The 144179-nt window shown below is 40.6% G+C and overlaps 6 protein-coding genes and 1 pseudogene across 13 annotated transcripts in view; 3 read left to right on the plus strand and 4 right to left on the minus strand.

Moving 5' to 3' along the window:
• The first annotated feature begins 18436 nt into the window (after positions 1-18436).
• tbx20 (T-box transcription factor 20) lies at positions 18437-33902 on the plus strand. 2 transcript variants are annotated; one of them, XM_047360307.1, is made up of 8 exons: positions 18437-18869; positions 19641-19878; positions 20895-21059; positions 21711-21819; positions 23721-23879; positions 24848-24924; positions 29606-29721; positions 30907-33902. In XM_047360307.1, exons 1-8 carry the CDS (start codon positions 18740-18742, stop codon positions 31233-31235), a joined length of 1323 nt encoding a protein of 440 aa, XP_047216263.1. In that variant the 5' UTR covers positions 18437-18739; the 3' UTR covers positions 31236-33902. The 2 variants fall into 2 exon arrangements, with proteins under 2 accessions (XP_047216263.1, XP_047216264.1); XM_047360308.1 differs by having other exon boundaries at positions 29609-29721.
• Positions 33903-44407: 10505 nt separating this feature from the next.
• Positions 44408-52406, minus strand: herpud2 (HERPUD family member 2). 3 transcript variants are annotated; one of them, XM_047362030.1, is made up of 8 exons: positions 52280-52406; positions 49922-49987; positions 48718-48775; positions 48317-48486; positions 47186-47311; positions 46683-47006; positions 45834-45945; positions 44408-45154 (listed from the first exon to the last, which is right to left on the minus strand). In XM_047362030.1, exons 2-8 carry the CDS (start codon positions 49933-49935, stop codon positions 44984-44986), a joined length of 975 nt encoding a protein of 324 aa, XP_047217986.1. In that variant the 5' UTR covers positions 49936-49987; positions 52280-52406; the 3' UTR covers positions 44408-44983. The 3 variants fall into 3 exon arrangements, with proteins under 3 accessions (XP_047217986.1, XP_047217984.1, XP_047217985.1); XM_047362028.1 differs by having other exon boundaries at positions 48718-48819; positions 52280-52353; XM_047362029.1 differs by having other exon boundaries at positions 48718-48816; positions 52280-52346.
• A 4663-nt stretch (positions 52407-57069) lies between these two features.
• On the minus strand, positions 57070-59128 carry pkdc (protein kinase-like domain containing). Of its 2 annotated transcripts, none has more exons than XM_047361410.1 (3): positions 59058-59128; positions 58485-58959; positions 57070-57814 (listed from the first exon to the last, which is right to left on the minus strand). In XM_047361410.1, the coding sequence occupies exons 2-3, from the start codon at positions 58853-58855 to the stop codon at positions 57223-57225; spliced, it is 963 nt and encodes a 320-aa protein (XP_047217366.1). In that variant the 5' UTR covers positions 58856-58959; positions 59058-59128; the 3' UTR covers positions 57070-57222. The 2 variants fall into 2 exon arrangements, with proteins under 2 accessions (XP_047217366.1, XP_047217367.1); XM_047361411.1 differs by having other exon boundaries at positions 58485-58869; positions 59058-59126.
• Positions 59129-63523: 4395 nt separating this feature from the next.
• LOC124866264 (lymphocyte antigen 75-like) lies at positions 63524-75362 on the plus strand. Of its 2 annotated transcripts, none has more exons than XR_007037763.1 (6): positions 63524-63639; positions 69336-69382; positions 69532-69903; positions 74163-74379; positions 74616-74710; positions 74800-75362. XR_007037763.1 is itself a non-coding variant. In XM_047361971.1 (6 exons), exons 1-6 carry the CDS (start codon positions 63611-63613, stop codon positions 74905-74907), a joined length of 996 nt encoding a protein of 331 aa, XP_047217927.1. In that variant the 5' UTR covers positions 63526-63610; the 3' UTR covers positions 74908-75362. The 2 variants fall into 2 exon arrangements, 1 of the variants encoding a protein (XP_047217927.1); XM_047361971.1 differs by having other exon boundaries at positions 63526-63639; positions 74163-74507.
• A 2886-nt stretch (positions 75363-78248) lies between these two features.
• LOC124865945 (fucolectin-7-like) lies at positions 78249-83161 on the minus strand. Its single transcript, XM_047361475.1, has 6 exons — positions 83011-83161; positions 82727-82794; positions 79836-80130; positions 79492-79646; positions 79064-79343; positions 78249-78971 (listed from the first exon to the last, which is right to left on the minus strand). The coding sequence occupies exons 2-6, from the start codon at positions 82788-82790 to the stop codon at positions 78821-78823; spliced, it is 945 nt and encodes a 314-aa protein (XP_047217431.1). The 5' UTR covers positions 82791-82794; positions 83011-83161; the 3' UTR covers positions 78249-78820.
• Positions 83162-105076: 21915 nt separating this feature from the next.
• Positions 105077-116795, minus strand: LOC124866150 (annotated as a pseudogene).
• Positions 116796-129079: 12284 nt separating this feature from the next.
• Positions 129080-144179, plus strand: part of smarcc1a (SWI/SNF related, matrix associated, actin dependent regulator of chromatin, subfamily c, member 1a) — a 25105-nt gene continuing 10005 nt past the window's right edge. The window contains exons 1-21 of one of the 3 annotated variants that reach the window (XM_047360972.1): positions 129080-129410; positions 131324-131443; positions 131548-131633; positions 131972-132053; positions 132437-132529; positions 132634-132703; positions 132989-133058; positions 133215-133290; positions 133709-133834; positions 134441-134559; positions 134835-134962; positions 139281-139340; positions 139470-139507; positions 141224-141342; positions 141662-141733; positions 141838-141951; positions 142092-142245; positions 142363-142470; positions 142559-142621; positions 142829-143087; positions 143565-143726. In XM_047360972.1, the coding sequence (XP_047216928.1) occupies positions 129225-129410; positions 131324-131443; positions 131548-131633; positions 131972-132053; positions 132437-132529; positions 132634-132703; positions 132989-133058; positions 133215-133290; positions 133709-133834; positions 134441-134559; positions 134835-134962; positions 139281-139340; positions 139470-139507; positions 141224-141342; positions 141662-141733; positions 141838-141951; positions 142092-142245; positions 142363-142470; positions 142559-142621; positions 142829-143087; positions 143565-143726 (2305 nt within the window). In that variant the 5' untranslated portion in view covers positions 129080-129224. The remainder of the gene's footprint in view (positions 129411-131323; positions 131444-131547; positions 131634-131971; positions 132054-132436; positions 132530-132633; positions 132704-132988; positions 133059-133214; positions 133291-133708; positions 133835-134440; positions 134560-134834; positions 134963-139280; positions 139341-139469; positions 139508-141223; positions 141343-141661; positions 141734-141837; positions 141952-142091; positions 142246-142362; positions 142471-142558; positions 142622-142828; positions 143088-143564; positions 143727-144179) is intronic. The other 2 variants (XM_047360973.1, XM_047360974.1) reach the window with 2 other exon arrangements.

Below are 144179 nucleotides of genomic sequence, written 5' to 3' on the forward strand. Positions count from 1 at the left end.
GTTCAACTGAGGTTTTAACTTTCTAATCAAGATAACATGACAAGCTGGGTTTAATATTTAGAGCCAGGATTCAACTCTGTTTAGCTGATTTCTAATGAAAAGTCCTTAAACACTAAAACACATGGGAATTAAATACCCTGAACAATCCCTCCAGCTACTCAAATGAATTAAAGAGTTGGAGACCAAATAAAATGCTATTTAAACAAAATGAAATAAGTCCTATACACAAAATCTGCTGAGAATGAGCAACACTCTGTGGGACTCTAGAATATGAAATGTGTTACTGGTCTTACTGGTTTGTTATTGGTTACAGCATCTGGAGGGCTTAGGGAATGGGGATTAATGATGTGGGCATCAGATGCAAGTTAGAGTTTCAGGCAAGTGGGTTCAGTGTCTCAGTGAGGTGTCATGAAGCGGCAACTCGAGATGAACTCCAGGTTCTCGTGACCATAATTGACAATCAGGCAGCCAATAGAGACAAGTACGGATTCTAAATACCAAAGACCAGATAGGTGATAATCTGTAGGTGAAAGTAACTGGCCATGAGGAGAGCTGCTTCACAGGAAGGAGGGAGAGGAAGGAGAGAGAACTCACATAAAACTACAATAAGCACTCATGGATTTTGTACTACCTCTAATTTTATCATAATTGTGTAATAAAGACGTATTGAAATTACAAAAGTCCGATACCTGGAGTGAGAAATCAGGGGGCATGGTGGAAACGGCAGTCTTGCATTTAAAATTAACCTGTCTGTGGCCTGGGACTGAGGCAGCAATTAGCACCAGGGATCAGCATCAAAAGGAAAGGCACAGTGTGAAGCTGGTCTAGTTGGTCATATGAACAGAGAACAGGCTGAACACTGCTTCGGGTACTAGGGGGGGCGAGGATGGGGAGGGCGCGAGGCTGACTCACTTTAGTCAACAGCAGGTGAATATGAGTCCAGGCTGGTGAGGACATGCTTCAGATCAAAGCTTTGTAATGTCAGTGAACGTGTGACCTGAACTAATCTGCTGAACAGTGTAAATCTCTGCAAACTCTTATTTCTCCAGAGTTAACTCATAATCTGTTTAATAATGTATGAGTGTTCCCTCTGATTACGAGCCCCATTTTAGATATGATTAATCTATCCTTAGTAAATGGATATGTACCACAAGCTTTTAAGGTAGCTGTAATTAAACCTTTACCTAAGAAACCTTCGCTTGATCGAGTTGACTTGAAAAATTACAGACCTATATCCAATCTTCCATTCTTATCTAAAATTCTTGAGCAAATAGTTGCTAATCAAATGTGTGAGCATTTACACAGCAATGACCTGTTTGAAGAGTTTCAGTCAGGTTTCAGAGCTCATCATAGCACTGAAACAGCTCTGCTGAAAGTCAGTAATGATATTCTTATGGCCTCAAATAATGGACTTGTGTCTGTTCTGGTTCTGTTAGATCTCAGTGCTGCATTTGATACAGTCGATCACAATATTCTCTTAGAAAGGCTGAAATATGCTGTAGGGATCAGGGAAACAGCGCTAGGCTGGTTTAAATCTTATCTGTCTGACAGATTCCAGTTTGTTCATGTAAATGATAAATCATCTTTAAACTCCAGGGTTAATTGTGGAGTACCACAGGGTTCAGTACTTGGGCCAATTCTCTTTACTATATATATGCTTCCAATAAGTAAAATTATCAGGCAGCATAGAATATATTTTCACTGTTACGCTGATGATACTCAGCTTTACTTATCCATGAATCCTGATGAGCCCAACCAGTTAGATAGACTACAAGCATGTCTTGAAGACATAAAAACTTGGATGACTTTTAAATTTTCTGCTTCTAAATTCAGACAAGACAGAAGTTGTCGTCTTTGGACCCGAGTCTTTAAAAAAGAAACTGCTTAGTCAATCACTTAACCTGGATGGCATTAAATTGACCTCTGATAATAAAGTAAAACATCTTGGTGTTATTTTTGACCAGGAAATGTCATTTAAATCCCATATTAAACAGGTTTCCAGGATTTCCTTCTTTCACCTCCGGAACATTGCCAAAATTAGAAATATCCTGTCCAGGCGTTACGCTGAAAAACTAGTCCATGCATTTGTTACTTCAAGGCTGGACTATTGTAATTATTTACTATCAGGATGTCATCCTGATACATGGCACCACCTTCAGGATACAATGTTTGAACCACTGGATGCACATGGTCCTCAAGAATGGTTCGGTAGTCCTTGGCAGTGACATGCCCATCTAGCACAAGTATTGGGCCAAGGGAATGCCATGATATGGCAGCCCAAACCATCACTGATCCACCCCATGCTTCACTCTGGGCATGCAACAGTCTGGGTGGTACGCTTCTTTGGGGCTTCTCCACACCGTAACTCTCTCGGATGTGGGGAAAACAGTAAAGGTGGACTCATCAGAGAACAATACATGTTTCACATTGTCCACAGCCCAAGATTTGCGCTCCTTGCACCATTGAAACCGACGTTTGGCATTGGCATGTTTGACCAAAGGTTTGGCTATAGCAGCCCGGCCGTGTATATTGACCCTGTGGAGCTTCCGACGGGCAGTTCTGGTGGAAACAGGAGAGTTGAGGTGCACATTTAATTCTGCCGTGATTTGGGCAGCCGTGGTTTTATGTTTTTTGGATACAATCCGGGTTAGCCGAACATCCCTTTCATACAGCTTCCTCTTGCGTCCACAGTTAATCCTGTTGGATGTGGTTCGTCCTTCTTGGTGGTATGCTGACATTACCCTGGATACCGTGGCTCTTGATACATCACAAAGACTTGCTGTCTTGGTCACAGATGCGGCAGCAAGACGTGCACCAACCATTTGTCCTCTTTTGAACTCTGGTATGTCACCCATAATGTTGTGTGCATTTCAATATTTTGAGCAAAACTGTGCTCTTACCCTGCTAATTGAACCTTCACACTCTGCTCTTACTGGTGCAATGTGCAATCAATGAAGACTGGCTACCAGGCTGGTCCAATTTAGCCATGAAACCTCCCACACTAAAATGACAGGTGTTTCAGTTTCATTGTCCAACCCCTGTATGTACCTGACTTTTGTGAAGTGCCTTGAGACGACACGTGTTGTGAATTGGCACTATATAAAAAAACTGAATTGAATTGAATTGAAATTAAACTGAATGAGGCATTTAAACTCATGTTAAGATTGTGTTTATGTTTACTCAATAGGGAGTTAGAACAAGTTTTGCTAATTTACAGAACATGCCCCTGTTTTTTTATAGTTTACCTTGTAAAGAGATGAATTGTGTTTCTGTTTTTCACCTCTAGGTTATAAATGTTAAAGTTGGAAACAGCAGGATAGTGGGCACATCTTTTACTGAGACTTAAATATGAGCTCTGTTTGAAGAGCTGTGCCACTACAGTCTACAACAGCTGAAAACTTTCCTTTTTCTCTCTCGTGCTTACGTTTGGGTTTACTACACACAAAACAGAATGGTTTACGCACCAATATCCTGAAGCCCTCATAATTTCCACCAGTCTGGAACCCTGATGACAGAAAAGGGGTACAACATGCTGATGGCCAGCTGTTCTGATTAAGTGATGTTGTGAGACATAATGGAAGTGAAAGCATCTCACGCTGACATCAAAATTTGCAATACATCCTCAGATACTCGTGATCCAGACCAGCATTTTCTTTTCTCAAAAGTTTCCTGAAGGTGACAGATTTTGAGTTTTAAATATTTACAGGACCTTGCAGCACCTTGAATTTCTATATAATTTTCTACAATGCAGATCTTCTTTTATATATATGTTTTTACTGATCACTTTATTTTCATTTGACGTTTCCTTCTTTTTCTCTCATTTGGTTTTAGCAAAGTGGATTATTGGTGAACAAAATAAATATTGGTACTCAAAAAGGGCAAGTAAACAAAATCTGAAAATCATGTCTTTAAAAACATTTTAAAATAACTAACAAAAAACTAACATATGAGCCTTTTATGCTAAAATAATTAATGATCGGTGGTTCCACAAACAAATAAGGCTCTGAAAAAGGACCGCTAAAAGTGAATAAAAAACAAAGCCAACATTTAAACAAAAACTTTTAAAGGCTTTCAGAAATCCAAGAGAAATATTATTCAATACTACCTGAAATGATAACAAGAAAGTTTGACTATCTAGGAGCACAAGAAAAAAGAAATTAGAGATAACTCGAGACTTTTGCATGGCACTGATCATTAAAATAGTACTTTGGAGCATTATTTGGCTTTTTAAGTAGAGCTTTTCAAAAAATATATATCTGTTTCAGGAAGCTGAGGATTGGCTGTGAACACGTGATAGGAACATGATGACACACAGTGACTGATAAGACCCAATCAGGAAGAGAAGTCATTGTTTCCAAAAGTCTCTATTTTAGTCTGTCACCAAGTCAGCATCAGAAGGGCAGCTTTCGTTTCAAGATTTTGTTCGTTATTTTTCGATGGCTTATTTTTTTTTTATTTAGTTCGGTCCCGTCATTTTATTATGCTGTCTAAGAGCGACCTATGAACATATTGTTAGTTCTTGTAATAAGACATTTCCTTTGCTTTGTTTTGAATGTCGACTTGTTTGAAAAGTGCTACAGATATAATATTTGTATTCGCTGACTGACGTTAAAGTGCTTTTTGATTTGACTTTAGCGTAAAGGAATTTAGTGGAATTAGCCAGCCCCATCTTGATTTGACAAGATTTACCCACTCTGTCTTCCAAAAGAGAACATCTCATGTCAAGAGCCCTCTTCAGGACCTCACAGATTTTCTGTCGGATCTTGTTCTGGACTCTGACAGGACAATAAATATCTGGAGATTTTGGGGTTTTATAATTTCACCCACTTTGACAACAAACCCAGTTCCATCTGAAGAAAGGTAACCCTAGAGCATGATGCTGCCACCACCATGTTTCACTGTGGGTATGGTGTTCTTTTTGTGATGTACTGTGTTGTTTTTGTGCCACATACAGCTTTTTAAAATTGTGGCACAAATGTTTTATTTTTATCCTTATCAGACTATTTTACATTTTCCCACAAGGCTTTAGGAGATTTTAGTCACCCCTGGATATTTCCTTTAAAAAAAAAGGAACCCTGCTCCTTAGTGCAGCCAAGTAGAGAATGCAGTTGATTGTTGTGTCATGTAGAATAGAACCAGTACTTGTCAGAAATTCCTGCAGCTTCTTCAGGAATGCTGTCAGTCTGTTGGTAGTCTCCCTGACCAGTTTCCATGTTGTCTTTTGATTAATTTTGGAGAAATGTTCCGTTATGATTGTAGACATATTTTTTATTATTGAGGACTATCTTCACTGTGCCATACAATGCTTTGTTTCTCTGGCAGCCTTCTCCTGATTGCTATGTTTGAACGATGAGGTTGTTTGGATCTGTTGTGACCTCTCTTTGAACTTTGGCTTTAGCCAAATGTAGCAAATGAGCAAATGTTAGGTAAATCCTACTAAGGCATGTGAATTTTCCTTTAGATTAATCAAATTAACTACAATTGACGTCAGATGGGACTGAATGTGAAATTTGGATGGAAATGAGATTCAAGAAAGTTTTAGTTTGAAGGCCTGTTAACTTATAAAGTCAGGTTAATTCTTCTTTTTCATTAGTTTCATTATATTGTTTATTTATTTTTACAATTTAATTCTACATGATTTATTATGTCGCATCAAAAGTAGAAAAATGTTTCAAATTGTTTATCTTGGTCTCTTTTTTACATCACAAGACCTGGCATTTTAACAGAGGTGTGGACACCTTTATATGCACTGTAACTGCTATAAATAGCAGTCATTAACTGAACCAACATGAATTAGGTCTGAGTACTCTCCAACCAAACTGCCCTCCGGCATCCTCTCGGCCCTGCAGGTGAACACTGACATGTAATATGCAGCAGCAGCCGTGATAATGGGGATTTACATTGGCAAAACAAATGCTTGCAAATGTATTAAACATATTTCTGCTGTCTGCCCTGTAATCTGGTAAGAAAAAAAAGAAGAAGGAAACTGTCAGGAAGGTGAAAGGGCTGGGTCACAACAAACAGCCATTTCATTACTGTGGCTCAAATGTCACATGATTTAATTCAATCACAGGGCGATTATTTTTCCTCAGATTCCACTCTGCAGGGAATTGGCTGCCGTTTGCTGCTGACCTCTTTACACGATGGCTATTTATCCCCCTCAGTAAAATTGTCTGGAAGGTTTCGTCGTCATATCCCTGAGTGCTGCTGGCTCTGAGTTTTGTGAGCCGTCACCTATCTTGTTATCTCCTCCTGCTGCTGAGATCAACTAATTTTAAGGATGGAAACCATGGAGAGCAAGTAGAAGCCTATCTATCTATCCATCTATCTATCTATCTATCTATCTATCTATCTATCTATCTATCTATCTATCTATCTATCTATCTATCTATCTATCTATCTATCTATCTATCTATCTATCTATCTATCTATCTATCTATCTATCTATCTATCTATCTATCTATCTATCTATCTATCTATCTATCTATCTATCTATCTATCTATCTATCTAGCGAGCGCAGGTTTTTTTTAAAAACTTCCTGGGACCTTTTTCACTGAAGTGTCAGTAATGTACTTTACAGTAAGGATATGTTGTCCTCCATCTTCTTGCAGTCATAACTGAAATTCAGGACAGGAGATAAACAAAAATGTAAAATAAAAAAGGACTAACAATTATAATAATAATAATAATAATAATAATATAACCATGTAATCTAAAAAAATGTTAAACAAAATATTCACGGTATGTGGCCTGTAATATAACATGAAGGTTACAAGAAATTAAAACCAGGAAGATTCTTTTTCTGCCAAATTTTGTATTGAATTTTTTATTTATATAGTTGGTCAAATTTTAAATTAATTAAAATCTTAAGCCAGAGTACATTCATTGATCCTTAATTTTTTGTTTCCTTTTGAGTCATCATGAAGAAGCATCACTAACCCCCATCTGCGCTTCAACTTCCATGCTGTCTGTTTCTTTAAGGCACCACCAGCCCCTCAAAGTGTGAATAATATTCAGTAAGGAGTGACGCTTAAGTGGGAAAGCTTTTAACACATTATCCACTGGCAATTGCAAGTTAATCTCATTTGCCAGCGCAGGTTTCTTATTAAATATCTGCAGCAGAGGATTTGCATTCAGGAGTCTCCTAATAGGTTTAGCTGCCTGGCTGGTCTTTGGCTCGGTGTTTGTGTGTGCCGCCGTTTCCCTGAGAGGAGTGAAAGTGACTTTGAGAACACACACAAAAACAGGCAACACAGAGATTACTGCTTTGTGAACATGATGCGCGGTGCTCCTTCAAAAATTCCCAACTTGCATTGGACTCAAAGTATTCTGATTGGTTGTTTCAAGCTAAATCATGTATATGTTGTGCATCCCAGAAGGGGACATCTTGTCTTGGATTTACTTTTTATGAGTGACTAAGGACAGTAATAATAGGAAGACAGTTGGGATCCTGAGAGCTGCAGAATAAACATGACCTGCTGTCACAAGTGAAAACATTTGCTAAAAAAGCTCATCTGTTGCTGATTTACCATATAAAAATATTATTTTTCTGTATTTGTGAGAAGGTTGCTGCTGTGATGCACAGCTGTGAAAATGTACCATACACGATGTTTGCTTGACTTATCCCTCACTAATACTTCAGAACTCTCCAAATAGTAACCCTAAGTACTTTGCTTTCATCTCAATAAAAAATATATTTTTTTAAATTCATAAATCGAGAGAGAGAGAGAGAGAGAGAGCCTTGCGAAAGTACTCGGCCCCCTTGAACTTTTGCCACATTTCAGGCTTCAAACATAAAGATATAAAATTCTAATTTTTTGTGAAGAATCAACAACAAGTGGGACACAATCGTGAAGTGGAATGAAATTTATTGGATGTGTCAAACTTGTTTAACAAATAAAAAACTGAAAAGTGGGACATACAATATTATTCAGCCCCCTTGTGTTAATACTTTGTAGCGCCACCCTTTGCTGCAATTACAGCTGCAAGTCACTTGGGGTTTGTCTCTATCAGTTTTGCACATCGAGAGACTGAAATTCTTGTCCATTCTTCCTTGCAAAACAGCTCAAGCTCATTGAGGTTGGATGGAGAGCGTTCGTGAACAGCAGTCTTCAGTTCTTTCCACAGATTCTCGATTGGATTCAGGTCTGGACTTTGACTTGGCCAATCCAACACCTGGATACGTTTATTTGTGAACCATTCTATTGTAGATTTGACATTATGTTTTGGATCATTGTCTTGTTGGAAGATAAATCTCCGTCCCAGTCTCAGGTCTCTTGCAGACTCCAACAGGTTTTCTTCCAGAATGGTTCTGTATTTGGCCCCATCCATCTTCCCATCAATTTTGAACATCTTCCCTGTCCCTGCTGACAAAAAGCAGGCCCAAATCATGATGCTGCCACCACCATGTTTGACAGTGGGGATGGTGTGTTCAGGGTGATGAGCTGTGTTGCTTTTACGCCAAACATATCGTTTTGCATTGTGGCCAAATAGTTCGATTTTGGTTTAATCTACCAGAGCACCTTCTTCCACATGTTTGGTGTCTCCCAGGTGGCTTGTTGCAAACTTTAAACAAGACATTTTATGGATATCTTTGAGAAATGGCTTTCTTCTTGCCACTCTTCCATAAAGGTCAGAGTTGTGCAGTGTACAACGGATTGTTGTCCTATGGACAGACTCTCCCACCTCAGCTGTAGATCTCTGCTGTTCATCCAGAGTGATCATGGGTCTCTTGGCTGCATCTCTGATCAGTCTTCTCCTTGTTCAAGATGAAAGTTTAGAGGGGCGGCCGGGTCTTGGTAGATTTGCAGTGGTCTGATACTCCTTCCATTTCAATATGATTGCTTGCACAGTGCTCCTTGGGATGTTTAAAGCTTGGGAAAACGTTTTGTATCCAAATCCGGCTTTAAACTTCTCTGCAACAGTATCTCGGATCTGCCTGGTGTGTTCCTTGGTCTTCATGATGCTCTCTGCGCTTTGAACAGAACCCTGAGACTATCACAGAGCAGGTGCATTTATACGGAGACTTGATTACACACAGGTGGATTCTATTTATCATCATCAGTCATTTGGGACAACATTGGATCATTCAGAGATCCTCACTGAACGTCTAGAGTGAGTTTGCTGCACTGAAAGTAAAGGGGCCGCATAATATTGCACATCCCACTTTTCAGTTTTTTATTTGTTAAAAATGTTTGACACATCCAATAAATTTCATTCCACTTCACGATTGTGTCCCACTTGTTGTTGATTCTTAACAAAAAATTTGAATTTTATGTCTTTATGTTTGAAGCCTGAAATGTGAGGATTTTATTTCACTGTGCTGGAGTTGGCGTGGACAATCACAAAATGCAAATAGGCTGTAATGGTGGGTGGGATTGCACTGTTTGGTTCAAATCTTACTCTGTCTTTTGACGGTTCGACAATCTAAGCAAACAAAGATTACAAGTAGCATTCCTCAAGACTCCATTCCCTCCCTATTTATCAGTGGCGTGCACAGAACTTTTGGGGGGCAGGCAGTCAAATTTCTTTCTTCTTACAACGTGTTTGTCTTGACTATATCATTCTGTACATTTATCACAAAATATCTCCTGCACCAAATAACCTTATGTTGTAGCAAAGCAGGTTACACTGCCAGATTTACCAGGTAAGTCAAACTAAATGAGTTATCTTCAGAAATGTGAGTAACCAGTGACCATCCTACAGTGTAAATCAACTATACCCAGAAAAATGAGTTATAAAATCTTTATAGTCAAAATGAAGAATGATGATTATGAATGATCATAAGAGGAATCATCTATGCTTCTGCATATTCTTAGATAATTAAAATTAATGACATTACAAGTGTCGGGATCTGGGTTGTGTTTGTGTTTTTGTGCTTGCTACATGTGTTCAGTGTTTCAGATTTTGCTGGAGTTCTCAGGTGTGCTGGGTGACAGGTGCGTCTTATTTTACTGATTACTTGGAGGAGTACTTAAGCAGGAAGCTGCCAGCACTTCAACGCCAGAGTGTTTTGCCTTCAATGGTAACAAGCTCAGCCAGCACTAAGTCTATGCTTTGTTCTTCGTTCCTAAGTAACTGTTCTTGCTCCTTCGCAGATTGTAACCCTGAACTTTGGAATTACTTCGCTAAACGCTGACTGATGTGTCTGGAAGTTTCTGGACAACCAAGATTACCTATGCACTGAGGACTTTGTCTCCTAACTACTGCTTCCATCTGGATTTAGACCAAGCTGGCAGTTTCCTGCTTCCTCCGTTTCCTGGACCAAGGCATAAGCGTACCCTGTCCACCCTCCAACACAAGTATCTGCACATTGAGCTCACTCCTGAAATCACCAAGCTCATTCAAACAGCACCAAAGAAATCACCTGAACAACTTCGGCTTCGACAACCTGGACTCCGTATTCCTCTACCCCTGGCGACCTGACCGCACCCACTTAGTAAGCCACTTACTTGATCATCAGAATTACTTGTCATTTGCTCAGTCTCATTTAGTCCCCTGTTTTCACTAGTTCTCTTCCCCTCTTTCCATACAGTTGAAGATTCTTCAGTTCAAGTCCCTTGATTGTTTCTGGCACAATAAAACATTATTTCACTTAACCTATTTTCTCCGGGGTGTTCTTCTGTATGTGGGTCAGATCTATTATGAAAACAATGACAACAAGTCCTGAGAACTGATGTCCGCTATTTAGAAATTAAAATACTTTGATCACATAATTTGTACACACACAGAAGTAAAAAATACGACTTGGCCTACCTGCCCCACATTTACTGAACTTTATTACAGGTATTTTTAGTAGCCTAGTGAATTGGAATGTTAACCAGCCCATTTGGCCATATTTGCAATAAAACAAACATGAGTCAAACAAGTCAGCAGGGACCATTATAGCAAATGTAATACATCTATGAGATTTGAATTTTTGTATTTTAATTTAATCAAAGAATTAAATCGTAAACATTGTCTTGGCACCTGGAGGCGTCCATAGAAGACCTAACGGGTAAAGGTATGCCATTGATTGGCCTGTTCTGTTTGGATAAAATGGTGGCAAGTGAAGTTTTAACTTTTTCATTTGTGGTTTAGGAAGCAAGTATATTTGTTTTGTTTGTTACCTGGATGGTTAGCCGGCCTGTCGGCAGGGCTCTATCTGTCAGCAGAGAAGAGGTAAGCTGCACCGGCGCGTGTCCACCTGTCCAGTCTGCACGCAGCCCATCTCCGTTGAGAGACACACGAGGCGGGGCATGTATGTGTGTGGGTGAGGCGGGGTGGTAACTGTCGCTCAAAATTTCAAAAGCGTGGGGCACTGGTATTATAGGCCTTTAAATTCAGAAATGTTACCTTGGGCCCCACACTATACACTGTAAAAAAAAAAAAAAAAAAAAAAAAAGATTTCAGGAGGGCACTTCTTTGTCCATACGATAAAATGGCAGGTGCTCTACCAACACCTAGTGTCTATCTGTGCACGTCCCTGCTATTTATCTACAGGTCATTATGCCGCATTACAAACTGCATCAGCGCAGAAGACACAAAATTTATGATAGATGACCACACTTTCCAACAGTCAAAATGTGTGTGTCTCTTAAATTAGCAAGTGGATGGGCCAAAATGTCTTCTTCTTGACTTTTCCCTTTCAGGGGTCACCACAGCGAGTCACTGTTCCCATCTAACCCTAACGTCTGCATCTTCTTCTCTCACAACTACTACCTTCCTGCCATCTTTCACTCCATCCATAAATCTCCTCTTTGGTCTTCCTCTAGGCCTCCTGCCTTGCAGTTTCAGCCTCGGCATCCTTCTGCCGACATACTCACTACCCCTTCTCTTTACATGTCCAAACCATCTCAGTGTGGCCTCCTTGGCTTCATCTCCAACACATCTAACATGAGCTGTCCTGCTGAAGCACTCGTTCCTGATCCTACCCATCTTCATCACTCCCAAAGAGAAACTCAAGATGAAACTTCATCTCTGGTACCGCCAGTTCTGCCTCTTGTCTCCTCCTCAGTGCCACTGTCTCTAAACCATACATCACTGATCTCACCACCGTCTTTTATCACACAGCACACCTGACAGTTTTCTCCACCCGTTCCAACCTGCTTAGATGTGTTTCTTTACCTTTTTTCCACACTCACCGTTGCTCTGGACTGTTGACCCTAAGTTCTTAAAAATCCTTCACCTTCTTCCACTTGGGTCCCGCTGTTTCACATACATGTATTCTGTCTTGCTCCGGCTAACCTTCATTCCTCTTCTTTCCGGACAAACATCCATCTCTCTAGATTTTCCCCTCTCTGTCCCCTGCTCTTACCACAGATCACGATGTCATCTGCAAAAATTATAGTCTATGGAGATTCCTGTCTGACCTGGTAACTGGCCTTAGCTACCTCTACCTTCACTTTATGCCCCTGTTGGGACCACAGCCATGGGTACAACATGATAAGAACTTTTCGGAAACTTTCAAAATAAATTGCATTAACCTACTTCCAGCACAGCCAGGAACAGGGAATAACAACGGATATCCCGTGACGTCACTGTTTGAATAGAAACCCCTCTTTTGCAACAAACTGACCTCTTCCACGCAGGTCCCCAGCGGAACTGGATGGAGGGACACAGCGTGCTAATGTCTCTTTGCGGGCAAATAGACTTAACTCTTCAAACTGGATCCAAGAGTGTCATACGATCACACGATCATATGCACTAAGTTAAGTAGGAATTAATTGCTGTTTGTGTATCCGGTATTCATTCATGAACGGGGTAACTAAGGCACAAGAATTGCTTGACTTTCTCTCCGAGGTCTACAGAAGCAAACTGTGTTCTAGAGAGTTCCCAGCAGAGACCCTGTCTCTACGACGCCGAGTGGATCAGTTTTCCCGGTCTGAAGAAAGGACAACGGGAACGCATCACCGTGGTTACAGCAGTAACGTGCAGTTTGGCCAGCGGACAGAACGAGCTGCTCCACCCCACAGCTACGGAGGTTAGCTACAAACTAACCCTTCGTTCACTGTGGATGCTTTCTTCAACTTCGTCACCCCGCACAACCTTTCCTCAGCACGGTTCACGTAAGAGGTTGTGTTTTGAGCAGAGAGAAGTGGTTTAGAATGAAATAATCTAAACATTTTTTGTTTTATGACGTTTGGTTTTGTTTGTGTTGCAACTCAGCCATCTTAGTTCTAGCGGATTATCTGCTCAGCACATGTGCTCAGTTTGTGTTCTGTTTTTTTTTTTTTTTTTTTTTTAGTTAAGAAAAAACTTTATTTAAAAGTTGATTTTAAACACAGAAGATCGGCCATAACAAGCCATCCACGCTTTTGCATTTTAACCCTTTTATTAATGGTATTTTAAGGTATGTGTTTGATTCGGATGATAAGCTATAAGCTTCTTTTGTTAGCTTTCACTGCTAACAGCTAAGAACATGTGCTTGCCTGCTAAAGATCATTTACCCAAAAAGGTTGTTAGTTTTGAATCTAGAAAAATAATATTTCCCTAAATATTATTTTACTAAACTTGATAACTAAGTAACACAATTAAGCCCATTTCTCAAAGATTTGGTTCTTATTCAAAATAATATTTCTTTAAATATTATTTTAATAAATAAAGGCAGCTAATTAAATACCGTTGAGAATTGGTCATCCAGAAGGTTGGTTTTATTCAGCAAATCATTCTTTAAAATATTATTTTATTAAAATAAGATTTTATCTGATCTTGCATTGTGAATGGTTGTCTAAAGCTATGCCAATTATTGCCTAAGTTTGTTCCAAGACTAACTTCACTTCACTTCCAGATTCTTCAAGATAATCCTTGGTTCTCAAACATAAACATAACATTGCATGGTAATGTTGCATTACTCTTGCGGTAATGGTTTTGAACCATCTTTGATTAACTTGTTTATATTGTACATAGCCCATTAATCTTCCTTATTCTTTAATTCTGCTTGGTAGTTTAGTTGGATTGTTTTAGCATAGTAAAGAGTTTGTTGATTGAAATATGTTTGACTTGAGTTGATTTATTTTTGTTAATAAATTCTTGTATTTTAAGAAATTGTGTGAATTCATTCCGTGTGTGCAGAGTTTATGCTGTTCAACAATGTCAGAGCTTGGCTCATCCCTTTCAATTTTGTCCTAATGCCACTGCATTATTGGGCTGGTATTCACAGGACAACCCTTAACAGACTGAAATATTATTTAATAAAATGTTAAAGTATCAATATTAAATCATATATTCCTAATCATAATCACAACACCCCTGAGTTCCCCTGTACTCCTGGCAACTCTCTTCCGTGCTCACAGTTTCCTACTTCTTTTTAGCTGATCTCTTTCTCTGTACTCACTCCTGTACTTCCTCATTTCACCACTAAGTTTCCTTAACTTTCCAGAAGACAACCCAAGTACTCTCCTACCTGACAGTATTAGCTGTAGTTGTCCAGTCATCTGGAAGCCCCTCCTGGCCACCCAGAGCCTGTCTCAACACCTCCCTGATGGCCACACAACCTCCTTCCTTTCTCAGTTTCCACAACATTTTCCTCTGCTCTGCCTTTATTCTCTTCATCTTCCTCACCATCAGAGTAATTCTACACAACACCATCCTGTGCTTTCTGGCAACACTTTCACCTACCAGTACCTTGCAGTAACTGAGTTACTTCAGATTACATAGTCTACACAAGAAGTAATCCAGCTGTGTGCTTCTACCTCCGGTCCTGTAAGTCACCCTGTGTTGCTGCCTCACCTGGAAGAAAGTATTTGCTACAGCCATTTCCATCCTCTTAGCAAAGTCTACGACAACATTCCTGTTCTAGACACCAAACCTCCCCATCACTTCCTCACCACCTATGTTCCCTATTTCAACATGTCCATTGTGATCTGCAGTTATCACCACTCTCTCACCTTTGGGGAAATTCTGCATCACTTAATCTTACTCCCTCCAGACTTTCTTGTTCTCGTCTAACTCACAACCCACCTGTGGGGCATTACTACTAGTAACGTTGAACATTACACCTTCAATTTCTACCTTCAGACTCACCACCCTATCTGACACTCTGTTCACCTCCAGAACATACTTGACAAACTCCTTCTTGAATATAACTCCTACAACATTTCTCTTCCCATTCACACCATGGTAGAACAGCTTGAACCCTGCTCCTAAGATTCTAGCCTTGCAACCTTTCCACCTGGTCTCCTAAACACCCAATATGTCCACCATCCTCCTCTGCATCATGTCAGCCAACACTCTAACTTTTCCTGTCATAGTCCCAACATTCGTTGCTCCTACTGTCAGTCCTAGACTCTCTGCCTATGGACAATTCTTGGATTGGCCGAAAATTTCATCCAGCCTATTGCAGAAAAGTCAGCAGTAAAAACTGACAACTTCTTTCAGTCTCTGAGCAAACTGGCAACATACACTATTTTGAGGTGTGTGCACTTTTCCCCAGTTGGGAGCCCTATTCCCCTGGGAGAGCTTTGCATGTTGATCTCTATCATTGCACTGAATATATTGACATGGAGACTGCGGATCGTTGGTTTCGAGATGGTAGGTGAGATCCTTCTGGTTGCAGTCAGAGCGGGGGCAGGTTGCAATGGATATGTTGCACCAATACGACAACTACAATCAATGATTTGGAGTGCTGCACAGTACATGTAGGGAAGATGAACGTCTGGCCTTGGTATGAGACCAGGTGGTTAGTCAGACTACATTTTCTAGTGACCATTCTAGACTGGCCTACCCCATACTTCACCCAGGACCCAATTTTCTGCCATCAGGAGGAGCTGGTCATTTAGCCCTTTTATCATTTCATACATGTGTGGTTTTAGTTTTTCTGTCTGCAACATTTTTTATTATGAAATTGTGCCCTCATGCTGACCATGCATCAAAGGATTTTAGTTTGTTGTGGGGTCAGAATCTTACAATCTTTCAATCTCTCAAATGGACTGAATGGGGATCAATCAATGTACAGCGAAAGGGCACAATATAAAATCTCCCAAAAATTATCAACAATTATATAAAATTATTTGGGAGATTTTTTTGGGAGGTTTTTGTTCCAAACTTCAACAAAATAAAATTACCAGGAGAATTAAACTGAACTTTGCACATGCCTCAAAGCAGATCTTGTAATTGCCATTTATCACAGTTGGAAGTGTGAGTGTTATGGCTGTGTTTACCTGTCACTTGAATTGCATATCTTCCACCTGGGGGCGTGGTCTGGGCTTGGGGTTGCAGTAACACCCGTTTGCAACCTCTTTACTATGGGGTAACAACGCTGTCAAAAACAATGTGTATGTAAAGACGGAAATGTGTGCATATTAGTCAATAGTTGTGCATAAGTAAAATCCAATAGAGGTATTGTATATTTTCTCTATAAGAATACAAAATAAAATGTTACAGCTTCAAGAAATTACAAACACAAAGTTCAAGTTTACACTTGTGGTTTATTCTTTATGAATACAATATGCAATAACAGTTTGTGAATACGATTTCTTTTCTTTGAGAATATGAATTTACATCAGCGACTTGGCGTCACGTGATCTCAGGCTGGTTAGTGGAGCACAGAGTTAGTCGATTCGCGTTGCGCATGCGCTGTCACACTCCTCACCGCCAGTAAACGTAGCGCCAGAATGGGAGATAATTCAGTCTAAAAGGAAAATTAGGAACAGAGGGGAGATAGGGGGGAAATCAAGAGTATTATAAATAAAGCATTGTTCTTATTTTTATGAAATACAAAACTAAAACATAGAATATAGTGGGTGGAGTTATACAATGGTGTACAGTAGGTGGTGGTATGCACCTCAGAATTTGTTGCGAACCGCCAGCAGAAGAAGAAGAAGCAGCAGCAGTAGCACAAAGATGACGGACCTAGAGCATATATTAACAACATTAAAACATATATAAACTTTTTAACATTACCTGGCTTTGTACCGTAGTTTCTTGGTCTGTTCTTTTGGCGCTAGTACTGCTGCTTCTTCTTCTTCTGCTGGCGGTTCGCCACAAATTCAGAGATGCATATTTTGCGCAACGCGAATCGACTAACTGTGTGCTCTACTAACCAGCATGAGATCACGTGACGCCAAGTCGCTGATGTAAATTCATATTCTCAAAGAAAATAAATCGTGTTCACAAACTGTTATTGCATATTGTATTCATAAGGAATAAACCACAAGTGTAAACTTGAATATTGTGTTTGTAATTTCTTGAAGCTGTAACATTTTATTTTGTATTCTTATAGAGAAAATATACAATACTTCTTGGATTTTACTTATGCACAACTATTGACTAATATGCACACATTTCCGTCTTTACATACACATTGTTTTTGACAGCGTTCTTACCCCATATTTATCCACCTCGGAGCATATATGGAGCTCTCTGACGACCACCTGACCTACATCATGACTAAAAGAGCATTGCTCATTGCAACTATATTTTAACTATTCTCAGCAGTCTATTTGATTCAAATTATTATTAAATGATCATATGTATCCTTAAATTTATGTTTAAGTGTTTTTGTGTTGTTTTTCTTTACTGTATTTCTTGACAATCAACCTATTTTTTATGTCTTGTTTGTGAATAATGCAACACAAATAAGCTTGCTCTCGAATATTTTAGACTGCTGCATCCGACTATAACTTACAACAGTGGCTAATTTATAACACCAAAAGACGAAACACATGAAAACAATTTGCAGATTAAAGTAGATTGTCTATGTAGTTTTTCTGCCAAAAAAAAAAATATAATATATCGTTTATATTTACCTATAAGCAAATCCTAAAATTTTGTGCAGAAATATATGTACCATTTTTACATGTGTCCCAATGTGTATCATGTGTATTTTCACTGAAGCGTTTGGATAAAATCATCAGTCATCATCATATATATTTAAATATGAAAACGGGGAGTAAAATAGCGAAAACGATCCTAAACGTCCAGTTAAATGTACGTTTTCTGATCATTTACCAGAAACCTAAGTTTCTATATGATATGTTCCCCTGTGATTGTATTCTACAATTATATTTATCCTTCAAGTTTGGATATAGGGCTTTCTTCAGCCCCTGGATTAGTGGTTTATTTAAAAGTCTTACATGATCTTTGAAAGGGCTCAAAGTAAAGAAAGCACATTTAAGGAAAGGTTAACATAGATTTCCATTTATTTTGCAAGACATCACAGGAATTCTGCAGCATATATTAGTCATTTCAATCTGTCAGCAGCCTCTGCAGTCATAAAATTCTCACATTATTGCCTCCAATCTCTCTCTCTTTCTCTGTCTGTCTCCCTGTCTGTCTTTGGTTGTAAAAACAAAAAGCCTGGCAGTAGCAGGTGATTTAATTGGCTGCTCGCTTTCAGGGCCTCTGTGAGACAGTGGGAGCGTGACGTGGAGACAGAGGCAGCGATTGGAGGGCAGACTGGGATAATAAGGGGAGGCTGAACCGGAGCGGACTGAAGCGTCCCAAAGAGCCGCCGGCCTCAGATCTGACAACCCCCAGGAATCAGCCGTGCGTCCGTTCTTCACCATGAATCCAACAAGACCCCCAGTTTAGCAGCAATACAAGTTTTTGTTTTTTTCTTTTTCACTGCTGAGTGGTAACCTGTTCGCGTCATCAAAGTGTTTGTGCGCAAAAAAAGTCCTGAAATCTGGGAGAAACTGCGCGTAATTTCCTCAACATTTACTTCCTTCAGCCGCTTGGAGCCGAAGGCGGACGGTGTTTCTGGAGATTTTCTGCTTTTATTTGATCAGAGGGGAATATTTTACCTTTTTGCACACCGACATGGAGTACACGTCTTCCCCGAAGCCGCAGCTCTCAACCCGGGCCAATGCTTTCTCCATAGCCGCCCTGATGTCCAGCGGGAAGTCCAGCAAGGACAAGGAGGCGGAGGAGAACACCATCAAACCCCTGGGTAAGAGAAAGAAACCCAGGTTGTATCTTTGAATTAATGCTGGAGTCTGTTAACGAAAAAAGTGCAGTTTAAGATTGTGTAAGTTGAAGCTGAAATGTGAGAAAATTCCGTGATTTGTAAAGAAATCCTGTAATCACAATGAACTTTGATGTGGAACAGTACATTTAAGCTTTTAAACACCCCTGTTAATCCATTCAGCCTGGTAATATTTACTGAAGAATAAAATAGTGGTTTTAATTTCTGAAAGCACACGGACATTTATATTTAAATACATTATCAAATAATCTTGTGCGACAAATGCGGTTCGGAATTTTGTAGAAGAAAATGAGTAAATTTCCTGAAAGGGGTGTGTAGTTTTCACAGAAATCTTGTTTTTATTTATATTTTTGCTCTGAAGAGGTTTGCTTATTATCAGTGATAAAAAAAAGTATAATATACAGTAAAATAAACGTATATGATGGGTGCTCCCAATTCTATTCAGAATGTTAATATATAATAAAAAAGTAACTTATTGTTACTTGTTACTTATAAACAACTTGTTGTTGTTGTTTATTTATTATGTTGTTTTTCATGTTCAACTGTAGCCTATATACAGGGATTCATTTTTTATGTATGATTCAAATGTCGTATTGGTGAGACCTTTACCACTGTAAGATTCTACAATGTATATTTCTTTCTTGCGAAAGAGTTTTAAAATGAAATAAGAACGATCCTCACACTTGCTCTGCATTTCTTCTCCCCTTTACGCTTCCACTTTAATAATAAAACCAGAGCAATTCGTGGAGAAATCCTCCTGCAACCAGCAGCCTCTGGCTGACCTGTCCTCTCTGGACGGACACGGGGACTTCAGCGGGAGCGCGCCCGTAGTGTGCACGGAGCCGCTCATCCCCACCACTCCCGGGATCCCCAGTGAAGAGATGGCGAAGATTTCGTGCAGTCTGGAGACCAAAGAGTTGTGGGACAAATTCCACGAGCTCGGCACTGAGATGATCATCACAAAGTCTGGAAGGTAAAGACGTGCATGCAGATGCTGCTCTGTAATCACTGATCATATAAAATACAAATAAAATGAGGAAGATAGAAAACCGGTGACATAAAGATTAATTCCCTTCTTAATGTCATGCCGTGGCTCGCTGTTTGTGCAAAAAAAAAAAAAAAAATTATGTTTATATTAAATGTTTTTTATTGAGAAAATAAATGCAGTGTCTCGGATTTTTTTTTTTCCAGACTGCAGAAATAAAATGCACACTGATGTCGCTTAGTATCGGTTATCACAGGCTGACAGTTTGTTGGGTACACACACAACGGGTTTCCAAAATGTTTAAAAAATAAACAATAATTTTATGCTATATTTGTGAAACAACGCCCCGAATTTTCTGCACAATTTAGGATACTACTGAAAAAATCTTTATTGCAGTGATTTTTTTCCAAATTGAAAGAGCTCTGCGCATGTGCAATTTCTTTAAATGTAATACACTTTAAAAAGCTCAAAAAGACGACTGAATATCATAATTATATTGTTACTCCTCCGCTTTTAGCAAGTCTGGCCTTACATGTAAATCCAACCTTATATTTGGCTGCTCTCATAATTTGATCTTAACATGTTGTTTACCATAAAATCTAACTGTCTTAATCTTTAATAAAAATTGATTTCAAATGCAATTCTCTTATTGCTGTTTGACCGTATTTAGTTGTAATTTAGAGTTGCAGCGTGTGTTCTGTTTTTATGTGACTGCCTACTGTGACTGTTTTAATGTCCTTTCTGGGATCAATGAAGTATGAAGTTTAATCGTTTTCCTTTATGTTCTCAGCTGGTTTTATTCGGTTAAATCAGAATTTCCAAATTGTTCATTGAAATTTGATAAATATTAGTCATTATAGCACAGCGAACCTTCTTGTTAATTTTCTGTGTGCTTTTTCTATTGCAATAATAATAATATATTATATTCTCCTTAGTTTCAGGCAAAATTAGTCCATATCATCATAATATTAATAGTAAAAATAATAATAATTTGTCACCTACAGGCGGATGTTTCCTACCATCCGGGTCTCCTTCTCCGGAGTGGACCAGGACTCCAAGTACATCGTCCTGATGGACATCGTTCCGGTGGACAACAAGCGGTACCGCTACGCCTACCACCGCTCCTCCTGGTTGGTGGCCGGCAAGGCCGACCCCCCTCTGCCCGCCAGGTAAAGACCCTAAACCCAGCATTATACCAGGTGTCCTCAGGAGTTTTTCTTTTTCTTTTCTTCGAATTATTTAAAAAAGCAGGGACGTTTTTAACTCTTTAAGTTTGGTTAAGATATTTAATTTAGCCAGTTTGAATGTAAGAATCTGTCACAAAAAGTCTCAGTTAACTATATTAAATTAAATTGTTGTTTTAACGTGAGGTTTAAGAAAACATACTGAAAGCTCGGATGTTCAAATCTGGTAAAGAAAAAAAAAAAAAACAAAAACGAGTGTCCTCCGCTAGGCCGGTGTAAATTATAAATGTTTTATTTTTATTGTTGTGTTTCTTTTCCTTCTGCATCAAGGAAATATCTGTAGTATCGATACTCACCATTGAAATGTTAGGTTCTCATCCTTTATTTGTTCGAAGGCCACTCGCAGAACGAGCATTATTATAATATGTATTCCAGGTTCCGAACAATTATTCAGAACCGGGTTTTTACACCACTGATCGGCTCTTGTTGATAAACAACAGCAAATGAGATTTCAGAAGATACCCTTGCAAATTGCCAATTAGAATCATCAAGTTCCCTGCGTTCATTGGTCATCTGCTTGCAATTCGAATGCCTCTGGGCCAATCAGGTGTGAGATGTCGCGCTCTCCTCCGGCAGGTTGTACGTCCACCCGGACTCTCCGTTCACCGGGGAGCAGCTGATGAAGCAGATGGTCTCCTTCGAGAAGGTCAAGCTGACCAACAACGAGCTGGACCAGCACGGACACGTGAGAGCAGTCTTCCTTTTCCAATGTCCCGTTCCTCCAAAAATAACAGCTCACCAACAGGAGTTTATGGGCCTGTAAAAATCACAAAAATAAGAAAAAACAGCCTGACTCAGGTCCAAGAGTTCAGATTTGAACATTTTTGGCTCCAATTCGCATGTTGTTTTTTTTTGTTTTTTTTTCTTAGCAGCTTCAAAGAAAATTTCGGCAGAGAACATTAATACAAGATACGTTATTGTACATTAAATGTAATTAAACTGGAAATTTTCCTTCAGCGTCCACCAAGAAAAGACCAATACAAGTACATAAACGCAGTCATTAATGTCCAGCAAAAAAGAAAAATAATATAATTCATAACAAATTTTGTTACTGTGTTTTATTTAATCATGATGTCTTAATTTATTATAGTATTACTGAGAAAAACAAGCTATAAAATAAAAATTAAAATAAAAAAAAATCTGCCAGTTTTAAAACAGAAATGAATAAATTTATCATAATATTAATCTGAAATACCTTAAAGAAAGAAGGATTCACCCATCTGTAGCTGATATGATCATTTATTTGTTCTTCTGGTGAGATTTCAGTGTTTCATCGCATGCTTTGCTTTTTTGCTGACTGTTTGTAATTCTGGCCTGAATAAGTAGATACATGAAAACTAATTTTCAGGCTGAGAACAAATATCTATTTTATTCTGTGCCCAGTTTTTCCTTTCCATGTTCTATTTCTTTCCATTATGTTTCTTCTCTACTAGCAAGATCCGGGGTCTGCACCCTGCAGCTCCAGAGCCTTAAAGAACTCCACAATAACTGTCTAAAACTGATAAAGAACCAACTAATGTTCTTAAATAAAGATATAATAACAAATGCCGATTTTAACAGTTTTATTTTCAAGAAATTATTGCATTGAATGTCTAAAACAGAATGCCACCAGTAATATTTTAAGATTTATTTTTCTCGTCATTAATTTGGAAACCGTTCTTTTTTTTTTTTTTTTTACATCATTTTCTACAAATATCAACATCCCAATGGAAGAAAATGTATCCATTCTCTTTTTTTGCAAAAGTTTTATGTTTTTCTTTACTTTAAAACTTAGAAATAAAAAAATGGTAAAAATGACAACAAGTTTCCTACAGTAGATATGTATCAAAAGTTTTCTTTTGTCAGATGTAATGTAACATTTGATGACTTTTATCTAGCTGAACTGAGGACAAAAATGTCTGTTTGGATTGTAAAGGATGCGGACCCCTGAGTTAGGCTAAAAAAAGAATGCAGTCTCAATAATACAGGTCCTCAACATCCCATATTTCACAATATTGTCCAACATGTTTAATCCAACAATTATTATTCTGCTCACTGACCACAGGTAATGTTATAATGTACCATATTCATAAAATAAAACACAACTTTTTTATGATAGAACCAACATCCCAAATGTGCTTGTTTTCATTTCTGAAAGCATCTTGATACATAAGGTCAGACATGAGAACAATCATGTTCAGATTATGTTGTGATTATTTTCTCGTTGTGTGCTGAGCTGTACTTTTATTTATTGTAAAGATCAGGCTGTGATGTTTTCTTTTTTTGTGTGTGTATCTAAATAAATGAATAAATATGCAGAGACCAAAGCCTTTAGGTTTGTCCCGAGCCCTCTGTTTCCTGATGCACTGTTTGTGAAGGACCTGGAGGTCATCCAGACAGGGTTTGTGGGAGCGATATAAAGTGTAAACAGTAATGAAGGGAAATGTCCGGTGGTACAATGTGGCGGACTGATGGGTCAAGTCATGGAGAACACTCAACTTCAAACCTCTCTGAATCAGTGGAGGAAAATATTTTCTAAATTTTTGAGGGGATGTTGTTTGAAGTATTCAAACCTTGCTTTTCTTTACTGTATGCTATTTTTTGCAGATCATCCTGAACTCCATGCACAAGTACCAGCCGCGGGTCCACATCATCAAGAAGAAGGACCACACTGCGTCGTTGCTCAACCTCAAATCAGAGGAGTTTCGCACCTTCGTGTTCGTTGAGACAGTCTTTACTGCTGTCACAGCCTATCAGAACCAGCTGGTGAGTAGACCAGTCAAATCATGACTACATGTCTTTGCTTAAACTCCACAATTGGTAGTCCTTTATCTGTACTAGATGTTCAGGAGTGTTTAAATGCAACACAGAAACCTTATCAGGACTTTACTATAAACTGACATTAAAAGCGTACTCTGAACCACAGCGGGGTTATTTTAAAGTAAAAGCTCTGGATAAGGTGATAATCATAAATCTACATTTATTACTTTGCTTTACTCTGAACATGTTGTACATATGGTCACAATAAATGTAGATGACAGTAATAAGACCACCAATGAGCACATCAAACAAGTTGCATGTTCTTCTGTGCATGTATAGGTTTTCTCCAGGTGTTCTGGCTTCCTGCCATAGTCCAAAAACATGACTGTTAGGTTAATTGGTCTCTCCTAAAATGTTCCTAAAGTGTGAATATGTGTGCATGGTTGTTTGTCCTGTGTGTCTCTGTGTTGCCCTGTGATGGACAGGCAACCTGTCCAGAGTGTACTGCCGGAGATAGGTCCCCCCTGACCCTGCATGGGAAGCGAGTATAGACTATGGATGCATGGATTTGTGGCAGCAAACACTCCTATTTGTGGCGCCCCCTGGTGTGTGGATTGTGGCACCTATTTTAAAAACTTATAACCTTAATATTTCTGTCTCACAATTTAGAAGTGCAAATCCCTAAGCAATTCATATTTGGAACCTGAAAAAGCACTTTGATGTGTGCATAATCTACAGTTTTTATTTAATTATTTCAGTTCTCTATAGAAAGCAGAACAAGTGACCTTTTCCAAAGAAATGTGTTCATTAAACATCATTTAATTTCTATGTCTCTTTTTAAGACATAATAAACAAGGACTTTTAAAAATTGTTTCTGTCTATATTTGTTAAAACAAAGAAAGGGTGGTAGAGCAGAGAAGAAAAGCAGACCTGTCTAACTTGTTTTGCGCTGCTGGCACTGTGTTTTTTCGCAGATAACCAAGTTGAAGATCGACAGCAACCCATTTGCCAAAGGTTTCAGGGATTCCTCGCGGTTGACGGACATGGAGAGGTACAGGGGATTCTGGACTCAGCACTGTTGGCTTCTGTTTTTACTGATAAGTCACACAAGAAGGGATGAGATTTTCTTCCTGTTTGTCGGATCTTTGCTGTTTCCTTTTATTCTTTCTTTCATGGTTTAATGGATCATGCCTGTGTGTTTTCTCCACATTTCATTGTTAGTTCCCCTACTTCACTCTCCTTGATATTTCAAATTTCCTTTTTCTCTTGTGTCTGTTCGTGCTGATCATCCTAGTTAATAACATATTTTCCACTTCATTTCTGAGCATTTTTTATTTTATTTCATTTTATTTCACTTTCTTTTTCTTTTTTTTTTAGGATTTTAACCAGTCTGCTATTTTTTTTAGCCATCTGTGATCTCTTTCTCCTGTCCTTTCCTCACTGCTAAGACCTTGGTTCCTCTCTCCAATCATTCTGTCCTTACAGCTCGTTATGATCTGCTTTGACAGATGTTTTTTTTGGCCTTTTAAACCAGAGAGAAACACGCATTAAATATTTTTTTCTTTCCCCGAGACATAATAAAATAAAATGATTTTTATTTGATTTATTACTTTATTTATCAGAAACAATATAGTTGAACATAGTGTACATCTGATGGTCTCCTTAAAGAGTTGATAGCAACTTCAGTCCCTGGTTGGGCTTGTAAAGGTAAATCATAAACATTTGCAGCATGACCACAGAAAGACCATATCAACAATAAAAGATCTATATCACACGTGGAAATGTACACCATTGCATTTACACAAAACCAGAATAACTGAGAATGTTGACTGACTAAATGTGGTTCTGTGTTGGGATATTTTACAGTTGTCTTTAACAGATCTCTTTGTGACATTGCTGCCATCCTGCCTTTAGATTAAACCAGAGAGCAGTTCTACTGTACAATAAATAAAATTAAATAAAAAAAATCAACCAGTTATATATTTACAATATTTTTACAATACCGGCAATAATGCCAGTGAATTATTGATAAGTTAAATTATGGATAAGAAGCAACGACAATGATTCTTCTTATTGACCATTTTAGGTGGTTGATTGTATTTTGAACCTATGTTTTTTTTTTTTTTATTGAAGGGCCTCTTATGCCCATCCTTCTGAAATGAGGAGAGATCACTGCATACATATATAGTAAAGCTGCTAGTGTTGGTATGTAGATGAGATATTTTAAAAATTGTTTTTGAAATATTTTTACATCAATCATAGATAAATGTGAGTTTTAGTTCTACAGAAATTCCGCCGGTTTTTGTCTTCGATCACTGCATAACTTTCATGATTACGAACGTTAACTTAGGGTTAAGGGTTAGGGTTAAAATAAATTTAAAAAAATTCTTATTTTAGGTATGCTCACATTTTCTTCCCAACAATACAATGCACAGAATCCCCAGATTGTGAGCCTCAGACACTCGCAGACTAAGAACCGCGCCTCTGCAGATTTCTGCAGACGCTGCCAAAACACATGCTTCCCGTAATTCCCGATTCCGGCACTGTGGCCAAAATCAGCTGACAAAATCAAACCATCTGCCCGTTTCCCTCAATCAAAGATCCCAAATAGAGACCGCCGAAACGCATCCAGACAACTCCTCCTCCCCCTTGTATACTTCCCCGTCTTTCTCTTTGTGAGGGCTGTGAATTAGACCTGATCAATTGGTCTTCGGGAGCTGCAGAAATCACATTAGTCTGGAGTCGGCCACTGCACTAAAACACACTGTAATTCAATTGGCTGCAGTGACTGATTGAAACCAGGATGCCCCGCCTTCACCCCAACTCCCATGTACTGTGGGAGTTTGCTTTGGCTCCTGCGCCGCAGGGGCCCGACACTGATAAAAACACGCACATTTGTACTCCTCTGCTGACAGATATTGCACTTTCCTAACCTAATTGGAGGGGTCCGGGCTGCAGAGCGGTGGGGCGGGAGGGATGCTGCTAATGTGGACGCATGGCTCTCATGATGTAGAACACTTGCCTGTCCATCCTCACACACACACACAGCTTCCCCCACCAATATCTGTCACTGTGGTTTAGAAGTGCTGCCTGACAAGTCTCAAATGAGCTAATGCAGTTTGTGGGACTGTGAACACATACACGACACACTCGTGCTTAAATCCACATGCACAGGATGAAAAACAAAGTAAATGCACAACCTAAACACACTCATAGCGACATGACGGCAACAGGAGAGCAGAGATATGCACCATATCATCCTTGTTTTACTGAGTGACCCCATATATATGGTGCATTGCAAAAATATTCATATCTCTTGAATTATTATTTCACATTTTGTTATACAGTGCATTTTATTGGGATTTTATGTAGCTGACCAACACATAGTACGGCATTACTGTGGACTGGTTTGTGTTTAGAGTGATTAAATCTGATTCCCCTAAATAAATTCCAGTGCCCTCAGAAGTCCCTATAGTTAAAGTCCACTTCAATCTGAGCCTAGATCAGTTCTGTGAAGGCCTTAGAGGTGTGTTAGGGGAACATCAGGGAACAAACAGCATCAAAAGACCAACAGACCGGTCAGGAATAAAGCTGTGGAGAAACTTAAAGCAGAATTAGGTTGCCTCTGGAGGTGCTGTGGAAATTCACAGCTCAGGTGTGAGAATTGTTTCACCCTGAAAACTACTAGTTTGGTTCTCTGCAGATATGGCTTTAAGGAACATGAAGAAAGACATAAGCAGTCCCATTGGCAGGGTTCCACAGGCAATGTAAGGGACTCAGCAAACATGAGGAAGATGGTGCTCTGCTCAGATGAGACCAAAATTGATTATTTTTAGCCTATAGGTGTGGTTGAAAACTAATACTCTTGAACACATTATCCCCACCATAATACCTGGTGGTGGTAGTATCTTGGTGGTAGTATCTTGGTGGTAGTATCTTGGTGGTAGTATCTTGGTGGTAGTATCTTGGTGGTAGTATCTTGGTGTGGGATACTTCATTAGAAGGACAGGAAAGCTGGTCAACGTTTATGTGAAGATGGATGGAGTTAAATACAGAACAATGTAAGAATACATCTTAGGGGCTGAAAAGACTTGAGACTGGGAAGGAGGTTTGGAGATTCGCCTTCTGGTGGAACAGTATCGAACATTTGTTTGTTTCCTTGCTTGAATTCACCTAACCTACATGAATGGGGCATTAGGAGGCTCCTGTAGAACGTGCAGACAAGCTCGGAAGATAATTCAACTGTTTGAGTCCGGTCTGTTCAAGCAGAAACACGTCTAATATTTGCCCACCACTGGCACGTTGTTGTACTAGCACTAATAATATTTTCTGTGAAATTTATTTAAATGTACTTAGTTTTATTTTATCACGTGCTTGTTGAAAATGTTATTTACAATATTTTGTAAATAACATTGTCAATTTTTACAATGTTCACAAAATACCATTTTCAACAAGCACATGTCTTTATGACCTTACTAATTGTATGTCTGTGTTGTACTTGTATTTTACTTGTATTTTATTGCTTTTTTAACATCATGGCCTGGGGACCGCAGATGAAAAATAGACTTTTGGCTAATTCTAGTTTTTTTTACATGTATTTTATTAAATTGCAATGTTCTCTTTCAAATAAATAAATAAAACCAAATCACATAAAAAAAAAAATTAAGGATAATTATTTCCCACAACTGTAGCTGTTGACGACAAAAATTGGTGGTTCATTTGGATTAGACCTTGGGAGTTTGTCCACAATCTTCTGCCTATACTATGCATTAGTTGACATAATTTATGTATACAGTCTCCTCATGTAAGATCCATAGGTCCCTCACATGAGCCAGCCTCTTTTTCCAACACTGCTTTTCCTCTTTGTGCATCATAATGCTGAAGTCTTCCTGTGAATAGGAACTAGTTGTAGAGGCATTAGCATTCAGGTCGTCATAGCCATCACAGCTACATCTTGTCCAGACATTTTAACTCCACCCCACTGGTTTTTGTGTAAATGTACCCTTCCAGGTTTCGCTTCTTCTTCTGTGGTCCAGAAATTTATTTACGTTGGCAGAGATTTACTCCTTTACCAGCTTCGTTGCAACACATTGTTTTCTGTTCAATTCAGTTTCAGTTTAGTTTATTTATATATGATCGATTTACAACAAATGTCAACAGATCCAGCTTATGTTCATAGTCAATTTAATCCAATCATCCAGGCAGATTCCATTATTATATAATATAGTCAAGTTCAGTTTATTATTCAAATTGGTAAAGTTTGCTACCTAAAGAAACACAGCCGATTGCAACGTATCCTGAACGAGCAACAGTGGACAGACGACTGCATCGAGTCGTTAACTTTGCAGCAATCCCTCATACTGAGCATGTGTGTAGTGACAGTGAAAAGGAGAAATCTTTTCCCACATGGTTTGAATTAATAAATCCAGAATTCAACTCTTCAAAAACTGCTAGAAGTGCAGGGAAAAAAAAAAATTGTGCAGTGATTTGACTCTAATATTATTTATTTGAGGTCATGGTGAAAAGAAAAATCATACAATTTTGATGAGAAATAAAGGCTTTTCCACTGCACACGCTTTCATTTTATCAAGAGAAAGTCAGGGCCAGAGTGTCTTACTGTGTCACTGACTTACTACTGGGTGTAGGTTATACGTGTCACTGCTGTTGCAGTAATAATATAAAAAAACGAAACAAAGAGATTTACTTTGGGGCTCTTCCTTTGGCTTTTGCTGCAGGGAAAGTGTTGAGAATCTGATCCACAAGCACTCGTACGCCCGATCACCGATCAGAACCTACGCTGGTGATGAGGAGAACCTCAGCGAGGATGGACACACCACACACACCAGAGGTGAGCGGTCTCTACACACAGATTCATTAATTATTGAAAAGTTAATTTATTTTAGTATCTCACTTCTCTAAGTGAAACACATTATGTAAATTATGTACACAAAGATTGATGTTTTCAAGCTATAATTTCTGTTAATTATGATGATTTTCCACTTACAGCTACACAGCATTTAGGATAAAATATTACATCAGAGCCTCATCGGAATGTATATTCCAAATTATTGAATATGACTGTAGATCTGACGTATCATGTTTGCAAAGAAGTTAGATATGAAAACTATAAAGTGACTTTTATTTTCTGTGGAGTAAATCTAATTTCCTCAAGCAGTCTACCTCTATAGTTTTAGACAAATTAAGACTAATTTTTTTAAACCATCTTTCGGTTTTTAAAATAATTCATGCTTCAATGCACTCTAAACAAGGTTGTGTTTGCCTTCGGAAGAAAGATGGGCCCACTGCATGACAGATTCTCCACCATGTTTAACAATGGTCATGAATCTTTCCACATATTCATAATGTGTTTTAAATCAGACCCACCTGGAGTGCTTGATGTCAAAAAGCTCAGTATTTGTGCCATCAATCCAAGACACACAGTTAGAGCTAAAGTTTCTGTGCTAGCGAATTCCACATGTTTACAATTGTGATGGGAGGACAGGAATGTTTTTTTTCCCATCATGGCTAATAAATAGCCAGTAGGCCATGTCATCTGATGGTGTTGGTCCACTGCATTTTCTGAAATCCACAGTCAATGCAGACATCTACCAGGAAGTTTAGAGCACTTCATGCTTCTGTCTAATGACAAGCTTTCTGGAGATGCTGAATTAATTTTCCTGTAGGACTTGGCACCTGCCCACTCTGCCAAAGATATCAGAAGCAGCTTAAATGACCATGGTGCTACTGTGCTTGATTGGCCAACAAACTGGCCTAACCTGAACTCCACAGAGAGTCTATGGATAATTGTCAAGATTAAGACAAGACACTAGACCAAAGAGCAAAGGATTTAACCTCAAGTATGAAGGTGTGTGCAATTGTGAGTGTGATTGGGTTCCTGTGGCTGTACTGTAAAGCATTTTGAGTGGTCGGTATGACTGGAAATGCGTTATATAAGTTCAGTCCACTGAACATTTACCATTCAACTAACCTGCAGATGAACCCAGTATTTATTTCTGCCTCTTTTCTCCTGCAGGGTCAGCGTTTACCGCCTCAGATAACCTCTCTCTGAGCTCCTGGGTTACCACTACCTCAGGCTTCTCAGGCTTCCAGCACCCTCAGACCTTGTCAGCCATGGGCACCGGCACTGCCTCTCTACCCCACCCCATCCAGGGATCCCTTCCCCCTTACAGCCGGCTAGGTATGCCTCTGACGCCCACTGCTCTGGCTGGAACCATGCAGGGCAGTGGGCCATCCTTCCCTTCCTTCCACATGCCCCGCTACCACCACTACTTCCAGCAGGGGCCCTACGCCGCCATACAAGGACTCCGCCACTCCTCCACGGTCATGACTCCCTTCGTATGACTTCACAGAGTAGAGGGCCAGAACTTACTCTGACCTTTGATAGGGTGCAGACATTTAATCCTCATCACTCCTCACCTGGTTTGCACCTGTCCCTCTGGTTGTTGTAAATAATTTACCTGTAGTGAGTGGGGTGATGGTGGTGACATGAAGAGGAACCTGCACACTGGACTGAGACAGACTGTGTTTCTCTCTCAGGATCTGACTCCTAAGAACAGCTCTGATATAGGAAAAGACTGATGACCTCATTGCAAACCAAATGCAGGACAAAAACACACGCATGCATGTTTTATTTCAGCCCTCGAAAACAAAGTACACTTTCTAACTGTTTTTAAAATGGCTCCAGAACCTAGCAGGGTGAGATTCCTAAAAATGACACAATGAGGTGGATGGAACATTTCAATATGAAGGACATGCAGAGCAGCCATCTTAGCTCCTATGTGTTAGGCAAGCCAGCCATATGTACAGTTCAGAATTACAACTCCACGCTCTCGGGATGATGTAGAAATGTGTCTAAACAAACTGAGGAAAATGCATTACCGGATCCATTTACTTAGACGTTTCTCACTGTAAATTAATGAAAAAAGAATCTTAGAACGCATGCTGACTGCAGTAGACCAACACATTGCTTAACTTTGTACGTTTTAACATGGAACGAAGGACTTCAGGCATAAAAGAGGAAAATATTTTTGCTTCAAAGGCCTGGTCAAACCAGGAATTGCAAACCTGATTTTAACCGAGGCTGTGGGAGCAGAATGTGTCATCAAGGCTCGCTTTTCCCAAGGGTTGTATTTTAGACAGAACACATTCTTTATACTAGGCATAGGACAGTTTCCTGTATCAAGGTAAACCGAGGTTTTAAAAAGTTATGGTTTCAAAACTGCAAACATTTTCAATCACACAGTTTCAAAATACTTTTATTGGGATGCCAGAGAAAGGTCAGGAGTTTTAGGTTTCTCCCACTGTTTTGAGGATAGCTCCGTTGCTCCACACTGCTGGTCAGCTGGCTGAAGGAATGCTACTACATTTCCCCCATTATAACGAGAAAGACAGTTTTGGCTGTTTGGAAATAAAAACGGCGCCACCCATCACAATTAAGGTAATGCTGTTTTGAACCTAAAGTTGGCCAGCTACAAGCAGCATATCTAATTAGCAGCCAACCACAGGCTCTATGTAAGCAAACAGCTGCACTAATTGCATTTTTCATTTTACATAAATACTGTGAAACCATGGTATTTTCACTCAAAGATATCATACCACAAGAATCTCATCCTGGCTCATGTCTGCATCAGACTGTATCAAAGGTAATTAATGATGGAAACAAAGCTGCTTATTACATCTTATAACTTTATCCTACAAAGAAGCTGATAAAGAATATAAGAAGTGTATTTCAGCTTCCTTTAGTCCAAGCGCAGAGTTTAGTCAAGGTCAAATAAATTAAATCAAAATAGTAAATCATATCTGATCTTAATACTGCCACAGTCTTCTAAAGGAAACATTTAAAAGTGGTTTCCAAGGAAGTAGTCAGAAGTAACTATAAAAACATACAAGAACAACAACTGAAACATCAGCTGGTTAAAATGGACTCCACTTACTCCATTTAACAACTAAAGATGATGGACAACCAGCTCAGAGACCTAAAGGTGCAGCTTCGATTGTTTAAAGTCTAACAGCCTAACAGAGATTTGCTGAATTCCTCTGCAACCTTCAGCTTGAGTGTAGCGAACATAAACCACCTGCAGACAATCTGCAGCAGGTTGAGCTGATTCACAGCCCTGTTGGCGTGCGTCGACAGAAAGTTCACACAACAAAGTAATGTCTCTGTTTAACCTCTTTTAAAAGCACAGAGAGAGAAGAAAGGTGGAAGCATGAAGAGCTGACCTGCATTGTGACAGCAATTCATGGTTCTGGTCATTTATCCAAAAAAAAAGACTTGATTTGAACATCTGTCCTGGATATACACCAAAATGTTCCCTGATATTTGGATTTATTCAGTCTGTTATTGTCCATATAGGTTTTGGTTCCTACTGGAAAGAGGCTGAAATTAGGTGAGAACAATTCAACGGCTAAAAAAAAGGAACAATCTCAACTTTTGCAGATACTTTTTAGCTTTTCGTGGAAAAAAAATAAAGGCGATACTTCTAATAATAGTTTGTGACTGCATGAAGATCAGGTTGTCAAGAAATGTTTAAAAAGGGCCAAGTTACCAACACTGTAAAATGACTTGCAACCTTTTTTACTTCTACAAGCCGATTATGGACATTTGATTTAATCTCTTCTTGGTTTGCAGAAGACTTTCTCTTTCTAAGCCTTTTCTGATGTCCAGCCTGAACTGAGTTTTTATTTTTTTCAGTGTAAACATAAACACTTTTGAGTTTTGACTTTTTATTGAAGATAACCTTTTTTTTTATTGTTTTGTCTTGCATAATCTGACCCCAACAAGTTTCTGTTTCACTGATTTTTAAGTGCAATATATTTATTTTGCTCTGTGGAAATAACCTGTAATGTGTTGTATCTCATTTAAAGCTATGTGTAAACCATGACAAATATATATATATATATATATATATATATATATATATATATATATATATGTTTATATACCACCACCAAAACATTTCCTGGATTTGTTTTTCATTAGCAGAAACATAAAGGACACTAACAAATTGATATTATGTTTTGTGAGTATATCCTACAATACCAACTTATGGATTCATGAATATTTTCAAAAATGCTATACTTAAAGTAATAGAGTACCCTGCAAAACACCAGATTAATGGTTTCTTGGCATCTGATTACCAGCTTCCAGTACAAGTCTATTTGACCCTTCATATTTTCTGTATGTTTCACATGGAAACTTTCTGAAAACACATTTGCTCTGCAAATCAGAAAATCCATCAAAAACATCTTGGACTGTAAAAAAAGAGAAAGAAAATAAAAAAATGAAAATGAAATGAAAAATACTTAAATGTGAAATTATGATGTTAAACAACTAATTAAAAATATCAAGTACAAGATGGAAAACCCTGTTAAAATAAAGAGTAAATGCAGACAATTTTAATAAAAATCTATTGAAATGAATAATAAATTAAATGTCATCTATTCTTCATAATGAGCCACTCATGTTGTATAAAAAGAGTCAGCCTTGTGTAACCGTATTATTCAACAAAGGGATCATATAGAGTACGTCCAGATAAAAATTAAATGGCATCTTCAAGTATAAATGACATTTTAACCTTTTTCAACAAATAAAAATGAACAAATACAGTTTAGTTTTCTTGCAGGATATCTTAATTGGATTGCATTCAAATTTATATTGTAATAAGGAACCTCTAAACCTCAGGCACACTTGAGTAGGCAGCAAAACAATGATCCAAAGCACACCAGTATAAGTCCTCCTCTTAATGGCTTAACAAAGGTCCGGTCAAAGTCTAGACCTAAATCTAATTGCGATGCTGTGGCCTGACCTCTCACAGGATGTTTGTGCTGGTTGAATTACAACAATTCTGCAAAGAGTGGGCCAGAATTCCTCTACTGGGATTCAGACACAGCAAAAACCTAATAATTTACAATTATAGAAACAAGATACCTACAAATGTTCAAAAGGTCCGTACTTGTAAGATATCCAAATTTTCTGATTCTGCTGTTGATTTTTGGTCCATTTTAATGTTTAGACTAAGAATTAGAGTTTTAAGCCAAAAATAATCAACAAATATTGCTTAAAATTTTATAATTAGTTTGTTTTGGTTTTATGAACAACATTATATCGAGTTGTTCCTCTGGAGGAGTGGGTAGGTGTTCTAGCATGGTGGTTCTAAACCCCACTGTCCTGCATGTTTTGGGTGATTCCCTGCTGCTACACATCTGACTTAAATGAACTGGTGATTAACAGGCTTCTGAAGTGTTTGATGTCATGGTAAAGAGGTAATGCAATCACCTGAATCAGGTGTGCTGGAGCAGAGAAATCCAAAACATAAGGGACAGTTGCTACTCAAGACCTGGGTTGAAAAACCACAGTTCTAGCAGTAAGAGTTTAGCCCAACTGTGGCCATTATTTGGCCACAATTTAACCATATGTTTGAAAACCTCTATCTATTAAATTTTGAGAGGTGTACAATAATGTGACCATATTTTGGTACTAATGCCTGAAGCATTAGGCTCGACATTATAAAATTATAATGGAGGTATGGGATATGGATTAAAGTCTGGAAACCCACATTTTTTCCTATACCCAGTTTTCTTTTTGCATGTTTATCCATACATAAAAAATACCAAAATCAAAAAGTTTTCCACATTTCAAGACAGAGAAGGAGCATATTGATTAATGTCCGACTCAAAAAAGCAACACAATATAGTATCATTTTATGCAAATAAAAAAAAAAGTATTAAAAAAACCTGTTTATAAAGGTCAAGGTCAATGTTTATAATCCATCTATTCTATGGACCTGCTTAGGGCTGTGGGGATGCTGGACAGTAGAGGTGGGGTACACCCCTGACAGGATGCTGTGGAGTATTCTGATGCTGGTTTACTCAGAAAAAAAGCACCAAAAGCACATGGAGAATGTGCAAAAACATTTAAGAGATCAACAATCTTCTGGCTGTGAAGCCACACAGCTAACCGCTTGGTCCACAGTGTAGGCCTTTGCTGATCACAAGAGAAAAAAAACCATGATTTGAAAAACCAAGTAAAAGATTAAGTGCCACAGATTGATAAATATGTCCATATGTGCATTATTGACTTCAGGGCACACACTCGTACATATAAACACACACGAAAGCAGTCTATCACCAGAGCCCTCAGCTGCCACCGCAGACAAACTGACGGATCGATGGCTGGACGTTAGTCACCGTTTCACCAGGAAGAAGCCACTACTTCTGCCCTGATAAGAATCGGTTACATCCTTCGAAAATAAATAAATAAACAAATAAATAACATCCAGTGTGGCTCTGATTGAATTAAAGGGAGAAGGGAAGGGCAAGACAAGCCACCATGAGGTATGGCCAAACAAATTGGAGCCAACAGTTGGGCCAGAGAGTCCATTTTGGGGTATAATTTACACAGTGAGGAGCATGAGCTGAATCTAATGTCATTTCCATTAATTTGGAATTTTGGCCCTTTTTTCCCCTTCCCTAAGGCTTTTAGCGGTCATTTGAATCATCTGAAGGAGGACAGCCAGCAAGCATTACAATGTTGGAGACAACATTTAGCACAGCGACAGAATAAGAGGTGGTTCTTTATAGCGTGGTGACTGGCTTCAAGATTGCATATCCGCCCCTGCACCATCTTGGAAATGGCTAACAATATGCTAATAGGTTAAGAGCACCGAATAGCCCTAGACAAGCCACTTAATGGATGTTTTATCTGCAGGTCAGGAGTCTCATCAGCTGCCATCTCTCCTGACAAGATGTGCCAAGTCAAATTTAGCGATAAAGTGCTTTTAACAAACAGGCCACAAACTGCTTCGGGCAAGACAAAGGACGCAGACACAGAGATGATTGTGGTGAAACAGGAAACTTGTTGGAAAATTGTGTAAAATTGTTTGATGGGAGATCCACATTGAAAGCAAAATGATCAGAGGACAAACAGAAATGACAGGATTTCCTGTCAGAACCCAAACTAATTTAACTTCATTTACTCAACTGCTCGCATTTTAAAGGCCAAATTTAGTTTGACCTTGGGACCACAGCAGAATTTGACAGATTACTTCTGATGTCTGTTTTTATAACTTGAATTAAGCACAGTAAAAGTAAGGAATAACCTTGACATTGGAATTTTGACCTAATGCCAGTATGGACATTTGTTGCACAGAACTACTTTATAGTTTATAGTTCTTAAAAGAAGTGTGAGTTTATTAAAATGGGTACAATTCTGATAACATGATATAAATAAGATGGACTCCATGGATAGCACGCAACAACAGGTGAATGGGACAAGTTCTCAAGCCCAGTTTGCAAATTCTGACCTTTTGTGCTTCTCACAGTTTCTTCAAAACAAAACAAAAAACACTAAAAAGCCGCTTATAAAATATTTGTTATATGTAAATTAAACTTGATTTATTTATATTCACAGATTGCTTCACAATAAACCAATGCAATTAAGCCAACAATGCACAAAAAACAAGATATGGAAAAACGCTAATTTAAAAATATATATTTTTAACTGGCTTTTAAAAGAGACCAAAGTCCAACTATTTCAGGTCCAAAGGCAGAGATATCCAGAGTCTGCGGGCTACTGAAAAAAGACCGTGTCTCCTTTGGTTTTCAACTTAGCATGAGGCACCGTCCCAGGACCTCAAGGACCTGTCAGCGACATATGGGTGCAGAGGTCCTCGGAGTAAACCTGGTGCTTGTCTGTAAAGAACTGTCTGAGTCTGTAAAAGCCAGTGTTTTTACACCAATAACACATATACATAGATTCACATATAAGTACATGTTTCTTTCTAAATGTCTTATCTTCTGAAAAGTTTTTATATTTACATTGAAATGTCTGTACACTGAGAGCATCTGAAATCCGATTCCCTTCTTGTGAGTACAAACTTTCCAAAAAAAGCTGATTCTGATCTCAATAAGCTTCTTGTTGATGGTGTTGAATCTTATCCAGCCTTGTGCATGTCTGCCATCTTGTCTCTGACATCCTTTGACAGCACTTTGCTGTTGCTCATGGTGGTGAAAATGTTGGAATTGAAGAAATTAATTTATATAAAGCTTTTTTCTGCAAAATTACTAAATAAGCAGAGGATCAAACTATTTCACCATGTGTATTTTGAAGAAAAATCTAAATTAATTGTTAAACAGAAGTGAAACTGGTATTCTTATATTCAATTTTTTTTTAATTAAAGCAGAAATTATTAAAGGAATGACTAACACACCACATTTATCTGTTCTATACACCAGCAATAGTATTTATGAGTTTAAATACTAGTTTCAAAAATATTATCCACTGAGAAAATCACTAGAGAGATTTACATAGAACTACAGCTAGAACATAATGTGCAGATAAGACTTTAGGGGGCACTTTTACTCCTGCAATGCATCACCATCCCATCTGCACAGGTGTCACCCGCCATCTACCCTCTCTGTCCCCCTAATAAACTCAGTCCATCTCCTTTTTCTCTCTGCGCCGTGGCAGGTGTCCAGCCTAACTGCTGCCCCTCCAAAGACAACAAGGCCTGATAGCAGGAAAACAGGAGTGAGTCGGCTGCATAACAAGGACTTATTATGATGATGAAATGTCCTACAAGGTCCATAACACCCTCTTAAAGAAATCTCTACCTCTGATAAGGAGAGTCTAACAGTCATCCCCCTGAGGGAAGGGTTCTAACCTGATTGGATCGGCGGCTCAGAGGGGGCGCACGTAACAAAATCAAATGGCCGTCAAGCCCGTGTCATGCATAATTAATTGGGCCTTCTACGACCAAGTACAGAAAAATCCATGGTCATTTGATTAGAGGGAGTTTGGAGGACTCTGAAGTGCATCGCTGTCTGAGCAGCTTCCACACCATCCCCAGTGAGGATGGTGTCAGAGAAACAAACTTAAAGTTCAAGTTTTGTTTCAGCTGGATGTTGAAGACACATGTAACATCAAAGCTGATTGCTACAAGCAATGTAGGAACAAAGCAAACAAGTTGAAGGTCTACTGGATCCATGAGACCAAAACTGAACTCTTTGGCCTAAATGCAAGCCTCAAAAAAAATAAATGCTGGTTTTAAAGAATGACCCTGTTTACCTAACATTTGTTTTTAGCAGTGGTACATCCCAAAATCAAAACGTTTAATGACTTCCATAATTTAAGTAAATTGTGAAATATATATTACTATACAGAGTGATATATTTAAAGCCTTTATTTCTGTTTATTTTGATGGTTATTGCTCACATTGAATGAAAACCCAAAATTTTGTATTTATTTGGTATTACATATGATCAACAAAAACAAATATTTTTAAAACACAAATGTCAGCCTACAGAAAAGTGCGCCCATGTACTGTGCAGTATATGTCCTCATTACCTGGTCAAGGCCCTTCTTGCATGAATCCATTTAGTAATGCAATTCACAGTTTTTCCTTCTATTAAACTTCCATTTAATAAATGTCTGAAATATAGCCCCAAGCCTCCAATGTGACCCTAAGCAGCTGCAAAGTCCACTTACACCTTGGGCTCACCCAGTGCCGTAGGGACGCGTTTCTTCAGCAGGGATAGGGAAGCTGGTCAGAGTTGATGGAGGATGGATGGAGCTAAATACAGGAGAATCCTGGTTAGAGGCTGCAGAGAACTTGAAACTGGGGATTCAGGGTTAGATATTTTTTCCGGGTTATGACTCGCAGACAAATGCAACTTGCAAGCGCATCAAACACAGGCACATACGACATAGCTTAGCTCTGTGACACCAGTAGCATTTGCTAAAAAAAATAGTCTAATAAGGTGTATTGGTACACAAAAATCATGGTTCAGTAAGTATTCAGGGTTTAAAGCCACAGTGTGGTACGTTTTCGTATGCTTCAATCAAGAAAAATAATACAAATATGATTTTCTTTTTTTACCTCAGTCAGCAGTAAAAGAATCTTTCTCAATTTCTGAAATTAATTTTATTTTAATGCGTTGTAAGTATAGAACCAGTTGGAGATTTGGTTGGATTTGTTTCAATGAATAAATATAAGCAGGCATCGCCAATGCCTGGATAGAAAGATTATACAACATAACCACTTGAAACTAAGCAATGTTGATGAATTTGTTTTATAAAGCTGTGCCCATATTTGAGAATAAAACATGTTTAAATGACTTTGGAGTTGTTTTGATATTTACACAGCAGTGTCCCAAATGCACCTGAATGCAGCAGTTGGGAAAATCCACATTCATCAACAGAGGTTCCTCCAACTTGCCTTGGGGTTTGGACTGATTGGATGCTACAGTTAGCCATTTGGACTTTAGCTGATTTTTCTCCAGAACCAGCAATGTTAAAATTCAGCTTGACATTCTTTGCGAGTCATTTAGTTAAGTACACAGCAAGTTACAGAAGTTGGACAATGAAACTGAAACACCTGTCATTTTAGTGTGGGAGGTTTCATGGCTAAATTGGACCAGCCTGGTAGCCAGTCTTCATTGATTGCACATTGCACCAGTCAGAGCAGAGTGTGAAGGTTCAATTAGCAGGGTAAGAGCACAGTTTTGCTCAAAATATTGAAATGCACACAACATTATGGGTGACATACCAGAATTCAAAAGAGGACAAATTGTTGGTGCACGTCTTGCTGGCGCATCTGTGACCAAGACAGCAAGTCTTTGTGATGTATCAAGAGCCACGGTATCCAGGGTAATGTCAGCATACCACCAAGAAGGACGAACCACATCCAACAGGATTAACTGTGGACACAAGAGGAAGCTGTCTGAAAGGGATGTTCGGGTGCTAACCCGGATTGTATCCAAAGAACATAAAACCACGGCTGCCCAAATCACGGCAGAATTAAATGTGCACCTCAACTCTCTTGTTTCCACCAGAACTGTCTGTCGGGAGCTCCACAGGGTCAATATACAGGTCCTTCTCAAAAAATTAGCATATTGTGATAAAGTTCATTAATTTCCATAATGTCATGATGAAAATTTAACATTCATATATTTTAGATTTATTGCACACTAACTGAAATATTTCAGGTCTTTTATTGTCTTAATACGGATGATTGTGGCATACAGCTCATGAAAACCCAAAATTCCTATCTCACAAAATTTGCTTATTATTAAAAGGGTCTCTAAACGAGCTATGAACCTAATCATCTGAATCAACGAGTTAACTCTAAACACCTGCAAAAGATTCCTGAGGCCTTTAAAACTCCCAGCCTGGTTCATCACTCAACACCCCAATCATGGGTAAGACTGCCGACCTGACTGCTGTCCAGGAGGCCACTATTGACACCCTGAAGCAAGAGGGTAAGACACAGAAAGACATTTCTGAACGAATAGGCTGTTCCCAGAGTGCTGTATCAAGGCACCTCAGTGGGAAGTCTGTGGGAAGGAAAAAGTGTGGCAGAAAACGCTGCACAACGAGAACAGGTGACCGGACCCTGAGGAAGATTGTGGAGAAGGGCCGATTCCAGACCTTGGGGGACCTGCGGAAGCAGTGGACTGAGTCTGGAGTAGAAACATCCAGAGCCACCGTGCACAGGCGTGTGCAGGAAATGGGCTACAGGTGCCGCATTCCCCTGGTCAAGCCACTTTTGAACCAGAAACAGCGGCAGAAGCGCCTGACCTGGGCTACAGAGAAGCAGCACTGGACTGTTGCTCAGTGGTCCAAAGTACTTTTTTCGGATGAAAGCAAATTCTGCATGTCATTCGGAAATCAAGGTGCCAGAGTCTGGAGGAAGACTGGGGAGAAGGAAATGCCAAAATGCCAGAAGTCCAGTGTCAAGTACCCACAGTCAGTGATGGTCTGGGGTGCCGTGTCAGCTGCTGGTGTTGGTCCACTGTGTTTTATCAAGGGCAGGGTCAATGCAGCTAGCTATCAGGAGATTTTGGAGCACTTCATGCTTCCATCTGCTGAAAAGCTTTATGGAGATGAAGATTTCATTTTTCAGCACGACCTGGCACCTGCTCACAGTGCCAAAACCACTGGTAAATGGTTTACTGACCATGGTATCACTGTGCTCAATTGGCCTGCCAACTCTCCTGACCTGAACCCCATAGAGAATCTGTGGGATATTGTGAAGAGAACGTTGAGAGACTCAAGACCCAACACTCTGGATGAGCTAAAGGCCGCTATCGAAGCATCCTGGGCCTCCATAAGACCTCAGCAGTGCCACAGGCTGATTGCCTCCATGCCACGCCGCATTGAAGCAGTCATTTCTGCAAAAGGATTCCCGACCAAGTATTGAGTGCATAACTGTACATGATCATTTGAAGGTTGACGTTTTTTGTATTAAAAACACTTTTCTTTTATTGGTCGGATGAAATATGCTAATTTTGTGAGATAGGAATTTTGGGTTTTCATGAGCTGTATGCCACAATCATCCGTATTAAGACAATAAAAGACCTGAAATATTTCAGTTAGTGTGCAATGAATCTAAAATATATGAATGTTAAATTTTCATCATTACATTATGGAAAATAATGAACTTTATCACAATATGCTAATATTTTGAGAAGGACCTGTACACGGCCGGGCTGCTATAGCCAAACCTTTGGTCACTCATGCCAATGCCAAACGTCGGTTTCAATGGTGCAAGGAGCACAAATCTTGGGCTGTGGACAATGTGAAACATGTATTGTTCTCTGATGAGTCCACCTTTACTGTTTTCCCCACATCCGGGAGAGTTACGGTGTGGAGAAGCCCCAAAGAAGCGTACCACCCAGACTGTTGCATGCCCAGAGTGAAGCATGGAGGTGGATCAGTGATGGTTTGGGCTGCCATATCATGGCATTCCCTTGGCCCAATACTTGTGTTAGATGGGCGCGTCACTGCCAAGGACTACCGAACCATTCTTGAGGACCATGTGCATCCAATGGTTCAAACATTGTATCCTGAAGGTGGTGCCGTGTATCAGGATGACATTGCACCAATAAACACAGCAAGACTGGTGAAAGATTGGTTTGATGAACATGAAAGTAAAGTTGAACATCTATCATGGCCTGCACAGTCACCAGATCTAAATATTATTGAGCCACTTTGGGGTGTTTTGGAGGAGCGAGTCAGGAAACGTTTTCCTCCACCAGTATCACGTAGTGACCTGACCACTATCCTGCAAGAACAAGGGCTTAAAATCCCTCTGACCACTGTGCAGGACTTGTATATGTCATTCCCAAGACGAATTGACGCTGTATTGGCCGCAAAAGGAGGCCCTACACCATACTAATAAATTATTGTGGTCTAAAACCAGGTGTTTCAGTTTCATTGTCCAATCCCTGTACATACCTTATTGCTGTTGATAAAGTTCTGGTTCGGCCCACCTTTCTTTCTCCACTGTAGCTGCACGAGAAACCTTACTGGTCCTAAATAGCAGAGTTTAGTGATAGCTGGAGTCCTCACTGTTTTGGGGTCACTGTTTAGAGTGGCGCTACTTTCCGTATGAATATCTGTACCTATACGCCGCTAGTTTGCATTGTTATTATTTTAGGAAAGAAAGTCAAACAAATTGACATTAGGACCTAGGTTTCTAACACCGTTTGCAATTTGACAAGATTTGAAAACAAAAATACAGAAAAATTTGGAAATGGATGGAAAATTGCGAAGGAAAACCCCAACTTCTAGTAAGAAAAACTGTTGCAAAATACAAGCACATCCTGTATGCCTTTTCTTCCCAATATTTCTTTAAATAAAAGCCTCTACAGTTTGTAACCTGTTTCTATATCGGATTCTTTATTAGAATAAGGAGTCTTAAATCACTCCAAAGCTTCTAAGCGTATTTAAAATTTTTCTTTTTTGGTTGGAAACATGATCCGCATGAATAATCAAGACTACAGTTATCTTCTTGGTATTTCTACCTACCCCTTTTTGATAAATCAAAACAGACCAAGATCTTGACACACAAAAATCTGGGAGCAATAAGAGAACCTGCTGCCTAAGTAAAGTGAAACTCACAACCTCTTTGCTGCACTAACACCAAATTGACTAACAAGTAGCTCTTTTGTATGTTAAAATTATTGTGCCACTATGGCTTTATTCAGATATTCTCATTATATTGTCCTGTATGGTTCATGAGATAAAGAAAGTCCAAGAAATCACCGTCACATGTGCAGAATGACAGCTGAATTATTAGGATTTTTATCTCCAAGGTTTTTTGTTTTGCATCAAACAAACTACAATGACAGCCTTCATTGTAGTTTGTTTCACTTCTTGCAAATTAGGAGTTATTCAAACCTCCTAAAAATTACTTTTAGCATTAAGAAGGACATGATGGTGTTTAAAGATGCTGCTTAGTCACAATATTCACATTTATCTTCTGTATCTGGATTAATATTCTTTAAAAAATATCTGATGTTCATTTAATATTTTTGTGGCTCTGGTCTGCTCCGCATTTTGTGTTTTTTGCATCCAACACAATTATAAAAATATTTTGCATAACTGCTTTAAATCTAGTCAAGACATAAGAAGCTTTTAAAAAAACAGTTTCTCCTAAACACACCCAACAACAAGACATGTGTGAAGCTGCTGCCATCTGTAGGACACCTAAAGAACTACACAACATAAGCAGTTAATTTCTGTATGCAGGCACAACTTTATTCATAAAAGCATATATCCTGGAATTATAGATGCATATATTTACTTGTGTAAATAGATGATAAAGTGTAAAATACTGAGCTTCAGTAGCTGTAATGTCTATATACACCCTGTGTACAAATGGAAAGGTCGTACAGAAGGGTTTTTTCCATAAGGACGAACTCCCTCTCAATCTAGGGAGGTTTTCTGAAGTATCTTTTATTTCAGTCACATGTCTCAGAAAAATAAAGAAAAAAAATCCATAATTGTGACTCCATCGCTGCACGGAATCGGAGACAGCTCCGTTCTGCGTCTTGACATCGCCATCTTTTCCTTCACAGTTGGGACATTTACTCCAAAGACATTTTATTTTTTCATTTCTCAGTTCCTTCACTGTCGTACTTTCAGCAGTGACACTTTGAATCTTTTAGTAGAAGTTGTCGACTGGATCAACCGGCTGTCACTGTGCTATCGGACTCAAGTGATTCTTCAAGGTGTTTTTGGGGGCTGTGAGGATGAAGGTTGAAAACTGTAGAGCGGTACCTGCTGGCAGGAGGAAGAAAGTGTAGTCCTAGTTAGCCGGGTGGGGCTGAACTTCAGGGAAGAGTGAGGTGAAGAAGGCGCTGATGAAGGACCATGCAACGACAAGGATGTTTGGCTCTGGCACGGCAGGACCCTGAGGCCGATCTCCATTTTCTCCACCACTTTCATCATCCTCCATCCCCTCATCCATTAGTCGTTCCTGGGACACAGTCAGACAATCACATATTTACTGTCTTCCTTGCTGAACATTGAACAGGCAAAGTTACTATAATTACATTTTTTGCATGATCCTGTTGAATGATGATGTTGTTCTAATAAACTAAGACTGTGTACACAAACTAGTTTGTACTCAGCCTGCAGCTGCTTTACCACTGAGCTCTAAAAACAGGTAAAGAGGGGGAGGCGGATGCTGCTGATGTCACTTGCTGGTTCTCTTATGCCAACTTTAAGAGGGGCTAGTTCTTACAGCCATATGCTTATATTATTATTATATTATTGAAGTGTTTTGGCATAGATCACCGATCATGAGGTATGAATAAATACATTTGCATGTCAGCAGGGTCTCAATCACAATGAAAGTGTGTAGTCAGTATTATGTATGTGATTTACTGACATATGCTTGCATTCATTGCATTCTTCTACTTCTAACAAAGTGTTAAAATAGGAGTCAGAGATATCAAAGAAATCAATGTAATTTTTTTTCTTACATATGTCGATACGTTTATAGGAATAAAGCTTGAAAAGTCAATTCTTAAATATTTAAAAGAAGCCATAAATATAGGGAATTATGCAGGTTATAGATAGGAATCTATCTGGCAGTGGATCTCATCTGTTGGCCCAGACAGAACAATGATACTTAAAAATACATTTAAACTCACAATTTCCTGCATGTCCTGTAGCCTCTGTGCTTCTCCTGGAGGAGGGCCGGCCCGTTCTTCTCCTCTGACCTCCTGCTGCTCTGGTCTGAAGGGAAACCACCGAGCCTGGTGCCTGAAACCATGAACAGCCTCTTAAGCTTTACCTAAAGTTATTATTTGTTGTCAGTACCTCAAAAACTAGAATGTCATGCATAAATATTTATTTGTACAGTCTCCAAGAGAGCCCACTGCTATGCATATTTTATTTAAACCACTGCCTCAGCACACCTGGCTTTAGATATCCAATTTGTTTATGCTGAAAAACTGGAAAGTTAAGAAGGTTCTGGAAACCATGTTTTTCATACATGTCCTTATTTCCCCCACACTTATCCTGACTTGGAAAAGGCTAAAAGCAAATTCCATATTTTTTAAGACAATGTAGGAACCATTATACATGTGAAAATGTACCAAACATAACACACATTGGCACCAATAGAACTGTATTTTCGCACAAGGTGATAGCCAAACAGATATTAGGAATGCAGACCTCAACATTCCTAGAGCAGTGTGGGGTCGTTCTCATTGAGAACACAACAAAAAAAGCCAAAGATATAAAGAAGACCTTTGGAATGGCTTTACAGAAAAGTACAACAAAACCTTCTCCAACTGCATCAAAGAAGAAAGGTGGTCATATCTATACTTTTTTTTTAGCTCATTAAACTCTGCTCTAGCTTTATTCGCAGGGCTTTAATGCCTGTTAGCATCAGTGTCAATAAATGACTAAAAGGTCCCATTTTCCTGACGCTGTGTAAAGAAATTAGGTGTGGGTCAAGACTTTTTGACAGTACTGCGTATGAAGGAGTGACTTACAAGAAGACGAGCAACATGGCACCAACCACCATGACGAAGCGGCTAAAGGAGGAGTAGAAGTAAACAATGCTTAGCAGAACACCAGCACGTGACACCGTGTACAACCAGTCCAGCCAGTCCCGGTTCAGCTCGTCATCATTTAACACCGCACCACCCTGTGCATTCATTTGGATAGGGTTGGCGGGTAGGTTCTCTTGAAGAGGGTTCTGGGCTGGGTTAGGGCCCAGTGGAGGCTGCAGGGCTTCATTGGGCTGGGCGGGCTGAGGGGGTGATGAGGAGGGAGGAGAAGTGCTGGGAGGCTGCGACGCAGCTACTGCTGCCTGACTACAGGGAGGAAGTGAGGAAAAAAAATTAAACTACATGAAATAATGCCGACATTCAGACAGATACAAGATTTCACCGACAAAACAGTAAATTAGTAGTTACGATAGTGGGTAAATTGTAAATTCCATTGGGAAGCGTGCTTGCACAATAAGGTGGTAGAGATGAGCTCCAACACTTACTATTGCATATAGTAGTGGCGTGCGTACATCTGCTGCCACCACAGCATCTGCATGGGCATATAGGCTGGATGGGTTGGCATGCTGGCCGGGAGGCCGCCTTGTAGGGGGACCTGCGCTGCATCTGGGCTGTGGAATAGTTTTATATTATTATTTAATACTTCAACAATGAGCCAAAAAATTATAAAACACACAGCATTACAAAATACAATTTAACTTCAGAGTGTTGCCAGAAATTCCTCTCAATGTGAAATTTATGGAAGTGACACCCATTTTAAAGTTATTTCCAGTCTCCAACCACACTTCCCTTCTGTAAATTAATCAGTGTGTTCCTGAGAATCTTCTACTGTTTAAGTCTTCTTTTAATCGCATATATGGTCCAAGTGACTGGGTTAGTGTCTGGTACTTCCTAAAGCTTATGCAGTTTCTCCAAAAAAAAACTCTAGGGAAACTTTTCATGGTGTAAAAAGAGGAATTAAGTCACTCCAATGATCAGATGAACAATCAGCGGTTTCCAACTCTAAGAAGAAAAACAATTACTTAACAATAACTTAAAGTAATATTACAGCAACATTATTTATACCAATAAAGCAGAAACAGAATGTTATCAGAATAAAACCGATATTAAAAACAACATAAAAACCTGAAAACAGAGGGGCCCAGTCTGTCACCTGACCTGATTCAAACTGAAAAACTACAGAAAGAACCCGAAACCAGAATGCATAGAACCGGCCCTCAAAACCTCCAGGATTTGAGACCAGTGTGTAGAAATGTGGGTCAAATATTAAACCGGAGCAATGCATGAGACTGGCTTCTTCATACAGGTGACATTTTGGAGCTCTCATTACCAACAAAGGCTCTTCTACTAAACAGTAAATACATTTCAGAAATCACAATCAGTTCTTATTGCTTTTGTGATTTCACTTCAGCAAACATAACTTCTTTTATGGAGCTTTTTCTTTTCATTTCAGTGGGTTATTTGGGTTGTTACTAACATTTGGTGTGAATTTAAAATGAATAGGCCCGTTACAAACATAAATACTGAGAAGAGTTTTATTGGTGTGTATTGTGGTTTTATGTAATATTTATGTTTATTGTTTGCTTTTGGGTTAACGTAATGTTTAACCTGCATACCAGTGAGGGACACCAGGGGTGGTCTGAGGGTCGTAGGAGGGAATGCCACTGCGATTCCTCAACCCATCATACATCCCTGGGGGAGAGGAAGAGGCAGAGGAAGAAGAGGCTGACTGGCTGTCCAGATTTGGTGCCGAGGCAGGTGAGGAGGAGCTGGTGCTGTCTGAACTCTGAAAAAAACATAACACCAATATTACCAAAACGCATTACATGACAGCTATGGAGAAGACAGGCTTGACTGATCAAACGGTACAAAACTGACTCAAAAGCAGCAAAATCTAAAATAACCTCCAAAAAGTCAAAACCTTGCAGCTTTCTGATAATTTGAACAAGATGTCACAGAAAAACATTTCACTAGATCTGACTGTTCTTCAACACATGAAAGTTTCATGTTTACTCACGTTGGATTCAGAAGCCGAGGAGTTGGAGGATCTGTGAGGCATTTGAGAGCTTGAGGGACTAAGAGAAGGACATACTGGATGCATCACGTGGTATTCATCCTGCTGGAGGTTTGACCAAGCAACAGACAACCAAATGATTTAAGAGATGAGAAAGGATAGGCAGCAAAAAACCCGGAGACAAAGCCAGAAACAGAGGAAGAGGGGAGATTAGAGTGGAACAGGATGGCAGTCCCACACAATAAACCCCTTTTGTTTGTAACACAAGATCAGCCATTGTTTGGCAGGCAGCCGGTTTCAGTTCTCCAACAAAGAAGCATGCATAGCAACTAAACCAACACCCCTGCAGTTCACCAGGTCCTAAAACAAGCTGCATCTGTGAAATAAATGCTTGGGTCATTAAAACTCTTAAATGTATTAATAATGGACTGAAGCCCTAAAACGGCAGTATGAGAGTATGTTGCTGAACCACTGCAAATGTTTTCACACCAAAGACTTCCAATGTTACAATGATGTCGTGTGGCTGACGTTAGCAAAATCTGTTCAAATACATAAAAGGTTTAGATTTATTCCTGCTTGTGTGATCTGTAAATCAGAAAAAGGTCATGCTGCCATGTTAGACCAGTTCCATGCAGAAATTACAGGAACATTATCCCTGTAAGAGGTAACTAAATTTCACCTGGTAGATATAACTGCACAAGGTCAGTTTCATTTAGAAAAAAAGAGAAATGAAGCCAAAAGTCTTAATGAGGCTGCAAAACAGATTGGGGTCCAGCTCAGAGACACTTGTCAAATAACTGACAGATAAACTTAGCAGATGTGCGCCATGATAACACAACAATTTGGACTTTTCAACCATCCCAAATCATCAGTAATTTATCCCAAAAACCCAGATTTAACAAACAGAACCTTACAAAACACACAAATATGGACATAAAAATAAAACTCACCTGTCATCAAACAGGATACTTTAATACACAAATTACATTAAAGAGTGCAACTGTGCACCAAACAGTAACAATATTGCTGCCTTTATGTTTTTAAACATAAAGGCAGCATTTCTCAGTCTTTCAGTGATGGTGGGGGAAACTGACTGGACATCAAAAGTAATTATTCCAAACAATATTAATCAGTTTATATTATTTTTATGGTGTGAAGTGTGAAAGCAGAACGCATCACCTGCAGATTATGTGAAAGTATCATTTACCTCTGTGATCCCATTGTGGTCTTGAAGAAGCCTTTCTCAGTAAATCAGCTCCAGTTTTTCAGAAAGCTGAACAACAAACAGCACAGTGCTGGTATGAGGAAGTGGACAGCCCACAGCAGAACCCATCAATAACACCAAGGGCAACTAAAATCCCCATTTAGGCAAGCCTAACAAGTGTCCTAAGCTGACGATTAAAAATGTAGTGTTTTTGCTATTTTACTGTGATTGTTCAGAGCATTATAACTTAAATTCGAGAGCAACAGGAATGGTGAAAAACAACTCAGGTTCTCAACTTGCTTAAAACTTTGTCTACTTCAGTTTTTTTTTGGCTCTGACAAGCAAGTCGACTTCAATGTCTTTTACACAGCATGCAGTAGGTTCGTTCCAGTGATGGACCACATGTTCTAGTCGCTGTTTGAATCTCCTGACATTTTGTTGAGGCTTAAATTAGGTTAGAAATGTACCTCCAGGTTGCTTACATACATAACAGTAATGGTGCTGATCAACAGATGAGCTGAGTTTTCTTGGAACAGGACATAAGAGATAAAACTAAAGAACATAACGAACACAATGAAAATTTGCTGAAAAATTACATTTATTTATTTTTTCAATAAGGAAGCTTGTGATTTAAGCCCTTTTATGATTTAACTTTGTAAGCAAATACATTGGATTCCACGTTTGTCAAAAAGTAAAACAGAAAAACTAAGACAAGCCGATTTAATCTATAAGTCTTAGAACATACTGAAAGATCTACGTTTATGATGTCAGTTGAGCACACTGTTCCTGTTTAAATTATCCCAGCTATGCTATAATTTGAATATCAATAACAAAATCTGTAAATGTTTGTATGATGCTATTTTCTATTATTAACATGCATGTTTGGCTACTGCTACTAAAAAAGGAACATGTGTTTTTGATGTGTATGCTAAAACGTAAAAGAAAATTGATTTAAAAAATGCTGCCTCTGATGAGGTGAATTGTAGCTAATGTAGCCAAATATGTTTTAGCCGCTTCATGTTAACAGTAGTTCAGAGACTTCCTGGCACTAGACAGATTCAATGTGAGGCATCAGATTGACATGTTGTGTACAGTGGCTTACACTAGCATATGGGTTTATATTGCAAAGCATATTCTGGGTATCTGACACATCTGTACGGGCACATTGTTGGCTATTTTCCAAAATAATAATATGGAAACGGAAGTGATCGGCTGTATGTGGCTGACCACAAGGCTTAGTTCATAAGAAACCAGTTCTATGTATAACTCATAACAGCCTAATGCTTTTAGGCAAATATATCAAACCCTTTCAGGTAATGTGGTCCTGAGATTTCATTTAGAAGTATCGACTTTTTCCTGAAAGTGTCATTTACTGCCATCTTTATTTGCTCTGACAAGGATAAAACTTGTTTTTCAGAATATATTTCTGAGAAACAAATGTGTTTACATCTTAAAATATGAAATTTAGAACAACAGACAAAACAAATTAGGGGGAAAATTGCACCTCAGCAGATTAAAAAAATAAAATGAGAATATAGCTTTCATAGGGCGCTACTTAGCATTATAAACTGAAAGTAAATAAATGAAGAACGCATTGTTTGTTTCTTCTTGAGTTTTCTCTATTTTCTCTAACCCTTTTCAGCTGTTTATCTGTCTAGTTTCAGAAAATAATGTGCAAATAAAATAGTTTAGCTTGAAAGTTTACAGTATTTAAGACTTTGAAAAACCCCTAAATCTTATTATATCAACCAAAATCTAATCACCTGTCTCTAACCATAAAATACAGATTTTGGAGACACTAGGAGATACATTTTACCGCTTTATGGAATTGTGAAAAATAACCAATTATTACATAATAATATACAATAGTGGGGAAAATACAAAACTGATATGTGGAAAGATGTTTGTTGCTGCCCTGTATTTGATAACCACTTTTTTGTAGAAATAGGCAAACAAATGACAAAACAGAAACTAAACGTTACTGGGGCATAGTTTCCCAGTCTGTTGACACTAACTGCTACCTGCCATGTTTGTTACATTAGCTTTACCTGTTATAACAGCTCGATAATTGTAAATCGTCTCACAAAAAGCCAGACGCTGTGAGGGAAACCGCTAACAATAGCTAACTTAGCAACTTGCTCATTTCCAAATCAAAGCCTCTGTGTATTTTTCTAAAGGAAAATTTAAAGTTTAAAAGCAGTTTAGTTTCTATTTCGACCTTTTTCACGAATCCTCAGTTAGCTTGCTAGCTAGTTAGCTATGCGTTAGCGATGCGTTCATGCTGACAGATCGTTACCTCATTGACAACACATGTATCCGTCTAATTTTTACATAAATATCAAGAAAGTTGTGTTTCTGTACCTGTTTCCTCCACTCGTCTCCTCGTTCCTGCACGGCTCGGTCTCGCCAGCCTTGTTGTAGTAATGTCGACTGTGAGCGGAAATCACGTGACCACTACCTTCATAACAGCTGATTTATGACGTCAAAGAGCTTCCTGGTTGGCCATGTTGGAGGACACACACAGACGGAAGCGACAGCCGGACACTGCTGGTTGTTGTTCTTCATGGGCTCACGATGCCAAGTTTCTGTGCTATAGTCGGCTGTGGAAACCGGGGACAAAGGGACGTGAAGAGCTTCTTTCGGTTACCCGCGGTCATCACAAACCAGGGCGAGAAAACGGAGGAGTTATCCACACGGAGGCGATGTTTGTGGTTGTCAAGAATAGCGCGGGATAATCTGCGAGATTCAACGCTGCCCTACGTCCGCGTCTGCTCGGATCACTTCCTATCAGGTTAGTATTACTGTTTGTAACCCTGCTTGTTTCCGACAGTGTTGAATTAAAAATGTTATACTATTGTTGTCAGGTGTGGAAATGTGTTTTTTTTTTTACTAGTCCCTCTTTACAGGTGGGTTTTAACTCCAAACTTGTTTTCAACAATTGTCAAATAAAACCTTTTTCAAATAGTTCTTCTTAGAGATGCAGCAATAAATAAGCCAGGAATGAAAAGGTCCTGTTTAATAAATGCTTTAAATCTAATCTATAAACACATCGTCTAACATTTTTAAATAGCAGAATGAGTAATGCTTTTGATGGATGATATGTGGATAATCTTATTCCTACTATAGTTTTATTTTTACTACATCTGTGTCCTGACTGTTTCCATTAAACCTTGTTTTAACTTTTTGATTCTAATCCCAGAGACCGGTTAGATGTAGATGTTTTTCAAAATCATTGCAAAACACTAATCAGGAATAACATTATGATCTATGATCAGGTGAAGTGAAAAACACAGATAATCTCATAATCATGGCACCTGTTGAACGCATTGTCCTCAAAGGGGGTGTGTTAGAAGCAGAAAAAATGTACATCCTTTCATCCATTCATTTTCTATACCCGCTTCTTCCATACTGGGTCACGGGGGAGCTGGTGCCTATCTCCAGTGGTCTACAGGCGAGAGGCGGGATACACCCTGGTCAGGTCGCCAGTCCATCACAGGGCACACATGGCAACATAGAGACACAGGATAAACAACTATGCACGCACTCATCCCTAAAGACAATTGAGAGAGACCAATTAACCTAACAGTCATGTTTTTGGACTGTGGGAGAAAGCTGGAGTACCTGGAGAGAACCAACGCATGCACGGGGAGAACATGCAAACTCCATGCAGAAAGACCACTGCCCGGGAGTCAAACCCATTCAGCTGGACCCTGCCTTAAACCTAAAATGGTTCAGGATTAGTTTGAGGACCACAAGAATGAGCTTGGGGTATTGGATTGGCCTCCTTATTACCCAGATCTTTATCCAACCTAGCATCTGGGGGAATGTGCTGTACAAACATACAGCTCCCATGATTTAAAGGATCTCTTGCTAGCATATTGATGCCTGATACCACAGCACAGCTTCAGGGGTCTAGTGGAGTCCACACCTCGATGTGTCGGAGCTGTTTTGGTGGCAAAAGGGGGACACAATTGTGTGTGGTGTACATCAGTTATATAAATGTCCAGTATGGCCAGGGTTAAATAATTAATAAAACTAAATTAAATAAAACTCCAAAAGGGCCTTACATAGATATGAGTCATGCCAGTGTTTCTAGCTGATTAGATGGCATATTTGTCTATATACGGGAGTTCTTGAGATAGTTTAAAAGAGTATTGCAAAAAAACGGTCACACAGGACCAATTATGTTTTCTTGTTACCCCTATTTTGGTACAATAAAATGAGAGCAAGGTGCTGCAGGGTTAGTGGTTTTATTTAATTTAGCTGTTTTTCATTCATGCACAAAGTGAAACATGTATTGATGAATTGTTTTTCCTTCTAGGCCGACCTTCTGCTCTGTACAACGATTCCAGCCCAGATTGGGCACCTTCTAGAAAGCTTGGCGATGACCTGATGCAGGAGGCAACCACTCCCAACAGTAGAAAGCGTTGCAGAAGAGACAATGTTTTAGAGCAGGTTGCTGCTTCAGCGCTGCTTGATCTAGGTGTTGCCTCTCATGAAGAAAATAATGAACATAGGAAATCGGTTAAGGTTCAGACTGATCTTGCCTCTGAATCTATCACTGCAATGCAGATGGAGATAAAGAGACTTATGGAGGAAAACAGAACTTTAAGGGAGTATATTGCAGCTCTAAAATTAAAGGAGTTTTAATTTGAGTGACTTGTGAAAGTAAAAAGAATAAAATGTATAACCTTGCACATAACCGCTGTGTTTTACTTTGTTTAGGCCTCTGATCCATGTCCTCTCAAATTAGATAATGATTGTTTATGCTCTCATCTGTAAAAGCTCAGTTTTCCATCAACACTGCCTATTTCCTCTCCTCATCTGTGCTTCCATCACTCTGTGACGTTCAGCATTGTAGGCAATGTCATTTGTGTCCTGTTTTAGCATCTGTTGCCACGAGACTCTGTCCGACTGTCAATATATTAAATGAGGAAAAATGCAAGTTCATAACACTTGATTATATGAGCCAACTATTATTGTACTCCAAACAGTCCTTTGCAATATGAATATTGCACACACTGATATTGTGATGACGATATACAGGTCCTTCTCAAAATATTAGCATATTGTGATAAAGTTCATTATTTTCCATAATGTAATGATGAAAATTTAACATTCATATATTTTAGATTCATTGCACACTAACTGAAATATTTCAGGTCTTTTATTGTCTTAATACGGATGATTTTGGCATACAGCTCATGAAAACCCAAAATTCCTATCTCACAAAATTAGCATATTTCATCCGACCAATAAAAGAAAAGTGTTTTTAATACAAAAAATGTCAACCTTCAAATAATCATGTACAGTTATGCACTCAATACTTGGTCGGGAATCCTTTTGCAGAAATGACTGCTTCAATGCGGCGTGGCATGGAGGCAATCAGCCTGTGGCACTGCTGAGGTCTTATGGAGGCCCAGGATGCTTCGATAGCGGCCTTTAGCTCATCCAGAGTGTTGGGTCTTGAGTCTCAACGTTCTCTTCACAATATCCCACAGATTCTCTATGGGGTTCAGGTCAGGAGAGTTGGCAGGCCAATTGAGCACAGTGATACCATGGTCAGTAAACCATTTACCAGTGGTTTTGGCACTGTGAGCAGGTGCCAGGTCGTGCTGAAAAATGAAATCTTCATCTCCATAAAGCTTTTCAGCAGATGGAAGCATGAAGTGCTCCAAAATCTCCTGATAGCTAGCTGCATTGACCCTGCCCTTGATAAAACACAGTGGACCAACACCAGCAGCTGACACGGCACCCCAGACCATCACTGACTGTGGGTACTTGACACTGGACTTCTGGCATTTTGGCATTTCCTTCTCCCCAGTCTTCCTCCAGACTCTGGCACCTTGATTTCCGAATGACATGCAGAATTTGCTTTCATCCAAAAAAAGTACTTTGGACCACTGAGCAACAGTGCAGTGCTGCTTCTCTGTAGCCCAGGTCAGGCGCTTCTGCCGCTGTTTCTGGTTCAAAAGTGGCTTGACCTGGGGAATGCGGCACCTGTAGCCCATTTCCTGCACACGCCTGTGCACGGTGGCTCTGGATGTTTCTACTCCAGACTCAGTCCACTGCTTCCGCAGGTCCCCCAGGGTCTGGAATCGGCCCTTCTCCACAATCTTCCTCAGGGTCCGGTCACCTCTTCTTGTTGTGCAGCGTTTTCTGCCACACTTTTTCCTTCCCACAGACTTCCCACTGAGGTGCCTTGATACAGCACTCTGGGAACAGCCTATTTGTTCAGAAATTTCTTTCTGTGTCTTACCCTCTTGCTTGAGGGTGTCAATAGTGGCCTTCTGGACAGCAGTCAGGTCGGCAGTCTTACCCATGATTGGGGTTTTGAGTGATGAACCAGGCTGAGAGTTTTAAAGGCCTCAGGAATCTTTTGCAGGTGTTTAGAGTTAACTGGTTGATTCAGATGATTAGGTTCATAGCTCGTTTAGAGACCCTTTTAATGATATGCTAATTTTGTGAGATAGGAATTTTGGGTTTTCATGAGCTGTATGCCACAATCATCCATATTAAGACAATAAAAGACCTGAAATATTTCAGTTAGTGTGCAATGAATCTAAAATATATGAATGTTAAATTTTCATCATGACATTATGGAAAATAATGAACTTTATCACAATATGCTAATATTTTGAGAAGGACCTGTATTTGTAAAAATGTTGTGCAGATTTAATTGGGCATTCCATCATAAGCTGTTCTAAAGGCTTCTCTAAATCCTGTTGAAAATATAGGCCCTATGCTCGCAAGCCAAGTCCATGCCCCTTTGACAAAAATGGAAACATTTACACCCAACATGATTAATTTTCTTGGGTTGGGGAATAAAGAAGTTGATTTTCATACTTTGGGTCCGTAGTGGATTCTCTTTCAGAATGCCAAGAGATGACTCACCTTCTCAGTGAACCTTGTAGCTCTCTGACAAAAACATTCTCATACAAGACCTAAATCTTCATATTTTATGTGTCTCTGGCCAAGAGGGATTGATTTGTTTTCATGTTTCTAATGTAGGAATAAGAGTTAAGGTGTAAAAATCTAAGTGAATGTTGAAAATATTAATGTTTAACAGACTTTTTAAACTTACATGTATAACAATTCTTTTTCGAAAATATACAAGCGATTTTTGATTAAGAATAGTTCTGGTGAACAAGCATTTTTTAAGTATTTATTATCCGCAGCTGACTGAGCAACATGTTAGACAGTACACAGTGAAGGAACGTGCTTGAAGGTGCTTGTTTGGGTGGCACTTTCAATAAGAATCCTCATTCAGTTTACATTATGGAACCTAAGAACTGTAGTTCTGATTACTGCTTCAGTTTGTGAAGAACCTCCTTGGTCAGCTTCTCACTGTATCGGTTGATTTTCCAGTGTCCCGGCATCCATCCCAGCAGAAAACGATGGAAGTCCGTCCATGCGAAGGCAAACATCTCTCTCCACTCTTTCTCAAGAGCATTAAAGTTCACATCTTTTTTAACAAACACCTTCAGTTCTGTGAAATAGTGGTCCAACAATCCCGGTACCCGTTTTTCACATTCCCTCTCATCCATGCAGCTGCCGAGGAAATAAACAACATCTTTCATCCCACAGCCGCCGCCGACATATTGAAAGTCTACGGCAGCCACTTCGAGTTTGCTCTTGGAGAAGCAGAAGTTAGCCAGCTTGGCGTCTCCGTGAACGATGGTTTTAAAGTGACACTCATTGAGGAGCCTGTCGATGTCACCCGCTGCTGCTTTGAGCTCGGCATCGTCCATGGCTTCCAGCTCATCCGGCCGGGTCTCCAGGTGCCAGTAGGTGCCAACAGGCCACAGACCCTCTGGGGCCACGCCCAAGAAGAGAGCATGGAAGTGGGCGAGCCAGCTCAGACATGTTCTTATTTCTTTGTCCTTAATGCAGGTCCTATAAATTTAAACAATACATCCATCATTAAAAATCATGTTATTTCAGCCATGGTCTCTGAGATCTGGAAAATTAAATACTTTATTTGTAACTAGTTCTGTACTGCATCTACTTTAAGAATTGTTCTGAAAGTGATGAAATCTAGTTTTCTTACTACAGATCAAAGGAAGGTGGATTAACATCCTGGTACTGTGGCCCTGAAGTCCCAAGTTTATTAATAGTTTTGATGTAAATAAAATTTAAAAATAAAGATAAATCAACCTTCCTGCTGTTAGTAAGGCAATGCGATGTTATACATTTTCACTTAATGGTGAGACGTATGTAACACTGTAACAGTCATTCTAAATACCACTTGATTGAATTTCTATATTCTGAGTGTATACTGCACTGTTACTGGAGTTAATTATTGTTTATAAAATATTTGACAGGTATGACAATATGGGAATGTGTCCAGTTCAGAGGCAGAGAAGGAAGGAAGTGAAAGGTCAGACGATGCCAACAACAGAGACATGATACAGTTTGCTCAAAGATTATCTAATTATAATGTTTTTCATTATGGTGGTGTAAGTTAAACATTTACTACTGTATAAAATAGCACTTTTGATCAGCTGAAGCAATGAAAAAGATACTTTTACAATTTATTGTGTAGTTCTGTCTGTGGTGGTCATACCTTCTCAGGTCATAGCCCGCCACATCCAGATCTTCCAGCACTATCAGCATCTCGTCGCCATAGGAACGGGTGGCAAGGCAGGCAGGGATGCGACAGCTCTGATTAGTGGAATAGTTCTGGTACCAGTGGGTCTCCACCTGGTAGGACCTCACTTTACGGACGTGTGAGCGGTCCGTGTTCCAGCCGCCGGGGTGCTCTGCCTCTTCCGGAAACTTGACATGTTTGACCACCACAGAGGGCCGCCCGCAGCCCTCAAGGTGCAGCCGCACTATTTCCCCGTAACCGCTCCAAAGAGTCTGGATCTTAGCGCCAACACGCAGAGAGGAAGCACCGCATGTCTGCAGGATGAGGTCCTGGTACTCCTGCTTCATTTCCACAGACAGATCTGGACCGAAGGGATGATGGAGCGAGTCTTTAAGTCACAACATGCTGATACATTTCGCTGGAGACATTTGTTGTGGTATGATTAAACCACCTAAGCAACAACAAAGCAAAAACAAGTAGTTCTTGTAGACACTTTAATAAATAACAGAAATGTAACCTGTTCATTAAAAAAGCTAAAAATGTCAGAACCTCAGCTTCCTGATGTGGTCTCCTCTTCTTCTTCAACGGGGTTTATTAGCTCTTAGGCGCAATGGCGCCACCTACTGGACTGAAATGTAAACTGGCGGAGAAAATACATAATCCTTATTTTTGTTTCTTTACGCGCTCAATCAGTGGGATCTTGTCTATAATATTCGTAATATTTTTATTTAATTACAATTTTCTCCTTTCAGTCTACTACGCATTTAAATCTAGTATAATTCATTATTTGTTTCTAATTGAATGCAGTGGAAATATAACTCAGTTGGATGTTTGCTGTTTCAGAATCAGCTTTATTGGCCAAGTTTGTGTGCACAAATAAAGAATTAGAATTCAGTTTCACACAGACAATAAGCATACACATATAAACTTTAGAGAAAATTTAAAAAAAGATTAAAAAAAAAAAAGAACATTGCGTGGCGGACGGGGATAGTGCCTTTGGATTGGCAGACTGGGGTGGTGGTCCCCCTACATAAGAAGGGTGACCGGAGGGTGTGTTCCAACTACAGGAGGATCACACTCCTCAGCCTCCCTGGTAAGGCCTACGCCAGGGTATTGGAGAGGAAAGTCCGGCCGATAGTCGAACCCCGGCTTCAGGAGGAGCAGTGTGGTTTTTGTCCCGGCCGTGGAACACTGGACCAGCTCTATACCCTCTACAGGGTACTCGAGGGTTCATGGGAGTTTGCCCAACCGGTCCACATGTGTTTTGTGGACCTGGAGAAAGCATTTGACTGTGTCCCTCGTGATGCCCTCTGGGGGGTGCTCCAGGAGTATGGAATCAGGGGCCCTTGACTAGGGGCCATCTGATCTCTGTACAAGCGGAGCAGGAGTTTGATTCGCATTGCCGGCACTAAGTCGGACCTGTTCCCGGTGCATGTTGGACTCCGGCAGGGCTGCCCTTTGTCACTGGTCCTGTTCATAACTTTTATGGACAGGATTTCTAGGCGCAGCCAAGTGCTGGAGGGGGTCTGGTTTGGGGACCAGAGGATTTCGTCTCTTCTTTTTGCAGATGACGTGGTCCTGCTGGCCCCCTCTAGCCAAAACCTACAGCATGCACTGTGGCGGTTCGCAGCTGAGTGCGAAGCAGCTGGGAGAAAGATCAGCTCCTCCAAGTCCGAGTCCATGGTTCTCGACCAGAAAAGGGTGGCTTGTCCTCTTCAGGTCGGAGGGGAGTTCCTGCCTCAAGTGGAGGAGTTTAAGTATCTCGGGGTCTTGTTCACGAGTGAGGGAAGAATGTAGCGGGAGATCGACAGACGGATCGGTGCGGCTGCCACAGTAATGGGGGCGCTGTGCCGTTCCGTTGTGGTGAAGAGAGAGCTGAGCCGAAAAGCGAAGCTCTCGATTTACCGGTCGGTCTATGTTCCTACCCTCACCTATGGCCATGACCGAAAGAATGAGATCCCGGATACAAGCGGCGGAAAGGAGTTTCCTCCGCATGGTGGCCGGGCACTCCCTTAGAGATAGGGTGAGGAGCTCGGCCATCCGGGAGGGGCTCGGAGTAGAGCCGCTGCTCCTCCACATCGAGAGGAGCCATTTGAGGTGGCTCGGGCATCTATACCGGATGCCTCCTGGACGCCTTCCTCGGGAGGTGTTCCAGGCACGTCCCACCGGGAGGAGGCCCAGGGGACGGCCCAGGACACACTGGAGGGACTATGTCTCTCGGCTGGACTGGGAACTGGGAGGAGGTGTCTGGGGAGAGGGACGTCTGGGCATCTCTGCTGAGTCTGCTGCCCCCGCGACCCGGTCCCGCATAAAGCGGAAGACGACGAGACGATAAAAAAAGAATATGTACACATATGTGTATGCACACCAATTTTTTAAAGGCATGTTGGAATAGTGCAAAAATGCTTATTTTGTTTGACAGTGGAATAGCTGACTACTTATTTAACAATGCCTGTCCTTTACTCAGTCATTGTATGACTGTTTCTTCCTGTACATTCTTGCCTTGAACTTAAATTTTACCAACATATTTTAGTGAATTGTGTCCTGTCTCAGTGCTCTTGTCTAACCATTTACAGATGATCCTTATTCATTGACTGGGATTTTTCCATATTAAATACACTTAATGGTAATCAGTGTTTGGCTTCTTTTATGCCTACTTGAGAAGACAAAAAAAGAAACGGACAAACTTTTATTTGTACATTGATCACGCATTATGACCACTGATGGATGATTGGATTGATGATTTTGTTCTGATCATTGTGTATGTATGTTTAGGTGGCACTTTAGTTCCTCACTTATTCTTGTATTGTTTATGATGCAGTTGATGTTCTCTTACATTTTAAGACATTTCCTTAGGTATGGATTGCATCCTTGTATTTCTGTTTAGTTCCAGTCATGTTTTGATTTCACTCTTTGAGTCTGCCACAGCAATCAGTTTCATTCAGTCCACCTGCACTTTGTTAATCAGTCTCCTTGCTCCACTTGTGCCATGCCTCATACACTCACCTGCCACTTTATTAGGTACACCTAGCTAGTACCGGGTTGGACCCCTTTTGCCTTCAGAACTGCCTTGATCCTTCGTGGCATAAATTCAATAAGGTACTGGAAACATTCTTCAGAGAGTTTGGTCCATATTGACATGATAGCATCACACAGATGCTGCAGATTTGTTGGCTGCACATCCATGATGCAAATCTCCTGTTCCACCAAATCCCAAAGGTGTCACGGAGTGACATTTTTGGACTCTGTGGGTTTGTGTTTGTTTACCTTTTGCTTAGATTTTTCTATTTTGGTATTTGTATCATGTTTTTCTTTTCTCCCTTTTCCGCCTCCTAGTGTTTACTACTTAAGTTCTTTTATGGTTGTTTTCTTATTACTTTGTATGGTTTATTATTATTGTAATTATTATAGTTCTTGGTCTTCCCGCGATTCTCTAGTTTTATTTCTCTTTAGTATCTTTGCGTTTAATTGTGTTTTATTATTTGTTCCTTTGCACTCTTCTTGTTTACTAGTTTATTTTCTGTTTCCTTTCCAGTTAATTCAGTCAGTGTAGTTAGGTTTGTTTACTTTTGTATTCAGGTTTTCTTTATGGGTTCTTTGTTTGTTCTCAGGTTGTTATTATTGTTCCTATGTTCCCTCTAGTTTCTCTGTTTACTGTAGTCATGATTATACTGGTTTTCTTATTCCCCATTTGATTATTTATCTTTGTCTATAGGTTTGCTTGGTCTGTGTTTCTGTTTATTGTTTATTAGTTACTTTTCCCATACTCAGCCTTTGTATTTGTTTCACCTGTTCCTTCTGCTTCCCTGCCTCCTTGTCACACCTGTTCCGTTGATTATCTGCCTTTGTTATCTCACAGTATATAAGTTGGTTTTGTGTCTTTGTTCAGTGCTGGTTCCTTGTGTTTGTCACGCCTCGTTCTCGTCCATGATTATGCTTTGTTTTTTGCCACGCCTTGCCTTGGGAAACCTGCAGTGATTTTGCTACGTTTTTTGACTTTGTAAATAAATCTTTGAATTACAAAGATGGTCCTGCCAAGCTCTTGTCTGCACTTTGGTCCAATCCAAAACCACATCGTGACAAAAGGTGCTCTATTGGATTGAGATCTGGTGACTGTGGAGGCCATTTGAGTCCAGTGAACTCATTGTCATGTTCAAGAAACCAGTCTGAGATGATTCGTGCTTTATGACATGGTGCATTATCCTGCTGGAAGTAACCATCAGAAGATGGGTACACTGTGGTCATAAAAGGATGGACATGGTCAGCAACAATACGCAGGAAGGCTGTGGCGTTGACACGATGCTCAATTGGTACTAAGGGGCCCAAAGTGTGCCAAGAAAATATCTACCACACCATTACACCACCAGCCTGAACTGTTGATACAAGGCAGGATGGATCCATGCTTTCATGTTGTTGTTGCCAAATTCTGACCCTACCATCTGAATGTCGCAGTAGAAATCGAGACTCAGCAGACCAGGCAATGTTTTTCCAATCTTCTATTCTCCAATTTTGGTGAGCATGTGCAAATTGTGGCCTCAGTTTCCTGTTCTTAGCTGACAGGAGTGGCACCCGGTGTGGTCTTCTACTGCTGTAGCCCATCCGCCTCAAGATTCGACGTGTTGTCTGGCCATTCTCCTCTGACCTCTGGCATCAACAAGGCATTTGCGTCCACAGAACTGCTGCTCACTGGATATTTTCTCTTTTTCGGACCATTCACTTTAAACCCTAGAGGTGGTAGTGCGTGAAAATCCCAGTAGATCAGCAGTTTCTGAAATACTCAGACCAGCCCGTCTGACACCAACAACCATGCCACGTTCAAAGTCACTTAAATCACCTTTCTTCCCCATTCTGATGCTCGGTTTGAAATGCAGCAGATTGTCTGGACCATGTTTACATGCCTAAATGCATTCAGTTGCTACCATGTGATTGGCTGGTTAGAAATTTGTGTCGGACAGGTGTACCTAATAAAGTGGCTGGTGAGTGTATATACTCCTTGTTCTGTTTACTCCTTACTGGTTTATTCTGTTCTGATTAGTTATGTTGTTCACGCCAATCCTGTCCACAACTGTTTGTTTTGCCTAGCCTGACCAAGGCCTTTGTTCATGGCTGCCTCTGCTTCATCCAGCTACCTGAAAGTTCTGTTTTTGTTTTTGCATTAAACCTTTTATTTCACCCATCTGCTCATCTGCAGTTGGGTCCTATTCCGAGAGCCACCCACCTGACAGAAATGTTATTTTTTACAGCTGACTCTGCAACTCGAAGCAGCTGTGCGATTCCTCCAAGTTTACCTTCAGCTCCCCTTGCAAGACAATTAGAATAAAGTTTGCATTTGTCCAGACCTGTGTTTTAAAAAGGTTTCAATGCTTTGCATAAACACATAGTGTTTATATACTGATCAAAGTTGTTTGCCACTGTATGCAGTCATGGTGAAAATAAAATAGCCCCCTATTTAAATCCTAGGGTTTTATAACACTACAAGGGTGTATTTAGTTTTTATCCACATCAGCTATTGATGTTCTGACTACTTATGCAGGTTATGAGAGAAAGTCTGTGATAAGCAGAAAGAGATCTTTCCAATAAAGAAGTTTCAACTTTTTAGGCATTTTGGTTGAGTCCACCTGCAAATCACTGTGTTTTTAATTACATCTGATTGAAGTATTAAGGTATTAGAGTTTATAAATTCATGAGTTTAAGTCCTTTCAAAATCACACACATGTGCTGGTGTTAAGCAGAAGAGGCCTTTCCAATGTAACAAGTTTCAGCTTTCTAGGCCTTTGTTGATGAGTTCCATCATATTTTCAAATGCTCTTATTTATTGACAGAGTGACAAAATCAAGATACCAGAAACCGAAAAGGCTGCCTGCATATCCTTTTACATTATTCTTCTCACCTGTATTTGGTCTGAATGTGTTGGCTCGGTAGTCCTGCAGAAATTAACAGCCTCTCATAATCTGCAACACTTCTGCATGACTGATTTACAGTTATTTAAAAAATAATTTGATCATTACTGAAAAGTTTATTTCAGTAACACAACTCAGTAAGTGAAATGGATTATATAGATTACACACAGACTTATGTTTAAAAATTGTGTTTCTATTAATTATTATGATTTCCTGCTTGCAGCTAATAAACACATGACATTTAAGATTAGAATATGACATCAGGCCAATAAAAAATAATTTTCAATACAGAAAAGTGGGCTTAATTAAAAGTATCCTTAATACCTGCTTAAAGATGATTTTCAAAAGTTTTTTTTAATCTGACAAACGAGCCTAATCAGAACACATATTCAAATTTCTTGAATATGACTCTATATAATTGTTTGGATATATTTCCCACAATTTAAGACATCAGTTTTTATTTTTTTTTAGATCTTTAAAGCTTCTAAGATAAACATAAACAAAACAAACCCCAAAAACGCAGAGCTTTAGAAATAAATAATCTAGAAAAGATTGGACCAACCTGTCAGAGCCAGTTTCTTTATTTGTTTATGCAAATTTGAACACATTATATCCATGAGATTCCTTACTCTGCTTAGCTAAGGAAAGAGTTTACTGTTTCACCATAGTCTTAATTAGCCTTTTAGATATTTGTTTTTTAGAAGTGGCAAAGAAATAATGCTGGATATCAACACACAGAACTACCATCGATAATCTGGCAGGGTGTGTGAAGCTGGACGTCAGCAAGCATGAAAACAGACTAAAACATCACAAAAGCAGAAAACCTTTAATTTGATTTAATGTCAGTGAAGAAAAGAAAAGTTTAGCATGTTTTATGGTGAATTTAAATTTCTGGTCCTACATGTAATTTTCATACTGCTTTACATACGGAGGAAGACTAACCATTTAAGACCTGACTGTCATGAAACCTCCATTACACTGCTTGCATTAAGCACATTTTGTACAGCTGGAATAAGAAAAGATCCAGTCAGAAGTACATTTTCAGTAGCTACCATTATTGTGGAACACAGGACTTAAAACACCTAAGGTAAGACTCCTTCTAAATCTTAGAATTGGTCCTGATGATTTTCATCATCATACATTTTTTGCTTGTTTTGGGAACACAGAGGATGTGCATTGTTAGATATGCTCAACAGGTATGTCTACAGAAATGCACATTTCACACTCTTACAAGACTGTTGAAACAGCCTCAGTAAGAGAAGCCTTCCCTAGATTGACTTAAAATATTTATTCATAAAAACGACGTGCTTATGATTGTCAAGGCCTCTGTTGTTCATGTTTCAAAACTTTACATCAATGTCAAATAATGTTCCGTTTATCCTACTAGTTTAGAACTCTGAAAGCTTTTGAAATGACCCAGAAGTAATTTATAATCAATTATAACCTTTAGACGATTGCAAGTCCGTTGACTTAGAAGAGACTGCTTTAAGTCAGTGATTTGTTTTAGAATACTCTCCTCTTCAAAACCCCCTTGTTTGTTTTCAATGTATTTTTTAAATTTTTTAACCATGTGTTCAAAATGTATTTCAAGAAGACAATTTGCTTCCCTGGGAACATGTGTGGGTAAAATGAAATGTTAGTTTTTTACAGCTGACTCTGTGGACTCCTAGTGGTCTTGTCATTCCTTCTCTTTCTCCTTCAGCTCCCCTTGTAGGAAAATTAGAATAAAGTTTGCATTTGTCCAGACCTGCCAACATTGATTTGAATACAGATTTTACAGAGTTTTGATACTGATGTCTTGTCCACTGAATACAGTCGTAGTAAAAAGAAAATGAACCTGCCTTAAATCCAACTGTTTTATTTTTCTAACACTATAAGGGTTTATTTAGTTTTCATCTCAACAGATATAGACAATGTTTGTACTTATACAAGTTATGAGAGGAAGTCCAAAGGCCTCGTGTACGAAGCGCGCGTACGCATAAAAATCTTGTGGTGCAATCCACGAAAAACTTTGACCTGCTGTGAAAATGTTTGTTGGCTCAGCTCTGGTGCGAGCAACAGTTAAAGACACGCTTGACAGTTTTAAGAGGTTTATTGAAAACTCAAGGTAGAGAACTTCAGGTCTCTTCACAGGAACCAGGATGAAAACTCGAAGGAGAAGGTGAGTATTAGTTGGAGGTAAGGTTATGTTGAATGTGGACTGGCTGAAGGAGCAGCTTATTTAGTTTGTTGATGAAGATGGAGGTCTGGGCAACATGAGTAACTCTGAGCCTGAGATTGGCAGGTTGGTTGTGTTTGAAAGGTTTCTGCTGGAAGAGCATCTGCTTGTCCTTCTTTAACGTGAGGCTGATTGATGAGCCACAATGGACTCTGGGTGGATAGGCGATGAATTACCGAGCTGCAGCTTAACAAGGATCCAGGAGGATGAAGGAGCCCCGAGGAGACTAGCAGCAGTGGTCCAAGGAGGGATCTTTTTAATAGAAATATGGGAGGCATATTTACGTCACTACAACAATCAGCATTTAACTTATTGCAGCAGCTACACGACGCCATTTGGATTTGACACACACATTGTGGAACAAAAGGGTACGAGCGGACAAGTTGTAATGTTCATCAACCGGCCACAAAGTTCTGAGCAGGTCCACAGATGTCCTCAGGGAAGGGAAGGGAGGGGACAGAGCGTCTTGTTTACATAACTTCCAGGAGAAGTTGATGATAGCCAGCCATCGAGGCCGTGCAGGGGAGCCAGATTCAGAAAAACAATAATTATTTGGGTCAGGCTGACTCTTAATTTTCCGTCAGCCTTGAGAGTCTTGCTGGTGCTTCTCAAAGGCGAATCCAAACAGCCAAATTCCTGCTCTTTCGCCAGATCCGAGCGAACAACTTTCTCCAAGATTTATCCCATTTCACCTCTGAGTCCAGGAACCGCAACCTGCCTGCGATCCTGTGTAAGGATCAAAAAGAAGACAAGACACAGAGCTAAAGCAGATATGGGATGGGTGCGGGAGACAGAGAAAAAGCGTCCTCCTCCACCGAGAGCAGAAAGGAAAGAAAGTCGGGTTTGAGTCGCTTATGTCATTAAAGATGTTGTTTGTTGTAATGCACTACAAATATTCCGCATGGTGTGTAGACAATCTCTTGGTGACTGTCACAGCACCGTTGCCATGGTTATTTGGACATGAGAGACTGGATGGTTGAAGCGCTACGTGCAGCTGCGCCCAATTCACCAAAAGTTTCAGAGTTTCTCCCTAACACCAACTTTTTTTATGAAAGCTGCACACTCTTTTGTACATTAGGACCCAAACCACATTTCCAAAGCTATATATTGACAGAGTGACAAGATCAAGACACCAGCAACTGAGGTGGTTACGTGTGCATCCTTTTTGATTGTTTTATTTCAATCAGCCTCTCATCTTTAATTGATCTGAATGTGCTGGCTCATGTAGTCCTACATAAATTAGCATAACCATCAACATTACTTTTGCACAGTTGCAATTCACTTCAGAAATCCCTGTAGGGAACCCACTGAGCCATTCAGAGGTGAGCACCAGGAGAGTTAACGCCAGCCAGTCTAAAGGAGTAATGTTTGGTTTTTAGTGGGATTTACAATGCTACCATGAAATGCACAGGACAGGGAACCAGTTTGAGTTAACAGACATTGAAACAGAAGAATCCAGCAAGCCACAAAGAAAAGCAGTGAGCTTATATATTGAGGGAAGAGTAGAGAATGGCATTATTTGCAGGTGAGTTAATCAGAGGATTAGGACCAGCTGTGGAAGAGAGCAAACGGGCAGACTGAAGGAAGGTAATTCCTTCATAGTGGGTTGCGGGGAAGCTGGTGCCTATCTCCAGCAGTCTATGGGCGAGAGGCAGGGTACACCCTGGACAAGTCACCAGTCCATCGCAAGGCAACACACAAAGGGCAATTTAGAGAGACCAATTAACCTAACAGGCATGTCTTTGGACTGTTGGAGGTAGCCAGAGTACCCAGAGAGAACCCATGCATGCACGGGGAGAACGTGCAAACTCCATGCAGAAAGACCACTGCCCGGGAGTCAAACCCAGGACTTTTTTGTTGCCATGCAACTGTGCTACCAACTATACCATTGTCCAGCCCTATGCATCCATTTCTAATTTATTAATTTCCTTCACTACACGTGACCAAGACAGAACAGAAATTGTTTTCAATCTATAGTTGGTGGATTACAATACAAATAGCATTTCTTCTTATTTAAACCATTTAAACTAATAGACTCAGAAAAAGCCAATATGGAATATTACAGACTACAGACAAAATATATCCGCAGATTTTCCTCTTATGTGTGAAATGTAAAAACGGGATAGACACATATTATCACTGTATCTGGCAATGGCCCTTGATAATCAGAGACTGGAAAAACAAGGATTCAAGGACCTAAGCTCAATCTTCCACAAAACAGTAAAGCTAACGCCAGCTTTATTTCTTCTGAATATGCCCACTGGGCAACCCTTGCTATCTGCAAGACAGTTGACATTATACTTTTGGAGATGTGTAGTGTTTCAGTGGATTAGAGTTGACCCCTCTACGGTTAAACAGTGGTAAAAGGAAATACCGGTATTCAAAATGTTTCCAATCGAACCCCTTAGTGCTATGCTAAAGGACAACTTAACAGTCTGTACAACAGGATCTTGTCAACTTGCTACAGAAATGTCCACCATATTTTGCCCTCATCAACAAGTCATAGAATGCTTTTATTTCCTCTCATTGTATAATGTGCGAATCCTTGGTGTCGATTATTGTATATTTTGCTGTTTCAGTTTGGTTGTGTATTTTTGTGTAGTTTGGTTTGTTTATTAATGTGAAAAATAATAAAAAGTTAATTCAAAAAAGGAATTATGTGAAGTTTCCCATATACAAAAGTTAATCTGTTTTCTCTCTTCCCATTAGATTCATAACAGCCATGGGAAATGCCATAGAGCTAATGATACTTTCAGGTTAGTTTTTTTTTCAAGTCTTATGTGCAAATGTAATTTTCTCTTAAGCATATTTTTCTAACAGAAACAAAACCATTTTCATCTTCTCAGACAAGAAGATTTCTAACTATTCATTGTTTCTCTGTACACTTCTAACATTTCCTCTACAGGATTGTGTTCTCTTTCTCTCTGTGTGTATCAGCACCAGTACGTCTTATTTGACACTCCAAAAAATTGGACCCAGGCCCAGAGCTTCTGCAGAGAAACGTGCATTGACCTGGCCACCATGGAAGACATGAATGAGATGGATACGGTTCTTCAAACTGTTGCAGACAACTACAAGGATGCAATATGGATTGGGCTGCAAAAAGGAATCAGGCCAAAGTGGCACTGGTCTCTGACAGACAAACATTTCTACAAGGATGGAGAAAGAAATTACCTAAAATGGAACTCAATAGGTTTTGATAACTGTGCTCTTTACAGTAAAGGACTCCTTTCAACAATCTCCTGTATTGTTGACAAACAGGCAGTCTGCTTTGATAGTAAGTAAATCCTCTCAAATTTTGATCCTAACAACATGTCACGAAAGACCCCATAAGCATGAGTTATGCATACCAAACACCAAATGAGCCTAGCATGAATGTCACATTGGTTGAACATGTTGTAATGTGCTTGTCAACAAAACCTGTGGGACTTTGCAATTGTTGTAATTAGTTAATATTTTAACTGCTGTTAAGTGAAAGGAGTATAACAGTTACTTTTACTCAAGTAAAAGTAAAAGTCTTTTATGTATAAAGAAAATGAGAGAACAAAATCGTTATTTGAAATTAAAGGAAAAGGTTTACTAATGAAATTATTAAATCAAAATTAAACACATGCACACACAATCTTTCATACAATAGCAGAGTATAATTTGTTTTAGTCCCAGCCATAACTGACGAGCTCTCAGGGTGGTCAGGGTAGGCACTGCCTTACAATAAGATGGCAATAGACCCCCTAAAATTAATCCTAACTTAGTAGAAATAACTCAACATCTCTCTGTGCTGGTCATGCAGGTTGTAGCCGATGCTCCAAAGTGCGGCACAAAGCAATCTTGTTTGAACCTGTTCTATTCAGAAGCATTGACACTTCTGAAAAAACTACCAGGACCAATGTCCGATAATTGGTCCTGTCTCATTGAACTTCAACGCCACACGTCTAAGGTGTGTTAACTGTGCCATCTGACATGCCCTGCACTCCCTGAATTAGCAGACTTCGCACACTCCTGCTTATCCCTACATTTATAGCACAACACGTGATCCTGTTTTACTTGGTATAATGTTATTCCAAATATAATTGAGTCCAGTTCTTTATACAAAACAAATTCAAATAAAATTAGAACTACAGATTTAAAAAAACTCGGGCCTGGGAGGAGTTTGGTGAGGCCATGGAGAAGGACTACTGGTTGGCCTCAAAGCAATTCTGGCAAACCGTCCGGCGCCTCAGGAGGGGGAATCAGTGCTTCGCCAACACTGTTTACAGTGGGGGTGGGAGGCTGCTGACCTCGACTGGGGACATTATCGGGTGGTGGAAGGAGTACTTCGAGGATCTCCTCAATCCTGCAATCACCATTCCCTGGTGGAAACAGAGGCTGGGGACTCGGCGTTGGACTCTTTCATCACCCAGGCTGAAACTTTAGAAAAAATGTAAAAAAAGATTTAAAAAAAAAAGAACATTGCGTGGCGGACGGGGATAGTGCCTTTGGATTGGCAGACTGGGGTGGTGGTCCCCCTACATAAGAAGGGTGACCGGAGGGTGTGTTCCAACTACAGGAGGATCACACTCCTCAGCCTCCCTGGTAAGGCCTACGCCAGGGTATTGGAGAGGAGAGTCCGGCCGATAGACAAACCTCGGCTTCAGGAGGAGCAGTGTTCCACGGCGTCCCGGCCGTGGAACACTGGACCAGCTCTATACCCTCTACAGGGTACTCGAGGGTTCAAGGGAGTTTGCCCAACCGGTCCACATGTGTTTTGTGGACAGGATTTCTAACCACAGCCAAGGGCCGGAGGGGGTCTGGTTTGGGGACCAGAGGATTTCGTCTCTTCTTTTTGCAGATGACGTGGTCCTGCTGGCCGCCTCTAGCCAAGACCTACAGCATACGCTGGGGTGGTTCGCAGCCGAGTGTGAAGCAGCTGGGATGAGGATCAGCTCCTCCAAGTCCGAGGCCATGGTTCTTGACCGGAAAAGGGTGGCTTGTCCTCTTCAGGTTGGAGGGGAGTTCCTGCCTCAAGTGGAGGAGTTCAAGTATCTTGGGGTCTTGTTCACAAGTGGGGAAAGAATAAAGCGGGAGCGGGAAATTGACAGACGGATCGGTGCGGCTGCCGCAGTAATGGGGGCTCTGTGCCGGTCCGTTGTGGTGAAGAGAGAGCTGAGCCGAAAAGCGAAGCTCTCGATTTACCGGTCGGTCTACGTTCCTACCCTCACCTATGGCTATGAACTTTGGGTCCTGACCAAAAGAACAAGATCCCGGATACAAGCGGCTGAAATGAGCTTCCTTCGTAGGGTGGCCGGGCACTCCCTTAGAGATAGGGTGAGGAGCTTGGCCATCCGGGAGGGGCTCGGAGTAGAGCCGCTGCTCCTCCACATCGAGAGGAGCCAGTTGAGGTGGCTGGGGCATCTATACCGGATGCCTTCCTTGGGAGGTGTTCCAGGCACGTCCCACCGGGAGGAGGCCCAGGGGACGGCCCAGGACAGGCTGGATGGACTATGTCTCTCGACTGGCCTGGGAACGCCTTGGGCTCCCCCCGGAGGAGCAGGAGGAGGTGTCTGGGGAGAGGGACGTCTAGGCGTTGTTGGGACCCACAGCCATGGATTTCAACATCAAACTCCGGTACGAACTCTTCTGGAACTTTTCAAAATAAAGTGCCCTAACCTTCTTCCGGCACAGCCAGGAAACAGGATAACTGCGGACTTCCTGTGACGCCACTACCCAAATAAGAGCACCCCGTCTCCAACAAGCCGATCTCTTTCCACACGGCCTCTAGTGGGACCGGTCAGGGGAGGCCCAGCGCGCTGATGTCTCTTTGCTGGCAAACAGACATAAACTCTTCAACTGGATCCAAGGAAGCCATACGATCATCGATCATATGCAAAGATAAGTACGAATGAATTACTGTCTGTGTATCCGGTATTTTCATTCATGAACGGTGAAATTAAGGTGTAAGAGTTGCTTACTCTTTCTTCTGAGGCCTGTGAAGCAAATTGTCCCAGATAAGTTCCCTACAGAGAAGCGGTCTCTATGAAGCTGAGCGGAGCGGTCTCCCAGTCCGGAAGGAAGTCAACCATCACTGTGCAGTGTGGTTGGCGGACACAACGAGCGGTTCTTCATCCACAGCTGGAGCTTAGCGGGAAGCTAACCCTTTGTTCCCAGAGCACCTTCAACCACCCTATGTCTGGGCTTCCTTCCTGGACCCAATCTGAGATGATGGATGGATGGATGGATGGATGGATGGATGGATGGATCAGAATCAGCTTTATTGCCAAGTTCGTACATACAACAAACAAGGAATTTGACTCCGGTAAACTTTGCTCTCTGGGTTTTTTGTATTTTTTTGCATTATAAGACATATAATGCATATATCTTTATGTCCTTAAATACATATATACAATATACACATATGCAAGGTGGAATTGCGACTTCAGTATGAGGTTGTTTGGTACTCTATTAAATGTTTATCAGAGAAACAGCCTGGGGGTAGAAACTGTCTCTGTGGGGGCTGGCTTTAGTGAACAGTGCTCTGTAGCGGCGGCCTGAAGGTAAAACTCTACACAGTTTTTGTGCAGGGTGTGTGGGTCTGCAGAGATTTTAGCAGCTCTTTTCCTGACCCTAGACCTGTATAAGTCCTGGATGGAGGGAAGGTCAACCCTGATGATTTTCTCTGCATACCTGATTATTCGTTGCAGTCTGCACCTGTCCTGTTTTGTGGATGAGTCAAACCACACTGAGATGGATCTCAGTGTACTGCCATCATTCTACACTGAATGATGGCAGTGTAGAAGATGACCAGTAGCTCCTGTGGAAGGTTGAACTTCTTGAGTTGCCTCAGGAAGTACAGTATCTGCTGGGCCTTCTTTCGAAGTGTCTATGTGTGAAGACCATCTCAGGTCCTCAGAGATGGTGGTTCCTAGGAACCTGAAGTAATCCACAGCTGACATGGTGTTGTTGAGGATGGTGGGGGGGGTGTATGGGGGTGGTGTTCTCTGAAAGTCCACCACCATTTCCACAGTCTTGAGTGGGTTGAGTTCCAGGTAGTTCTGACAACACCAGTGTACCAGCCGATCCACCTCCTGTCTGTATGCAGACTCATCACCGTCCTGGATCAGACCAATGACAGTGGTGTCGTGTGCAAACTTCAGGAGTTTCACGGATGAGTCCGCTGAGGTGCAGTCATTTGTGTACAGGGATAAGAGGAGTCGGGATAGAACACACCCCTGGGGGGCACCAGTACCTATTGAGCTGCTGCAAGAGAAGATGCTCCCCAGTCTCACCTGCTCCTGTCAGTCTTGGATGGATGGATGGATGGATGGATGGATGGATGGATGGATGGATGGATTCTGCTCCGTCTGCCCCTATTGCCCACATGCAAACCGACACATATCCAAAGTAGACATTTTTAAAGACTTTCTAGCAGTTTGTGGCATATCTGTGTTGATTAAGTATTCTAAGGTGAAAAGAAACACTGATGTCGCTGCCTAGTTGGTGCATGCCCACTATTGTTTTTGTTATAAGAAACACAAAAAATTCTCAAATTTTATCTTTCAGGAACAAAACAAGGAGCAGCACAGTACATCCTCAGTTCACAGCAAATGACTTGGACCGCTGCTCGAGATTTCTGCAGAAAACACTACACAGACTTGGTCAGCCTGAGGAATGATGAAGAATACCAGGCAGTCCAGAATGTAACCAACGGAGTGAACGTCTATGTTGGTCTCTTCAGAGATCCCTGGGAGTGGTCAGACCTAACTAACTCCTCACTAAGGTACTGGAGGGAATCCCAACTGATAAATCCAGGACTAGCTGAAAATTGTGTTGCTTTGTTGAAGAACGAATCTGGTAAATGGGGAGACAGGACATGCACAGAAGTGCAACCTTTCCTCTGCAAATGTGGTAAATAAAACATTTTTTAATCAATGCAAACTGATACCTGTGGAAAAATGTGAAAAATGAAGAAGCTGTCTCTAACAAATGGTTCCGTTTTATTTTGGCTTTTAATAGGAACCAAACTGCAGTTTATAAAACTTAGGATCAGCCATCAGGACTCAGTTTTGGATCTCAATGACCCTACAGTGCAAAACAGCATCTTGGAGCAAGTAAGTCTTCCAGATGTGTTAAGTGTAGGTTTCAGTTAACCTAAGCTTTATGTATACATTGGTAAAATATATATATTTCTATTCCCCAGATGAAGCAAAGGCTGAGTGAAAATGTAAATGGTGTAATCCATCTCTACTGGAACAATCACTGTGATGGAAGAGTTTTCATCAAGGACGCTGAGGCACACAGCCCATGAGAGAAAAACAGGAGGATTGCTGGTGTGGTTAAAAACAAATTGTTCATAAAGTTTTTTTCAGTAGGAACACAACATTTAGCAATTCATCTGATGATTGTCTTCAATAACTTTGCATGTAGTTTGCCTGTTAAGTTTTGCATGGCTCATTTTTTTGTAATTGCAGAGATAACAGAATGTCATTGGTCAGTCTGTCCTGCTTTCATCCCGAGAATTTCATCTTTCATTCGATTTAGAGCCTCCTGTGTACAAATGGATACATGTAAATATGTATACCCCTAAGACTAAGATGACTTTCAGTCATCATCATAATGCACTAGTCCACAGGAAAAAAAACACTATCACAAAAGTTCTCAAACTCTGGTGTCTGAGTGGTCTTTAATGGTAACTTGAGTAAAGTCTGGGATCAAGAATGTACATGGTAAATACGAAATAAATTAGCCACAATATACAACTAATAAGCTAAATGTTTCAAGTACATTCCGCATTGCCGGCACTAAGTCGGACCTGTTCACGGTGTATGTTGGACTCTGGCAGAGCTGCCCTTTGTCACTGGTCCTGTTCATAACTTTTATAGACAGGATTTCTAGGCGCAGCCGAGGACCAGTGGATTTCGTCTCTTCCTTTTCCAGATGACGTGGTCCTGCAGGTCCCCTCTAGCCAAGACCTACACCATGTGCTGGGGCGGTTCGCAGCCGAGTGCAAAGTGGCTAGGATGAAGATCAATTCCTCCAAGTCCGAGGCCATGGTTCTTGACCAGAAAAGGGTGGCTTGTCCTCTTCAGGTTGGAGGGGAGTTCCTGCCTCAAGTGGAGGAGTTCAAGTATCTCGGGGTCTTGTTCACGAGTGAGGGGAGAATGGAGCGGGAGATCGACAGAAGGATCGGTGCGGCTGCCGCAGTAATGGGGGCGCTGTGCCGGTCCGTTGTGGTGAAGAGAGAGCTGAGCCGAAAATCGAAGCTCTCGATTTACCGGTCGGTCTACGTTCCTACCCTCACCTATGGCCATGAACTTTGGGTCATGACCGAAAGAACGAGGTCCCGGATGCAAGCGGCTTAAATGGTAGGGTGAAGGGCTCGGCCATCCGGGAGGGGCTCGGAGTAGAGCCGTTGCTCCTTCACATCAAGAGGAGCCGATTGAGGTGGCTTGTGCATCTATACCGGATGCCTCCTGGAGTTCTAGGTACGTCACAGGGGTTGGCCCAGGACACGGTGGAAGGACTGTGTCTCTTGGCTGGCCTGGGAACGTCTTGGGCTCCCCCTGGAGGAGCTGGAAGAGGTGTCTGGGGAGATGGACGTCTGGGTGTCTCTACTGAGTCTGCTGCTCCTGCGACCCGGTCCCAGATGAAGAGGAAGACGACGAGTACAACAAGCTTCAAGTACATTAACTTTACGTCAAATTGATATTACTAAGAGGCGAAGTGTGGTGAAGAGTATATCAGGAACCTCTCCAGAAAGTGAACCAAGAGCAAATGGCGACACCTTTAAAGTCAATTGTTGAATGTAGACCAATATCAAACCCCATTAAACTGCCTTCAAGTTTCCCGATTGTTAAGTAATACAAGCTACTAATAATGTGTGTTTTTATGTTTTTAAATGGTGAAATAACGTGTTGTACATGTATTTACACATGGTGAAGATTTAACAAGATACAAACTGCAGGAAATACAAACAAATTCTTCATTACTGCAGCTATTAGAGTTTCAAAATGCGGCAGCCATATTGGATTTTGATGAAAGGGTTTGTGAGAATTCCCCATCTTTCTCTCTTCTGACTTAAGGGGACTTTTCAATTTATTTTTCTAGCTAGATTATTAGAAAGTTTTATTTCCAACATGCATCCAATTTTTTCTTCTGCTTTTTTGTGACAAAACACAACAGGAGAAAGTTCTGCTCCAGTTGTAGTACTGCTTCAAAACATTTTGACAGTAAGGTGGTACTTCGAAAGCTTAGAATTTAGAAATGTGGCATTTGTTATTAGAAGTATTGAACAAGAAGCATTGCATTATTGTCTTGTATGAAACTTTCAATGGGTTTAGAATGGCATTTTACTGCTTCATACTAAATAAAGCCTTCTCTAAATTTAAAAGCTTCTTTCTGTGCTTTTGTCTTGAAATGTTTCTAAATACATGTCAGTTTAATTCAGTTCAGTTTTATTTATATAATGCCAATTCAACACATTTAATCTCAAGGCACTTTATGAAGTCAATTCAATCGAATCATACAGATTTCAATACGGGTACATACATTCCAATTGATCCTAGCTATCAAACAGTGCAGTTAAATTCGGTTTATTATTCAAATTGGTATCAAAGTTTTCTATCTAAGGAAACCCAGCAGATTGCATTCAGTCAGTGACTTGCAGCATTCACTCCTCCTGGATGAGCATGTAGAGACAGTGGACAGTCGCTTGCATTGACTTTGCATCAATCCCTCATACTGAGCATACATTTAATGCCAGTGGAAAGAAAAAATCCCAAACAAAGAATAACTCACCTGATCTGGTGTGATATTTTCTTTTACAAAACATCTCTAAAGTTTTCAATTATCCCAAAGATTGGAAAATCCCAATGTGTTTTTGCCCTAATAAGAACCAAAATCCCATGCAGACACAGGATTTTCTGATAGGAACAGGAACACATTATTTACTTCTGAGAAGAACTAAACATGACAGCTGAGACCCAAATATTTGCAAAATAAGGGTGTGAAGCATGGGAGAAAGCAAAAGCAAGACGTTTTTGTTAGGCAGTGGCAGAGTCAGAATGAATTTTCAAGCGGGCAAAGAATTCATCATGCATGTCGGATGCTATTTGGTTCTCAGATCTCCCTTTGGAGGTCTTGTACTAAGACAAATCTCATCAGTAGAGTAAAAACCATACAACCATAATCCACAGGCAATGTAGTTTTCATAAACCAGTTTTCATATAAGACAACCATTATGATTTTAATTGGTATAGACACCTTGCTGGTACCGGGTTGGACCCCCTTTACCCCTCAGAACTGCTTTAATTCTCTGTGGCACCAATTCAAATAGGTGTCTGAAACCTTCCTTTGGACATTTTGGTCCATATTAACATGATGGCCTCACAAACTTGATGTAGATTTGTTTGCGCTGCCATAAGGTGAATCTCCCAATCAAGCACATCCCAGTTATGCTCTGTTATTATCAGACACTAGTTCACAATCACTGCCCAATTGCACTGAGTTGCTGTCATGTGATTTGCTGACTCACTATTTATGTTTAGAAGCAATTGAACAGACGTGCCTCATTCAGTTGCCAGCAAGTGTAGTTCAATAATAAACCTATCTGCCCAACAACACTACATGTTAAAAAATCCACAAGCAACGTTTTAGACTTGTCATAATTATCAAGATTTAATAAAGAAACACAGAGCAGGTTGCAGATTAGTCAAACTACAAAATAAATGAACAATCTGAGACATATGTATGCAGATATGATCATCCATAATACTCCCTAAAAAACAAGAGACTAAGATTAATATTATTTCATCATAAAGCAATGAGTCTGACAGACGATGTTGTCCAGAGTTGGAGTTGACATTTTAACTATGTCTTGTTTTTATTTGACTAAAATAAATTTTTGCTCCTTTTCTGTAGTTTCAAGTTATTCTTCAGAATCAGATCCAGCATGCATTAAATGATCTATCAGTTTACCCCGGCCCAGAACTGCTGTCCCAATAGCATATTTTATTTTAGTCTTTAATCCAATCAATTTTTCATAAGGTTTTTACACCCTTTAGTGGTCTGATTTGATCCTCCATCTTTAACTTTTAAGACACCACAGTGGGGTCATGAAAACCTAGAAGCTTTAGCTGAGAAAGACATCTGGAGCTCATGCAACTGTCTGCATTCGGCTCCATTCAAAGTCTCATTTGTGACATATTTTTGCATCTTTAAATTTAATCCAATCTGGATGCATAGACTTCCACCTCACACAGAGTGAGATACTCATTTCTTCCAGGTATGACAATGTTGATGAATCGACCGTTCATGCCATTGCACTGAAAGGTTTCAGTAAAACCTGGAGAGATGGTTGAGATCACAGCGCACCTGTCAGAGAACAGAAGAAGGTTTAAGGGTTCAGGAAAATCTTGGTGAATTTATTAACAATTAACTATTTTAATAAAATAACTGTAAACTACCTGGGATTGTTATTTCCGTTATTATCAAGGGAATCTCCAATACGAATTTCAGCTCCATTAATTCGAGTGGGTACTTCTACTCGGTTGGTTACGTTAATAGAGAACACTTTATGGGTTCTCCCAAGGTCCAGTCTCCACCAGGGGTTAAAGTCATTATTTGTGGCACTGCAGGAACCTTGGCTAAAGCGGCCTTCACGATACCCGTCTATAGCGTAGTAGGCAATGGCTCCAGGATAAACTGTTGACTGTGAAGCTTTTCCATAAACTGCAACATTTTCTTCTGCAAAACAACATTTTACATATCAGCTGTGATTCATAATGTTCTCAGATGTTACCTCTATGTACATTATGACAAGTGAATATTTTTGTTGGAATAGTTTTGGAAAATGTTAAGAATAGCTATTGTTCCATTTGAAAAAGATTCTCACCAGTTGGGGCACGGTACCCATAGACCTCCACTTCACAGATTGTTAGAAACTTGTTCAAACCAGGTATTACAACGATCACATAACGTCCTTCCACACTATGAGTCATATTTATTGTGTAAGAGCTTCCAGCTGCAATGGCAGGAATTGTAGCAACCCTAGAGGAGGACAATTGTATCAGTAATCAACATTTCCTGGGAGTATTCTAACTATAAAGTTCTGTCAACATTAAAATTAAACAGGTATAGTCTTACTAGACCTTACATAAGTTTTTTAAACAGCTGAAACACACTGAGCACAATTGAGCCCCCCTTGTTTCATTCTGTACTCCTGACAAAATCACTCACAGAGGGTTTGCAGAGCCTTGGTCTCGTAAAGAACTTCCGACACGAACCTCTGCACCATTGATCTGCTCCTCACAGCAATCTCCTCTGTTGGTAATGATGATCTGGGTGACTATATACAAGTCTAGTAGGTCCACTCTCAACCAGGGGTTGGCTTCAACTGTAGTGTGGGTGCATGATCCTTGTTTAAGATCACCGTTTCGGTTTCCATCAATAGCATTGTAGGCATCCACAAAACTATCCCACTCCCCTTTGTAGCGAGTAGACTGTGTAGCTTTGCCACGTAAAGCCACATTTTCTGGGAAGATTAAAGAAATTATTTGACAAAAAATAAAAATAATGAAACTTGTTTAGTCAGCAAAATTTATATGTCACTTATCTTTTTGCTGATTTGAATGTCTTTTGTATTTTCCAGAGAAGAGTATTGGAACAGACAGAAAAAAATTTCATTCCAACTTGTATAAACTTTCTGTGGCTTTTCTGGCTACCCCTGCTTCATCTGTGCCCTGTAAAAGAGTAGAGTAGAGCCGCTGCTCCTCCACATCGAGAGGAGCCAGTTGCGGTGGCTCGGGCATCTGTACCGGATGCCTCCTTGACGCCTTCCTCAGGAGGTGTTCCAGGGACGTCTCATATCAGTGGACTATGTGTCACCATTATCTGATAGGGTGTGTAATAGCAGGTGTCCAAACCTTAATCTAAGTGTTCCTGCAACATTTTAATCATCCTGGTTACAGGCTGTTCCACTATCAAACCATATGCACGAAACTTTAGGTTATTCATGTCAAACCTTAGGTCATTTAGCCTTCTCATGAGGATTCTTATCCATATCCTAACAAAAGTGAAAACATTAGAATTTATACTTTATCATTAAGGTATGAGTGGGAAAACTCATCTACACTCACTGGCCACTATATTAGGTACACCTGTCCAACTGCTCGTTAACGCAAATTTCTAATCAGCCAATCACATGGCAGCAACTCAACGCATTTAGGCATGTAGACATGGTCAAGACGATCTGCTGCAGTTCAAACTGAACATCAGAATGGGGAAAAAAGGTGATTCAAGTGACTTTGAATGTTGCATGGTTGTTGGTACCAGACGGGCTGGTCTGAGTATTTCAGAAACTTCTGATCTACTGGGATTTTCACGCACTACCATCTCTAGGGTCTATAGAAAATGGTCCGAAAAAGAGAAAATATCCAGTGAGCCGCAGCTCTGTGGACACAAATGCCTTGTTGATGCCAGAGGTCAGAGGAGAATGGCCAGATTGGTTCGAGCTGATAGAAAGGCAACAATAACTCAAATAACCACTCGATACAACCAAGGCATGCAGAAGAGCATCTCTGAATGCACAACACGTCGAACCTTGAGGCGGATGGGCTACAGCAGAAGAAGACCACACTGGGTGCCACTCCTGTCATCTAAGAACAGGAAACTGCTGCAGCAGGCAAACAAAACCAGAGATAACTACAGAACCTCCAGTCATTCACGGCAGATGGCTGCTCACACTGAGCCAGTTTCTGATGGAGGTTTCTTCCTGTTAAAGATGAATTGTCTTTTTCGTTGTCGCTACATGCCCATGCAGGATGAGTGATTGCTGCAAGGTCAGTGACTTGATGCATTCAGCCTGATTTTTTAAAGGAAAACGTTTTTACCGATAAACTGAACTTGACTCCATTGTTTAATTACTGGGATCAAATTGGAATGAATGTAATTTATTTGAAGCTGTCTGTATGATTGGATTGGATTGACTTCACTATATATTTCTGCATATAAATTGCATGTTTTATTTGTGTCAAGTTCCTTGAGGCGACGCTACATAAATAAGCAGAATCCTCTTAAGATTATTTTTGTTGCCTTTGTGCTGTTCTATAGCACACTTTTTCTTCAGTTTAGGTTTTGATTAATATGTTTGGCCACACCACACAGCACTCTGTAAACAGAGTTTATTTAGCAATGACCTTTTGTGGCTCCTTGTTGAGGGTGCCAATGACCGTCGGCTGAACAACTGTTTAGTCAGTCATCTTCCCCTTGATTCAGCAATTACATAACATTTCTGCATTAGAAAACATTTTTATTTATCTTCCAATGTACTCTCATTTTCTGTTTAGTTTGTTTGTTTAGTTTAGTTTGTTTAGTTTTTTTTAATAGCTGTAAGCCATAATTATCAAAATTAACAGAAATAAACAATTTTACTACACCACTTTATGTGTAACGCATCTGAGTTTCAGTTTTTTTAATTGAAACAGTTAAGCTTTTTGGTGGTTTTCTCTTTTACAAGCACCTGTATTAAAAGGTTATTTATGCAGGCGATGCTGTAAATTATATTTTTGTGTTTACATTTTCTATTGCAAGTCCCCATTTTTAAAGATTACAACTCCACCTTCAAAGGGCTGGCCACATTCCTGTCCAGAACTCATATTGTACAGGGAAAGGATGATATGCAGCAACGAGTGACCGTTCAGTCCCTGGCCTAACTTTAACAAGGACCTCCTAAACAAGCTGTTGGCCTAATATTATAAAGGTTTATCAAATACAACAACTTCCTAAAGCAGAAGTGCACTCTAAAAAAACAAACAGTAAATCTAGCATTTTCCTAAACACCCACAGTGCAAATACAAGCAGATAAATATGAAATGGTACCTTGTAAAACCTGTTTAAACCCATTTCAAGAACATAACATATATAGGTTTATAATATAAACAATATAAAACTAAATGTATATTTGGAAGACAAAGTATTTAGCTTTTTGTTGAAGTTAAAGAAAACCTCTTTCTCAAAAGACAAAACTCATTTTAAATAAGTTACATTGAAGTGCTGTGTTTATAGATTAATGCTCCTATCACAAGTGATGTATGGTTTCAAAGGTACACAACATAGTTTTACAGCCTTACGGTAAGTGTAAGCCGAGTACATTGGCAGGAGGAGCAGCAAATGAAATGATACAGCGTGCCTCATGATTCTGCAGAAAACAGGACAGAAAAGCTGACAAAACTACTCTGAAAACAAAAACTGACAGAACTTGATATTAAGCACTAATTTTGGATAGCTGTTTCATAACACTGCATACTAGATAACAACTTTAAAAAATTTGTTATTTATGGACAATGCAGGCAAGAATTAGTCAAAACTTACTGATTAAATAATCCCTAATAATGTGAGAAGAATAACAGCCTACCTTGGTTTTTTGGTGGTTTTGGTGTTTGATGTCAAGGATTCGCCTTTAAGCAACTGCTAAGTCCTTTACTCATCTTTTTGAGTCACGTAAAACTCAAATGTTGTCCAATCAAATCTCAAAGTGGAGTCAACTCCTACTATATTCGCTTTGCTCAGGCAGTTCAGAGAGTCCAATTTGGAGCTGGATTCAGTTATTTGACTTTGTCATCCTTTGTTTGGTGGTTTAGTAAGGTTTTAGTTAGATTCAGTAAAATATTAACCAAGGTTGAGGAAGCTTTTAAATTCAACACGAATCATAAAGTGGATCTCCAAAACAAGCTAAAAATACAAAAACTTACCTGAAGCACTTACATTAATTCTGCTAGAATTTGCAATATAAGACCCCGGAATATATTTGAAGATACAAATAAAAGGAAAAATAATGCTATGAAAATGCTAGCAATCAATATCTAGGTTCTTACACTCAACCTTTGGATCCACATACATTAATCGATCATTCAGAGGAAACATGTGCCAGCAGAGCTGAGGAGAACACTAGTTTCAATGAGAAATGAGTGGAAGTAAGCAGTGGTCTTGAGATGAGGAAACTCAGTTGAATTTTCAAAACATAATTTATATTTCAACTCCATTTTGAAGTCAGCCTGAGTAAAATTGTCACAGATTGATCACTCATGTAACTCTTGTGATTTGTTTGAATAAATATTTGACTGCAATTAAAAATAAATAGTTTTTAGTCTTTCTACGAACAAAGCATTGATCTCAGGTCGTTCTAAATAGAATAGGCACAGCCCTTTAAGCTGTCGCTAGTCAGCGTAGCGCAGCGCTGAAAACTTTAGTCCACCCCCTACCTGCTGTGTGGGCCCCTCCCCGGTACGCATAAAGTACGGTGAAACCGGGCAGTTCCCATTTTTTCTTCAACAAACAGCTTAATTCAATTCAATTCAATTCAGTTTTACTTATATAGCGCCAATTCACAACACTTCACAAAGGGTTTGGAATGATGCGGAGTTATTGGGGAGGTTAGAATAAACTACTGAGTGTCAGAGTTTGGCCATTTTAGAATGGGCTTTGTGTAGGGGCACTAAGTAAAATAATAAACTGATAAAGTTTGTCCATCTAGACCCCACTGGTAGCCATTGTTATACTAAAAACCACGAGGAGTGGGGTAACCTCTCTCTGTCAGACTGATAATAACCATTGAAAAAGAGAAGGGGTCGCACAGGTAGCAGAAATGGAGGGTGTGTTTGCACCTCAGCCATAACTCTGCCGGGCTAAACTTTAGGCTAAACTTGACTCCCCGCTTGCTGTTTGGTTACTCTTTCGCTCCGTGCACATCCTCTAAATGTGTCGAGGCGGAGTTGCAGCCGATGCGCTAGGCAGAGGTGAGAATCTTCTTTTATCTGGACGACCTACTTTAGCTGGCACGGTCCAGAGAGGAGGCAGCGGTGCAGACAAGAGCGCTGGCCGCACAACTGACTGTCCTGGGGTTTTCCATAAACTGGCAAGTTCTGTTTCACCATCCTGGGTGATCTGGGGGTGGAGTTAAACTCGGCAACAATGAGAACCCGACTCTCTCAGCCAGAGCAGACGCGCTGTCAGCGCTCCTCCTCCGTGTCAAACCTAACAGCGTAGTGACAGCTCTGTCACTTGTGTGATTTCTGGGAATGATGTCAGCTGCTCATATTATTCCGCTGGGTCTGCTTCATATGAGACGCCTTCGGAGATGGTTCACCTGCTTGTGCATTGATCCTGTGCACCAGAAAAGGCGGATGATCTCAGTCCCTCCTTCAGTGGGGCCCGACTTCGCCCACTGGGGAAACCCCCGCATCCTGTCAGAGGGAGTTCCTCTCAGCAGACCTGCGTCACACGTCTCAGTGTTTACAGATGCATCCCTGTCGGATGGGGAGGAACATGTCAGTCTCAAGCGGTGGGAGTACAGTGGCCAGACTACATGTCTCTCCACATAAACGTGCAGGAGCTCCTCTGTTACGGGATCAGCATTTTTTGATCCACACAGACAACAGAGTGGCAGCAGCCTACATAAATCGGCAGTGAGGTGTGTGTTCAGCTCAGCCGCTAAGCATTGCCAGGCAGCTGCTGCGCTGGGCACGCACAAAGCTGCTCTCCATCAGAGCAGTGTATAACCCCAACGTCCTGAACATAGGAGCAGACATAATGCCGAGGGGTCGTCCTTGTCATGGGGACTGGAGTCTCCATCCCAAGCTGATTTCTCAGATCTGGAGCAGATTCGGGAGAGCAGCAGTGGATTTGTTCGCCACATGGGAGAACACGCAATGCCAGTTGTGGTTCTCACTGAGCACACGGCAGGATCCACCGTTAGGGGTGGACGCCTTTGCTCACACCCCGTGGCCAAAAAGGCTCCTTTACGCTTTTCCTCTAGTTCCGCTGATCCCGCAGGGTCCTGGATCGATTCCGAGAGGATCAGCTGTCACTAATTCTCATAGCCCCCGAGTGCAAAGGCGCGCCGTGGTTCCAGAATCTGCAGCAACTGGTTTTGTCCCGCCCATGGCAGTTGCTGGGGGGGGGGGGATGCACTCCTCCAGGTGGGAGGGACGATCAGGAGTGTCTCGGAGATAGGTCAGCGTCTCTGGGTCTGGCCGCTGAACGGGAGCACCTCCCGCACGAGGTGGTGTGCACGATTCAAGGCGCACAAGTCGCTTCTACCACAGCGTCATACACATCAGAGTGGACAGCTTTTCAGCGCTGGTGCACAGAGAAAGGCGTGAAGCCCATTTTGTGTCCATTAGGCTACGTGCTTCAGCACCATTAAAACTTATGCTCCAGTTATTTTCTCCTGTCATGTGGGTTTTGATGACAGAATGGTCTTTAACAGTTAAAGACCATGCTGCTTTTACTGTTATGATTTGGGGTTGTTTGGTTTTTGGTTTCTGGGTTTTTGTTGGTCTTATTCACAGTTCAAGTTTTGAATCATGTTTCTGTTTATTTTCCTGGTCATGGTTTTGTTTTATCGTCTTGTTCATGTTTTGTCAAGTTTGGTTTTTGGATCTGGTTATGCTTTTGCTTCATGTTTTTCTAGTTTGTGTTCAAGAGTCTCTGTTTTGCTCCAGCCACGTTTTGTTCTGTTTATTAAGTTTATTCGGTTCACCTGCTCCAAGTTAATCTGTCTGCTTGCTCCACCTGGTTTTCACTCCATATATACACACCTGTTCAGTTAGTCAGCGCGGAAACATTTTTCTCTCATCATGTCTTGTTCTCAGATCATGTCTTGTTCTCAAACCAAGTCTTGTTTTTTTGATCATGCCATGCCTGTCTTGCCTGCCCGTTTGTTTTGTTCCTGCCTCCTGCTTTGAGTGAGTTTTTTTTGTTTTTTGTTATGAAACCTTTTTTCACTTACCATCACACTGCCTGCACGTCTGCATTCTGGGGTCCTATATCTCGCAAGTCATAACATTTACACCTAAAACATCCCTAACTTGTTCAGATCAAGAGTGATAACTCTGGATGGCTTTTATCCTCCTCCTCAGAACTCTGAAAAGGAGGCCACCTCTCATCTTTTCTGTCTGCGCTTTCGTGCAACCTAGAGCGCATGGCTGCGCTGCAGTGTTTTCAGCGTCTGTTCGTGCATTATACAGATAACTCTGCTGGACATCCAGCGCCTCTCACACTGGCTGTGTGAGGCTATTTCACAGTCTTATATTTCCTCTGGACTGGATCCTCCAGAGAATCTTAGAGCTCATTCAACGAGAGGGATTTCATCCTCCACAGTTCTGCATGGAGGGATGACAATGGAGGACATTGGCACAGTAGCTTCCTGGTCATCCCCGATCTCATTTATTCGCTTTTACCTGCATGATGTGTCAGGTTTCTCCATGGCTCATTCTGTTCTCAGGGCTCTGACAGAATGATTATTATTTCATTGAGTTTTATTATTGGGTCACCCTTTCCTGCATGCAGACATAGGGTGCCATAATGTTTAGTTATCAGCCACGGTTAAGGTCATCAAGCCTCCTTGTGACCAGAGGTTATTCTCCTCTGCTGTGTTGATTGGGACACACAGAGATTTTTATGCTGTATCATTACGCATGATCCAGCTGCTGATGTGTTCCATGTTCCTCCTGAGGAGTTCTTGACCTGCTCTGCTCATCATTGCACTGCTACAGTTCAAAACCTTCGTTTTCCTATTCACAGCAATAGGTCTGTTATCTTAGCCTTCTGGACCAGAGATTTTTCCTATGTTCTTATGATGTGCGGGAGGCTTGGAGTGGTCTTGATGGACCCACTAAGGCATAGAGTACATCCTGGTTCACCTTTAACCCACTAACGACAGCTTAAAGGGCAAAGCCTATACAAAATAGAACGTTGGTTACGTACGGTAAACCCAGATTCTACGAGTATAGGTGCAGCCCCTTAAGCTCTGAACCTCACTGTGTCCTGAATGAAGCCTAAATGTGTCCTAAAGAAAAAAGCTATTTGGGAACCAATTGCCCGGTTTCACCTTAATTTATACGGACCGGGGTGGGGCCCACACAGCAGGTTTATTGTTATGATTTGGGGTTGTTTGGTTTTTGTTTTGGGTTTTTTCTTTATATCTTTTTCACAATTGAAGTTTTGAATCGTTCTTCTGTTTGAGGTTAAACATATCAAAATGTCAACAACACAGATTGGATAAAATTGTAAAATATGTACAAAATATTCTCTTCCCTCTCTTTCATTGACCTTGTCCGAGTTACCACACCCTGTCGGTGGTTAGATGCCCCGGAGCTCCTCCAGCTCTTTTTCCCCAGAAGCAATATCACTTTCTCTTAAAGTAACAACTCTCAACCAGAACTGAGCTTTAACTTCTTTTATTTAAATAAGGCAGCGGACTGGTCCACACCTGTTCATTGTTCTCCCTGATTACTTTGTCTCACTGTTCATTGGTTTACAGTCTACACGCCTCTGTATTTAAGCCTGATTTTTATTGTTTGTCTCCGGATCCTCTGCTATCCTTACACCCTCCAGTTCCTTGTCATTAAGTTCTTGCCTTTTCAACTGCCTGAGTGACCGTCTGTAAGTTTTCTATTTTTGTCATTAAACCTTATCTACTCCCCATGATGCAGCTCCCATCGTCCTGCTTGCGCTTTGATCCTGCTCATTACCAGCCAAACATGACAGAAGGATCCAGACTAAACAAGGACCAAGCAGCAGGGGAGGAGAAGCACCGGTCGCCACCCTGGGGCTCTAAATTGGCGATTGTGCGGCCTATAACCGGTCTGCGGCACCACGTCTCTCTGTGATCCACCAGTCGGCATCAAAGACACCACCATTGCCCTTCCGCCCCGATACCGGAGCCTTTGTTTGGCGCCTCCCAATTCCTGCCCCCGGGTCAGCACAGCTCACGTCTCCGCCAATGCCCTTTTGTCCACCTCCCGTTTCTGTGCCTCCACTGTCCTCCTCTTGCCGTGGTTTCATGCCTCCAGAGTTTCGCTGACTCAGCCGGCTCACACGAGTCGGCGTGGAGCCATCTCAGCTCTACGTCTCTGCTTTCCACTAATCGTTTCCCAGCTAGGGTTCCCAGCCATGCTCCACCGGTCCTTCAGTACCCTCTAGTGGTCACCAGGGGAAATCCACAGTGCAGCTTAGAGCTACTACTCCCTGTTTCCAGAGCACTACAGTCCTGTCAGCAGCATGTTTCCAGAGTGTTACACCTTTATCCACAACCCAAACCTCTTCTAATTCTGAAACCCTGGCATCTCTTTCTGCATATCTGGACTCATCATTGACAGTTATGCGGGCCTTATCAGCCACCTTAGCTACTTTATCATCATCTTCTAAGCTCCTGGCTCAGTCTCTGACCTTGTCATCATCAGCTTAAGTCTCCACTGAGGGTTCTGCTGGCACTTCAGCTTCTGTCTCCGCTGAAGGTCAGCCAGATGCCTAAGCTTCAGTCTCCACTGGAGGTCGGCTAGACACTTCAGCACATGCTTCAGTCTCTGCTGGAGGTCGGCTAGATGCTTCAGCACCTGTTCCAGTCCCCACTGGAGGTCGGCCAGATACTCCAGCACGTGCTTCAGCCTCCGCTGGAGGCTGGCTAAATGCTTCAGCGCATGCTTCAGTCTCTGCTGTGGGTCGGCTAAATGCCTCAGCTCCTGCCTCCTCTGTGGGTCGGCACAACACAACAGCTCCTGTTGATCAGTCATCATCATCCTCATCTACACACCTGGCACAGACATGATCCTTTTCATCATCTACACCTCTGGCTCTGACATCATCATCTTCTGCACCGTTTCGTGCTCCAGAGGAATGCTTTTGTGTTTCTGTTGTTCCTGTTCTTGAGGGGTACGAGGGCGACCCGTCTCCATTTCCTGTTGTTCCTGTTCTGGAGGGGTTCGAGGACGAACTGCCTCCTGTTGTTCCTGTTCTGGAGAGGTTTGAGGACGAACTGCATCGTGTTGTTCCTGTTCGGGAAAGGTTCAAGGACGAACTGCCTATGTTTTAGTGCCTCAAAGGCTCCGCCGCAGATCTTCAGGGCTCCACTGTGTGTGCAACCGGCTTCCACACTGTTCTCCAGAGCACCACTGTGGGTGCAAGTCTCCAGAGCTCTTTCATGGCCCTAGAGGGTCCTCTACGCTCCAGGGCTGGCTTCCTCATGGCCGACTTCCAGACAGTCTGCTCCTTCGTCACGGACCTCCTAGACCTCATCTTGGTCCCACCAGCATGTCCTGGGTCTTCCTCTGGGCCTCCTCTCGGTGGCACGTGCCCAGAACACCTCGCCGGGGAGGCATCCAGGAGGCATCCTAACCAGATGCCCGAACCACCTCAACTGGCTCCTCTCGACGTGGAGAAGCAGCGGCTCTACTCTGAGTCCTTCCAGATGACCGAGCTTAAGGGAGAGCCCAGACACCCTGCGGAGGAATCTCATTTCAGCTGCTTGTATCCGTGATCTCGTTCTTTCGGTCATGACCCAAAGTTCATAACCTTAGATGAGGGTAGGAATGAAGATCGACCGGTAAAGCGAGAACTTCGCTTTTTGACTCGGCTCTCTCTTCACCACGACAGACCGGTACAGCGCCCATATCACTGCTGACACAGCACCAATCCTGGTCCATTTTTCCCTCATTCGTGAATAAGTCCCGAAGATACTTAAACTCCTCCACTTGAGGCAGGACCTCCCCCCCGACCTGGGAAAGGCACTTGACCCTTTTCTGGCTCAAGACTAAGGCCTCGGACTTGGAGTTGCTGATTCTCATCCCGGCCGCTTCACACTCGGCTGCGAACTGCTGCAGTGAGAGCTGTAGATCACGCACTGATGAAGCCAATAGGACCACATCATCCACAAAAAGCAGCAACGCAATCCTACGACAACCAAAATAGATCCCCTCAACACCTTGGCTGTGCCTAGAAATTTTTTCCATAAAAGTTATGAATAGAATCGGTGACAAAGGGCAACCTTGGTGGAGTCCAACCCTCACCAGAAACGAATCTGACTTACTGCCGGGAATGTGGACCAAGCTCTGACATGAGTCATACAGGGACCTAACAGCCCATATCAAAGAGCCTGGTACCCCATACTCCCGGGGTATCCCGCACTCGATTCCTGAGGGACACAGTTGAACAACTTCTCCAGGTCCACAAAGCACATCTAGACTGGTTGGGCGAACTCCCATGCACCCTCCAGGACCCTGCTGAGGGTGTAGAGCTGGTCCAGTGTGCCACGGCCAGGATAGAAACTACACTGCTTTTCCTGAATCTGGGGTTCGACTATCCAATGGACTCTCCTCTCCAGAACCCCCAAATAGACCGGAACCAGGGAGGCTTAAGAGTGTGACCCCCCTATAGTGGGAACACACTCTACGGTCCCCCGTTTTGAATAGGGGGACCACCACTCCGGTCTGCCAATCCAGTGGAACTGCCCCTGATATCCACGTGATGCTGCAGAGTCGCGTTAACCAACGCAACCCTACAATATCCAGAGCCTTAAGGAACTCCGGGCGAATCTTATCTACCCCCGGGGCCTTACCATCGAGGAGCTTTGTAATCACCTCGGTGACTTCAGCACCAGAGATTGTAGAGCCCACCCCAAGGTCCCCAGGCTCTGCTTCCTCAGTGGAAGACGTGCCATTGAGGAGGTCTTCGGAGTACTCTGCCCACCAACCCACAACGTCCCGAGTTGAGGTCAACAGCACACCCTCCCCACTGTAAACAGTGTTGGGGGTGGGTACACCCCCCCCCCCCCCCTCCCACCCCTTGACACCAGATGCTGGACCAGAATCGCCTCAAAGCCGTACGGAAGTCGTTTTCCATGGCCTCTCTGAACTCCTCCTATGCCAGAGTTTTTGCCTCAGCAGCCAGCCAAGCTGCATGCTTCCGGAGCTGATTCCGGAGTCCCACAGGCCAAAAAGACCCAATAGGACTCCTTCTTCAGCCTGACAGCATCCCTCGCCATCGGTGTCCACCAGCAGCTTCAAGGATTGCTGCTGCAACAGGCACCAACAACCTTGCGACCACAGCTCCGGTAAGCCACCTCGGTAATGGAGGTGCGGAACATGGCCCACTCAGACTCAATGTCCCCCTCAGAACGTGTTTGAAGCTCTCCCGGAAGTGGGAGATGAAGCTCCGCCTCACGGGAAACTTCACCAGGAGGTCCGAGCAGACGCTCAAGATTCGTTTGGGTCTGCCAGGTCTGACTGGCATCCTCCCCCACCATCGGAACCAGCTCACCACCAGGAAGTGGTCAGTGGAAAGCTCAGCTCCTCTCTTCACTCGAGTGTCCAAGACATGCAATTACAGATCAGATGACATGATAACAAAGTCGATCATTGAACTGCTGCCTAGGGTGTCCTGGTGCCAAGAGCACATATGGACACCCTTAGGCTTGAAGATTTTGTTATGGACAATCCATGGCGAGCACAGAAGTCCAATAACAAAACACCACTCGGGTTCAGGACGGGAGGGCCATTCCTTCCAACCACACCCCTCAAGGTCTCACTGTCATTACCAACGTGAGCGTTGAAGTCCCCCAGCAGAACAAGGGAGTTCCCTGGAGGGGCGCTCTCCGACACCCCCTCCGTGCCAGGGTCGGGCTCAGCCTGTTGGGCTTGATGCTCTCGATCTCCCATGTGACGGCTCCCACAGTGCAACTGGGAGGTGGAATGGTGGCAGGCTGTTTCTCAGAATCGTCTGGTGAGTACTGACGGGACAGGGCATCGGGCTTAAAATTTTTGAAAGGTTGAACAAGAGAAAAATAGGGACAAGCATGACTGGCGAGAGCTTAGGTGTTTGGCCGTCTAAAGATATGATAGATTCTTACGATCAGTCCATACTACCATGAGTTGTTCAGCACCCTCGAGCCAGTGACGCCACTCTTACAAGGCCAGTTTTATGGCAAGCAGTCCGGGTCCTCCACGTCGTAGGTACGCTCTGTGTCTGATAGTCTGTGGGAAAAAAGGCACAGGGGTGAAGTTTTCCATCAGTCTGAGAACTTTGAGAAAGTACAGCACCTACTCCGGTATCAGAGATGTCTACCTCTAAAGTGAACTTCTATAGAAGTTTACAAATCCTAGGAAGGGTTTTAGCTGTTTTCATGAGTCAGGGATGGGCCAGTCGAGCACGGCCTTGATCTTTTCAGGTTCGGACCGAACATGCCCACCCTCCAAGATGAATCCAAGGAAGGTGACTGAAGGCTGATGAAACTCGCATTTCTCCACCATAACGAAGAGTCGGTTTTCTAGGAGGCATTGTAGGACCAGGTGGACATGTCGATGGTGTTCGGTGAGGTCTCGGGGGCAGGTGAGGATGTCATTGAGAAACACAAAAACAAAATCATTTAGAAAATCATGAAGGACGTCATTAATCAGAGCTTGAAAAACTGCTGGAGCGTTGCAGAGCCCAAACAGCATCACCAAATACTCGAAGTGGCCTAAAGGGGTTTTGAATTTTCCATTCGTCCCCCTGGCAGACACCAACAAGGTGATAAGCATTTCTAAGGTCGAGTTTGGTGAATATGGTGGCTTCGTGCACAGGTTTGAAGGAGGATGTGATTAATGGTAATGGATATTTGTTTTTTACAGTGATTTGGTTCAAACCTCTGTAATTGATGCAAGGACGGAGGGAACCATCTTTCTTTCCCACCAAGAAGAAGCCTGCCCCCAATGGAGAGGACGAATGATGGATTATTCCTGCAGCCAGGGACTCTATAATATATTTCTCCATAGACTGTCATTTTAGGACGGGAAATGTTGTAAAGTCGACTCGCAGGCAAGGGAGCTTCAGGTAGTAGATCAATAGCGCAGTCATATGGCCAATGGGGGGACAGAGACAGGGCTTTAGTCTTGCTGAATACTTGTTTTAAATCATGATATACTTTTTGAATGTGAGATATATCTGTGGGCTCAGCCTCTTCCATGTTCTCCACAGGACGACTCGGGGAAACAGCAGACTGTAAACAAGAGGTGAGACATTTAGAGGACCATGATCGTCAGACCAGTCTAGTTGGGGGTTATGTTTTTGTAGCCAAGGAAAGCCCAGAACCAGTGGTATCTGAGTTACGGGGAACACGAAGAAGGAAATCCGTTCTCTGTGGTTTCTTGGGATAATGAGTTCCAACGGTTTAGTCTGATGAGTGACCTTCTGTAGGGTTTTTCCATTAATGGCCATTATCTGCTGAGGTGTGGGCAGAGGTTCGACTTCTATTTGTGCTTGATCTACCAGATTCTGATCTATTAAATTCTGTTCACTACCGGAGTCGACGAAAGCAGTTAAATTAAGAGTGTCTTGGGAAAATATGATGGTCGCAGGTAAAGTGAGTCTAGGGGTCTTTGGAATTATGTTTTGGTCCGCCGGACCAAACCGACGGACTCTCTCTTTTGGCCGAACTGTGCACGAAGCAATAAAGTGATCAGGGGATCCACAATATAAACACTGGTTTGATTCAGGATGCCTCTGTCTTTCTTCAGGGGACAAACGAGTTCTCCCTATTTGCATAGGTTCAGGTGCTGAGATAAACTGAGTACTTTGTTGTGTGGATGGTTGGTTTTGTGGTGTGCGTTGAAGTGGTGTGCGGGATGGAATATGGGGTCTCACAACAGTTCTTTAATCACATAATTTCTTCCTTTCTCTCATCAACTATCAATTCGGGCTGCTAAACTGATCAGGTCATTTAGCGTTTTAGGTTCATCAAGGAGTGCTAGTTCATCCTTTAAAGACTCATGCAGTGACTGAAAGAAAGCTGCCGTAAGAGCACAGGCTTCCCAGCCTGAAGCGGCTGCTAATGGTCCATCGAAAAGCTTTTCCTGTGAGTAAACCCAGAATGTAGGATATGTTAACGTCATTGTAAGGAAAGGATTGTGGAGAGCAGAACACCAGAGAACACTGTAGCAAGAAACCTCCACAGTTACCAACTTCAACGGAGAATTTCTCCGGATTTGGGGAAATGACGTCATGAGAGTGCGGATGTAGCTGAGTGGCTGCGTGTTCGGTGGCGACCTCTGGTGTTGCGGCGAATTAATGTCCCAGGGAGTGCTGTAACATGGATGCCATCTGTTCAAGCTGTTGGTTGGTATGAAATTGTGTTTTCTAAAAGGGATCGGAGAGAATTTAAACTAAGCTAGGTCGACCATACATATTGCTGAAGGGACATAAATATGTCAAAATACTAACTGTGTGAGTGCTGTTGTGTGTGTTTGGAGGACTAAGCATTTTTGGAAGAATCACAGCAAGATTCTGCTGGTCCTGTGTTTTCTTTTGCCCAAAATAGAAAGACGTATTGGTGATTTTTGGAGATAAAGGTCGGGTTTAATCCCAGAAAATTAACACTGCTGCGGATTAGTCGCAGTAGAAGGGCGTGTTAATGTCCTCTCCTTAAATCTCATGCCAGTGAACTTCCATCTGGGACATTTATAGTATTGTGAACTAAAATTAAACATCATGGAGAAGAAACAAAGTAAACTAATTAACTCAGAAGGGGATGTAAAGTTTATGGGGAACTATGTAAAGGGAGCAGGTATGATCTGTCATAGATGGAATAAAAAACATGGTTTCTTGGGTAAACTAGATATTAAGGATATCTTAAAATTACAAGTAGATTTAAAATTAGAAATAATGAAAACCAAGAAACCAACTAAAAAGGAACAGAGAAAGGTCGAGTATAAATTCTCAGACAAATGGCTGGAACAAAGTAAGTTAAGAGACATGCAGAGGCAAGATAAGAAGGAGAAGCGAAAGGAGAAGCTGACAGCTGCAGTCTTGGTGCACCCACATGAGGAAACAGTGGTCGCATCCAGACAGTGAGGAGCGCAGCCCCCTGACATGCAGACAGCTGCAGGACAGGCGGCTGCAGCACAGCAAATTGGAGGAGAGATGGAAGGAGCTGTAGCAGTTCCTAAAACTCCTATAAGTAAGCAAGAAAAATTAAGCAATCCTTCTAAAACAGAAGAACAGAGCTCTTCTAGTAAGTCCTGGTCTCCTAATTTCTGGGGGGGGGTGCAGGAGTGCGAACTAGGAGTAAATATAAGAAAACTACTCCCAGCATATACCCAGGCGAAGCCTTAATGGCTTACGAACAGAAATTTCATCCATCTGGAAAAAATTTAGAGGAAGACACATTTCCTGTAGTTGAAGTAGCAAATCCAAACGTAGGTGACGCTAATCACCGACAGCCACCACCTATTCTAGTATATAAGCCATGGACACAGGAAGACAGAACTGCTGCTCTAAAGGGTATCCCACCGATACAGGAAGAAGTAGAGTTTTTAGCAGCTATTACAGAACTCAGAGGAAGCTTCCATCTTAATGGCAGAGAGATGCTCCAGTGTTTTACCCAGCTGTTTGGCCATCGCTGGTGCAGAGTAGCAGGAGGTTTCACTGGATGCGATGACAATGGTGACACATTAGCACATGATTCACCAGATTTAAGGGATGCTTTACATTTACTCTTTGAAAGAATTCGAGGAGTTTATATACAGACAGCAGATTTTGGTAAAAGCTCACAATGCAAACAGAAGGATGAAGAAAACCCACAAGATTTCTTGGATAGGATGAGGTGTTTTTAGAGCAAACTCTGCTATACCATATGATGAAGCAGAGGCAGGAGCCTATCAGCAACAGTTGAAGAGAGTCTTTTTGCAAGGCTTTAAAATTTAACTCAGACGGTATATAGACAAACACTGGGTTCATCAAAATACAGGAACTGTTACCCAAGCCTTAGAGCATGCGCAGCATGCCCATAAAACACAGCAAAATAGGAAGACAGATACGTTTGGAATGCAAGACAGTTTAATGGCATTGCATCGCTCAGGGACAAACAGGCAAAAGGGGGGAGGATTCAGAGGTCACAGAGGAAGAGGAAGAGGAGGAGGAGGAGGGCCACGACACAGCCACACACAGAGCAATGCATGTCTGAGGTGTGGAAAAATAGGGCATTTTGCTAGACAATGTAGGACACATTTACAAAACCTTGGCGCAAGAGATGAAAACTGCTGGATCTGCAATGAGCCAGGATATTTTGCAAGAGAATGTAATGAAAAGCAGGTGTATAACCCCAATTCTACCCAGAATTGACAATTACAGCCACACACCCCACCTCCTCCCCCACTAGCAGAGAAAAACAGTAGTGAAATGGAGGAAGTTGACATACAAGCAGCACTGGAACTTATAGCACTAAGTAAGATGCAAGATTTGCCATATAAAAACATAATAATAAATGGCAAAGGATATAGCTGTTTGTGTGATACAGGGGCATGTAGAACTGTGCTAACTGAACCTCCACCCGGAGTAAAATATTCCAACACCGCAGTGCATGTTAGATCAGCAGCTGGCACATCAGAGGTACATTACCTAAGTGCACGAGTAATAATAACAGAACCTGAGACAAAACTTACTTGTCAGGCTTCCGTTCTGATAAGTCAAAAATGCCCAGTAAACCCGTTGGGTAGAGATCTTATGCAAACGTTGCATATAAATATAGTATCAACAGAAACAGGTATGAAGGCTGTAGTGGAAGAAGGGGCCCTAGTCCTAAATGAACTATCACAGCCGCATTATTACTGGTCCCTCGATCTAGGCCCCACACCAACAGCTCGAGAACTGCTGAGGAGAACCAGAGAAAAACAAACTTCCCAGGGGGCACAGTACATGCTAGATACTGAACTCCATGTAACCATGAGATATAAAAATACTCCAGGGCCAGATCACCAGTATGATACTGTTTTTCACAGAGAAAATAATCAGACTGTTACCATACAGCACTTGTATGTTGACCCCAAAACAGGGAAATCCTCCACCTCAATCATACTGTCAGGAAGACAGCTCCAACAGTTTAAAGGCAGTACACCTCATCTGTCATTAACTAAACCTGTGGGGGGCCAGTGGAAAGAATTAGAAAACTTTATACAGCTGAAAGAGGGAGATATGAGGCATTAACAAGCTCTGACTGGAAAGTAGATCCTAACACAAGAATCTGGAAACTCACTCTAGGGTGGATAGTCAAAGTCCATCCAAAGACACATTTGGATGAGGCAAAGTGACAAATACAGGGCCTAGCTGAAAGCAAAGAGAGCAACAGGCACCCTGCCCTAGCTGCTGTCCCACTTGAACTGTGGTCCCAATCATCGACTGATGTGGGACTTATAAAGGGATTTCCACCATATAAGGTTAAATTAATATCCGAAAAATGACCACTAGTTCGCCAGTACCCCTTGAAGTCAGAAGCTGAAGAAGGTATTAAGCCAGTAATACAAGATATGATGAAGTCAGGAATATTAAGAGAAGCACCTGATGCTACATGCAACACACCTATCTTTCCTGTGCAGAAAGCCAGCACAGGAAAGTGGAGGATGGTCCAGGATCTCAGACCAATAAATGAAATAGTGGAGCATGTTGCTCCTGACGTCCTGAATACACATACATTACTGCATTCATTAACTCCAGATAAAAAATATTTCTCAGTGGTAGATCTTAGCAAAGCTTTCTTTACAGTACCACTGCATGAAGAGTCACAGCATTTATTTGGCTTTCGGTTTAAATGGAAAAAATACACCTACACCAGACTCCCACAAGGCTTCAGCGAAAGCCCACATGTATATACACAAGCCTTAAGATACTCTATGAGCACCTGTGAGGTGCCTGAACATAGTCAAGTCCTGTTGTATGTAGATGATATTCTTATAGCTTCAGACACTCAACAACACTGTGAGGAAGCTACCATTACAGTTTTGAAACATCTCTACCAGACGGGGCACAAAGCCTCTAGGGATAAACTGCAGTTTTGTAAGGAGAAAGTGATTTATTTGGGACATATGTTATCACAACATGGCCGCTCCCTCCTAAGCAGCAGAAAAACAGCCATACAGGAAGCCCCAAACCATGAACTAAACAACAAATGATGTCCTTTCTGGGACTGTGTAACTTTTGCAGAGAATGGCTACCAGACTATGCAGCCATTGTGCAACCTTTGCAATCTATGATCTATGGCAAACACATGATATTAAAAGACAAAATCACATGGACTAAGGAGTGAGAAGCAGCATTCACAGAGCTAAAAAATCTGCTTCAAACAACAGTCACCTTAGCTCTGCCGGATTATAGCCAGCCTTTCACACTTTGTGTAGATGCATGTAAGGGTTATATGAAAGCTGTATTAACCCAGCCATTTGGCTCCAAAAACAGACCTTTAGCATTTTATTCTAAAAAACTGGACTCAGTGGCAACTGGATTTCCAATTTGCTTGCAGGCCTGCACTGCAGCAGCAGAAGCTGTGAAGCAGACAGCTGAAATTGTGCTGTGTCACCCACTCACACTGAAAGTTCCTCATTCAGTGTCACTTGTATTGCTACAAACCTCACTTCCTTTCTTGACACATGCAAGGCATGTCACATTGACCTCATTGCTACTCTCACAACCAAATATAACTCTGCAAAGATGTGGTCCACTGAACCCTAGCACGTTAATTCCAACAGCAGAAGATGGGAAACCACATTCTTGCAAAACAAAGGTTGAGGAAGATACAAAACCTAGGCCAGATATCTCTCAGACCCCTCTGCAAAACTCACAAATAATATTTGTGGACGGATCAGCATCAAAAGATGAATATGGAAAGAACAGAGTTGGTTATGCAGTAACCACTGAAACCAAAATTATAGAATCACAGGCCCTGCCCCATACATGCTCAGCGCAGACTGCAGAGCTGTATGCTGTTATCAGAGCCTGTGAATTATATGAAGGAAAAATCCTAACCATCTATACAGACAGCCAATATGTATTCGGTTCTGTTCACCATTTTGCCAAAATATGGGAAAATAGAGGGTTCAAAACATCATCTGGAACAGAATTGACACATTTTAATCTGTTAAAACGACTGCTGTTAGCTATCCAGCTACCAGCAAAGATAGCGCTTTGTAAATGTAAAGCGCATCAATCTGATGAAACCATGGAAACAAAGGGGAACACCTTCGCTGACATTTCTGCTAAAATAGCTTCGAAGCTTCCCCTCACACTGAAAATGTCAGATCTCCTATTTATAGATACAGATGTGCTGAAAGATTCACAACAATCTGCACTAGCTGCAGAAGTTAAATCTTGGCTGAATAGAGGGGCCATAAAGAAAGATGACATTTATCATTTGGAAATTAAACCAATTTTACCAAAGAATTTATACAGAACGGCGGCCCATGCGACACACGGAATTCCCCACGTATCGAGAGGGGGAATGATACACTTAGTAAATCTACATTTCCACACCATAAATTTTGCAAAAAACGTTTGTAGATCATGTATTATCTGCTGCAAACATAATCCACAAGGAAACATGAGACCCAAAAGAGGCCAGTTCCCAGCAGCAATTCATCCCTTTCACACGATACACATGGATTTCATAGAGTTATCATGGTCAGGGGGAAAGAAATATTGTTTAGTGGTCATAGATGCATTTTCAAAGTGGGTTGAAATATACCCTGCAAAGCACTGTGATGCACTCACAGTGGCAAAGAGTTTAGTGACACATTTTTTCCCCACATACGGTATCCCAAAAATTATAAGATCAGATAATGGGACTCATTTTGTAAATAATGTAATAGAACTGTGCTCTAAAGGATTAGGGTTTCAGTTAAAAAACCATTGTTCTTACCACCCACAATCTGCTGGGCTGGTTGAACGAACAAATGGAACAATAAAAAATACAGAGAGTCCATGGCCTGAATGTCTATCTCTGGTTAAATTATGGATGAGAATAGCTCCAAATCAAACTGGTCTCACTCCATTTGAAATAGTACATGGAAGACCTTTTCCATTGCCATCAGAAATGGATGACAGGAAAAGCACAGCAGGAAACATCACTAGCTGAATGGATGAATAGAATGTTACAAACAAAAGAAGCACAGTTGTCCAGTAGTCTGCCAGTAAACTCTGCTCCAATTCCACAGAACAACCTGAGGCCTGGAGACCTGGTGATTAAGACACTCCACAGAAAGGACTGGAGCACCCCCTGCTGGAAAGGGCCATACCACGTTCTCCTGACCACACCGACAGCTCTGAAAATCGCAGAGAGACCATCCTGGATCCACAAGAGCCACTGTAAGCTAATATCACCGTTACAGGAGCCAAACCAACCGACGGGGTAACAGGGGAAGACGGCTACAAAGGGGCTGTTGACCCATAGGGCTCAGCATCTCAAACCGGTGAAGAAAACAACTGACCTGTGCCCAACTTAGCATGGCTTTTTGTAACATGTGGACAGGACTGATAAGCCTGAGCCTAATTCTGGTAGCAGGGCTCTTTCTCTGTTTAAGGCAGGATCCACAGGATACGACATCACACGAGAAGAGATGGACACTGGACGGCTCTCATCTCAGACCCCTAAAGAAAGGAGGAGGACATCTGTTTCTGCAAAATTATTGGTATCGTTACGTGTATGAAACAGCTAAAGCACAAAATAAAACAGACTGTTATGTATGTTCTATCATGCCAGTTCATTCCCAGGGTCCTACAGTGTATGTGAGAAAAATGAATTTCACAGGAGCAGCATGTGCCTTTTCAATAGGACTCTGGGGGTATGCAAAGCGTACATATTTTATTGATCCCGGTCAGAACCTGACGAGAGGAGAAGGCATCCAAATGGTTGGTAAGGACCACAAAACATACACATATTACAATTACAACAATTCTCCTGCATATGCATGTGACCCACGTAACTGTACATGTGACCCCAAGAAATGGCACCCTCTGCACATCAGTAATAAGGGAAGAGCCACACCATTCGAAGCACATGCCAACGGAAACACATTCCATTATGATTGTTTGAGTAGAGAAAAGGAAAATGATTATTCTATCTATATGGGTAACACCACGCAGTGTGGAGGCACATGGGTCCCCAAAGGTAATAACAACCAAAATGGAACATACTGGGTTGAGGGGGTAGCTTGGTTATGCGGGAATAACGCTTATTTCATACTACCCCCGAATTGGTATGGGGTGTGTGCTCCAGTTTTCACATCTGATCACACTATAATACTCAGTAAGGTAACGATGATACCCACCTTCCCCAAAAGGCAAAAGAGAGATATAGAAATGAAACCACATGACCCTATCTGGGGAACAAATGTCCCGGATGAATTTAAGCTTTGGCCAAAAGATGAAAAAGTGACACTATCTCCTTCGTTGGCTAGGTGTGGGCAAACTAATGCTGCGTGTGGAAACTTTAAGCTACCGATTAGGGCTGTTTTTGAATAACTCCATAATAGAGGGCCAAAACACAGAAATGAGCGCTATGCGAGCCATGATGATTCAGAACCGCATGGCTTTGGATATTCTAGCATCAACGGGGGGCATTTGCGTTTTGTTGAACAACACCTGTTGCACATATATCCCAGATAATATACATTCCTCAAATATAACAGGAGCACTGAATAACTTGCGTAACCTGCAAAACGTCATGACACACGACCACCCGACCCCTAGCCAGCTCCTCTTGGCTAGACTGGATGCTCCAAGGGGGATGGATGAAATTGGTTAAGATTTTCTTACTCGCCATAGCAGCATTTGTGATCATCCTGTGGATCTTGTCAGTATGTATTATCCCAGATTGCAAATGCTTGGTAAAAAGGATAGTAACTCAATCAGTCACAGTCTGATGCAGCATTGATTCAAGTCGACACCACACTGGACCCAAAAACAGATGACAATGATGACATGTTGTAAATGAATATATCTTCAATGCCTGAGTGTATTCATAATTGTACTTCATAAAATGACCTTATAGCAGAAAATTGAAAGAAGTTGCTATTTAAGTGAAATGAGAAAAAGTACAATGAAAATATGAACACATCTCTAGATATTGTGTCCTGTCATGGTTGACACGCCTCTTCAACATTGCGTGGCAGTCGGGGACAGTGCCTCTGGACTGGCAGACTGGGGTGGTGGTCCCCCTTCATAAGAAGGGTGACCGAAGGGTGTGTTCCAACTATAGGGGGATCAAACTCCTCAGCCTCCCTGGTAAGGCCTATGCCAGGGTATTGGAGAGGAGAGTCCGGCCGATAGTCGAACCTCGGCTTCAGGAGGAGCAGTGTGGTTTTTGTCCCGGCCATGGAACACTGAACCAGCTCTACACCCTCTGCGGGGTACTTGAGGATTAATGGGAGTTTGTTGAACCTTTCCACATGTTTTTTGTGGACCTGGAGAAGGCATTTGACTGTGGCCCGCATGATGCCCTGTGGGGAATACTCCGGGAGTACGGAGTCGGGGGCCCTTTATTAGGGGCCATCCGGTCTCTGTACAAGCGGAGCAGGAATTTGGTCCACATTGCTGGCACTAAGTCGGACCTGTTTCTGGTGCATGTTGGACCCCGCTGCCCTTCGTCACTGGTCCTGTTCATAACTTTTATGGACAGGATTTCTAGGCACAGCCAAGAGCCGGAGGGGGTCTGGTTTGGGCACCAGGGGATTTTGTCTCTTCTTTTTGCAGATGACGTGGTCCTGCTGGCCCCCTCTAGCCAAGACCTACAGCATGCACTGGGGCGGTTTGCGGCCGGATGAAGATCAGCGCCTCCAAGTCCGAGGCCATGGTTCTCGACCGGAAAAGGGTGGCTTGTCCTCTTTAGGTTGGAGGGGAGTTCCTGCCTCAAGTGGAGGAGTTCAGGTATCTTGGGGTCTTGTTCACGAGTGAGGGGAGAATGGAGCGGGAGATCGACAGACGGATCAGTGCAGCTGCCGCGGTAATGGGCACGCTGTGCCGGTCTGTTGTGGTGAAGAAAGAGCTGAACCGAAAAGCAAAGCTCTCGATTTACCGGTCGGTCTATGTCTACGAAAATTGAAAGCTTTACATGGTGAAAAGTTTAAGAAAAGAAAACATAAAAAGTACATTGGAGTGGCATAATAAAGGACAGTAAAGTTAGACTACAGACAGAAATTAGTGACGTTTCAGTTGATAGTCATCTTTGTTTCTGTTGTTCCTGTTCTGGAGGGGTTCGAGGACAAACTGCCTCCTGTCAGCAAACCGGTATATATACACTACCGGTTTGCTGATTTGCAACTGTATAAGATCAAACGTGAAAGAGAAAGAGCTTTATACCATGTCCTTCCTCTTTCTCTTAAGTGAGAAATAAATGAGTGAATTGGCAGTAAAATCTCATAAATAACAGTTTGGCTCACTAAATAATTCTGAATGTCCCCTCACTTCAGACCCTTTGACTCTTATGAGTGGTGGTTTATATGTTCTATGTTGTCCGTCTTTCGATTTTTCCTCATTGCTTTATTTATTACATTTCTACCCAGTCTACGCGTGATTCAATCGGTAGCTTATTGGGATTTTTCCCATAGTCTTTGGATGATGTGTTGTCATCAGATTAATGTAGTCATAGTGTTAAGAAACAGAATAATGTATGTTCAATAGAAAAGGGAAATAATTCACATCAGAAGGTTTACATAAATGGGATTGATTCAGTTTTTAATTAAAGAAATGTGTAATTAAATACATGCATGTTTTCCCCATGAATTCCTGGGTTCTCTCAGGGTAGTCTGGCTTCTTTCCACAGTCCAAAAACATAACTCTTAGGTTAATTGTTCTCTCTAAAGTACCCTTAGGGGAGAGTGTTTGCATGCATTGTCGTCTGTCCTGTATGTCTCCGTGTTGCCTTGTTATGGATAGTTTGGTTTAGACTCTTATTGTAGTCGTTTCTCCCTTTTTTGAAGTTAGTTTTGTTCTCTCTGTGTTTATTAGGCAAGGCAAGTTTATTTGTATAGCACATTTTATCAACAAGACAATTCAAAGTGCTTTACATGATGAAAAGCTTAAGAAAAGAAAACATAAAAAGTACATTCGAGTGGCATAATAAGGGAAAGTTGAACTACAGACAGAAATTAGTGATGTTTTAGTTAATAGTCATCTTTCCCAGTGTTTCCTAATTTGCCTTTTCCCCAGCGGCACCCCATTCCCCTGATTACTTACATTTGGTTTTTATGCCCATAATTTTAAAGGTTCTTAGTTCTCTCACTTAAGATTATTTTGTCACCAGTTCCTTGTTGTCAGTGTCCTCCACGCTGGTCTCCCTGTGTTGCCGCTGCTTGTGGTAGCCTGACAGATATCATCGGTTTTCCCTCATCTCATTCCCGTGAGCCTTTATTTAGTGAACTACTCTGCATCAGCAGAAAATATGCAGGTCTTCTTTAAAGGCATGGTAAGTCTTACTCTTGATTTGTCTCTCTTTTGTTATGGCTCTTTGGGTCATTGACATCTTGTCTCATAAGACAGTTTATCAAGTCAACCATTCAGAAAATCTTGCAAAATAAAGACTTCTCTTAACAAAGAAATGATAACTAAAACTGAGATACAAATGTATTTGTAGCCAGTATTTTAAATGGATATATTTACCAAACACACACCTTGTGAAGTGATCATACAAATACATCTTTGTAACTTATTTTAATAAAAACGTATAAAGTTTCTGCTTTTTGTGTTAAATTGCTGTTTTTCTTTTCTGCAACAGCTTAAGCTTTTTGCCCTTTGAGGTCATATTTTTGAAAACTTTAACTAATTTCCATTAGGTATGCCAACCTCATAGTTTTAAAGACTCCTATCTATGAAAGGATGTTTCTATCATGTAATATCCAACATCTTTAAATTTAATCCAATCTGGATGCGTACACTTCCACCTCACACAGAGTGAGATACTCATGTCTTCGAGGTATGACAATGTTGATGAATTGACCTTCCATGCCATTGCACTGAAAGGTTTCAGTAAAACCTGGAGAGATGGCTTAGATCACAGCGCACCTGTCAGAGGAAATTATTTTTCATTCAGTGTTCACTTGGACAAAAAATGCCAATTTAGCAGAAGAAATTATGTCTTGTTATGTTTTTTTCGATTTTTAAAGATGACTGTATACTACCTGGGATTGCTGTTTCCATTGTTAATAAGTGAATCTCCAATGCGAATTTCAGCTCCATTAATCCGAGTGTGAACCTCTGCTCAGTTGGTTATGTTAACAGAGAACACTTTATGGGTTCTCCCCAGGTCTAGTTTCCACCAGGGGTTAAAGTCGTTATTTGTGGCACTGCAGGAACCCTTTTGGAATTGTGCCCCCCGATTCCCATCGATAGCATTGTAGGCGATGGCTCCAGGATAAACTGTAGACTGCGAGGCTTTTCCGTAAATTGCCACATTCTCTCCTGCAAAAAACACATTTTAAAATTTCAGCTCTGATGCATATTTTCCCTTAATGCTATCTCTTCTTTTGAATATTAGCAGCTCCTTTTTCTGTCTTCCTAAGTTTCTTTTTTATTAAACTACTGTGTTATATAAAAAAGACAGGATTTCAACAAATAGGCTATTTGTTAACTTCATTTGGCAATGACTCAATGTTAAATGAATAAATAGCCCGAATTTGACCTTAACATGTCTTTCTACAGACAACCATTAGCAAAAACATTTTGGTGCTTTTATGTTTGTTTCCCACACAAAAAATTGGAAATTATTTAATCAAAGTCCATAAATTATACAAAAATGAAAAAAGTAGGCAGACACTCAAACACTGTTTCATATGCTCATTGTCTAAATGTCTATGTGTGAGCAATTTTATTTTACCTTTGCTTTGCACTCACTCTGAACATAACAAAGGCACTGCATTTTTAATATCACCTAATAAAGATTTGAATTTCAATATTTTATAATGGATGATATGTAAAAGATAGTGAAAGTATTATACACAACTCTCACCAGTTGGAGCACGGTAACCATAGACCTCCACTTCGCAGAGTGTAAGGGTTCTCTTAAAACCTGGGAGCAAAATAGTCACATAACGGCCCTCCACGTGTCTGGTAAATGTAATTTGCAAAGTTCTGCCAGCTTGGATTTCAGGTATCACAGCAACCCTAAAATAGAGAATGTTGAAGGAACAAGTGGATTTCTTTCATAATAGCAGCACTTCTGACTTCAAAAAAATTGTAAAGAACTGAAATCACTGATGTTTCAACATAATTTATAATTGATTTTGTCTCATTTAAATATAAATTATCACTTTTAATACATTTACCCAGTCTATACAGCTAAACATTATTGTCACAACGATACCAGCTACGTTACATATAAGTAAGGCTGAGCATACAAGTGGAGGAAGTACAAAGAATAATTCTGTTCTTAACTACATAGTCAATGAATTTTTAATGGGTTCCTACTTGGCAAAGTGAGTTATATAATGTAATTTACTACTAATTCACTCATACAACAAAAGTATGTCTTATGCAGGTTTTTCCATTATAATTTAGTCCCTTGACCACGAAAATATACAGCTACCACTTGCAATTACATTTATATCATCGTTAGCTCAAAGGTTGTTGTAAAAAACAACTTTTCCTTAATGGTTGCTTTCTTCCGGATCTATTTTTATTAAGGCTGAAGCAACATCAAATCAGTTAGCACCTTACAGTTAGATGCTAAATTTCTAACAATGGTGTATAGTGAAGAATCCTGGATCCATATCAGGATTCGAATAACTTACTAAATTGAATGGATTGAATGGAATGGAACAAACTCAAGTGAAAAAAAAACTTCCTTGGTAGAGGAAAAGATTAACGTGTATCACCACTAAGATATTTAAAACACTTCTGTTTAATTTTGAGGTTTTTGCAACATTACTGGCCTTTATTAGGCAATGGCTTAACAGGGAACAAGCGCATCAGAAGAAATTTTGATTTCTCAGACAAGAAGCTAAACCCTTGACAGCTACTTTTAGGACCAGCAGCCTCAGCGAATGGCGTGCTCTCCCTGACCATTTAGCCATGGGTTCTCCCAGGAATCATTTACCCAGTAATAATCACTTACATTGGGTTTGCAGCGCCGTTTTGGTATAAAGAATTGCCAATGTGAATCTCCGCTCTGTTTATTTGTTCTTCACAGCAGTCTTTTCTGTTGGTAACAGACATTGAAGTGACAACATAGGAATCCAGCAGGTCCACTCTCCACCAGGGATCGGTCATTTCCTTAGTGTGAGTACATGATCCTGCATGAAAGTCAGCCTGACGGTTTCCATCAATGGCGTTGGAGGCAGATGCAATAATGTGATATTCTTGGTCAGACTGGGTGGCTTTTCCATGCAATGCCACATTTTCTGTGAATAAAAAAGTTTGAAAATAATACAAACAAAATTTGCATAAGCAAAATTTTTAAACCTGTGAGGAACAGCAGTAAAGTTGTGGGCCAGAGTACTAAAGAAAAAACAAGAAACGAGATTTAAACATCAATTTAAATGAGTTATAGATCGCAAACGATATTTGGTTCAAAAGTGGCTTATATTTAAAGTTCACTTATGACCCTCACTGTGGTCCAAATCTATTTTTTGTTGCCAACATGTTCCATATACAACTGTTTTCCCACTTATGCATTTTTTTTTTCCCGCTTCTTTGTTACATGTGAATGTTTCACATCATCTTAATGTCAAAGCAACAACCTCATACAAAAAGTATTTTTAAAATTTCATTGATCAAGGGAAAGAAGGGACCCAAACGGGGCTCTATGTGAAAATATTAAAGTACAAAATGGAGCGATGGAGCAAGGTTTGTGAGCACATAGAAATTAGTATTTGCAGACATGCAAATATTTTAAAGTGGAACTAAACCCCAAATCAACTTTCTTTCACAGATGAACAGCATAAACTGGGCGTTAAGGGTGCTATCTTTATGTTACTGTGTAATTCTTTACATTTTAATGTAAACTTGTTTAACTCTGCAATATTTGTCCTAAAACTGTCTTAGTGCTGCCCTTTTTGGGTTGAACGGTGGTTACTGCAGTTGAATTTTCCTATTGGTTCAAACAGTACAGCTTGGTACATGTCTACTGGGCTCCATAAACTTCCCTCGACCTCCAGTGATGAAGAGGGTGTCAAAATACAAAACATAGATCAACCTTGAATAGAGACGCCTTCCTAGTTATACTACTTTATTATTCCATCTTGCAAATAAAACCTTTATCTGATGCATTTCTAGTCCTGAGCTTGATTCTGCAAGTGGGTCAGGAAACTTTGCAGAAACATGACACTTGGTGGCAACAACTGCCCTCACGTGTTTTTAAATGACTGGCAATAAGTCTTTTACATCGGTGTGGATAAATTTGGGTCCTCTCTTATTTGCAGAATTGTTTTAATTTAGCCACACGGAAGGCTTTTAAACATAACAACCTGTTTAAGCTCATGCCACAGCAAATAGTTAAATACAATTCCAGACTTTGACAAGGCCACTTCAAAAACATATTTTTGTCATTCAGAGGTGAAAATGCTGATGAGCTTTCAGTTGTTCTAATGCTTTATAACCAAAATGTAATTGAGCTTCGGTTATGCAGGATTTGTTGGTAGAAAGCAGAATTCATGGTTCCATCAAGCTCAGCAAGTCACTCAGGTGCTGATGAAGTGAAACAGCCCCAGACCATCATACAATCACCACCCTTTGACTGTCGGTATGATAAGTTGCTGTTATTTTGTTCTGTAATTTAACAGATTGCACCCTTTTCAAAATGGTCCACTTTTGTCATGATTTGTTTCTCATCTATTCTTAAATGAATCTAGAAAGTACGAGGTGATGCTTTTTGAGATCTTTTAGCGTCTAAAAGACATCACCGACCCCCTCCTGGACCCCCTGCAGTTTGCCTACAGAGCCAACAGGTCTGTAGATGATGCAGTCAACCTAGCCCTTCACTTCCTCCTCCGGCACCTGGACTCCACAGGAACCTATGCCAGGATCCTGTTTGTGGATTTCAGCTCTGCCTTCAACACCATCGTCCCAGTTCTGCTACAGGAGAAGCTCTCCCAGCTGAGTGTGCCCGACTCCACCTGCAGGTGGATCACTGACTTCCTGTCTGACAGGAAGCAGCGCGTGAGGCTGGGGAAGCACGTCTCTGACTCCCTGACCATCAGCACCGGTTCCCCCCAAGGCTGTGTTCTCTCTCCTCTGCTCTTCTCCCTGTACACCAACAGCTGCACCTCCAGTCACCAGTCTGTCAAGCTTCTGAAGTTTGCGGACGACACCACCCTGATCGGACTCATCTCTGATGGTGACGAGTCCGCGTACAGATGGGAAGTGGACCATCTGTTGGACTGGTGCAGCCAGAACAACCTTGAGCTCAACGCTCTAAAGACAGTGGAGATGGTTGTGGACTTCAGGCAGAACCCAGCCCCACCTGCCCCCATCACCCTCTGTGACTCCACAATTGACACTGTGGAATCTTTCCACTTCCTGGGAACCATCATCTCCCAGGATCTCAAGTGGGAGCCAAACATCAGCTCCCTCATCAAGAAAGCCCAGCAGAGGATGTTCTTCCTGCGGCAGCTGAAGAAATTCAACCTGCCAAAGACTATGATGGTGCACTTCTACACAGCCATCATTGAGTCCATCCTCACCTCCTCCATCACCATCTGGTACGCCAAGGATAAGGGCAGGCTGCAGCGTGTCATTCGGTCTGCTGAGAAGGTGATTGGCTGCAGTCTACTGTCGCTCCAGGAACTGTACACCTCCAGGACCCTGAAGCGGGCAGGGAAGATTCTGGCTGATCCCTCCCACCCCGGTCACAGACTCTTTGAGACTCTCCCCTCTGGCAGGAGGCTGCGGTCCATCCAGATCAAAACCTCACGCCACAAGAACAGTTTTTTCCCATCTGCCACCAGCCTGGTTAACAAAGCCCGGAAACCACCGTGACACTCTCCCTTTCCCCCACACCCCCCCTTTTTTTGCTGACAGGACACCTGTAACTTGTAACATTAACGCTCAGCTTGGACTCCTGCTTTACTTACACTGCCATACTTGCACAATGATCACCTGCACTGTTGTATTGCTCTTGCATCTTATACTGCTCTATATTTACTCTCACTCACTTAAAACTGTGCACATATATTTATATTATATTGTAGATATGTTTATACTGTTTAATTTGTATTGTATTGCACCGACTACGCCAAAACAAATTCCCTGTATGTCCAAAAACGTACTTGGCAATAAAGCTTTTCTGATTCTGATTCGGATATTTTATGTTGTCAGACATGTTATATTTAAGTTATCTTTGTGTAGCTGTTAAAACTATTCAGTTTTCTAAAACATTTGGTTAATCATAGTGAGTTCATGTTTAACAATGGAGACACTTTTTCTTTAATACAAGAAATCAGTTTTTAAATGACATTTTGATGTACTCGTCTTATCTTTGCTTAATATGAAAATGTGTTAGATGATTTGAAACATCTTAATGCAATTAAAAAAAAGCAAAAACAGAAGAAACCTGAAAGGGGGCGTTCTTTTTTAGAGAACTGTAAATACTGAATAAAAACAATATCATAGTGTTTCTTTAACTTTCTCCAAATAATGATGGATATAATGGCAGTGAAATTTAAGTATTGAGAAATTTTCAGAAATATTAATCGTTAGTCTTTACATATCAAGATATTTTTCCAGTTGTGTTTTTCTTAACATTTTGAACAGCTATGTTACAGACAGAGATGATAAAACTTATTATATCTATGAGCCACCACCATCCCCTGGAAAAGCAGCAGAAGGAGAGCTGAAGGGTTTCTCATGGTTCCTTCTTATGCTACAGAAAGTCAAACAAAATACATATTATTTAGCAAGTCGGTAACCAAAAATCAAAGGAGGTTATTAAATCCTGTGTCAATGCACAGTATATGCAGAAATAACAGATCGCCCAACAACATGCACATACCTTGCATTGTGAAATAACTGTTGGAGTAAACAACATGCTGCTGTTTATAAAAGATATTTATGGGGGCATCTTATCATGAAATGTGTTGCTTTGACCAGTGATACACCTTTTATGACTTAGTTTTTTTCCTTAGAACAAGACAAGGTTTATTTCCTCAAGCAAACTGGAACATGATTATTGCATTGAATTAAATCTGTTATCGTAGACAAAGGATTAAAAGCCTATTGGTGCATTATTTATAAAACCTTTAAGTATACATCCAAATGAATAAAGATTGATCCAGATTAATGAAGTGTTTATACATACTTATAACAGTGTGTTAATGTGTTTTGCCTATTAATTTGAACAATTTGTATTTTACTCTGGAAATAAGGGGTTCTTAACTTTTTTCTTCAGCAAAGATTCAAACTCAACCATGCTAAGTCTATCTTTTACAGAGTGATATGGTGCAGCAATCATGTGTTTAGTTGTTTTTGATTAAAACTCTTTTGTAAATTCTTCACAAAATTCAGTCAGTAACATCATAACATTGTTAAAAAAATAACATTAAAAACTATGAGTTCTATGTGAAGAAGACAGAGTCAAGTGAATCGTATTCATATCAGTTGAGTTTGGTCACAATTTTTACATTACAACCACAAACTTCAGTGAATTTTTTTGTGATTTAATGTGATGAAGCAACACACAGTAATGCAACATTTTAAGATGGAAGGAAAACATGGTTTAAAAATTGTTCTAAATAAAAATCTGAAAATTGCGGCATGCGTTTGTATTCATCCCACTTGACTGTGCCTTTACAAGTTAGCTAGTTGGGTCTACTTTTATGTAATTTAATCTCAGTGTAAATCCAGCTGTTCTGTGAAGGTTTATTCAAGAACATTAGGGAACAAACAGCATCAGAAAATCCAAGGAACACAGCAGACAGGTTCAGTTACCACAACACTCAAATACTACAAACATTTTCTAGCATGTCTGTTGTGGTGAAGAGAGAGCTGAGCCGAAAAGCGACGCTCTCGATTTACCGGTCGGTCTACATTCCTACCCTCACCTATGGCCATGAACTTTGGGTCATGACCGAAAGAACGAGATCCCGGATACAAGCGGCTGAAATGAGCTTCCTCAGTAGGGTGGCCTGGCACTCCCTTAGAGATAGGGTGAGGAGCTCGGCCATCCGGGAGGGGCTCGGAGTAGAGCCGCTACTTCTCCACATCGAGAGGAGCCAGTTGAGGTGGCTCGGGCATCTATACCGGATGCCTCCTGGACGCCTTCCTCGGGAGGTGTTCAAGGCACGTCCCACCAGGAAGAGGCCCAGGGGACAGCCCAGGACACGCTGGAGGGACTATGTCTCTCGGCTGGCCTGGGAACGCCTTGGGCTCCCCCTGGAGGAGCTGGAGGAGGTGTCTGGAGAGAGGGACGTCTGGGCGTCTCTGTTGAGTCTGATGCCCCCGCGGCCCGGTCCCAGATAAGCGGAAGACGACGAGCACAAGCACGAGTACATTTTCTAGCATTTACTTCTACAAAGGCTTTTCAAAAGATCTTTACTGTGATTTTATGTTAGGCAAATGTTCTGATATTTTATGCCACAGAAGATACTCCAGAGACAAAAATATGCAACATTTGTATGTGTCTGAAATGTTATGATCAAAAAACTGTTTCGATACCATAGTGCATGCAAGGTGAAAAATCTTGTTCTTTTTGTTTAGGAGTCAATAAGCTTGCCATGAATAATTCATGATCAATTATCATTTAAGGTATGGATTATTGTGTTAAACTAGGTTATTTCTTCTCACAAGTACACCATTTAAAACTCGAATTAGAAGACATAGATTACCTGCAGATTGTTGTGTGTGCATTCTCTCTCTGTTGTTTACAGGATAATGTTTTATAGTTTCATAGAATCTATTTTTCTAACTTTCTGTGTATTGCATTGTCAAGCGTGTTTTCCAAAGTCTTCCGACTGGGGTGATCCCTGCAGTGGGCTGCTGCTGCAGCTCTGACTTTTGTGACTCTGAGAGGGGTGGATAATTGAAAAAATTGCAAACGTTGTTCATTTTTGTTATGTTAAGATAATCCTTGTTTGAAGGTCCAGCAAATTGTTGTCTGATTTTCTTTATGCCTCGATATGCTCAGAGACTTTCTACTGGAGTGTTTTTTTTAAATTTCCAAATCAGTCTTAAATAAAAAGTGATTCTCCACTGCAACATCCAACAAACAAAACAAACCTGCAAGTTCTTTCTCCTTTAAACTGATTTCTTTCCTCTCCAGACTTTCCACTCAGATTAAAGTCTGGTAGAATAACTTTATAATATGTGTTTAATCCTTTTTTAAAACTCTGTAGACAGATTAATAGACTCTGGATCATGTTAGATTTTTAGGCAGCTAATATTCTGAATGTTCGGTTTAGATGCTAATTTCTCTTTAAGTATTTGTTAGTTTTTATGTTTGTTTTTATTTTTCACTTGGATCAATAAAGGTGTGACTATTGGAAATTAATATATTTTTTCTGTAATATACACTATATTGCCAAAAACATTGGGTCACAACACCAAATCAGTGAATTCTGGTGTTCCAATCACTTCCATGTCTGCAGGTGTTTAAGGTTTGATGTGGAGAAACTTGACTGGCCTGCAGAGTCCTGACCTCAACCTTCTTGAACACCTTTAGGATGAATTAGAGTGGAGGCTGCAATTCTGGTTTTCTCATCTAACTATGAACACACTCCTAAACCTTGTGGAAGATGTTCAAAGAGTAATTAAAGTTGCTATTGCTGGCAACAGTGGGTCAATCAACAAATTGGAACTTATAAATTAAGTGCACGTGAATGTAAAAGTAGAAATACTTTTGGCAATAGAGTGCAGTAGGGACAGGGAAGATCAAAGGTCACCGTGGCTGGGACTCGAACCCCGGGACAGCCGCGTTGAGGATAATAGCCCAGTCAAAGTCCAGATCCAAATGTAATTGAAAGCCTGTTGGCAACACTTTAAAATTGACGTCCACCTATGGTCTCCATTCAATCTAACAGACCTTCAGCTATTTTGCAAATCAACACAGGTGATCTTCTTTTATGATGGGGATTATGGAGGAGAAGGAGTAAATCTGCACAAACTGATCTGAGAAATTGCTGATGCTCTTTTGCTACAAAAGTAAAATCTGGTTGATTTGTTGTATACACACAATGGAGAAACAATTAAAAAGCCAAATGATCAACACAAAGCCCAAATCAGATGGCACCATGTTGTGAAATCAATTCTAATACAGTCTGACTCAAACTGCCAAATGGTAAACAATAGCCTTTAGCACGTGATCTGAAGATCATTTACTGTCAATCCCTAAAACCCCCCATACTTCCTGTTCACATTTCTGGTAAATGGCACACCAGTGCAATTCAGATAACACTGCATATGTTTTATAAGGTCAATCTGTACTTCCTGAAACACAGGGCAAGACCAAGTTTTTTTTTTTTTTTAGCAGCATTAATACACAAAGCATTCCATAGTGCTTTACAGTATGTCAAATTAAAGACAAAAAGAAAATAAAGTATGAAAGCATTGTATTAAAGAAACAGATGTTAAAATACAGTTATTGGAGGCAAATTTATATCTGACTTTAGATTTAATTTGATCTAAAATATATATCCCATCCAAATCTAATCTTCAATCTCATGCTTCTCCAGAATCAGAATGTTGCAAGCTTTTCAAACGTGTGGGGGATTTTGTTTGCCTAGGGGTGGCATTATGTTTTTATTTTAACATAACTTCCTCTGCCACTGTTGTCTTCACTCCTGGCCACATCTTAAAATAAATCCTAAAAACATTTAAAACTAAACTAGGGACTTATAAAACACTTACACGCATGCACCTGGGAAGGCAATAAGCATCACACACACTGTCTGCTTCAACTGACCTCTTTCACAAACTGTAATTAAAACATAGCATAGTTTAAACCTTCATGTATTCAACTGCTGATCTCTGAACCTTCATGTGGTCTCTCTAAAGCGCTTGGGGAAAAATGAGGATGTTCAACCATCTCACAAGGGAAAGTGTGGATCCCCCACGGTTGCGACGCCCATGTCCAGAGTAATATGTCCATATGTTTCACATATGGATTGAAAGCGGAACATGAAAAAAATATATGATTACCAGGATTTGAATTCATTAATGGATTTACAAACTGATTTTAGTAAGGAAATAGCATTGTCTGCACGCAGTCAATGGTCCTGTTCAGAACTGTTTTGATACATGTCAGAAATGTTTTTTTGTTCATTTCTGTTGCTGGAATAGTGAAAACCTACCCTAAGGTCCCATACTATGGAGGGTTCCCATTATCTTGTACACACTATTTTTAGCAACATTTATCCTCAGAAGTCAGAATTTTGTTTGTGTACAGAATCATACAATGGACGCAGAGAGTAAAGGCAAGGAGGTTTATTTTCACAGAGTTCAATAATGTGCATAACAGAGAGGGGATTCGTGGTCCATGGCTCGACGGCATCTGGAATGGAGTGGGAAGTTAGATCTAGCCAGGAGTAAACAGGATGGAGATCCCAGCGATGAGTGGGAGATATTGTGGTGAGGGTTTGAGTCCATGGAAGGTCCTGTAAGACTGGTGTGTGAAGAGCTTGATGTTGGAATAATTTAATATAGATTTATCTTATATTTTCTCCTATTCTTTAACTTGACTATTTGATATTATAACCTTTCATGATGTATGTGTGAGTAAGGATGTGATGAGTTGTCTGCAGGCAAAGATCATAAATGGAGCTGAGCTTGCAGAGAAGGAAGCAGTCCAGTTGAGGAGGTCATAAAGATGAAGGCTGATTGCACTGAACGGACAACACACTGATCCTAAGATGGAGAGATTGTGGAAGTGTGTTTTTAAAAGATAAAGGAGTTTATGACCTGTTTACGATGCAGCTGTTGTTTCCCATCCTTTAGAGAACAATGTTTTTGTAAATAGGGACCCCCAAAGATAATAAAAAGATAGGTACAGGCAGATGCTGTTCAGAGCGGTGCGAGATTTGTAACTGAACACATCTTGACCGTTCTCCTCGCTGCAAGTATATAACTAATTCTTTGTCTCTCTCTCTTCTTTTTGTGTTGTTATAAGTATTTTAGGTTGTTTAAACCTGACACTTGAGATCCTCAGAGCGAGAGAACAGAGTGCAGGGAGATGTCCAAGCTGCAGTTTTTTTTCTTCATGACATCTTCACATGCCACTCTAGGATATAGCTGGGAAAAGTGACATATGAACCATGGAACTTGCACTTCTCCACTTTATTGAATAGGCGGTTTTCGAGGAGGCATTGGAGAACTAGACAAACATAAGAAGAGATAGGGGGTACTTATTCCTGATGGTGATCTGGTTAAGTCCCCAGCAATCTATGCACGGTTAAAGGGAACCTTCTTATTTCACCACAAAGAAGAATCCGGCACCATAGGGAGAAGAAGAAAGGTGAATAATACCAGCTACCAAGGACTCATTGATGTATTTCTCCATGCTCTCTCTGTTACCTCCGATGGGGAGGTAATGACAATGCCCTAGATTTGAAATCAGAAATAAAAGACTCAAACAAGCTATGGAAGAGTGTGTGTGGATTGTATTTTGCTTCTGCCCACCTTAAGGGTTTTCCCTTTGATGTATTTCTCCATGCTCTCTCTTTCCGGTTCAGAGAGATTATACAAGAAGGCAAAGGAAAGTTCAATGGCACAATTGTAAGGACGATGCGGAGGTAATGACAATGCACTGGATTTGCTGAACTCCTGTATGAGATTATGATATTAGAATAGAACAGAATAGAATTCAATTTAGATTTCAATTTTTATTTTATTTCAAATAACAAAAAACAGTTAAGGTGTCTTCAGGTGATAGGCTGATTTATTTGCTCTGGGATAAAAACTGCTTTTAAGTCTGTTGGATGTGGCTTTTAAAGTGCTGAGCCTGAGCCTTTTTTCCAGATGGGTGTGGAGAGATAAGAGTGTGTCTGGGGTGAGTGGAGTCTGTTGCAATGGCACTGGCTTTCTTCTGGAGTGTGCGGGTGTAAATGTCCTTAAGAGAGGGCAGCTGTGATCCAATAATTCCAATGCCTCACTGTCCTCTGCTGCAGGTTCTTCCCGTTCTCCTGTGAGCTGGAGAACCACACAGTGCAGAAAAACACAAGTTGCACCAAATACGTTGAGGGTTATGGAGCGAGAGCCAAGGATAACCAAGGACCACGGGAGACTGAGGAGAAGGGAACACAAAGAAGGAGAGGGTTTTTTGAAGGTTTCCCGAGAAAACAAGTTCATTGGGTACAGGAAGTGACTTACCATACATAGCTGAAACATTGATAGATACAGACAGGGGAACCATTGAAATACTGAGTTGCTTGACCATATTATTATTAATTAGATTTTGTTAACCTTTTTTGACAGCCAGAGTCAACCAGGGCATTAATATGAAAGGAATTGTGGTTACACAAAATTCTTCTGGGAAGTGTCAGATGGAAAATTGTTCTTACTAAAAATGCCCACCAGTATTGATGATGAACCCGGTCACAAGACAGGCTCCTCCATCTGATGCTGTCGATCCTCGGGTGTCAATCTGGCATGCCAAACTGGCATAGGTTCCTAAGAAGAGTGATTAGCTAATACAGGGACACATGCAGGACATCAGGATCAGCAGAAGACAGAGTTGAAAATTGTAATGCTTTGTCTTTTCTCACGTGTTCTTTCCCTCATTCTGTTATTAATGTAGATACGAGAGTATAGATCCTTTAAACTACGAGGCTCATCTCTGCAAGTCAATTCATCTTTCAGCTGTTCATTTAATACTTTCATTAAGACTCCCTTGAGAGCTTGGGAATTCCAGCCAGAAGAGCCTGCTTATGTGTAAAGATCAATGGCATATTCTACCACAGGTTTGTGACAAAGTTGTTCCAAATGTTCCAAAGTTTCCTGGTTATTTCATTCTTAGTGTATCCGAATGTCTGTTTGAAATCAGAAATAAAAGAGTCAAACAAGCTATGGAAGAGTGAGTGTTGATTGTATTTTGCTTTTGCCCACCTTAAGGGTTTTCCCTTAAGTAGTCCTGCAATGAATGAGATCCTGGAGGCATCACCTGGGAAGGGAGGAAAGGGAAACCTCTACATCTGCTAGTTTCACCTGCATAATGTTCCGGGATGGGCGATACAGCTTCTCGGAAGGAGAAAGACGCAGGTGGCATCGGAGGAGTTGTGGCAGATGGCAGATGCGCCAGCAACAGGAGGAGGCTGAGCTGTTATGTATTTTAATTATTTCCTGAATCAAACCACTTAACAGATCAAGACGTAAAGTATGGCCTTACTTACTTCATACAAAGATTGAAGCAAAAGTTTTTGTTTGGCAATCTGGGCCGAGGTGTGGCCACTGATTGCTCCAAATTAAATTGATTTGGTATAGCCTTTAGGTTCTTCTGTTTTCAGGCACACAAACTTTGTCAGAAACATACCTGACATGTTTCGATGGCAACACTTCTGTCTTTGTCAAAGGTGTCACTAGATGGTGAGTGACATGTTCAGATCTGCTGCTGTTCACTGAGACGGTGTCAGGTTTTTTAGGTGTAGGTTTACTGAACTGTACTTTTAACTTTTACTTGAGTAAAATTATGATGAAGTATTGCTGATAAATTATTTTTTTCCTTCTGCCTGAATTTCTTTGTAATTATCTTATTTATTTGTATTACTTTTCACATTTTAGTCTTTAAAACACCAGACTTTGCACAGAATTTTATGTTATTGTCTGTCTGTTTACATAATTTTTAAATATGGTCAGCAGTTACTCACTACTTGAGTAGTTTTTTTCACAAATACTCTTCTATTCTTACTTGAATAACGTCTTGGATGGCTACTTTTTACTTTTACTTGAGCAAAAATATGTTGAAATATTGCTACTCTTACTTGAGTAAGATTTTCGGGTACTCTACTTCCCTCTGCATAAAATAAAAACACTGAAATCCCTTTAGATACCAGATTTTAAGCGCATGTAACGAAAGCCTTTAATGAAAAGGCTTTCATGACACAATATTCTCATTGGATGCCACAAAGATGTAGCTAGCAACATTCATGCATCTGTCCATTTGTCACAATCTCATGTTAGACAAAAGCCAGCCCTTTTTACAAGTTCAACTGGTTCTTCGTTGTGAACAGACCTTCTTCCAGAACTTTTCTATAGAGTTCGAACACTTATTACCGTTTGAATATTTTGTGCTAGAAATGCCAATATTTCTTTGTTGCTGAAAGCCAGTCGGAAGTAAAGTCTGATTAGGTCATCCAGTGCAGATAATATAGGAACTTTTTCTCTCTCTCATTGAGAGGGGAAACAAAGAGGGCAATATTGTCTCAGAGACAAAATATCCAATTCGCCAGAACTGCATCATCCATTAGCGCAATGATGTCACTGTCAATCTGTACAGAAGAAGAAGGAAATCAGTTACACTGCATTGCACAAACAATTTCAAGAAATTGTGAGAAAAAGACAGATCAGCTGATTTGTATACCACCAATTCAGTTTTGCCTCAGGAACTGTCAGTGTAAAGATCAGTGTGCTCATATATAAAATAAAGGAAATAAAGCAATTCCTATTTACTACCTTCCTATAAGTTACAGTAAAGACACACTTCCTTACAGCAGCTGTTATATAATGTGACCGTCTGCAATAGCCCCTCCTGCTGGAGTCACATTATACGGTGGTCACAAAATACTTGACAACACCTGTGCGCCAAGAGAAAATGCACACAAACATGGGTAAACGCAGTGAGATCCCGGTCGGGGCTTAAACCTCTAATGTTCTTCCTGTCTAGCAGCAGTGGTGTCCCAAAGGGAAATTAAATGTTGTTATAGCTCATATTATGAAGGTTTCTTCAAAGAACCGTTGTAGATGCTGATGGCTGTAGGCAGGAAGGATCTCCTGTAGCGTTCCGTCTTACAGCAGATCTGAAGAAGCCTCTGACTGAAGACACTCTGTTGTTGTAGGACAGTCTCATGAAGAGGATGCTCAGGGTTCTCCATAATGTTCTTCATTTTATGAAGAATCCGTCTTTCCACAATAATCTCCAGAGGTTCCAGAGGAGTCCCCAGAACATAGCCAGCCTTCTTTATCAGCTTGTTGAGCTTTTTTAAGTCCCTGGCTCTGATGCTGCTTCCCCAGCAGATGATGGCAGAAGAGATCACACTCTCCACATATACTTATAGAAGATAAGTATATCTTTGCTGCAAACACCAAAGGACCTAAGCTTCCTCAAGAAGTACAGTCTGCTCTGTCCCTTCTTGTAGATGGCTTCACAGTTGCATCTCCACTCTAGTCTGTTGTCCAGGTGAACACCGAGGTATTTATACTCCTCCACCACCTCCACTTCTTCTCCCATGATAGTAATAGTTTTTGACTTATTCCTGTTTCTCTTAAAATCTACAATCATCTCCTTTGTTTTAGTCACGTTCAAAATGAGATGATTGTTTCTACACCATGCCACAAAGCGGTCCACCACCTTCCTGTACTCAGCTTCTTGTCCATCTCTGATCCGCCCCACGACTACAGAATCATACGAGTATTTCTGCAGATGACAGGAGTCTGTCTTGTACTGGAAGTCTGAGGTGTACAGAGTGAAAAGGAAAGGTGAGAGTACAGTCCCCTGTGGTGCTCCTGTGCTGTTGACTACCTGGTTAGACTCACAACCCTTCAGTCTCACAAACTGTGGTCTGTTTGTCAGGTAGTCTTTGATCCAGGAGATTGTTGAGGCCTCCACCTGAGTCTTCTGGAGTTTCTGACAAAGCAAATCAGGTTGGATTGTATTAAATGCACTGGAGAAATCAAAGAACATGATCCTCACAGTGCTGCTGGCTTTGTCCAGATGACAGTGGGTTTGTTGAAGCAGGTGTATGATGGCATCTTCAACTCCAACTCCACAGCGATAAGCAAACTGAAGGGGGTCCTGATGGTTTACTGTTTGCTTACTCAGGTGGGCCAACAGGAGTCTCTCTAGGACCTTCATGATGTGAGATGTTAGGTCTATAATATATGTCTTTGTTACAAATTTTGAGTCATTACTGATTTTTATTTTTACATCACTCTCATGTCTTTTGTTGTTTATAGACTACATCATATATGTGTCGGAGTTCTGGGAGTTTCTTTCTGTTCACCTGTTTTACCTGCTACTAACCCCATCCAACCTCTAGATGGCACCAGACGCACGGTAGGAGCTGACTCCACAGGTGTTCTCCATCAGCCTCATCAGGAGAGGAGCTTAAGTACCCAACGTTGCCACACTCCGGTGCCTGAGTGTTAACCTGCAATGGTAACTCTAGCTTGCCAAGACAAGTCCCTTTGTGATTATTTTCTGAGTACTTACCTTCTCGTGTCCTCCATCCCAGGTTCCCTCCAGTTCCGAGCTTCTTATCCAGTCTGCGTATGCAGAAGATCCAGACTCTCTCCGCAAGAGAACTTCACGGATTATTAATGATGTCAAAATGAGGCTTTTTGAAGCATAGAATCATTTTTGAACCATTGTGTCATAAAGTGGTTCACTACCCGAAGGTTCATTCAATTCCCTTGGGTGACATCTACTGGCAGTAGTGATTGTTGCACCAAATGAAGCCCTGCGAATGTGATGCACCTCTTGTGTCAATAATAGCACTTATGTATGTATGTGTAACGGGGTTTTATTTTAACATCACTATTGATGTGAAGTTTGTCAAAATTGGTTTATTTATTCTTCAAATTCATTTTATTTAATCAACAATTAATTTTTTTCCTGACTTTTATTGCTATATACATTTTTTTATGTTGCTCTTGTCAGTTGGTGGTTACCATAGCAACCAGTCAGCTCTTCCCCTTTTTCTGTTGCTTTCTGTTACTGTGGTATGTATTAGGATCAGCTCTGTGTTTTCTTAACAAATATGATTTTTTTAACATATATTTTAGATTAATTTAATTATATACATTTTTTCATATTCGATTTTCAGAATCAGAAATCAGAAAAGCTTTATTGCCAAGTACGTTTTTGGACATACAAGGAATTTGTTTTGGCGTAGTCGGTGCAATACAATACAAATTAAACAGTATAAACATATCTACAATATAATATAAATATATGTGCACAGTTTTGCCATATTTTGTAAATGTTTTAAACTTATTGTAATTCATGTTGTGTATTTCAGCTGTGTTTAATGTTACAACTGCTAACTGTTTTATCAACTGTTCATTTGATTACTCAGTAGTTTGTCTAGAGTTATTTATTGTATTTTATTTAATGTATAGGGGCAGAAGCTGCTGGAGCTGCTAACCACCAACTTGTTTATTTGTCTCTTGTTAGAATAAATACAGAGAACCAGAATGTGTCTGTCGTGAAGTCAACCTGCTGGATTAGAACGAACAAGAAGGGTTGCATATGTATATATGCATGTTGTACATATGTGTTTTTAGTAACACATTAAAAATTGAGTAATTAACTCATGAAAAAAAATAATTTAAAAACAATATGAACTGTAGGGGATTAAAGATGAAACATTTGTTTTATGAAATTCCACTGTCCCATTTTAAATAAATAACAAACAAAAATAAACGAAGTGAAAATTTTTGATTTGTCATTCATATTTTCTGTGGGAATTTACTTGGTGTACTGAGTGTTTTTGGACATTGTGCTTGGTGTAATAAAGAGGATGCTTGTGTTACTTCAGGTGTTTTTATTCAAGAAAAGTAATTTCTGCACAGTAGAAGGGTTAAAACTGTGTCCTTTTTTTGAGACAATTTCTCCAGCTTTGGAAACTACTCTTTCACAGGGAACAGAGGAGGCTGGTGTGACTAGGAACTGTTTGGCTGGGTAGTTTAGGTTTGGATACAGAGAGAGGCTGGGAGTCCTTCTCTATGAAGTCCACAAGAGCTTCATCAAGCTCTTGCTTCCTGGATCCTAAAAAAAATTAAGAAAATAATAAAGACAAGTAACTTCATTTTAACTTACAAATATTTAACTGTCATTCTTTCTAATTCTGCATGTATATCTATGTTATGCTGACCTTGACTGGTGGCATGAGGCTGAGTGTTCTCGTGTTCGGCTCTATAATGCCTCAGCATTGATGACGTATCATTATTATACGTCAGCAGCTTCGGGCAAAGCAAACACTGCACCTGTAAACCAAGATAACAACCTGTTACTGCACCTCTTGCATGATACCATGACTATAATACTACTGCATAGTATAGGCTATAGACTTTCTAATAAACACTTTGAATGTACATTACCTTATTAGGTGGCAACAAATTGAAATATTCCCACACTTGGGAATGCTTCCTAGATGGTTGCTCCATGACAGAATAATCCACCAAAACTCAGAATATCCAAAAACGAGAACTGTTCGTAACGTATAATACGTGTAGAACGGGGATGTGAACCGGGGCTTGAGAGCATCTTAAATACACTGAATCGCGTCAGATGTTTAAAACTCCACCAGTCAACTCAAAGCAGTCAGCTGACTCGGTCTGAATGAAGCAGTGAAGTGGTTCACACGTCATCGGGGACGTCACATGAAGCAAGCTCCGGCCCACTGCTTCACCATTGAAGCGTGCTTTGAAGCCTCGGTGTTAGAGGTAACATCACTACGGATTATCTTCTCAGTTGGCTGCATTAAGGTTTCAAGTCTCCTCTCACTACCTGTGAACGAACCTGGCTCACCCTCCACCGTGCTCCCCTCCAAGATCATCCACCTGGTGCCACCTCCACCTCAAGTGCAAGTAAAACAGAATTACCTGGACCTTTCACTTACCCGACACACTCCTGGAGTTTTCTATCATCTCACTTCTCCACCCCACTGGTGGATCTCCTAATCACCTCTGTAAGCAAAAATATATCAAGATCTACAATCCAGAATATTACCTGTTATTTACCATTGATCCCTTCGCCATACAGCGGCGAGTTCCTGTTTCTACAGCAAACAAAATATTTTTTAATAAACTTAAAGACTTTTCCTGAGTGTATTTCTGCATGTGGGTCAAAGCAGCTAGAAAAACTATGACAATATGACTGACTGGCTTGTTATAGGAATTTTCATCAAAGACCTACAGAAATAAAATAAAATGCCTTGACCCATCTATCCTACAACCCTGGGGTACTGCAGCCACTTTTGCGCTTTGCATGGAAGAGGACTAGTCCAGTTTTCTACTGTAATTTCCATCATTACAATAATAGGTAACAACACCCTAATTGGGATCACTTGAAGGATCACCTTCAAAGTTAAAATCTACAAAACTGCACTACTCAAACTATACATCATTCCTGTTTAATGTTGTCAGTGTGGCAGTATGTTGGCTTGTAGCAGAAATTAATACCCCATTATGACAACGTGAAAGAAGTTTGAGATTGTTGCAAATTTATTACAAATAGACAATTAAGAAATCACATGTATTTAAATATTCACAACCTTTGCCATGAAGCTCAAAATTGAGCTGAAAGTTGTTTCCACTGATCATCCTTGAGATGCTTCTATAGCTTAAATGGAGTGCACCTGTAGTATAATTAGGAAGGGCAAACACCTGTCTATATGAGGTCCCGTCCCACAGTGAACACTAAATGTCAGAGCACAAACACCAAAAACAAAGTCAAAGAAATTGTCTGTAGACCTATGAGACAGGACTGTCTTGATGTAAAAATCTGAGTAAGGATAGAGAATTGTTGCTGCTTTGAAGGTCCCAAGGACCACAGTGACTTCCATCATTTGTAAATGGAAGACGTTTGGAACAACCAGGACTCTTCCTGGACATGGCCGGCCATCTAAACTGAGCTATCAAGGGAGAAAGGCCTAAGTCAGGGAGGTGACCAAGAACCCCCTGGTCACCGTCTCAGGGCTCCAGTGTTCTTCTGTGGAGAGAGGAGACCCTTAGAAGAACAACCATCTCTGCAGAAATCCACCAATCAGGCCTGTATGGTACAGTCGCCAGATTAAAACTAGTACATGGCAGCCCATCTGGAGTTTGCCAAAGGGAACCTGAAGGACTCTCAGATCAGGAGAAACAAAATTTTCTTGTCTGATGTGAATGCCAGACATCATGTTTGGAAAAAAAATAGGCACCGTTCATCACCAAGCCAATACCATCCCTATAGTGTGTTGTGATTATGAATATATTTATACTTTAATATTTTATTAATATTTCAGTCTGTTAAGGGTTGTCCTGTGAATACCAGCCCAATAAGGCGATGGTATTAGGATAAAATTGATGGGGATGAGCCAAGCTCTGACATTATTGAACAGCAAAAACTCTGCACACACATGAATGAATTCAGACAATTTCTTAAAATACAAGAATTTATTAACAAAAATAAGTCAATTCAAAGTCAAACATATTTCAATCAACAAACTCTTTACTATGCTAAAACAACCCAACTAAACTACCAAGCAGAATTAAAAAATAAGGAAGACTAATGGTGTCATATCTTTAGTGATTTGTTTGATCCACATGCAAAACCACACTCAAGAGAAATAAAGTTAGTAAAAAATGTATTTCTTTACAGAACACGTTCTGGGTACACCGGATTCTCCGGTCAGGAAATCACAGGCAGGAACTCAGGTTGCACAGGATACTTTATGAGAGGTACTGGTTAAATTGGAATGGGCTGCTAATAGTTCAAAATGTCCAAACTAGCTTACTTCTTCTTAAGGAAAAGCTGAGCTGGGGGGAGTCTACTGGTGGGGCAGAGTAGGGCAATCCAGAGGGTGGTCCAATAGAACATCATCCAAGGTGAATAGTTACAACCACAAAGGCAGGAAGTTAGAGGAGTTCAGAAACAAAGCCAACAGTCAGGAACTGAGAATCCAAGAATCATTAGCAGTCAGGATGCAGGGGGTTCGAGATCCGTCCACACCTCAAAAGCACTAGTAGGAAGCAGGAAAGCAAAGCACAGGATTAGTACTCCAAGACAGTAAAACTGGCAAAGATACTAGAGGCTTGACGATTATCACATGGGCAAACACTCAGGCGTCGAAGGACTGGTGGCCCTGTCCTAAATACTCCTCCAAAGTCCTGCAAAATCAGTCAGATCAGGAATACCTGTCACCAGATCACACTGCTTGCAGAATGGGGACCTCTGGTGGTCCAGTGGCGCATAATACTCCCAAACCCCAACAAATGGGCTATGTACAATATAAACAAGCTGATCAAAGATGGTTGAAAGCCATGACCGAAAGAGTGATGCAACATTACCATGCAATGTTATTTATGTTTGAGAACCAAGGATTATCTTGTAGAGTTTGGAAATAAAGTTAAGTTAGTCTTGGAACTAACTTAAGCAATAATTGGTATACCTTTAAACAACCATTCACAATGCAAAATCATATAAAATCTTATTTTAATAAAATAATATTTTAAAGAATGATTCGCTGAATAAAACCAACCTTCTGGATGACCTATTCTCAACGGTGTTTAATTAGCTGCCTTTATTTATTAAAATAATAATTAAAGAAATACTATTTTGAATAAGAACCACATTTTGAGAAATGGGTTTAATTGTGTTACTTAGTTATCAAGTTTAGTAAAATAATATTTAGGGAATAATTATTTTACTAGATTGAAAACTAACAACCCTTTTGGGTAAATTATCTTAGTAGGCAAGCACGTGTTCTTAGCTGTTAGCAGTGAAAGCTAACAAAAGAAGCTTAAAGCTTATCATCAGAATCAAACACATACCTTTAAAATACCATTAATAAAAGGGTTAAAATGCATAAGCGTGGACGGCGTGTTATGGACGATCTGTCATTCTGTTGATGAGCTTCAAGAGGTCGTCACCTGAAATGGTTTTCACTTCACAGGTGTGCCCTGTCAGGTTTAATAAGTGGGATTTCAAGCCTTATAAATGGGGTTGGGACCATCAGTTGTGTTGTCCAGGATGTGGATACAGTACACAGTTGATAGTCCTACTGAATAGACTGTTAGAATTTGTATTATGGCAAGAAAAAAGCAGCTAAGTAAAGAAAAACGAGTGGCCATCATTACTTTAAGAAATGAAGGTCAGTCAGTCTGAACAATTGAGAAACTTTGAAAGTGTCCCTAAGTGCAGTCGCAAAAACCATCAAGCACTACAAATAAACTGGCTCACATGAGGACCGCCCCAGGAAAGGAAGACCAAGAGTCACCTCTGCTGCGGACGATAAGTTCATCCAAGTCACCAGCTTCAGAAATCGCAAGTTAACAGCAGCTCAGATTAGAGAACAGGTCAATGCCACACAGAGTTCTAGCAGCAGACACATCTCTAGAACAACTGTTAAGAGTCGACTGTGTGAATCAGGCCTTCATGGTAAAATAGCTGCTAGGAAACCACTGCTGAGGACAGGCAACAAGCAGAAGAGACTTGTTTGGGCTAAAGAACACAAGGAATGGACATTAGACCAGTGGAAATCTGTGCTTTTCTCTGATGAGTCCAAGTTTGAGATCTTTGGTTCCAACCACCGTGTCTTTGTGCGGCGCAGAAGAGGTGAACGGATGGACTCTGCATGCCTGGTTCCCACCGTAAAGCATGGAGGAGGAGGTGTGAGGGTGTGGGGGTGCTTTGTTGGTGACACTGTTGGGGATTTATACAAAATTGAAGGTATACTGAACCAGCATGGCTACCACAGCATCTTGCAGCGGCATGCTACTCCATCCGGTTTGCGTTTAGTTGGACCATCATTTATTTTTCAACAGGACAATGACCCCAAACACACCTCCAGGCTGTGTAAGGGCTATTTGACCAAGAAGGAGAGTGATGGGGTGCTGCGCCAGATGACCTGGCCTCCACAGTCACCAGACCTGAACCCAATCGAGATGGTTTGGGTTGAGCTGGACTGCAGAGTGAAGGCAAAAGGGCCAACAAGTGCTAAGCATCTCTGGGAACTCCTTCAAGACTGTTGGAAAACCATTTCAGGTGACTACCTCTTGAAGCTCATCAACAGAATGACAAGAGTTTGCTGAGCAGTAATCAAAGCAAAAGGTGGCTACTTTGAAGAACCTAGAATATAAGACATATTTTCAGTTGTTTCACACTTTTTTGTTCAGTATATAATTCCACTTTTGTTAATTCATAGTTTCGATGCCTTCAGTGTGAAGATACAATATTCATAGTCATGAAAATAAAGGAAACTCTTTGAATGAGAAGGTGTGTCCAAACTTTTGGTCTGTATTGTATATTTTCCGGTCACAGTCAAAGGTCATAAATTCTCCATGTGATCTGATCTATGAAAGGATCTGAAACAAGGAGTGGAAAGAAGTGACTTTTCAAACCTGAGACAGCCAGAACAGTTTACTAATGAGATCTGAGCCAAAATATCTGCTCCAGCTGCAGAAATCTCAAAGAAAATGGCAGAAATCACCCATCCTTTGTCTCCAGGCTACTTTAATTACTATTATCATTTTTAAAAATATATTTTTATATTATTATTATTTAACTACTTTTTTAGTTTCACATAATTTCAATAGCCAAAACGGATTTTATTTTTTAATGGAATGGCAGGTTATCAACAACTTTGTGCCAATATGTGCATTTAGCCCTCTCTAAAAAAAACAATATTCTTGATTACTTAAAGAGCTCGTGAAACTGAATAAATAAATAGATAAAAAGTCAAATGCTATACGTTTTTGTTTATTTTTTATTTTGTTGTTTTATTGTATTCATACATATTAAGTGTAAAAAACTGTGCAATCGAAGAAATGTATAAAACCAACTCTGATTATATATAAGTGAAATCTAATTACTTCAAGTTGTCATCCAATCACGTTACGCTTAATTTTGATCGTCACTTCCAGTTATGTGGAAACGTCTACGCAACGTTCATCCAATCAGACATTGACTTTGCGATACGCCCAGGATGACAAGCTCGTCCAATCATGTGCTGCGCTTGATTTCAGTCGTCCAATCAGAGTTGGTGTTGTAAAACTACTGTAAGTTAGACACTCCTACTCGGTCTGCAGTTATAGTTGGGTGTCTTGGGGGCCTACATTTCCCATGAGCTCTTCCATTCTGAGTTTTGCGGCTGCGCAATATCATTTGAAAACTTGCATGGTGAGGGACGCTGTGGAGGAGAAAGGCAACTCAGTGAGCTAAGCACAATGGCGACGGCGGCGACAACAGCAGGCGGGACGGGTTCAGGCGGTTCAGCCGCTGGTCCAGTTGGTGGTGGAACCGCAGTAGCACGAAAGAAAGACGGCGGTCCTTCAACAAAATTTTGGGAAAGTTCAGAAACGATTTCTCAGCTTGAGACAGTGCGACTTTGGATCGGAAAGCACTACAAGAAGGTGAGCTAGCTGCTCTCTTGCTCCATTGGTATCTATGGAGGCCCGCGTTGTTGGCACAATGGAGCGCTGCTACACCCTCTACGTTTACCCCCACAAGCGCTAAATCGAGACAACGTCTCTCGGTTTATACATACATGAACTTAATGAGGACTGAGCAGTAGGTGCAGTTCTGTAAAATACGTTAAAATACAGACAAACGCTATATTCACACGAGTTCTATTGGTAAATTAACTAAACTAGCCTAGCTACAGCTAGCTCTCATACCAGCTCAGGCAGTATTTTAAATGTCAACACACTGTTGAAGAAATGTTTATAAACGGCCGGCAGATGGACTCCCTGTCGGTTTTAATGTGAAAAATCGCATCTGAAACTTTACGGCAAATTCTTATGTATGTTAAAAGGCCCTAGGAGCTAACGGACTAGTCACGGGACAGCATGCATAGAAAATCACACAGATAAAATACGCATTCATTCTTTATTGATAAAATTCAGGATTAAAGCCAGTCAGCAGATCACTCTGTGCAGTTTGCAGACCCAGTCGCATTTTGTGTAGACCAGCAGTCTGCGTTGTTTTTTGTCAACACACCAGTTTATTAGACAGGTCAGGCTCCATTCACCCAATTCAGTTAGCCAAACAAAGAATGTCCCTCAAATGCTCCGAGTCCAACCCAACTGTTCAACCTAGAAATTAGAGATTTCAAACAAGGTAACATTTGAATTAAATAACCCATGAAAATGACTTGATTTTAGTTTAAGCCTATTTATCTTATTTAACACAGTCACACATTATAAATATTATATAGGAAGTTGTTTGCTCATGCATAAGCAGTGTATTAGAAGTGTGTTTTCTTTGTTATGAACGGATGTCTCAGATTTACAAAAAAGGTCATCTATCTATGTAAGCCTGGAAAACGATAATACTTGAAGAACTTGGTGCAACTTATCATGGTAAACATTATGGGCACAGACAAATCATCCTCGTGATTTATCCTTGAGGAAGTGTTAAAGTATTTCCAAGTACTAATTTACAGTGACATTATTTTATGTATTGACTTATTTGTAGGTCCAGACAAATATTTTGAAGACAGTAGTTTGTCCTATGTACTTGTTGAATAAGAAAATATCAGTCAATATTTGAATAAACAAGCCACATTTATTGCTTGGTAAATGCATGTGTTTACAAAACCTATTGAATATACAGTCTTCTTTTTAATAATTACTCAAATTCCTGTGCTTCATCTGACTAAAACACCTCAATGATACCTGAAATATCTAATTTTGAGTCTTCTTCACTCCTTTATGGCATCCACAGTCAGGGGTGTGGTTTATTGGATGACCTGGCTGGACTTTGGTGTTTTTCATTCACTGGTCACAAAAAGATTGAATTTATTTTTTTTTTTTTTCTTGATGGCTGGTCGTCAGTCAGGGCAGATCCAGCTGAAAATCTGATCTGCTGATTACAGTTGCCAGCTGATTTCCCAGAACATCTCTGATTATCACTGGTGACAGCAGAAAGGCGGAATATCAGATATTCTGTCACATGAGCATAATTTATGTGTTTTAGTGTTGGTTTACACTGGTACTGGTACTTTTTGATGCGTTTTCACCTCCAATCTGCATTCAAACAGAGCTTCAGTTAAAAAAAACAATGTTTTGATTCTTATGGGTTTTCTGCATCTGTCGCACTTTTTGTTTTGTTCTGCTGCTATTTAAACTTCAAGCAAGAGCTGAGAAACGTACGGGCTAGTTGGAATGTTATTGTCATTTTTAATGTTATTGCAGCCTACTTTGGCTTGATTATTGAAGTATTTTCTTACAATACGTGAACACAAATAAAATAAATTTTTTTTTAAAGAATATGAGGTAAGTTAGCTTGAGGCTCAATTAATGTGTTTGTCTTTGTGTCCCGCCAGTATGTTCAAAATGACTCTCCATCTAGTAAATCTCTGGCTGGCCTGGTGGTCCAGTTGCTTCAGTTCCAAGAGGATGCGTTTGGGCGCAGGGTCAACAATCCCCCTCTTACCAAGCTACCTGTAAGTACACGGTCATTACTCATGAAAACAACCTAAACTCTGCACACGCCCCTGTGGCTTGAGTTCCAAAACAGTGCACTGTTCTGTTTCTTCTCCCTGCCTAGGCCAAATGTTTCCTTGATTTGAAGGCGGGAGGTACTCTCTGTCACATCTTGGGATCAGTTTACAAGTACAAAAGCGAACAGGGCTGGTAAGTATATTGCTCACCTCACAAACTGAAACAGACCATAACTTAGCCAGATGCAAGATTTAGGTGGGATCCACGTGGCTTTTATGATTGTTGAAAAATATGCCTTGGATTCTCTTAAGTGATGAATTTTGGTCCTCAGTTGACTCTAAAAGTTTAGGTTGCACTCATTTAAAATGACAAATGTTATTGGAAAGATCAGAAACACAATCCTAAAGGCTAATTCGTTTATTTTTTGGTGACCACAATTTGTCCCTGCATCAATTCAAAAGACTAAACGATTTATTTGTCTTAGCAGTTTGTCAGTATTTTAATGTTTAATGCTTTCTGATAACTATTAGGAGGAGATTTGACCTGCAGAATCCGTCACGAATGGACCGGAATGTGGAAATGTTCCTAAATGTCGAGAAGCACCTGGTCCAGGTAGGAGCAACAGAGTGGAGGGTTTCCTCTAGGATTTTTACAAATCGTGGCGGGGGGGGGGGGTTCAAAATGAAGTACATTTTAAGGTTTCATGATATTTAAATTTCAAACTCTAAATACGGTTAGTATAAGTGCGTAGATAAAATTCTACATAACTGTGTGTATGTATGTATATATATATATATATATATATATATATATATATACAATTATTTTGATATTCTGAAGGTGTGACTACTTTTTGCCGTTGCGGTGCGCTATGTAGTGGAAACCCTGGAGTGTAGATGAAGGCTACTGACTGTACTTGTCCAGTGTGTGTTATGTATACTAAATGTGTCTCTATTTAGATTTTTATTGGTTTAATGAAAGTGTTTGTGTTGTAGAATAACTGCTTGACTCGGCCCCTCGTCTACCTGTCACCAGAAATTGAGCAAAAACAAGCCAGCAAGCTCAAAGATATCATCAAAAGGCACCAGGTGAGCTTGGGTCTAGTTATTTGGGAAGTAGGTTTTATAACACATTCTGATGTATTTGTTGCTTTGTTATTTTCTTACTGTTTTTGTACTTTCCTTTTCTTCAGGGTTCCGTCACTGAGGAAAAGTCAAAAGCGTCTCATCACATTTACCCCTCTCTGCCACAGCAAGAAGATGGTTAGTTTGAGATTTTCTTGACTTATGGAATCACTTATTAAAAATGTATTTTATATATATATGTTCAAAGACAGATTTCTTTGTTCCTTATACAGTCAAGCTGTTTTAAGATACCAAAGAAGGCGTGTGTCTTTAGTTACATACAAATGTAGCTAACAGTGGTATAGAAACAGATTTCCATTTTCACCAACCTAGATAATTATGTAGCAAACAAATGAACAAAAAGGTCATTTTACTGTTCATCACTGTACGTGTGAAATTTCAGCACTGATCTGTGTTTTTCAGAGGAGTGGCTGCGTCCTGTCATGAGGAAGGACAAGCAGGTTCTTGTTCACTGGGGCTTCTACCCAGACAGGTGAATATAAGTGGTTAGTGAGAAGCTCAGGATTGTTTTTTCAATGGCCTTTTTTACACCTCATGTTTTCTGAATAATATTTCACATATTGATTTTTAAAAGATTATTCAGTACACCTTGTTTTTGTCTTGTAAGTAAAACTTAATGTTTTCTCAGCTATGACACCTGGGTATCAACCGGTGAGGTGGATGGTGATGTGGAAGATCCTCCTAGCACTGAAAAAGCCTGGAAGGTGAAGTATCGCCTTCTATGAAGATGTTTTAGTATTGAAAAACGTTGTTAATTCACTGATGGTTTAAAAAACACCCCCTTGTTTTATATATTTCAAATAAAACTACAGTACCGTGTCAATAGAAACTCCTAATTCTTTATCCTGTATTGGGAGTTAAACTAGTTCCTGCAACAGATCATTTTATGACGGCCTGCACAAAATTAGGTACGACAGTCTAAAACTGCCTTCTGTAGAACAGTTTCCTTTCTTCATTTTACAACTTTTGTTTTAATATAACTAAAGTTCAGCATTTCACTGAGGAAAAAAACTAAAACTGGGCTATGTGGCAAAAATGGTTTTAAAATGAAAATATAAACTTGTAAAAAAAATCAAATAATTTACAAATATTTAACAGTAAGACTTCTTTCTGCTCAATTAGGTTCATGCCAAGTGGGTTTTAGACACAGATACCTTCAATGAGTGGATGAATGAGGAGGATTACGAGGTGGATGAGAGCAAAAAGCCGGTCAGCTTCCGCCAGAGGATCATCCCCAAAGAAGAAGAGGTAGGTTTTTATGTCTTGTAAAAATATTTAGGCGGAGAGCATGTGTGGATGTTTTGTATGAGGGAATATTTTGCTGCAAGTTTGCGTTTCGTTTTCTGTAGCTTTGCCCCCGTTCTTCGTCGTCCTTCTCCACATCCGGCTTCTGTCTGTTGCTCACCCTTTTCAAACCTTTCCTTGCACTTTGTCTACTTCTAATTAAGTTCAGGGTTCCTGTCCACGTTCATACAGAATCTATTCAACGTTGTATTTTTATTTTTTATTTTGGGCTGATTAAACTATAGTGAATGCTTTACGTACAACTTAACTGCGTTTTAGTTTCCTTAGGATTTAATGGGCCAAAGTAAGTTGGAAAATCAAAACCTGTTTACAGAACAAACATGCAATATGGTTAGACAGTTAGCCAAAGGTGACTATTTTGTGATAGGACGATGTACAGGAACCTTGTTTGTCTCCTCCACCACCCACCAAAGCATCCCCCTACCCTGTTGTTGTTCTCTTACTGCTTCCCCTCCTTGTGTGTGCAACCGTTCCATCCTTCTCATTCTGCGGCTCTTTCTCTCATCCTCCATCCCTCGCTCCCTGCGCTGCACGGGTTTATCTGATCAGTCTTCCCGTACACCCGATCGCAAGGAGCGCAAGGCCAACTCTGCCGGCAAGAAGAGGAGACGCTCCCCCTCGCCCCCCAGCACCCCAGCTGAGTCCCGGAAAAAAGGAGGAAAGAAGGGGTAAGAGACAATTTGGGGAATTGTCTAATTGACCTTTTTTCTACAGGTAAATGAATATTGGCTTTAAAAGCACCTATTAGTGTTTGGAGAATGGATTTTAATGTAAATAAAATACATTTAAAGATGGAACAGTGTAATGCTGATGCTCACTATTTAAAAATAATATGTAGCACAGATTTCAAGCTTCTCTTTTAACATTTAGTGGAACAACATAGAAAAACACTGAGTGCTGAGGAGTTTCCTGTTGGTTTCGACTGACCCTTAAACTTTGTCAGGAACCCAGGGCCTCATTGGAAGCGACGGGGACACAGAGAGGAGGAGGACACAGAGGAAGACATGACAAAGGACATGGATGACTCCTCTGCTGGCGCCAGCATGGAAGATGGCTGTGTGTCCAAGAATGGTATGTAGGCTGCTTAAGAAAAGAATAAAGCAAGAGACTCACTTTTTTGTATGACATGATTCATTTTGCCAATAATTAAATGACAAAAGTTTTTTTTTGACACATATTGTTGATCCTCTTTTGCTGACCTTTTCTGGAAGTAAAACATTTTTTTATGTAAGGGACAAAAGGTTTGAAAAGCTGCACGATATCAGTAAACCATGTAACTGAGATGCTGTTGCTGGGTATTGCAGCATTGATTACAGCTAGCCCACATTTTCCTTTTCTTTCTCTCATCACATTGTTCTCACCATTGTGGGCCTTTAGCATCTTGCCTCCTAAAAAGATATGTGAGCTGTAGGCATCGAAGGCAGTTAGGGTCCATCCAGGTGATGAAATATATATTACCGATATGAGATGATGAATGGCACTTTAACTATATTGTTCTACTAAAAAATGCATCTAAGCAGTCTTTTGCAGTTGCATTATTCCACACATTAATATGCCAAATGAAATTCAACATATTGCGCAGCTCTACTGTTCTCGCTTGGTCCTAAACTAAAATCAAAGGTTATTTTTTCATATTGGTTAATGTCAAACTGATTCATTTAGTTAATTAGAAGTTTGGTTTTTAATCCTATTATTTGGTCCAACTCTGACCCCTGTAGACGTGGGCAGTGTGACGTCTACCAAAGCAGAGAGATTGTTGTTTTAGGCACTCGGTTCATTGCTGTTCTATGCTCTTGTGCAAACCTGTTTTATTTTCTGCCTAAAGTAACTTATGTAACGATATTGCATTTTACCTGAATTGTGGTGGTGTTGTTTTAATTTAAAGTTGAAATACGTTACTTTAGTTTGGCAGAACAGTCCAAGACCAAGTGTAGCTAAAGGTCTTAATGTATGTTAGCTGTACCAAACAACAGTGAGTACAATTGCATTAAATGAGGAAGTTCCATTCAGAAATGGTGATATTTCTCTTTAAGAGCCATGTGTTTTTTCACATTTAAATTGTGATTAAAATCATGATTAGGATTTTGCTGTAAAACATTTACAGTGACACCTCTAAATATAGATTTAATCGTTTATAAAGGTGGTTTGTTTCTTAAAAAGATGTACTTGGAAACATTTTCACAATGGAAATACTGGAAAATAAAATGATTTGTTCCAACCTTCACCCACACTATGTCTAAACATGTGCTGCTCTTAAAGTCAGTCATTTCAGCATAGGAGTGTCATTGATGTAATGTTATAACATTGCTAAAAGCATCCTGCGGTGAATTAATAATGAAACAATAAACATGAGAGGACAAAAACGTCCATTATGATTTACCGTATTTTCCGCACTATAAGGCGCACTTAAAAACCATTAATTTTCTCAAAAAAATGACAGTGCGCCTTGTAATCTGGAGCGCCTTAAATATGGATCAATTGGTTAATTGGTTGATCCATACTGGTTGTACACGGCGCTCTGTCAAAATGTTTCAGTACGACTGGTAAACTACAAAGCCGCACCGCTTGCAGCATTACGGCTACCGTAGTCAGGGGCGTCGCCGAAGTAATAGCGGTAAACACCTGTACTGTGCTTACTCCTAGTCCAACACCACTTGTGTGTGTATAACGACCCCAAAATTGCACCTTTCAAGAGACACGCTTACGATGCTGAGTTCAAACTCAAGGCTGTCAGCTACGCAGTCGAACATGGGAATAGAGCAGCAGCGAGAGAATTCAACGTTTGATTTAGTGCATCAAACTGTTACTTTTACGTGTTTACTGAATCAGGGAAAAGTTCCCTTTCACGTTTTAACTAACGTTTGATTTCAACTTCATAGACTCCAATGCATTCCTAACATGCGGTTGGCTCTATCCAATAGATTTCTATGTAGAGGAGACCTTACCATGAGAGTGAATGGAGTTATCAGAACGCTGGTTTGTAGTGTATTAATAAAGTTTGACTGACTGACTTATCTGACTGTTTTGTTGACATTCTCTTTAGCACAGCTCCATCTAGTGGATGCATAACGCAACCCCAGTCAAACGTTTGACTGCAGTAGCTTCTATTCTATGCACCTTATAATCCGGTGCGCCCTATATATGAAAAAAGTTTTAAAATAGGCCATTCATTGAAGGTGCGCCTTATAATCCGGTGCGCCTTATAGTGCGGAAAATACGGTAATTAAATACAACATGGTGTGTTCTCTACCCTAGAGCATTCTGCTCTGGACCCAAAACCCAACACGATGCCCACAAATTTTGGCATTACTGGCATCCCATGCCAGTATCCTGCATGAGACATCTTTGATGGGGTAATTCTGTGTACAGAAGCATTGCACCTCTTTCAACATTGCACATATTTTTTTAATGGCTCCGGCAGAGAGCACCTCTATCGTCGGCTGCTTTGCGTGTTAGTGGAAAGACCTCCACAGAAAGACTCCACATGCAGCAACAAAGATGCGTGCTTTGGGCTGCTTTAGGCTCTGGATCGCACACTTGCTAAGAACATCCCACAAATTCCTGTTTGTAACTGGAAAAATAATTGTTTTAGATATGTTTGTATTTAGAGGTTCCACTGTTTGTATTATTTTCATTTTGCACACCTCTAGTGCTGACAAGACATTACATCTGTCTATTTAAAAAATCTGCGTTCCTGAAATATATGCAGGCTCTAAGCAATTGGAGAACTACTGTTTTTATCAACTCTGTGGATTGTTCTGCTGCCATCAAGATATATTGATGCTTAAAATGTATTTTTTTTCTTTTGTTTTGTTAAATTAAACAATTGTGATTGTTGTTGAAAAGGAGAAAATCTCCTGACCTGTTATAGGTCCCATTAATGCACATATTGACAGTTACTCCCTAATTAGTAAAGTTATGATCAGGTTGTATTTTGTCTCTGAGAATATGAGGACACTGATGTCTTTACTGTCTCAAACACTATGGATAACATTTTTTCAGGTGCACATATTTGCTTAAGTGTTGCACAGATTTTAAATGAGCAACATTAGAGTCAGGTCTTTATAAACAGTCTACCCTGGTTCCCAAACGTCAAAACATTCCCCTTAAAATTTTTGAGACTTAAAACTTTGAGACCTTGATATGTCATTTCCAAACTTTTGTCCAAACTGATGTAAAATGCCTTAAATACTTTACAAGTCAACTAAAAAACACATTTGTTAAAGGGAAAGCAAGTACAATAAATGTGCAATAACCTGGTAGCAAACGTTTGCACCCCAGTAAACTAAAACTTTGTTGAAACAAAGCTGGATTTTTGGGCCTCAGTTTCAAAACATCTTTCTCACAGTGAAAAATGGTGGTGGCAGCTTTTGACCTCAGATTCTGCACATGGTCTTGTGGTTCTTGATTAAATTGTAAGACGTTCCAGATACCTTCACGACATTCAGTTGGCAGCTGAATGTCCCCCAAACCTCTGGCCAAGCCAGAGTTCAGAACTAAATCTGAATGCAAATCTATGAAGTTTGTGTGCAACTGATGTCCTCAAGATTTGACAGATTTAAATAATGTTTTGTTAGTTAGATACAATAAATATTTCCAAATCAACATGTGGCGGATAAACTCATTTTCAAGACTGAATGCTTAAATTTAATCAGAAAATGTTCCAACAAAGTATTGGTTTAAGGCTTTGTTCACTTATGCAGCCAGGTTAAGATTTTTTTCATTTAAAAAAAGCATTTGTTTTTCAGTTGATTTGTACAGGATGTATGCCCACATTAAAGGTGGAAAAATGCTTTGTCTGTCTACATCGCAGAAACCTCTTGATTAACAGACTTTCTCTGCTCAGGGTGTTGACATCTTTGAGAGACACTATAACTGGAGGTACAGATAATTAAGTGGAAAAGTTTTTTGTCTAGATTTCCAGACCCGTTTATCAATATTTTTGTTCTTACCTCTTTGTCCTTTTACTTTTTGAGTAAAACCTCACCATTTTGTAGAAAGGTGATCAAAATCCTCCAACATTAAGATAGGTCTGTCAAAAAAGAGGCATTGCAGCCCGATGCGGTTTTGTCTTCCCTCTTGATGTTTGACTTTAGGATTTACTTTAATGCCAAACACACAAACCTGAGTATGGTGGGTTTTTTGCAAACTGTGTCCCAGTTGTGGTGTCCCACTTTTGTCCCCCTAAAGAAACCCTATATCTCTCCAAACTAATTCAGTCTATTTTAAGGTCGTCTAATTTTTCCCCCGGTTTTGGTTCATGTTGGTTAATACCTTCGTGCCCATGGCTGAATTATGCTTTCTGAAGGCTTTTTTTATTCTTTTAATCTTTTATCTCCGCTCCAGTGTTTCACTTGGTTCATCTTTCTCACTTCTGTTCCATGCACAGCTAATTCAAAAAAAGACAGTGAAAATACTCCAGTCAAGGGAGGGAATATGGCAGATTTGGGTTTGTATCCTAACTGGATTTGCATGCTTAGTTATGTATTTGATAACATAATTAAGTTTAATCATTTTAAAACGTCTCCTCTAGCTCTGCTGTGTGTCTAATGTAAGGTTTATTTGTATTTTTCTCCAGATGACATGGAAGATGATTCTGTGCTGTCCGGTGGAAAGGTCAGAAAATTCTTCAGGGTCTTTTTTTTTATTATTATGTTTAACTAAATATGTCAGCATCAGTGTTTTACTGATGCTTTATTTTTATGTAGAATGTAGTTGCTAACAAATTAATATGACTAAAGGGATTTTTAGTTGTAGGAAAAATGCAATTACAAACAGAGGTTTTCAGTGATTGGACCAGTGATGTTACAGTGAGCTAATTGAGTTTGTATATTTCATAGACTTATGGATTTTCATGAAGGATGCAAAGTATTTTTGGTTAAAAATATTGTTTTCAGTTTATGCAGATAAACTTTAAATCTATGTCATAAAGACTGTTTATTGCTTCTATATCACACCGTTCAGAATTATAATTATACGTCTCAGATTAGCTCCCATTGGGTAAAATGTTGCCATCCTCTTTGTCAATTCAAACATCTTTTAAGATGTTTGTAGATAAAATACTTACATTGGTCCAATACGAATGTCCTGAAACCACAATCTTCCCAAAACAATCCGAGTCATTTGAGATCAGGAATTTGCTTTTACTAAATCCAGAAACCACCTGGTTGGGAAAAAATACCTTTTACTGTCAAGAAAATCAGACAGGACTGCTGTCTCCCATCTGATTTTCTTGACAGTGAAAAATATTTTGTCCCAACCAGAGTCTCTTCTGACATGCTACTACAACACGGAGGTAACTAGGTTTAGAAAGATTTAATGTGCTAGCAACACAACACAAACATGACCTATCTGACTCGACGCATACAGCAACAATCTTCACGCCCTCTTCCTGTTAACTATGTTTTTATCTGGAGGAGTTTGCTGAAAGCTAACATTAACATGTTTACTATATTTTTATATAAATTGTTGATAAGTTGACTTGCAGCGTAGTAAAATGTGGTTCCAGTGACTCTGCACTAAGTGTCCTTAGGAGCGCTCTGCCGGGCCATATTTGTAACGCCGCTAGCATCACCTCCAGCAGCGCTTGTGCCGCTGCTCCAGTAAACTCTTAGAAAGCTGCTATAACCAACAAAGCTTTCAAAGTTTTTTTGGTCACTATTGTTTCACCACACAAACAGCTGTCTGGACATCTGAGTCGGTCACATGAGGCAGACAGATGGGAAGCTGCAGCAGCCAATATTGTCTCGTACACTGTAAAATTTCATTGTAAGGAGTGAATTCTGAGGGGGAACTCAGACCAAATAGATCAATAAAGTCATGTGCACAATCTATAATTGTTTTTCAAATTGTCCAAACAAAGGTAGGCTATTAATATAAAAATTATTATCCACTGCTTGCTAGGGTGCAACTGACATAAACCCATATGCAGTACACTAGCAGCAGTTATTAATCAGTTTTATGTAAAAATCCCATGATTGGGAGCCCAGTCTGATACTCAGACATTTATGACAAGTGTTGCATGTCTGTTAAAATCAAATCCCACATTTTTGGAGGGGGGTGTAACCGTTCCTCCCTGTCTTTTATCTCCTGCTGTTCAGTGCTCCATTTTAGTTTTACCTTTATGGCTGAGACTGTTGAGAAGTTTGTTAAAGAGCCCCTAATGATTTTTATCTCTGGGCTATCCTAAAGCGACATGCATTAGGTTGGGTTAGATGATTATTATTTTTTTTATGGCTTGGGTAACATATTAATATTATACCACTGAGTACTGGGCATTTTTAAAAATGACATTTGAAGCGTCAAAATGTATAACTGTGTCTTTATCCGCAGGATGATGATGAACAAGGCAAAGGAGAAATCAGTCGGATGGATGCTGGAGAGGACAACGTAACTGAACAGACACATCACATCATCATTCCCAGCTATGCTGCCTGGTTCGACTACAACAGGTCAGTTCTGACGGAGTGGAAACATTTCTATAGTCTCTACTGTTTTCAGTGATGACAAGAGTGCGATCATCTTGACGCATGACGTCAAAAAGCTGGGGACTTTCAGAGGAGTCAACAAAAGATAACGCTTTAATTGGAAAAATATTGTGATGGAGTTTTTGAGTTAGTCTGTGTTTTGTAGTTTTAAATTATTTAATAAAAATAATCATCACTGCTACAATTGTTTCCAAGTAGATTTCAGTAAAACAGCAGAACATTTTTTGGGTTATGAATTTTGGATCAGTTCAAGTTTAATATCTATTTTTTGCTCTCTTTTTAGCATTCATGAGATTGAGAGAAGAGCTCTTCCAGAGTTCTTTAATGGGAAGAACAAGTCCAAAACTCCAGAAATGTGAGTTTGATATTTAGTTATTCACCATCTACGAAGAGTTGGACATATAACTTTGTGAGGAACTACTTTTCCTGTCATGTTTATGTGTTGGGACTCCTGCACAGATACCTGGCCTATCGGAACTTCATGATTGACACGTATCGGCTGAACCCTCAGGAGTACCTGACCTCCACCTCCTGTCGCAGAAACCTGACTGGGGACGTCTGTGCTATCATGAGGTTTGCTGGTTTTTTGTTTCTCAGCTTTTCATTTATACCAAGTTTTGGTTCTCTGTAAAGCAGATGAAAATTTAAAGAATGCACTTTGGAAAGCTCAAAAATAGTCAAACTTGAACTTGCTCTTTCCTTATTGCCTTCAGGGTTCATGCATTCCTGGAGCAGTGGGGTTTGGTCAATTACCAGGTGGATGCTGAGAGTCGCCCGCTACCCATGGGCCCCCCTCCTACACCCCACTTCACAGTGCTGGCTGACACCCCCTCTGGCCTCATGCCCCTCAACCACCGACCTCCACCTGTAAGGACAACATAGGAGGACAACTTTTTATGCTCCTCATCATGATACATTCCATGAATAAATCTTTAAAAGCAAAAAAGTTAACAATACAATGCTTATAATGTTTGATTTCTGCAGATTCCTCCTCCACAGCCAATGCCCAACTTTGCAGATAAGGCCAAAGACAAACCAATTGACCTGCAGAACTTTGGCCTCCGCCCAGACCTCTACAAGAAAAACGCCAAGGTTAGAGCTCTACATCTGCATGTAAAGGTTCAAAATATTATATTTTAAATAAAACTAGTAAATTATCCAACTTTGTTTTGAATCACAGCAGGGAAAAGGAGCCAGCACCACCAGAGAATGGACTGAGCAAGAGACTCTGCTGCTGCTTGAGGTGAGTCTTTGTAGGCAAAATAGACCTCTAATTAAGCTTTAATGTGTGTTTCTTCAACTCTGCTCTCCCTTGTCTGTCAGTCAGCCTTCCATCCTGTACACCTTACATCTTTAAACCTGTACCTGGATCCATTACCTGTATTTATTTTCCTTCTGAAACAAATATACTCAGTTCTAACAAAGACCTGTACATCTGTGCCGCTTACAGGCCCTGGAGATGTACAAAGACGACTGGAACAAAGTGTCGGAGCACGTTGGTTCACGCACCCAAGATGAATGTATCCTGCACTTTCTGCGGCTGCCCATAGAAGATCCATATCTCGAAAGCACAGAAACGTCTCTGGGCCCTTTGGCCTACCAGCCTATTCCCTTCAGCCAGTCTGGAAACCCTGTAATGAGCACAGTAGCCTTCCTGGCTTCTGTTGTGGATCCCAGAGTGGCATCTGCTGCAGCCAAGGCAGCTTTAGGTGAGAACTGGTGGAGGAACTAAAATAGATCAGGTTTTGTGTCATACTTTTACTTTAATACATTTACATGATTTGGTGTTGTTGACGTATTACCTGTATATTTGTGAATTTGGCCGGAGGTGAATCATACATTTAAGAGTTTAGGGTCAAACATTTACGAAGAATAAACTGAACAGAAAGTATGGCCGATGTATAAAGGAATACCTCAAAACTATGAGGTGTGTTAGTGAAATAATCCAGTTTTAGTCTGATCTGATTTATTTTAGCTAAGTCAGATGTTTGCTCTCAGCATTAGTAATGCCATATTTCCACTCTTTATGGTGTAAAATCATTAAACATGAAGACTTGGGAGAGGAAGAAAACATGACAGTGATCCATTGTTCCGAGTAGTTCCAGTCTTGAGCTTACACTGTATTGTTTTAGTCCTGGTAATGTTTATAGTGCATTGAGGTAAAAATGGCCTTTCTCCTTTTGCAGAGGAGTTCTCTCGTGTGCGTGAGGAAGTTCCAGCCGAGTTGGTGGAAGCTCACGTCAAGAAGGTGCAGGAGGCAGCAAGGAGCACAGGCAAAGTGGACCCCACATTTGGCCTTGAGAGCAGCGGCATTGCTGGAACGGCCCCCGAGGAGCCAGAAAAAACAGGTCAATACAAACGTAGTTGCTATATCTGCTTTCATTCTTTTAAACCAATATGACATTTTTTTTTTTCTTTAATTGGAGTGAAGGTATATCCATTTAAAACATCAACTTTAAAAAATGCTTCCCCTAGAGGGCAGCACAGAGTCACAATATCAAAGGTAATGCAGCTGGGCGTTTTGATGCAGATTAGTGCTCTGAGAATATGTTCCAGGAAGAATCCACACAAATACCAGTAGGACATGATGACTGTTATGATATGTGAAGGATCTGTTCTGCATCTGTTTTTGTCAGCATATGCTGAGCAGTGCTGATATCGGTGTGTGTTTATACTGCCTTGGTAACCAGTGGATTAAAAGAACAGTGGCAGATGGGGCAGCAGGGTTGGGTGCAGGGAAAACAGAAAACTGGGTCATCATTCTGTGTGTCTCTCTTGATTTCTGCTGAGCGGCGTCTTAA

The sequence above is a fragment of the Girardinichthys multiradiatus genome, chromosome 3, assembly GCF_021462225.1.
Source record: "Girardinichthys multiradiatus isolate DD_20200921_A chromosome 3, DD_fGirMul_XY1, whole genome shotgun sequence".
In the NCBI taxonomy this organism is placed as follows: domain Eukaryota; kingdom Metazoa; phylum Chordata; class Actinopteri; order Cyprinodontiformes; family Goodeidae; genus Girardinichthys; species Girardinichthys multiradiatus.

What these genes read in the sequence shown, in the direction of transcription:
- tbx20 (XM_047360307.1), top strand. Translation starts at nt 18,740, where the DNA reads ATGGAGTACACGTCTTCCCCGAAGCCGCAGCTCTCAACCCGGGCCAAT. An exon ending in CAGCCTATCAGAACCAGCTG is followed by an intron (nt 23,880 to 24,847) that starts GTGAGTAGACCA and finishes GTTTTTTCGCAG; the next exon opens with ATAACCAAGTTGAAGATCGA. An exon ending in ACACACCACACACACCAGAG is followed by an intron (nt 29,722 to 30,906) that starts GTGAGCGGTCTC and finishes TTTCTCCTGCAG; the next exon opens with GGTCAGCGTTTACCGCCTCA.
- LOC124865945 (XM_047361475.1), bottom strand. Translation starts at nt 82,790, where the DNA reads ATGAGGCACGCTGTATCATTTCATTTGCTGCTCCTCCTGCCAATGTAC. An exon ending in CAAGGCTCTGCAAACCCTCT is followed by an intron (nt 79,647 to 79,835) that starts GTGAGTGATTTT and finishes GTCCTCCTCTAG; the next exon opens with GGTTGCTACAATTCCTGCCA. An exon ending in TGGGTACCGTGCCCCAACTG is followed by an intron (nt 79,344 to 79,491) that starts GTGAGAATCTTT and finishes GTTGTTTTGCAG; the next exon opens with AAGAAAATGTTGCAGTTTAT.
- pkdc (XM_047361410.1), bottom strand. Translation starts at nt 58,855, where the DNA reads ATGAAGCAGGAGTACCAGGACCTCATCCTGCAGACATGCGGTGCTTCC. An exon ending in GCGGGCTATGACCTGAGAAG is followed by an intron (nt 57,815 to 58,484) that starts GTATGACCACCA and finishes TTAAATTTATAG; the next exon opens with GACCTGCATTAAGGACAAAG.
- LOC124866264 (XM_047361971.1), top strand. Translation starts at nt 63,611, where the DNA reads ATGGCTGCCTCTGCTTCATCCAGCTACCT. An exon ending in TCTGCTTCATCCAGCTACCT is followed by an intron (nt 63,640 to 69,335) that starts GAAAGTTCTGTT and finishes TCTTCCCATTAG; the next exon opens with ATTCATAACAGCCATGGGAA. An exon ending in AGAGCTAATGATACTTTCAG is followed by an intron (nt 69,383 to 69,531) that starts GTTAGTTTTTTT and finishes TTTCCTCTACAG; the next exon opens with GATTGTGTTCTCTTTCTCTC.
- herpud2 (XM_047362028.1), bottom strand. Translation starts at nt 48,801, where the DNA reads ATGCATCCAGTATGTCCTTCTCTTAGTCCCTCAAGCTCTCAAATGCCT. An exon ending in ACCCCTGGTGTCCCTCACTG is followed by an intron (nt 47,312 to 48,316) that starts GTATGCAGGTTA and finishes ACTATTCCACAG; the next exon opens with CCCAGATGCAGCGCAGGTCC. An exon ending in TACAGGACATGCAGGAAATT is followed by an intron (nt 45,155 to 45,833) that starts GTGAGTTTAAAT and finishes ACTGTGTCCCAG; the next exon opens with GAACGACTAATGGATGAGGG.